Source organism: Mesoplodon mirus, assembly GCF_964341445.2.
Source record: "Mesoplodon mirus genome assembly, chromosome: 5".
Classification (NCBI taxonomy): domain Eukaryota; kingdom Metazoa; phylum Chordata; class Mammalia; order Artiodactyla; family Ziphiidae; genus Mesoplodon; species Mesoplodon mirus.
This window is the reverse complement of record NC_138980.1, coordinates 43,071,440-43,193,335: the sequence shown is the minus strand read 5'-3', so window position 1 is coordinate 43,193,335 and position 121,896 is coordinate 43,071,440. Positions and strand designations below refer to the sequence as shown.

Sequence of the window (121,896 nt, the reverse complement as noted above, 5' to 3'; positions counted from 1 at the left end):
TGCTTTTCCTTCAAAAGCTTTGTGAATTTACCAAAAAAAAAAAAAAAAGTTTACAGGCTGCTCAGCTCAGACTGAGAATGCAAGAGGTGAGAACCTGAGGACTTCCCTGGTGGTGCAGTGGTTGGGAGTCTGCCTGCCGATGTAGGGGACGTGGGTTCGTGCCCCGGTCTGGGAAGATCCCATGTGCCGCGGAGTGGCTGGGCCCATGAGCCATGGCCGCTGAGCCTGCGCGTCCGGAGCCTGTGCTCCGCAATGGGAGAGGCCACAGCAGTGAGAGGCCCGCGTACTGCAAAAAAAAAAAAAAAAAAAAAAAAGAGGTGAGAACCTGGACCACAGTGGCCACTGGGTGTTCGCCTGCAGATAGGCACTGACATCTGAAACAAGCTCCCCCAGATTTGTTTTGTTGCCTTCAGAGATGCTGCATTCCTCACACACCATCTCACATGGCACACTTGGGTCATTAGTCAAGTCACTGGAATGGTACAGAGGTTTTTTTGGTTTGGGGGTTGTAGTTTGTTTTTTTTTTTTTCTTTTTTTGCCTTTCTGCTAGAAAATGAAATTTTCAGTTCATTTCTGAAAAGAAAATTGGTCAATAAATTCATTTTGTTCTGCTTCTACTTTACACAAAGCTTCATACTCAACCTGATACCATCCAAGCTGCATTTTCTTTTCTGCTATTAGTGCCTGGAGTTGCTGCTGTTGGGCTTCTCTCTGTTTTTTTTTTTTTCTCTCTGTTTTGCTATAGATTTGAGCAAGTTCTGAGCACCAATGGCCTTCATCTTCTCATTTTCTGCTGTTTTTGCAAGTTGGTCAACAAGCTCAATTAAACCACCAACTATTTTATGAAACTGGCCAATTTTGTCCACAAAGTCCTTGCACTCTTCCTTGAGCTCTATGGTCTGCTGGGTAACCTCTGGGTCCAACACCCACAGCTTGTTCAGCTCATCAAAGTGTGGCCCTGCTTCACCCAGGATGTCCTTGGCCATGGCTGTCCACCCCGTAGCAGCGGTGCCTGCAACCCAGGTTAACGGCGGTAGGCAGCTCCTCTCTCTGGTGGGCGGCAGCTGGAGCCCTGCTCACCAGCCTCAGCCGCTGCCAAGGCTACAAGACCTGTTTACCCCTAACATCACTTTCCGACATCTTTAGCTCTTACACCGCAGAGCCTGCTGGGAAACAAGAATTTTTTTTTAAATAGATCTTTATTGGAGTATAATTGCTTCACAATACTGTGTTAGTTTCTGTTGTACACCAAAGTGAATCAGGGATATGGGGACATATGCATACATATATCCCTATATCCCCACCCTCTTGAGCCTCCCTCCCATCCTTCCTATCCCACCCCTCTAGGTCATCACAGAGCACTGAGCTGATCTCCCTGTGCTATGCAACTGCTTCCCACTAGCTATCTATTTTACATTTGGTAGTGTATATATGTCAATGGTACTCTCTCACTTTGTCCCAGCTTACCCTTCCCCCTCCCTGTGTCCTCAAGTCCATTCTCTACGTCTGTGTCATTATTCCTCTCCTGCTCCTAGGTTCTTCAGAACCATTTTTTTTTTAGATCCCATATATATGTGTTAGCATACAGTATTTGTTTTTCTCTTTATGACTTACTTCACTGTGTATGACAGACTCTAGGTCCACCCACTGCACTACAAATAACTCAATTTCATTTCTTTTTATGGCTGAGTAATATTCCATTGTATATAATATTCCATTGTATATATATATATATATATATTGCCACATCTTCTTTATCCATTCGTCTCTTGATGGACACTTAGGTTACTTCCATGTCCTGGCTATTGTAAATAGTGCTGCAATGAATATTATGGTACATGACTCTTTTTGAATTATGGTTTTCTCAGGGTATATGCCCAGTAGTGGGATTGCTGGGTCATATGGTAGTTCTATTTATAGTTTTTTAAGGAACCTCCATACTGTTCTCCATAGTGGCTGTATCAATTTACATTCTCACCAACAGTGCAAGAGGGTTCCCTTTCTCCACACCCTCTCCAGCTATTATTGTTTGTAGATTTTTTTTTTTTTTTTTTTTTTTTTTTGCTGTACGCGGGCCTCTCACTGCTGTGGCCTCTCCCGTTGCGGAGCACAGGCTCCGGACACACAGGCTCCGCGGCCATGGCTCGCGGGCCCAGCCGCTGCGCGGCATGTGGGATCTTCCGGGATAGGGGCACGAACCCGTGTCCCCTGCATCGGCAGGCGGACTCTCAACCACTGCGCCACCAGGGAAGCCCGTTTGTAGATTTTTGATTAATGCCATTCTAATGGGTATGAGGTGATACCTCATTGTAGTTTTGATTTGCATTTCTCTAACAATTAGTGATGCTGAGCATCCTTTCATGTGTTTGTTGGCAATCTGTATATCTTCTTTGGAGAAATGTCTATTTAGGTCTTCTGCCCATTTTTGGATTGGGTTGTTTGGGTTTTTTTGGTATTGAGCTGCATGAGCTGCTTGTATATTTTGGAGATTAATTCTTTGTCAGTTGCTTTGTTTGCAAATATTTTCTCCTATTCTGAGGGTTGTCTTTTCATCTTGTTTATAGTTTCTTTTGCTGTGCAAAAGCTTCTAAGTTTCATTAGGTCCCATTTGTTTATTTTTGTTTTTCCATTTCTTTAGGAGGTGGGTCAAAAAGGATCTTGCTGTGATTTATGTCATAGAGTGTTCTGCCTATGTTTTCCTCTAAGAGTTTTATAGTGACTGACCTCACATTTAGGTCTTTAATCCATTTTGAGTTTATTTTTGTGTATGGTGTTAGGAAGTGTTCTAATTTCATTCTTTTGTGTGTAGCTATCCAGTTTTCTCAGCACCACTTATTGAAGAGGCTGCCTTTTCTCCATTGTATATTCTTGCCTCCTTTATCAAAGATAAGGTGAGCATATGTGCGTGGGTTTATCTTTGGGCCTTCTGTCCTGTTCCATTGATCTATATAGTCCTTTAGCATTTATGTCCTCATTTTTATTTTCCTCTACACCTTCCCTCAAACCTCATTATTTAACATGCAGGCAAAAATAGAAAGTCAATAATTATATTTTTTATGCCATGTGTGTGGAGCTAATAAGTTCATACATTGGTATTATCTATTCCAAACATTGTTTATATACCCAATGTTTAATTTTCAATGCAAATATCTATAATATTCACAATTTTCATTGCTTATATAATCATATATTACATCACTTTACATTTTTATTTGGTGACACTCTGTTCTGTGACATTGGAAATCCTGTCACACATTATGGCTTTTTTCTTATCTTTCAGTAGGATTTCTGAAAGTACAGTTTAAAACATTAATATAAGTACTGCATATTAGGCTAATGGTATATTAGGAAACTTTTTAAAGGTTAGGATTCAGAGTTTTTGTACATGAGCATATATGTACACGCATACTTTAAAAAAAGGCTTACAAGCTAGTTAGGGACTGATGTCAGAGAAAATGGTGGAGTAGGAAACTCCAATGCCTCAACACTCCACAAAAACACTGAAACTACTGGAGAAACTGTCAGTATCAACTTTATCATGAATATGAAAAATAACCCATGGTTTATAAAAAGAAGTGAACCCTTAATCAAGAAAAAGGTGACTGAAATCAGGTTAGAAAGCTTTTTGGTAATTTAACTTATTACTTCCCCAACATGCCCTTCCTGGCACAGTGGCAGTGTTGAATAAGGCAACCCACAGTCCCTGTGTGGATTCCTACTGCTGGAGCAGCAAAAATGTGTTTTCTGTTTTGACCTGTCTTATGGCTCCTTGAAGGACTAAAAAAAGTCTTTACCTTTACTTTGCCTAACTTGAAACTTCTCTCAAGGTGGGAAAGCAGCTATGTGGAGTGCAATTGTCAAGCATAATTAAAGACAGATGAACTATCTGCTGGTGTCTGGGGCAAAAGATATGAGTTGAGGCAAACAATAGGTACACTGAAATGCCTGGGAGAAAATGTTGGGGAGTGAGATGGTTTGGATATATAACTATAAAAGTGTTCACATGTTATTTGGAATTTAAAAGGCCTGGCACATATCCAAGGTAGAAAGCCTGCTCAAAAAACATCAGAAAGCCCTGATCTCTCACCTCTGACTGATATTCAAGGCTCTGGGCAAGCAACAAGTGAAGACAAAAGCAAAGAGATATAAAATGCCCAGCTGAGTATTAAAAGAATGTCCAAATACACGCACGCACACACACACACACACACACACACACACACACACACAGCCAAACAGTAAAGACTGGGAAATTTTAGTCTTTGATTCCAGAGTTTAAGGAAATCTCTCTACCACTAGCTGACCAATAAGATAAAAGAACAGAGACTTCAGTGATCACACATGACAAAAAATACAATCGTAAAAAATTAGTTTATAGAAGTCACTAAGCAAACAAATACTTTCCACAATAAGCAGTAACAACATACCCCAATGAGGAGGGGAATATCTGATTTCTAGAATTACAACAATTTAAAATTCAAAATATTTAGTTTTCAAGAATAACAAGAAAAAGATATAATGCATACAGAGAAACAAGAATGTATGGTTCATTCACAGGAATAATAGAATAGTAGAACCTGAATTTGAGGTGGCCCAGACCTTGTACTTACCAGAGAAAGACTTAATATCAACTTTCTTAAATATGCTTAAAGAACTAAAGGAAGCCATGCACAAAGAGTTAAAGGAAACCTGGCTGTCTCACCAAATAGAAAACATATATAAACAGATAAAAATTATGAAAGCAACCTAATAGAAATTCTAAAGTTTAAAAGTGCTGTAACTGAAATGAGAAATTCACTACTAGTCTTCATTAACATATATGGTCAAGTGGAAGAAAGTATTAGTACTTGAAGGTAAGTCAATGGAGATTATGTATTCTGAGGAGCAAGAAGGAAAAAGAATGAGAAAAATGAACAGAACCTAAGAAACCTATGAAATCCATCAAATATAGCAACATATGTATAATTGGAGTCCCCAAAGGATAGGGGAGGGAAGGGGGTAGAACAAATATTTGAAAAAATAATGACTGAAAAATTTAAAGATTCCCAATTTGATAAAAGACATGAATCTACATGTTCAGGAAGCTTAACAAACTCCAAGCAGGATAAACTGAAAGAGATCTATACTGAGACACATTGTAATCAAACTGTCAAAAGCCTTAAAGACAAAGAGGATCTTGAAAGCAGCAAAAGAGAAGTGACTCATAACATAAGAGGGAATCTTAGTAAGATTAACAGTCGATTTCTCATGAGAAATATGGCAGTCAGAAGGTAGTGGGGGTGTCATATTTAAAGTGCTGGGGGGTTTGTGGGGGAAGACATCAACAAGAATTGTATATCCAGAAAAACTGTCCTTCAAAAATGAAGAATAGGGCCTCCCTGGTGGCGCAGTGGTTGAGAGTCCGCCTGCCGATGCAGGGGACGTGGGTTCGTGCCCCGGTCTGGGAGGATCCCACATTCCGCGGAGCGGCTGGGCCCGTGAGCCATGGCCGCTGAGCCTGCGCGTCCGGAGCCTGTGCTCCGCAACGGGAGAGGCCACAACAGTGAGAGGCCCGTGTAATGCAAAATAAATAAATAAATAAATAAATAAATAAATAAATGAAGAATATAATCCATGAAAAGGAATTAAGCCATGAAAAGAAATACACGTTACAACTTGGATGAAAATGCAAAATATTATGCTAAGTGAAGGAAATTCAACACAAAGACCACATATTGTATGATTCCATGTATATAAAATATACAGAATACATAAATCCATAGAGACATACACATGAATACATACACAGGGACTAGGGCAGGAGGTAATGGAGAGAAACTGCTCTTATAATGTATAAATGATTTTACTTTGGAATGATGGAAATGTTTTAGAACTAGATAGAGGTAGTGGCTGCACAATACAACTGTTTGCCTAAAAACGGTTAACTTTATGTTATGTGAATTTCAACTCAAATTATTTTTTTAAAGAAGAAGAAACTAAGACATTCCTAGATAAACAAGTTGAAGGAGTTTGTTGTTGGTAGACCTATCCTATACATAATGCTAAAGGGAGTCCTTCAGGCTGAAAGGAAAGAACACTGGGCAGTAACTGGAAAGCATATGAAGAAATAAATAACACTGATAATCATATAAGTAAACATGGAAGTCAGTATTATTGTATTGTTGCATAGTAACTCCTCACTTATGAGTACAGGAGATGAAATGATAAGAGAGAGATGAGAAGCTGACTCTTGTAGGAAAAACAGAAACACTCTAGAGAATGGAAGTTCTAGATCATGAAAAAAAGCTCCTAGAATTGAAATTGTGAATGAGAGAGCCATAAAACAGGTGTCAAGAGAGAATGGAGGGCTTCCCTGGTGGCGCAGTGGTTAAGAATCCGCCTGCCAATGCAGGGGACATGGGTTCAAGCCCTGGCCCGGGAAGATCCCACATGCCGCGGAGCAGCTAAGCCCATGCGCCACAACTACTGAGTTGCATTCTAGAGCCCATGAGCCACAACTACTGAAGCCCATGTGCCTAGAGCCTGTGCTCCAAAACAAGAAGCCCGCACACCACAATGAAGAGTAGCCCCTGTTCACCACAACTAGAGAAAGACTGTGGGCAGCAACAAAGACCCAAAGCCACCAAAAATAAATAAATAAACTTATAAAAAAAAAGAGAGAGAGGATGGAGAGAGGATGTCATGAATGCAAAGATCCACACATAGCTAAAGACTTAAATGGTACAGGATTCTTGCAAATGGACTTTCCCTCTCTTTTTGCACTCCTCTGTCTTCTGGGAGTTAGTGCTTATCAGAACTTCCTCTAACTCAATACCTGTAGACCAGTGTTTCTCTATCGTTTTTCATTTTTGCCCCTTCAGGAAACTTTTTAGGCATTTTTTTTCCAAAATCCCTCCCCATCTCCCCATTCTTGAAATGTTAACCACAGATATATCATTTATCTGTTAATGTACAGTAGTGCTCTAGAGAGCCACAAATCATTGTAATACCTATGTTTTTTTTCACTCTGTGGAAAAATATACTTTTGCCTCCTTGGGGTGGTTTCACCTCCATTAAGAATGCATGTTCTTGGCACAGCACTTGTTGGGCCTTTCCAGCCCAATAATTCCATCACATAATTCAAGGAATGCATTTCATTGGTAAATGTGTGTGTGTAGGAGGGTGTTTGTTGGTGGGGATAGAGGTCTGCCCTCAGGAAGGGAAGGAGATGAGGGCAGGCAGCCTTTAGCTGGACCACAGTGGTGTCTCTGAAAGGCACAAGTATGTTAATTCTCATTATTGGATTTGCAGTCTGCAGAACAAGGGCATGGGGTCATATTTGCAGTTTTAGGGCGTCTGTAGTTACATTCTCTCTTCTACCCAGCAAATAACTTGTCCTAGTGTTATGATAGATGTTGAGTAATGTAGCTTATGGGGAGCAAGTGGACCTAAGCAGGTAGGAAGTTTGGTTACTCACTGAATTCTTCTACTTACATGTGTAAATCCACAAGCATGAAGTTCTTTATTTTATAGGTATCACTTCTTTAGTTTTGACCTTCACTCTTAAGAGTGCCCAAAGAAACAATCTCAGAGTCCCTGACCTGGTGTTTCTCCACACTCGAAAGGAAGGAGACACACATTGGTTCAAGGATCATTGAGACCCTGATGCCTTCATTCAAAGATATGGCAATGCCTCCTGAACACACCCAACCTGACCTAAGACAATCCCAAGAGCATCCCCATGTCTTCATGTTGATCGCCTGAGGGAGGACACCCAAAACAGGGAAATCGTTTCAGGTGTGAGACATTGGCTGGATTCACTGGAAGTCTCTTAGGACCTCCCAGATGAGGTGTACCACTCATCTGGCATCTGGTAATAATGGTTTCAGGTTACCAACTTTGCAGGAGGTGGGGCAGAGATTTTTCTTATCAAACACATGTAAGATTGGTATGTAAAAATAACAAAGCTCCAGGAAATATACAGAGACAGGTCATTCCAAAATCTTAATTTGAGTATTAAAGCAGGATCTGATGGAGACGTGTTAATTGGAGTCACCAAATTAATGTTAATACAGGAAATTGTCCTCTAAGGCAGCAGTGCAGTAAGTCTTTACTACTCGGGAGTCTGAAAGCTCTTGTCATTCAGATGGGATCTGAACTTGTAACTCTGGTCAAGGTTTACTGCTGACTTTTTCCAAAATATCTTAATACCTGAGCCATGATGTAATGTCTCTGCCGCAGCTCTACCCCAGTGTGGGTATTATCACATGTGATGTCTCTAGCCTATGTTAAGAAATACTTCAAGAACCTTAAAGTGTTTTTGGATTCCTTGTAAGGAATTGGCTGGAGACAGTGCTCCCTTCACCACACAATGTGACTGTTTTACAAGAGTTAGGAAGATCAATGTCCTTTTGGCTTTAGTGTCAAAAAGGTCATGCTCCTATCAAGCAATTGTTTGTTTTAGTGTTATGGATACTGGCAATCTTATGATTGCTCATTATAGATTGGCTGCACAACTTTTCCATTCCCCTCTTCCCTATTAACAGAACCTGATTATATTTGGAAGTGGTCACGTGCCCAGCAAAGATACCATATTTTCCACATCCTCTTCAATCATGGACAGTCATGGATAGTATGTGAAATTATTGGGTAGGAATATTGAAATGCTCCGTAGAAGTCTTTCTCCTTTCTGTCTCCTTTTTGTCTGGAATTTGCACAAGACAATGAGACTCTTGGAGCTGACATATCTTGGAAAACCATACACTATGGATGTGGGAGCAGAGAGATAGAATGAACCCTGAACCTCTTGTTAGCATGGAGACATGGTGCTGGCCACCCTTTTTATGAGGGAGATAAGTTAATCCCTCATTGGATAGTAACACTTTTACTTTTTCCATTTATGTAGCCAAATTTTATCCTAACAGTACAAACAGAGTCCTTTGTCTTCACCGGATTTCTCAGAGTCATATCAGGAGCCCAATTTTGGCAACTATGTAACATTTCATAGTATATATTTTGTTTGCTTATGTAGGTATTCACCTAGTTTTATTTCCCCTTTTCTTACTTCTGCCACAATATTTCTCTTGTCATATACATTTAAGTGTTTTGCTTTGTTTCATGTACTGTGTAGTCTCCTTAAAATTCTTTTAAATCATGTTATGTGAATGAGTGAATAAATAAATGATGTTTTTAAAATGACACTAGGTCCTAGACACTTGTCCCATTATATTCATTGTTCCAAGAGAATTCTCTCAAATCTCCTATACTCACTCTTGTGCTGATGAGAAATCATCTGCAAAACATAAGAAATATTTCCAGACGCCACCATGTGCTAGATAGAAAGGGCTGAATTAGAATCACACCTCCCTGACTCCAAGTAAGGTCCTTTCTCACTCTGCAGGGCTGCCTCACTCATTCATGCTTCTCAAATAAGAGTAAATGTTAACGTTGAAACAGAGCAGAAGGCTTAGAGTTGAGCAGACATAAGGGAGGGCCAGTTCCTTCTAGGGGAGGAGAGAGAGGGCTTAAAATTGTGCTCTAAGATGGGAAGTGAGAGGAAAGGAGCTCAGAAGGAATGCACTGCAAGAATTCCATTCAGAGGCAGGGATATGACCTGTGAAGGATATTGTTTATCCATTTCACAATCTCATCAACTTGACTGTTTCCCCAAAAGACACAGTTAATAAAATATTTCTTTCTATCCACATCGCTTTCCCACAGTACTTACTGGACTACTCCAGCATCCCTTAATGGCATCACTTGAAGAATTTGGTCCTATTGGCCCTTCTCTCCCTGGACAATGGGTGCAGAAAGGGCAGGCAGTGGGTTTCCCGCGCTGGTTCTCTGGAGTGATTGCACATCTCGGAGAGGCACAGAGAGAATGCTCTTAGCCTGGGGATGATGAGCTGCAGGTGAGCTCTGCAGAAGCTGAATACTCAGAGCTCTTCGTTAAATTAATTGTTTTATTGTTGCTCAATTCCCTAAGCAATTCAGCTCTCTTGAAGCCAAGAGACCATAAAAAGGAAACTTTTCTGCCAGTTCAGTCTCCATGGGTTCACCTTGGGGGACCAGATACATATTCCCTTCCTACCAATGCGTCCATCTCCCCTGGAATGAATATCTCCCCCATGTATATAACCTCTCATGCAGAGTATATTGAAAAGATCATCCCATGAGCTTCTGTGCTGCCTGTCAGTGACACTGAGTCTCTAGACATAGCTGTTGCCTGACCACACACATCCCAAAAAAGATCCTCCCTGAAACTTCAACCTGATATGTTTTGAAAACTGGAGATAGATTTTGAAGAAAATGCATGGGCTATTTCACTTGATGGAGAGTAAATTTTTTGGCTGCAGAAGTAGAGTTTTCTTTGTGCAGACCCAGTTATTCAGTTTTTTCATCATGGGTAAATGCATTCACATCTTTAAACCCACATGGGTTATTTTTCTGGCTATATACCCAGGTGGGCTATTCAGAGCATTCCTTTCCAATAAGAAAGAGTACTTTGAATATAAAATCAGTACCAATAGTGACTTAGAACAGGCATTGGCAAACATATTCATAAAGGACTATATAATACATATTATAGGCATTGTGGGGAATCGGTTGCAATGGAGTTAAGTCCGTTGCAGGGACGTTAACTCTCCCCTATTTTAGTGTGAAAGCAGTTGTAGACAATACCTACACAAATGGACTTGGCTGTAGGTGTTCATTTTCTGTGGATGCTGTAACAACTAACCACTAACTGGATGGCTTAAAACAACAGGAATTTATTTTATCACAGTTCTGGAGGCTGGAAGTCTAAAATCAAGGTGTCAGAAGGGTTGCCCTCCCTCCAAAGGCTCTATGGGAGGCGTCATTCCTTGTCTCTTCCTGCTTTTAGTGACTCCAAGCATTCCTGGATTTTGTGTCTGCATGCCTTCAATCTCTGCTTCCATAATCACATGGTCTTATCTCTGTCTGTCTCTCTGCTCTGTGCCTCTTTTAAGGACACTTGTCATTGGATCTAGGGTCCACTTGGAAAATCTAGGTTGATCGCACCACGAGATCCTTGATTATATCTGTAAAAAGACTTTTTTCCCCAAACAAGGTCACATTCACAGGTACTAGGGGTTAGGATGTGGATATATATTTTGGGGGGCCACTATTCAACCCACTATGCTGTGTTCCAATAAAGCCTTTTTACAAAAATAGGTTGTGAGTGGAATTTATTCTGTGGGTAACAGTTTTCTTAACCATGATTTAGAGTGTAGATTCAGACAAAGGGAGTAAGTAAATGAGAGACAACACTGTAAAATAGAAAGAACATTAAATATGGCTTCCCTTCTGCTAGTGGGTTTCACCTACTAGATGTGAAACTGAGCAGGACCCTGAGGGCTCTCCCAGGGACAAGCCCTTTCATGTCACTTGCTTCTTGTTTGTAGAAAAAAGCCTTCATCTCGTAGGCCTTCCCCATATTCCAGAGAGTAGACTCAATTAATGATTAGAGAAGTGGAGGAGGATGTTGACTACATGTTGAGCATAAGCAGGTAGACCCCACAAGGTTGGAACCAGAAGCCTGATGGTTAAGATTCCCAAAACATCACCCTGTTACCTCACCACCAACCATTCAGAAGAATGTCCATGATCACATACCCTGAGACCCTCACTTCTAACACTGATTTTAAAAACTCTTGCCTGAAATCCATTGGGGAGTTCTGGTCTTTGAGCATTAGCTGCTCATTCTCCTTGCTTGGCACCCTGAAAATAAATGTTGTACTTTTGTTCACCACTACCTGGTGTCAACAGACTGGCTTTGTTGTGCAGCAGGTGAGCAAACCTGGGTTCAGTTTGGTAACAGAAGATCCAGGAGATTTATATCACTCAGGCTCTGCACAGTCTCCCCAGACCATGGCTGACCTGTCAGACCCATCCACCATCCTGACCCTCTTCCCAACATAGATGCTCCCTATGCCAATGTACCCCATTAAAGTCAATCTAAAGTATGTCAAATCTTAAGTCTAGGAGAGGTATGATGGAGGCCCAGCCATAAGCTGTTGTTAGGTTCTTGTGCTGATGGTTCCAATGGCCTAACAAGCAATTCTCTCACTAAAGCACCTGGGTGTAGCCCTTCAGACCACCACAGCATAGTGTATGGAGCCCAGAACACCTGATTTAATTTATGGCAACACTGACACCTGTGTATCTTTGGAGATGGTTGTAACTTCTGAGCCTGTTTCCTTATCTATTAATTAAGGTAAATGTGAATTTCAGCAAAGATTCACTAGTAAAACTGTTTGAGAAGTGCCTAGCGCATTATCAGCATTCACTAAATTATTTACTATTTTAAATTTGTGGGAAGTAGGTGCCATTCTTCCAGCTAATTGATGGGTATTGTTCAGCAATTACTGCAGTAAGTGGGGCAGCTCTGCTTCCTGCTGTGGCTGCCCTGGAGGAGCTCTGCTCTGTGTGTCATCAACGGGCTTACCAGGGCAAGTTCTTCTCACTAAAATGGCAGAGTCTTTAGAGCACAGTGGAAATATGCAAGGTCTCTTAAGGGCTATTCTCAGACTCAGGATGCTTGGTGGAGAAGGCTTCAAAATCCCTCACCTGACTCCAGCACTGGACCATAGCCTTGGTAATCAAAGAATGGTCCACAGACCAATTTGCAGAATCAATATCATTTGGGAGCTAGTTACCAGTGCAGACTCTCTGGGCCCATGTTAGACCTGCCAAATCCGAATCTGCAGCTGAACAAGACCTCCAGGTAATTCCAGTATAAGATGATGTTGGAGAAGTCACGATCTGTTTGTCACCTCCTCACTGTTGACGCTTGTGCTGGATAATTCTTTGCGGTGGGGGCCATCCTGAGCATCATAGGTTGTGTAGCAGCATCCCTGGCCTCAATCCACTAGGTGGCAGTAGCAACTCCCAGGTTCTGACAACCAAAAACTCCAGACAGTGTCAGGTGTTCCCTGAAGGAAAATCACCCTGTTTGAGACCCACTGGCCTAGAGCGTGAGAACTAGAAACACCTTGAGGAGGTTCCAATCAAAGCCAATCCCTTTCTAAGCTCATAACTCTGGGCAGATCACTTAACCCTTGTGAGTCCAAATTCTGCAAATTTCAAATGAGATACATATTTGTACTGACCATGCAGAACGGACTTTTGTAAAAATAAAATAGGACAATCCAAATAAAATTATATCTTATGTGTGTGGTTTTTAAAAATATCTAAACATGTCTTATAATTAAACTTTTTTTTAAAGAGGAGTGACAGCTCTAAATTAGAGATACAAGCATGAAGTCCCTGATTTGTAAAAAAGTCACATGAAGCCAAGGATTATATGTGGTTTTGCAGCAAACAACACACCTCACTCTCTTGTTGCAGAGGGTTTACCAATATTCTGGAGAGATCAGGAGCTGTTGATCCCTGGAACAAGACAGTAATTTGGAGGGCCATGGAAACTCGTCAAAATAGGTTCCTCATTTGCAGATTAGGAAAGGCTGGAGAGTTCATGAGAAGAAGTAACACAGACTGGATTCACCTGACTTCTGTGTCTCCTGGGAACAGAGTATCAGCAGGAATAGTTTGCTTTTTTCCCAGCATCCCACAGGGAAGTGTTGTGCTGGGAGACGGGAGTAACAAGGGAAACAGTGCCTAACTAACAGACATAGGGAGCTGAAGATATCTCCTCTGTTACAGTCCCTCTGGCTGTACATCCTTGAAATGCACAGGACTTGGTTGATGCTTTTGGAGTCATAACTCTGGTTGGGGGGCTAATGCTTCACTCCTTTCTTCTTTGTTTTTAGTTTTTGTTTTTTTCTTGCGGTACGCGGGCCTCTCACTGCCGTGGCCTCTCCCGTTGCGGAGCACAGCCTCCGGACGCGCAGGCTCAGCGGCCATGGGTCACGGGCCCAGCCGCTCTGCGGCATGTGGGATCTTCCCGGACCGGGGCACGAACCTGTGTCCCCTGCATCGGCAGGCGGACTCTCAACCACTGCGCCACCAGGGAAGCCCACTCCTTTCTTCTGGTGTGCCTGGGAACAGAGCTTCAGTCTTCATCATCAACCATCCAGGGAGGAACTCAGATATCCACACAGGGACTTTCCTCTCATAGACCCCATCCAGGTGAGTCTGAGAGTTCAATAGGTACTTCAGGAAAGGTTCAGAGAGAATGCAAGTGGAAAACTTTTATCTGAAGTCACCTGAGAGCCTAATTAGTCTAATCCAGAGTTGAGATATTTGCCATGTTTGTTTTCTAGGTTTCCTAATTAACTTATAATTCATTTATTTAATATGTTAAAAAGAGAAGTGTCTGATGAGCTCAGCAGCACAAGAGTCATTGTTGATGATTAAGTGATGGGAATTGAAGTCCAGTTGGATGAGGCTAATGAAGTAATTGGGAGCATAAAGTGGTTCCAGTAAAGTTAGAGAGTATTAGAGGATTTTCCTAGTTAAGGGGAATAAGAAAAGTAGGTTTAGAGGCATGTTCAGTGAACTAAAGGTATTTGTTAAAGATGCGATGCTTTTAAGCATGTTGTGTATTTATTAGAAAGACACAGACCTGTGGAGGTAGATACTAGCTTGCAACAGTTCTTGAGACATACTTTTCACAGTATCTTCTCTCATGCTGGGTATTCACATGAAAAATTTGATTTAATATGCAAAATGAGTATGCTATTGAACTTGAATTTGTAATTCTTCATTAGGAAGAGGTGGGAAAGCAATGGAGACATTTGTGAGATAGAAGAAAAAAATCAGCCAAATCTCATCACCAGTGATAAGCATTCACTTAGTAACATGAAAGAACTATGCTAAGTTTTTTATATCGCTAGATTTGTATACCAACTTAGGAGGATGGATACCACTATCCCCATGATTTGAGTAAGGATATTAACGTTTAAATGGATCCGTAATCCCACTTAAGTTCAAACAGCTAATACGTGATAGATCCGAGATTCACACATTTGTTTTTGGATTCAATTTTTTTTGTATTTACAATGATTTAGAAAAGTCTTTTACCATTTATGTTTTAAATCCTCATCTATTGTCGAACATTGTATATTTTCTGTTGTTAATTTTTCTAAAATAACAATGGCTCCTAATCATTTTCTTTTTTCATTTGTGCTTTATTTTTAGGTTCTCATTAGCTATCTATTTTATACATAGTATCAATAGTATATATATGTCCATCCCAATCTCCCAATTCATCCCCCCCACCCCCCCTTTTCCCTCTTGGTATTCATTCTTTTGTTCTCTACATCTGTCTCCATTTCTGCTCTGTAAATAAGATCTTTTATACCAACTTTTTCAGATTCCACATATATGCATTAATGTATGATATTTGTTTTTCTCTTTCTTACTTCACTGTGTATGACAGTCTAATAATTTTCTAAGAATAATTAATTGTTGTTAACTTTCTAGGTCGATGTTCAACCAGTAAGATATCTTGTCAGCATAAAGATAATGACTCATTATTCCTTTGATAAACTGCTTTAGGCTACTTTATTAGGTATTCTGGACATCAAGGGGGTATAAATGGGGATGGAATGCTAATGAAGCTTTATCCTCATAGCAGTCTCTCAGGGACCACCAGAACTTATTAGATCTTATTTTGTAGATGAAGAGGTTCAGTATGGGGGTGACCATGGTGTACATCACTGAGGTCATCAGACTCTCCTAGAGGATGAAATGCCTGCAGAACTGAGGTGTACATACCCCAACGCCTGTGCCCTAGAACAAGGTAGCCACCAAGGGGTGAGACCTACAGGTGGATCTTGTTTTCCTCCACAATGCCCCTTTCCTTCTCAGTTTTTCAAGTAATTTTTAAATTTTTCTTTTAGTACAAGACACAAAATTTTCATATCAAAATGAAGCTCCACAAGCGGCTTACCAACTTGAATTTGGGTACTATTTTCTATATTCTCTATGGTAAAGATAATTTGATGTTGACCACTTGCCTTGTATCATTCCTTTCCTAACTATTGTGGCTGGAATTGAGAAGAGCCAGGGAGTAATAAGCGCAGTAAGTCATAATGTACTGTGTGTGTGTGTGTGTGTGTGTGTGTGTGTGTGTGTGTGTGTGTGTGTGTGTGTGTGTTGTGGGGAATGAGCACTTCTCTGGGCAGTGGTACTTAAGTTTACTCCAAAATGTGACCCTTAAAAGACAGATACAACAATATTAACAAGCAGTTAGAAATAAGGAAGGGATCCTTTTCTATTCACAGGAATTCTTTTAAATTTTAAAAGAGAAATTTTAAATGTGAAAGGACCAATATGTGAATGAGTGACTCCCTCCTTGGGTCTTGAAGTTTCAGCATTGACAGGAAGTCCATCTTGCTCCTCAGCATCCTCTGACACCATCTCTCATCACTCTCCCTCTTGTTCATTACCCTTGACACTTTGGCTCCCCTCTGAGTCTTGAATATTTGAAACAAGTGTCATCCTCAGGGCCTTTGTACTGACTCTTTCCTCATAGGGCACACTCGTTCCCCCAGATAATCTGGAGTCTCTGCTTTGTCTTCCTTCAGGTCTCAGTTCAACTTTCTCCTTATTTGCAGGTCTTCTTGAATTCCCAGTAAAATATAACACCTCCATTCACTCTATTTTATACCTGCTTATTTTTTCCATAGCATCTGTCACTGTAAGACATGGTAATATGTTTTTTTTTGTATTTGTTAATTTATACTTTTATCCATTATTGGATTTAGGGAGTTTTGTTCTTAGAATCCTGTACTTTTACCCCAGAAGATAGTCAGTACTCAACATAAACTGCTCAAATGCATGAGATAAACTTGCATTTAAACTGTGTAATAGATGACCTATTGGTGGAAAGCCTGAGTGTGGGACAGGAATTTCTAATTAAAGATTATCCCAGAAAATCCCTTAAAAATGACCAAAATATATAATTTAAAGTTTTTCACTATATTAATTCCCACACGTGTAAAAATTAATCATGTTCTTTTTTCTTTCCTATTAGTGATCACCACCACACGGCACAAGGCAACAATACACAAATTTCAGAATTTATTCTTCTGGGATTATCAAATGAACCAGAACCGCAGCCCCTCATATTTGGACTTTTCCTATCCATGTACCTGATCACTGTGTTTGGGAACCTACTCATCATCCTGGCCATCAGCTCAGACTCCCACCTCCACACCCCCATGTACTTCTTCCTCTCCAACCTGGCCTTTCTAGACATTTGTTTCACCTCCATCACCATTCCTAAGATGCTGGTGAATATACAGACTCAAAACAAAGTCATTTCCTATGAAGACTGCCTCACACAGACATATTTTTTCCTACTATTTGCACAGTTGGGTGATTTCCTTCTGACAGTGATGGCCTATGACAGCTTCATAGCCATCTGCCACCCCCTGCACTACACAGTCATCATGAATCCTCTTCTCTCTGGACTGCCGGTGCTGATATCCTGGGTGATAGGTGCCCTGAGTTCCTTGTTACAAACCTTACTGGCATTGCAGCTGTCTTTCTGTACAGTCTCAGAAATTCCGCACTTCTGTGAATTCAAAGAGGTAATCCAACTTTCCTGTTCTAACACCTTTCTTAATAACACCATGATGTATTTTGCAGTTGGGCTGTTTGGTGGTGGTCCATTCGCTGGGATATGTTACTCATACTCTAAGGTAGTTTCCTCCATAGGAGGAATCTCATCATCTCAGGGGAAGTATAAAGCATTTTCCACCTGTGCATCACATCTCTCCACTGTCTCCTCATTTTATTGTGCAGTGTTAAGAATGTATTTTACCCCTGCTATTACCCACTGCTCACACTCAAGTGAAGCAGCCTCAATGATGTACACTGTGGTCACACCCATGCTGAAACCCTTCATCTACAGTCTGAGGAATAAAGTCATAAAGAGTGCTCTAAGAAAATTCTTTGGGGTGGCAGTTATAAAAGGGCCAATTGTCCTGGGGTGAAGAAGTGTCATTTATTGCAGGGCTTAAAGCATTAGAGGCTGACATTGTGATTCCCTGATCAGATTGTGGAAAGAACACTTGCTCCTTCAATTTACTCTCTGGTATTTCCATTTATTCGATTTCAACTTCTCTATACAAGTTACCTAACTCACTTCACTAAGCTTTATGCTCTCTGCTATCTAATTTTTTTCTTTGTCATTCTTCTACTTCCCTAAATTGATTTTCAACCTTAAGTGAAATATATTGAAATTCCCATTTATCTCATGACACTTCGTGCATTTCTTAAGAATAATTTCTTCTGAAGTAAAATATTTTATACTGAGCAATTTTTCTTTCATTTTACTAACAGAATAATCATGACTTGTACTATTCCTTTGGAAAAAGAGAAAACAACTTGGCAACCAAAGCCATTTCCACAATTTCATAAGACAGTAAAATATTTATCACTTTTTTCTTCTTCATTTCTTTGTTCATCACTACTACACCCATGCTGAACCCCTTTATCTGCTCTCTGAGCAAGAAAGACATAAAGGAGACTCTGAAGAGATTCAATGGGATGGCAGTCACAAAAGGGTCAATTGCCCTAAGGGTGATGAAATGCCGTTGATTGCATGGCACAAAGTCCCACAACCAGAAATTGTGATTCTTTGTTAATTGTGGAATACAATTTGCTCATTGTCTTTGTTTCCTGTGATTTCCATGTTATTTTTAGGTTAAGTTATCTATACAAATCCTGTAACTCACTTTATTATACTTTCTCCTAAGTCTATTATATAGGCATTTTTTAATGTGCTTTTTTTCTACTTCAAAATTTTCCAAACTTTGGATATGAAATATTTGGGCTTTCCCAATTTTTCATGGACTGACAATAGCTTCTTAGGAATAATTTCTTCTTAAATGACATATATCATCCCAAGTAATTTTTACCTTGTTTTCCTGAAAGAATAGTCATGAGATGAATTACTCATATAAAAAATTGTACAGCTGAAAACAAAGGCAATTTATATAACTTTATAAAAGGGTTGGCTGAATCAGTGGGTGTGAAACTGTGGATAAAGAGGGTTGACTACGAGGTTATATACAGATTTTCAACTGCAGAGGGTGTCATTGCCCCAACCCCTGCACTGTTCAAGGGTCAACTCTTTATACATGTATATGTATGTGTATGTATCTCATGATCAAAAGATGACTCACTAGAGAGCTGGAACACCTAACTAGTCATGTGATTCAGGGTCACAATTTGTGCAAACTAACGTGTCTGCCAATCTCCTGCTTACCTGGGAGGAAACTGCAATGGAGTAACTTTTTAATACAATTATCTATCTATAATAAAATTCAAAAACAGAGTAATGTTGAATTTTATCTTTAAATATCAGAATAAATGCATAGAATGAGAAGATTATTACAATTGCTGTCAGTTCTGTACTATTTAATATTTTATTCGGTTAGTTATTGCTGCATAACCACTCATCCTAATGGTAAAGGTTTTAATATAATGCCTTTATTATCAAATGAGATTTAATATTGAGGAGTTGTTTTGATCTCTGCTGGGCTCCTCATGAGTCTGTATTCACCTGTAATTCTATATGTTGTAACTCTAAAGCTCATCCATGAGGTTGTATGCAGCCATATTGCAATTCTTTCTTCACTAATATATGATAGTCTACTCCATTTATATATGTATTTTAATCTTATAATTTGTGGAAAAAATAGTTTATCATTGGTGACATCAGCATCATGGTGGCAGAAGACTCTCCCTTTGTCCCACCCCTTCAATCTACTATTAGTAAAACATCTATAACTAAACAAAGGTTCCTCTGCCCAAAACGCCAGACCTCCAGAGATTCACATAGTTGCATATCTGAAGGTGGGTAGATTAGAATACATAGAGGACATGGAATCAGGGGAACAGCAGAGGCAGTGCCACTGGTCCCGGCCCCAAGGCTGAGGCAGCTGAGCCCATAGCCCAGAGAATCTGGTAGCACCAGTGGGGGTGGCACACATGGCCCTGGCCCCCTGGATGCAGCAGCACATACAGCCACAGGAAATCAGGCAGCACAGATGGTGTAGCCTTTGACCTAGGTCACCTTGGATATGGCAGTAGTGCCTACCATCCTGGTTCCCCCAGCAGACATACCAACCACAGCAGGGACAGTGGCAGAACCAAGGCACCAGTGACCCTGGAGGCACAAACAGTGGTGACAAGGGCACTGATGACACCTCTGGCAGAGGCCATGAAATGCAAAAAATATAGTTTCTCCAATATAGCCACATGCAGCTCAGGTAAAAGAAACCAAATACTTGTGCTACAGAGTCATCTAACTGCAAAACATAGAAGATCCTCTTGTTCCCACTCTGTTGAATTGTTAGAATCAAAGTAAACAAGGTTTTACTTAAATAAGAAAGCTGCTTTCCATTTCAAACACACTGGCAGAGGAGCAACCCATTGAGCCCAGTGAAAAACCACAGTAACATGGAAGCATAAAAAGGAAATAACAGTTTTCCAGAAATCAATCTTAAAGTCATGGAAGATTGTGATCAAACAAGTAGAGAATTCAAAACAGTGTCAGGAAGAAACTCAACAAGATACCAGAAAATTCACAAAGGCACTTAAATAAGTTTAGGAATAAAAATAATGAACGTGAGGAACAATTTCCAAAGAGATGAAAACTGTTAAACATAACTGCACAGAAATTCTGGAGCTAAAGAATTCAATAAATTAGATGAAGGATGCATTAGATAGCACTAGAGGTAGAGTACACCATATGGAGTATAGAAATAGTGAGCTCAAAGATAGAATGATTTAGGAAGAAGAGAAGAGAGAACCTTTCTTGTTTGTTTGTTTGTTTTTAAATGAAGCAACTCTACAAGAGCTATATGACTCCATTAGAAAAGGTAACAAGCATAATGGGTATCCCAGAAGGAGAAGAGAGTGAGAAAGAAAGAGAGTTTATTTGAAGAAATAATAGCTGAGATCTTTCCAAGTCTGGGGAAGAAATAATAGAAGACCTAAATATATCAATGCAAAAGACCTTCTCCAAGACACATTATATTAAAACTGTCAAAAGTCAATGACAAAGAAAGACTGTTATAGGCAGCCAGAAAAAATGGAGAGTAACCTACAAAGGTATCATCATTAAGCTATGAGCAGATTTCTCAGCAGAAACTCAAAAGGCCAAGAGAGAATGGAAAGACATACTTAAAATATTGAAACATAAAAACTGTCATCCAAGAATACTCTATCCAGCAAAGTAATCCCTCAGGTATGAAGGCTAAATAAAGCCTTTCCCAGACAAACAAAGGCTAGGGGAGTTCAGCAACCAGAACTGTCTTATAAGGATGTTGAAATGAACTCTTCTACCTGAAATGTAAAGGCAAATGTACACAAAACGTTGAGTAAGGTGATAGACAGAAACCAAAAATTGAAACTGTATATCAGAGTAGGTTATTAAACAATTATAGTATAATGTTAAAAAAACATTAAAATAACTTTAGCTACTTCATTTGGTAACTGAATCACAACATGAAAAGGAATATTTTCTGAAATGGACAACTTCAGGCAAAAGAATGAAGCTGAATCGCTCTATTACACTACATACAAAAAATAAACTCAAAATAGATTAAAGACATAAATGTAAGACATGAAAAGTTACAAATCATAAATAAAACATAGGCAGCACCTCTTTGACATCGATCTTAGAAGTATCTTTGGGGATATATGTCCTCAGACAAGGAAAATAAAAGTAAACTAAGGAGACTACATCAAACAAAAAAGCTTTGCACAGTGAAGGAAACCACCACCAACACTAAAAGGCAACCTACTCATGGGGAAAGGTATTTGCAAATTATATATCTGATAAGGGGTTGTTATCCAAAAATATAAAGAATTCAATCAACTCAATATAAACAAAAAATTAGTAAATGGGCAGAAGACCCTCAGTTGACATTTTTTTCCCCAAGAAAGACACACAGATGGTCAAGAAGCACAGACAAGGGGCTCAACATCATTAATAATCAGAGGAATGGAAACCAAAACCACAGTGAGATACAATTTCCACCAGCTAGAATGGGTATTATCAAAGAGAAAAAAATCAACAAGTGTTGGTGAGGACCAGATGGGACCAGTAAATGATAGCCAAATTTCACAATTTCTTCTTCTGGGATTATCAGAGGAATCAGAATTGCAGTCCTTCATAACAGGGCTTCTCTTCTCCATGTACCTGATCACTGTGTTGGAAAACCTGCTCATCATCCTGGCCACCATCTTAGACTCCCACCTCCACACATCTGTGTAATTCTTCTCCAATCTGTTCTTTTTAGGTATGTTTCACCTTCACCACCATCCCAAAGAAGGCAAAGTCATGACCTATGAAGTCTCCATCAAACAGGTATACATTTACCTATTCTTAGTATATTTGGACAACAACATTTTCCACCTGTGCGTCTCACCTCTCATTTGTATCCTTATTTTATTTTGTGGGCTTTGAGTGTACCTCAGCTCTGCTACTACTCAAGCCCTTCTCCTCACAGTCAAGTACAACAGCCTCTATGATGTTCACTATGGTCACACCCATGCTGAACCCCTTCATCTACAGTCTAAGGTACAGAGGCATAAAGAGTTCTCTGAAAAGATTCTTTGGGATGGCAACTATAAAAGGACCAACTGTCATAGGGTTAAAAAATCCCCATTTTTGCAGGGTGCAAAGCATTTGAGCCGGAATTTGATATTCTTTGATCAGAGTGTGGAAGTAAAACTTGCTCCCTCTATTTCCTGAAATTTTCATTTCTTTGATTCTACTTCTTTGTAACATTGAAGTAACTCACATTTATGTTTCCTTCTCTGATTTATAAACAATTTCCCCCTTTGTCCATTTTCTACCTTCTCAAATTTTTTCCCAAACCTGATTCAAGATATTTACAATTCCCATTTACATCATGGGGCAACATGGATTTCTTAAGAACAATTTCTTCTCAAATTATATATATCATCCCAAATAATTTTTATCTTGTGCCACTGAAAGAATTGTCGTAAGTAATAATACTACCATGCAAAAACAAAACTACACTTACTAGCCAAGGCATTTTATATAATTTTATAATAGAGGAAAACTAAGACTACAGTTTTTGATTTTGTATACACAATTCCTTTGTAAATCACTGCCTTAACTGCTCTTCTTGCAAATGGAGACTTTAACCTATAGTTTGTTTTACAGGTGGTTATTCAGTTTTATTCTTCACTTTAGGATCATGCTCTCTCTTTTTTTTTAACATCTTTATTGGAGTATAATTGCTTTACAGTGGTGTGTTAGTTTCTGCTTTATAACAAAGTGAATCAGTTATACATATACATATGTTCCCATATCTCTTCCCTCTTGCATCTCCCTCCCTCCCACCCTCCCTATCCCACCCCTTTAGGTGGTCACAAACCACCGAGCTGATCTCCCTGTGCTATGTGGCTGCTTCCCACTAGCTATCTATTTTACGTTTGGTGGTGTATATAGGGATCATGTTCTCTTACTCAGCTGTGTCTGCAGTGACTACCCTAGTCACTGACAAATGATAATCAACTACAGGTTTCCAATTGGAGTCTACACAGAAACACAGATTTGAATACATACAATTAACATGGCTTTTGAGTTAGGGAAAAACATAAATAAGATGAAAATTTAAACTACACTTTGTATTACTAGGCAAAATATTTCATTTTCATGCTCTATATGTATTCATTGAAGTATGGGTTTTGGTGTCCATGTGAAAGGTTCCTATTTTCATTAGGGTTAAGGAATGGTTGTTGTGATTATAGTGATACATTATGGGTAATCACCTATAACATGAGTGAAAAACATTTCTTTCAAGATCACACGCATAAAAGATTCTTGGTGGAGGGGCTTCCCTGGTGGCACAGTGGTTGAGAGTCCGTCTGCCGATGCAGGGGACATGGGTTCATGTCCCAGTCTGGGAGGATCCCACATGCCACAGAGCGGCTGGACTGGTGAGCTATGGCCGCTGAGCCTGTGCGTCCGGAGCCTGTGCTCTGCAACGGGAGAGGCCACAACAGTGAGAGGCTCGCGTACCTCAAAAAAAAAAAAAAAAAAGATTCTTGGTGGAGAAGACTAAACATGTGTATACCTGATTCAAAGACAGGACCACAGCCGTGCTACTCAAATGTGATACACAGACCAAGATCTGCAGCATCAACTACACCTGGGAACTTGTTAGAAATGCAGTCCCAGCACCACTTATTGAAGAGGCTGTCCTTTCTCCACTGTACATTCCTGCCTCCTTTATCAAAGATAAGGTGACCATATGTGCGTGGGTTTATCTCTGGGCTTTCTATCCTGTTCCATTGATCTATCTTTCTGTTTTTGTGCCAGTACCATACTGTCTTGATTACTGTAGCTTTGTAGTATAGTCTGAAGTCAGGGAGCCCGATTCCTCCAGCTCCATTTTTCGTTCTCGAGATTGCTTTGGTTATTCGGGGTCTTTTGTGTTTCCATACAAATTGTGAAATTTTTTGTTCTAGTTCTGTGAAAAATGCCAGTGGTAGTTTGATAAGGATTGCATTGAATCTGTAGATTGCTTTGGGTAGTAGAGTCATTTTCAAAATGTTGATTCTTCCTATCCAAGAACATGGTATATCTCTCCATCTATTTTTATCATCTTTAATTTCTTTCATCAGTGTCTTATAATTTTTTGCCTACAGGTCTTTTGTTGTCTCTTTAGGTAGGTTTATTCCCAGGTATTTTATTCTTTTTGTTGCAGTGGTAAATGGGAGTGTTTTCTTGATTTCACTTTCAGATTTTTCATCATTAGTGTATAGGAATGCCAGAGATTTCTGTGTATTAATTTTGTATCCTGCTACTTTACCAAATTCATTGATTAGCTCTAGTAGTTTTCTGGTAGCATGTTTAGGATTCTCTATATATAGTATCATGTCATCTGCAAACAGTGACAGCTTTACTTCTTCTTTTCCGATTTGGATTCCTTTTATTTCCTTTTCTTCTCTGATTGCTGTGGCTAAAACTTCCAAAACTATGTTGAATAAGAGTGGTGAGAGTGGGCAACCTTGTCTTGTTCCTGATCTTAGTGGAAATGCTTTCAGTTTTTCACCATTGAGGACGAGATTAGATCACTCTCTAACACCATACACAAAAATAAGCTCAAAATAGATTAAAGATCTAAATGTAAGGCCAGAAACTATCAAACTCTTAGAGGAAAACATAGGCAGAACACTCTATGACATAAATCACAGCAAGATCCTGTTTGACCCACCTCCTAGAGAAATGGAAATAAAAACAAAGATAAACAAATGGGACCTAATGAAACTTCAAAGCTTTTGCACAGCAAAGGAAACCATTAACAAGACCAAAAGACAACCCTCAGAATGGGAGAAAATATTTGCAAATGAAGCAACTGACAAAGGATTAATCTCCAAAATTTATAAGCAGCTCATGCAGCTCAATAACAAAAAAACAAACAACCCAGTCCAAAAATGGACAGAAGACCTAAATAGACATTTCTCCAAAGAAGATATACAGATTGCCAACAAACACATGAAACAATGCTCAACATCATTAATCATTAGAGAAATGCAAATCGAAACTACAGTGAGATATCATCTCACACCGGTCAGAATGGCCATCCTCAAAAAATCTACAAACAATGAATGCTGGAGAGGGTGTGGAGAAAAGGGAACACTCTTGCACTGCTGGTGGGAATGTGAATTGGTACAACCAGTATGGGGGACAGTATGGAGGTTCCTTAAAAACTACAAATAGAACTACCATATGACCCAGCAATCCCACTACTGGGCATATACCCTGAGAAAACCATAATTCAAGAAGAGTCATGTACCAAAATGTTCATTGCAGCTCTATTTACAATAGCCTGGAGATGGAAACAACCTAAGTGTCCATCATCCGATGAATGGATAAAGAAGATGTGGCACATATATACAATGGAATATTACTCAGCCATAAAAAGAAACGAAATTGAGCTATTTGTAATGAGGTGGATAGACCTAGAGTCTGTCATACACAGTGAAGTAAGTCAGAAAGAGAAAGACAAATACCATATGCTAACACATATATATGGAATTTAAGGGGAAAAATGTCATGAAGAACCTAGGGGTAAGACAGGAATAAAGACACAGACCTACTAGAGAATGGACTTGAGGATATGGGGAGGGGGAAGGGTAAGCTGTGACAAAGCGAGAGAGAGGCATGGACATATATACACTACCAAACGTAAGGTAGATAGCTAGTGGGAAGCACCTGCATAGCACAGGGAGATCAGCTCAGTGCTTTGTGACCGCCTGGATGGGTGGGATAGGGAGGGAAGGAGGGAGGGAGATGCAAGAGGGAAGAGATATGGGAACATATGTATATGTATAACTGATTCACTTTGTTATAAAGCAGAAACTAATATACCATTGTAAAGCAATTATACTCCAATAAAAAAATTAAAAAAAAAAAAGAAATGCAGTCCCTGGGCCCAACAGAGACCTGATGAATCAGAATTTGCATTTGAACTACAAACCGTGGTGATTTGTATGCACAGTGAATTTATAGATGTCTGGTCTAGAATAGTTTCTCACCATCATAATGATGACTTTTGGAGGAGAGTGTTTGTGTTGTGTGCTGTTCTGTGGTTTATAGGAGGTTAGTAACATCCCTACAGATATTGCCAAATAACCCTAGGGGCTAAATCATCTCTGTTTGAGAATCACTGCCCCAGAGTTCCAGAACTGAGATATTCTAATCAGACTCCATCCCTCACTTGGTTTATACCTTTAAGCAGAACACTAAATCCTTCTGAGTCCCATTTCTACAATGGAGAAAGGAGTTTATAAAAGTACTACCTCATAGAATGCACTGCTTTTAAAACTAAATTTGACAACTTTTGTAATATGCTAAGCTAGTTTATGGGGCATAACAATATCTAAATATGTCTCTTATAGTTACAAACATTATATGATGAGAGACAAAATGACAGCTCTTAACCTCTGATATAAGTAGAACATTCCTAATTGTCCTGGGAAAAATATCATGAATCCAGGGAATATAACACCCAAGATTTTATATTACAGGAGCAAAGTTATCCCTGTTTTTGAAGAGGGGAATAGTCAGGTTTAGAGACTTCAGAGGTTGTGTCCCCACCACAAATGAAAGCTTTGAAAACTCATGTGACCTACTCAAGACAAATCCCTCAATATTACACTTTAGAGAAAATTTGAACTCAGGTGATGAGGCAGTCTGGGAGGCTTAGCGCTTTGGAATCAAGAGAGCTAATGGAGAAGGAGTAATAAAAACGGAACTCACCTAACTTATAATATAGTCTCCTAGGAACAAAGAATCAGCAGAAAAAAGTTCCATTCTGCCCAGACCTGTGTCTACAAGGGAAATTATGCACTTAGTCGTTGGAGTAACAAGAAGAAAACATGCCTAATGAGCTGACATATGAAGCTCTAAATATCACCTCTGCTGCCATCCCTCAGCCTGTGCAACTTTGGACAAGACATGGTCCTTGCTTTTGCAGTCCTAAATCTGGCTGGGAGATCAATGCTTGATTTTATTTCTTCCTGTTGTCTTATTTGAGGACAAAACTTCTGTCTGCATCATCAGTCATTTAGGGGGGAATTTTGACATCTACAGGGAAAGCTTCCTCTCTGAATCTGCATGCAGGTGAGTCTGAGAGCTCCACAGACACCGCAGGAGAGAATTAGGATGGAAGCCAAGAACTTGTACCTGAGGTCACCTGCGAGCCAATCTAGCATAGCCCAGATGCCAGAGATCACTGTGGTTGTTTTGCTGGCTTTCCTAAATTAATGTATTTATTTATGGTCTAAAAATAAAGTGAACATTGCACTTGGAAATGCAAGTGTCAGTGTTGACAATTAAAGGGTATTAATGGAAGCTCCATTAGAAGAAGGAATGGCAGGCATAAAATGCTTCCAGTAAAAGAGGACAGTAAGTCTAAGGATCTTATTTATTAACAGGAGTGGACAAATAGGGAAAAGCCTCAGGAAAATGAAGTCTTTTACTGCTTCATATAAAACATGTGCAACTTTTGTTGTATTTTGTAAATTGATGGTTTTGAATTGTTAGTTTATTCCCTTTGCTTATTTTCCTCTTGGGCTACTCAAACTGTAAGGTGTTTCACATCATAAAGATATCACTGTTTATGTCCTTGGCAAAAAGATATTTTAAAATTATTTTTCCTGTGCATCAAGGAGATGTCACTGGAGCTGGAATGTTGACTAACCAAGGAAGCTTTTCTTCATTGCATTGTCTCAGGGGCCATTTGTGTTTGTTGGATATTTTTCCCCTTAATGTCCATTTCATTCCTCTCCATCCCTCTCTCTCTCTCTCTTTCCCTCTCTCATGCTTTCTATAGTTCTTTAAACATGGAACAGAAAGTGGCCATACCAAAAAGAAACCCCAAGTTTATTGTTCCATGGGAAGCTTATGAACTGGAATTTCTGGGGACCATTTATACATTCTTGAGGAGAAGGATAATCTGATCTGACCAGCTTGAGTTGCAATCACTTATGGCCTAAGGAGAGTGGATCTGGGTGAGAAAAGCATAGTAATAACACAGCTCAGGAGGCCATGGTGTATGTCTGTGCCTGTGCCTTGTGGAGTGAGAGCAGTTCTTAAAGTAGAGGCACCTGGACTCAAATATTAAGATGACTTATAATAGAGAGGCCAGAATTCAATCAACAGATGGAACTAAGAAGGTGATCTGATATAATTCACAGGAAGCCTTTGCAGCTCAATTCATGTGCATGGAGCAACATGGAAGGAGAGATTCTCTGTGTATTGAAGTTTTAACTGTAGCAGGGAGGCCACTTTTTCCTCAGCATCCTCTGACACCGTCTCTAATTACTCCCCCTTTTGCTTATTTCTCTGCCCCACTGGCTTCCTTGTTTGGATCTGAATACATGGAACAAGCATTTTCCTCACGTCCGTCCGTTCCTTCTGTGAGGCACACACTTCTCCTATTATCTTACTAGCTCCTTCTTTTTCTTTCTTGAGCTATCTGTTCAATTATCACCTTGTTTGTTGCCTTTACCAGAACACTCAGTACAAAATAACACCTCCTACTATTCTCTCCTTTATACCTGGTTTTCTTTTCTTCATAGCATCTGTCACCATATGACATATTATATAATGTTTTATTTGCATATCATCTTTCACCATCCTTGTATTGTGGGAGATTGGTTTTTTCACACTCTCCACTTATTGCCTTCATGTTCTGGGAACATGGTTGGCACTCAATATATATTTCTCAAATGTATGAAAGAATACATTAAAACTCTAGAATATATGACCTCTTTGGAAATATGCTGAGAATGGGACAAAAATTCCTAGTCAGAGATGAAATGGAGTATACCTTCAAAGAACTTACCTATAAAAAATATTAACATTAATTTCTTGAGGGATAAATAGAAATTGCAGTATTTCAGCTATGTGAGTTATGCCAGTTTGTGTGAAAATTAGTCATGTTATTTTCCTTTTTCCTGATAGTCACCTCTACCCCATGGGACCAGGTAACAATACACAAATTTCAGAATTTCTTCTTCTGGGACTTTCAGAGGAACCACAACTGCAGCCCCTCATATTTGGGATTTTTCTCTCCATGTATCTGATCACTGTGTTTGGAAACCTGCTCATTATCTTGGCTGTCAGCTCAGACTCCCACCTCCACACCCCCATGTACTTCTTCCTCTCCAATCTGTCCTTTGTAGACATCTGTTTCACCTCTACCACCATCCCAAAGATGTTGTGGAACATTCAGACCCAGAGCAAAGTCATAACCTATGAAGGCTGCATCACCCAGATGTATTTTTACATTCTCTTTGGAGAATTAGATGACCTTCTCCTGACAGTGATGGCCTATGACTGCTTTGTGGCCATCTGCCACCCTTTGCACTACATGGTCATCATGAACCCCCGGTTCTGTGGACTGCTGGTTCTGATATTCTGGGTAATGATTGCTATGTATTCCTTGTTACGCAGCTTAACGGTGTTGCAATTGTCTTTCTGTCCAGATGTGCAAATCCCCCACTTTTTCTGTGAACTGAATCAGGTGGTGCAACTTTCCAATTCTGACAACTTTTTAAATAACATGGTGATCTATTTTGCAGCTGTCCTGATGGGTGTTGGTCCTTTTGCTTGTATCCTTTACTCTTACTCTAAAATAGTTTTCTGCATACGAGGAATCTCATCAGCTCAGGGGAAGTATAAAGCATTTTCCACCTGTGTGTCTCACCTCTCGGTTGTCTCCTTATTTTATTGTATGGCCTTAGGAGTGTACCTTAGCTCTGCTGCTACCCACAGCTCACTCTCAAGTGCAACAGCCTCAGTGATGTACACTGTGGTCACACCCATGCTCAACCCCTTCATCTACAGTCTGAAAAATAAAGACATAAAGCGGGCTCTGAAGAGATTCTATTTGATGCCAAGTATAAAATGGCCAGTTGTACTGGGGTGATGAAGTGCCCTTGATCGCATAACTCAAAGCCTCGGAATGAGAAAATGTGATTCTTTGATCATTGTAAAATAAAATTTGCTCCTTCTACTTATTTCCTGGGATTTATTATTTTTTTGATTCAGCTTCTTTATACAATTTTAGTAACTCTCTTTATTAAGCTTTATCCTCAGTCTGATATATAGGCAGTTTTTGTTTTTTCTACTTCAAAATTTTCCTACCTTTGGATCAAAAATGTTTGGAAATTCCATTTCTTGGATGGAGCACCATAGATTTATTAATAATAGTTACTTCTCAAATGACATGTGTCATCCCAAGTAATTTTCTCCTGTTTCCCTGAAGGAATGGTTGTGAGTTGCATTACTCATATAAAAAATACACTTAACAACCAAGACAATTTATAATATTTTTTATTAAGGTTAGTTTATCCAGGGATACAGAAAAATTACTTTAAAGTTATAGGAGGATTTTTGGCTATACAGAGGGTTGGAGGCCCTAACCCTCTTGTTGTTCAAGGGTCAACTTGTGTGTATAATATATATATATATATTTTTTTTCTCAAATGCATTGGCAGAGGAGCAACCCATGAAAACCACAGTAACCTGAAATTAGAAAAAGAAAATAATAGCACAGGCAACTCTTCTTAATACTCTGTAATGATCTATATGGGAAAAGAATCTAAAAAAGAATGGAGATATATATATATATATATCCATATATATATGATACATTTTTCTGTACATCAGAAACTAACACAATATTGTAAATCAACTATAATAATTTGTTTTAAGAAAAGAAAATGACAGTTTTCCAGAAACCAATCTTAATGTCATGGAAGATTGTGATCAGACAAGTAGAGAATTCAAGATAATGTCAGGAAGTTACTCAAAAAGCTGCAAAAAAGATAGGCAATACGTCTTTGACACTGGTCTTAGCAATATTTTTGTATATATCTCATCAGGCAAGGGAAATAAAAATAAATAAATGGACTACATCAAACTAAAATCTTTGCACAGTGAAGGAAACCACCAACAAAATGAAAAGACAACCTACTCATGGGAAAAGATATTTACAAATTGTATATCCAATAACGGGTTGTTATCCAAAAATATAAATGATTCAATCAATTCAATATTAAAAAACAAACAACCCTAATAAAAATGGGCAGAAGACACTCAATAGACATTTTTGTAAGGAAGACATACAGATGTTCACTTGAAAAGACTGTGTATTCTGCTGTTTTGGGATGTGGTGTCCCATAGATAACTATTAAGTCAAATGGTCTGTTGTCCCATTTAAGACCTCTGTTGCGCTACTGATTTTAAGCCTAGATGATCTGTCCATAAATGTAAGTGTGGTGTTAAAGTCCCCTACTATAATTCAATTATTGTCAATTTCTCCCTTTATGTCTGTTAATATTTGTGTTGTATATTTAGATGCTCCTGTATTTAGTACGTATATGTTAAAAAGTGTAATATTCTCCTCTTATATTGATCTCTTTATCATTTGAGAATGCCCTTCTTGGTCTTTTCTTATAGACTTTGTTTAAAGTCTATTTTTTTCCGATGTGAGTATTGTTATCCCCACCTTCTTGTTGTTTCCGTTTACATTAAATATCTTTTTTCATCCCCTCACTTTCAGTCTGTGTGTGTCTTTAGCTCTGAAGTCTCTTGTAAGCAGCATATTGAAGGGTCTTTTTTAAAAAAATCCAATCAGTTACCCTATGTCTTTTTATTGGACCATTTAGTCTATTGAAAGTTAAGGTGATTATTGATAGGCATGTACTTATTGCCATTTTGTTACTTGCTTTCTGTTTGTTTTTATAGTTCTTTATTCATTTTGTTTCTTCCTTTGTGATTTGATTTTTAGCAATACGGTTGTGTTCCTTTTGCCCTAGTTTTTGTGTATCTATTGTAGGTTTTTGATGTATGGTTACCACGAGGTTTGTATATGTTGACCTATGACTATATCTACTTTTCAAAACAGGTTGTCCTTTAAGTTGAAACACATTCTAATAGGACTACATTTTTACTCCCTCCACATTTTGTGTTTTTAATGTCATATTTGCCATCTCCCTGTTCATTCCCTTACTTCTTATTGTAGTTATAGTTAATTTTGCAATTATTTTTTGTCTTTTCAATCTTCATACTAGTTGAAGTGGTTGATCCTCATCCTTTTCTATATGTTTGCCTTTACCAGTGAGATTTTCTCTTTCTTACAGATTCTTACCCTTTGTTATGACTTTTTCTTTCCTTCTTAAAAAAAACCCTATATCATTTTTTAGGGTAGGTTTAGTATTGATAAATTATTTGCTTGTCTGAAAATTTCTTTCTCTCTCCTGCAATTCTAAATGATAATCTTGCTCCGTAGAGTGCCCTAGTTTGCAGGTTTTTCCCTCTCAGTGCTTTAAATATATCATGCCACTCCATTCTGGCATGCAAAGTTTCTGCAAAAAAAAAAAAAAAATCAGTGGATAGACTTTTGGGACTCCCTTGTACCCAACAGTTTTTCTGGTGCTGCCTTTAGAAACATATATCTTTAATTTTCCCATTTTAATTGATATATCTTGGTGTGGGTCCAGTTGCTGTCATCTTTTTTGGAAGCCCTATTTGCTTCCAGTACCTGAATATCTGCTTCCTTATTCAGGTTTGGGAGGTTTTCAGCCATAATTTCATCAAATACATTTTGACCACCTTCTCTCTCTCTTTTCTCCTTTTGAGACCCCCAAATTATGTCAGTGTTGGTATTCTTAGTGTAGCCCGATAGATCCCTCAAACTATTCTCATTTTTAATTTATTTTCACTTTGCTCAATGTATGGGTGATTTCCATTATTCTATATTCCAGATAACTTATGCATTCTTCTGTATCACCTGGTGTGCTATTAAATACTTCGAGTTGTTGTTCATTTCAGTTATTGTATTCTTTAGTATTGACTATTTTTTTTAGTATTTTCTAGTTCTGTGTTAAAATTATCACTATGTTCATTAATTCTTTCTCTTATTAGTTAGCAATCTTACTACTAATGCACTGATTTTTTTATCAGTAAATTTTGTTTCGCTAGTTTTTTCACTGCTGTTCTCTTGCTCTTTCAATCTATTTATTTATTTATTTATTTATTTATTAACATCTTTATTGGAGTATAATTGCTTTACAATGTTGTGTTATTTTCTGCTGTATAACAAAGTGGATCAGCTATACGTATAAATATATCCCCATATCCCCTCCTTGTGTCTCCCTCCCATCCTCCTTATCCCACTCCTCTAGGTGGTCACAAAGCACAGAGCTGATCTACCTGTCCTATGAGACTGCTTCCCACTAGCTATCTATTTTATATTTGGTAGTGTATATATGTCAGTGTCCCTCTCTCCTTTGTCCCAGCTTAACCTTCCCCCTCCCCGTGCCCTCAAATCCATTCTCTATGTCTGCATCTTTATTCCTGTCCTGCCCTTAGGTTCTTCACAACTATTTTTTTTTAGATTCCACATATATATATTAGCATATGGTATTTCTTTTCCTCTTCCTGACTTACTTCACTCTGTATGACAGACTCTAGGTTCATCAATCTCACTGCAAATAACTCAATTTTGTTTCTTTTCATGGCTGAGTAATATTCCATTGTATATATGTGCCACATCTTTTTTTTTTTAAACACCTTTATTGGAGTATAATTGCTTAACAATGGTGTGTTAGTTTCTGCTTTATAACAAAGTGAGTCAGTTATACATATACATATATCCCCATATCTCTACCCTCTTTGAGCCTCCCTCCCTCCCACCCTCCCTATCCCACCCTTCTAGGTGGTCACAAAGCACCAAGCTGATCTCCCTGTGTTATGTGACTGCTTCCCATTAGCTATCTATTTTACATTTGGTAGTGTATATATGTCAGTGTCACTCTCTCACTTTGTCCCAGCTTACCCTTCCCCCTCCCCATGTCCTCAAGTCCATTCTCTAGTAGGTCTGCATCTTTCTTCCCATCTTGCCCCTAGGTTCCTCATGACCTTTTTTTTTTAATTCCATATATATGTGTTAGCATACAGTATTTGTTTTTCTCTTTCTGACTTACTTCACTCTGTATGACAGAGTCTAGGTCCATCCATCTCACTACAAATAACTCAATTGCCTTTCTTTTTATGGCTGAGTAATATTCCATTGTATATATGTGCCACATCTTCTTTATCCATTCATCTGTCGATGGACACTTAGGTTGCTTCCATGTCCTGGCTATTGTAAATAGTGCTGAAATGAATATTGTGGTACAAGACTCTTTTTGAATTATGGTTTTCTCAGGATATATGTCTAGTAGTGGGATTGCTGGGTCATATGGTATTTCTATTTTTAGTTTTTTCAGGAACCTCCATGCTGTTCTCCATAGTGGCTGTATCAATTTACACTCCCACCAACAGTGCAAGAGGGTTCCCTTTTCTGCACACCCTCTCCAGCATTTATTGTTTGTAGATTTTTTGATGATGGTCATTCTGATTGGTGTGTGGTGATACCTCATTGTAGTTTTGATTTGCATTTCTCTAATGATTAGTGATGTTGAGCATCCTTTCATGTGTTTGTTGGCAATCTGTATATCTTCTTTGGAGAAATGTCTATTTAGGTCTTCTTCCTATTTTTGGATTGGATTGTTTGTTTTTTTCATATTGAGCTGCATGACCTGCTTGTATATTTTGGAGATTAATCCTTTGTCATTTGTTTTGTTTGTAAATATTTTTTCCCATTCTGAGTGTTTTCTTTTCATCTTGTTAATGGTTTCCTTTGCTGTGCAAAAGCTTTTAAGTTTCATTAGGTCCCATTTGTTTAATTTTGTTTTTATTTCCATTTTTCTAGGAGGTGGGTAACCATATTAACAAATTGAAGGAGAAAAACAATATGATCATCTCAATAGATGCAGAAAAAGCTTTTGTCAAAATTCAACACCTACTTATGATAAAAACTGTCCAGAAAGTAGGCATAGAGGGAACTTTCCTCAACGTAACAAAGGCTGTATATGACAAACCCACAGCCAACATCATCCTTGATGGTGAAAAACTGAAACCACTTCCACTAAGATCAGGAACAAGACAAGGTTGCCCACTCTCCCCACTATTATTCAACATAGATTTGGAAGTTTTAGCCACAGCAATCAGAGAAGAAAAGGAAATAAAAGGAATCCAAATTGGAAAACAGAAGTAAAACTCACTGGTTGCAGATGACATGATACTATACATAGAGAATCCTAAAGATGCTACCAGAAAACTACTAGAGCTAACCAATGAATTTGGTAAAGATGCAGGATACAAAATTCATGCACAGAAACCTCTTGCATTCGTATACATCAGTGATGAAAAATCTGAAATAGAAATTAAGGAAACACTCCCATTTACCATTGCAACAAAAAGAATAAAATACTTAGGAATAAACCTACCTAAGGAGACAAAAGACCTGTATGCAGAAAACTATAAGACACTGATGAAAGAAATTAAAGATGATCCAAACAGATGGAGAGATATACCATGTTCTTGGATTGGAAGAATCAACATTGTGAAAATGACTCTACTACCCAAAGCAATCTACAGATTCAACGCCATCCCTTTCAAACTACCAATGGCATTTTTCACAGAACTAGAACAAAAAATTTCACAATTTGTATGGAGACACAAAAGACCCCAAATAACAAAAGCAATCTTGATAATGAAAACGGAGCTGGAGGATTCAGGCTCCCTGACTTCAGACTATACTACAAAGCTGCAGTAATCAAGACAGTATGGTACTGGCACAAAAACAGAAATATAGATCAGTGGAACAGGATAGAAAGCCCAGAGATAAACCCATGCACATATGGACACCTTATCTTTGATAAAGGAGGCGAGAATATACAGTGGAGAAAAGACAGCCTCTTCAACAAGTGGTGCTGTGAAAACTGGACAGCTACAGGTAAAAGAATGAAATTAGAACACTCCCTAACACCGTATACAAAAATAAACTCAAAATGGATTAAAGACCTAAATGTAAAGCCAGACACTATAAAACTCTTAGAGGAAAACCTAGGCAGAAACACTCTATGACATAAATCACAGCAGAATCCTTTTTGACCCACCTCCTAGAGAAATGGAAATAAAAACAAAAATAAACAAATGGGATCTAATGAAACGTAAAAGCTTTTGCACAGCAAAGAAAATCATAAACAAGATGAAAAGACAACCCTCAGAATGGGAGAAAATATTTGCAAACGAAGAAACTGACAAAGGATTAATCTCCAAAATTTATAAGCAGCTCATGCAGCTCAATAACAAAAAAACAAACAACCCAATCCAAAAATGGACAGAAGACCTAAATAGACATTTCTCCAAAGAAGATATACAGATTGCCAACAAACACATGAAACAATGCTCAACATCATTAATCATTAGAGAAATGCAAATCAAAACTACAATGAGGTGTTGCTTCACACCGGTCAGAATGGCCATCCTCAAAAAATCTACAAACAATAAATGCTGGAGAGGGTGTGGAGAAAAGGGAACCCTCTTGCACTGTTGGTGAGAATGTAAATTGATACAGCCACTATGGAGAACAATATGGAGGTTCCTTTAAAAATGAAAAATAGAACTGTCATATGACCAGCAATCCCACTGCTGGGCATATACCCAGAGAAAATCATCATTCAAAAAGAGTCATGTACTACAATGTTCATTTCAGCACTATTTACAATAGCTAGGACATGGAAGCAAGTGTCCATCAACAGATGAATGGATAAAGAAGATGTGGCACATATATACAATGAAATATTACTCAGCCATAAAAAGGAACAAAATTGAGTTATTTGTATTGAGGTAGATGGACCTAGGGTCTGTCAAACAGAGTGAAGTAAGTCAGAAAGAGAAAAACAAATACTGTAAGCTAACACATATATATAGAAATTTAAAAAAAGGGTTCTGAAGTACACAGACAAAGGACAGCAATAAAGACACAGACCTAGAGAATGGACTTGAGGACATGGGGAGGGGGAAGTGAAGCTGGGACGAAGTGAGAGAGTGGCATGGACATATATACACTACCAAATGTAAAGTAAATAGCTAGTGGGAAGCAGCCACATAGCACAGGGAGATCAATTGGGTGCTTTGTGACCACCTAGAGGGGTGGGATAGGAAGAGTGGGAGGGAGATGCAAGAGGGAGGGGTTATGGGGATATATGTATACATATAGCTATTTCACTTTGTTGTACAGCAGAAACTAACTCAACAATGTAAAGCAATTATACTCCAATAAAGATGTTAAAAAAAGAAAAAAGAAAAGATATGTGCAGGAAAAATAAAGAGGACAAAATGTTACCCAACACGTGAAGATGAGGGGATCTATGTGTATTCACAAGATTCTTTTTTTTTTTTTTTTTTTTGCGGTACGCGGGCCTCTCACTGTTGTGGCCTCTCCCGTTGCGGAGCACAGGCTCTGGACGCGCAGGCTCAGCGGCCATGGCTCACGGGCCCAGCCGCTCTGCGGCATGTGGGATCCTCCCAGACCGGGGCACGAACCCGTGTCCCCTGCATCGGCAAGCGGACTCTCAACCACTGTGCCACCAGGGAAGCCCCACAAGATTCTTTGAAATGAAAATTAATAAGATACAAGGAACAGATTGTGAACAAGGGACTTCCTGTGTCTTTAAGTCTCAGCAGCAGCAGGGAGGCAACCTCTTTCCTCAATCCCCTCTGACACCATCTCTCACCACTCTCCCTGTGCTCATTGCTCACCACACTGGCTACATTTTAAGCCTTGAACATCTGAAACAACACCTTCCTCAGGGCTTTTGCAGTGGATCTTTCCTCTGCAGAGCACATACCCAGATAGCCTCCTGTCTTCCACCCAGTTTGGCATGAGGCCTCTGCTCAAATGTCACCTTGTTTTTAGGTCGTCCTGAACTCCCAGTAAAAATAACACACTCATCCACTCTTTTTATCTGTATGTAATGCCCCTCTTTCTCCCTGATAATTTTCCTTGTTCTGAAGTCAGCTTTGTTTGATATTAATAGTTATTTTAAATTAATAGCCTGGTCATTCAAGAATCTCTCCTGTACCTGAGAATTGTTTTGATGATTGCTTTCTCTCTTCACAATGTGTTTTCTCTTACCTTTTAGTATGCCTTCTAATTTTGGGTTGAAAACCAGATGTATCAGGTAATTTGAGGCAGATAGGTCTTTAGCGTGAGGTTTTATGTGTTCTTAAACAGGAGTTAGAGTATGTTTAATGCTTGTCATAGCTGTAAGTATCAGGAGCTTCAATATCCCCTAGTGCCCTTGAATTTTTCTTCCTGGTGTTTGAGTAGTCCCAGAAGCTCATTCTTGAGTAGAGTCTATGTCTTGCAGCTCTCTGTTTTAATCCACTGTTACTATATTGGGACCCTTATGATATATGGTGGTAAGGTATTTGGGATGGAATATGTTCTATTATGTTATGATTAAGCCTGCAATGTTTTGGTGGAAGAGACTGTGCATAGGACTGTTACTATGGACTGGACTATGAAAATCAGAGAAATTTCTCAGCCTTTCTTTTTTTCCTTTTTTTTTTAATCAGAGAGGAAAGCTGAAAAGGGCTGGAGTTGCATAATTCCTCTTTCTCTAATCAGATAAAGCTTTGGCAAGCTAGTTTCCTTTGAGAAATAGCCTAAGATACAAAGAACAGAATGCACTGTGTATATATCAAAATATTTCCCTGTTTGCTGCATGAAGCATAAGGCAATTTGTTTTTTAAGTCTGTATGGTAAGAACATGGTTTGGCTCCTGCAGGAAGAATTCATGAATTGTGGGTGGCCCTCTAAGACTGGGTCCTGCAAACCTTTTAATTCTCGAGCTAGTTTACATTGTGTCTTCAGCAATTCATGTGTTCCTACAGTTTACTGGCTCTAGTGGCTTCTGCTCCCGGTTTATTCCGCAAAGGAAATTTTTAGGAGAATAGGGCAAGTGTAAGTGGGTGCAGGTGGCTGCAGCAAAGATGTATCAAGGAGTTGAGTTTGGGTATTCAAGGTTTGACCCTCCTATCCACTGGCACAAAGAGAAAAGAGGCATGTGTCTACCTTTGTAACTTGATTGCCTATTGCAGACCAGGCAGGGTGAGTGGGTATCTAAAACCAATTAACAGTTACACATCAAAAATGGATGTGTCAGTGTCTTTATTAAAATTCACTCCTGATGACTGTGGACTGAATTATGCCACATCTCACAAGAATTTGAATAGCCATGTGAAAAGCACAAGCAACATGTTATCATTAAGATGAGGAAGTCTTGAAAAAAGCATTCCAATTCCAGTCATCCTAAGGAGTTGGAGAAATCCAGGAAAATATGTCAGTGGGGTTCCAGAACTCAATTCAATTACCTTAGTAATGTTATTCATTATTTTCATTTGTTTTCTCATGTGTTGAGTTATTGGTGGCCCCTTGCCATGTTGTTTACCCACAGGCAGCAAGCAATCCTTTAAGGGAACAGAACTTTCCCCGGGTGGCAATAAATAGTCTAAAGTCAACTAGTCATCAGCCACCATGGCTGCCAGGGAGTTCCCCTTCATGGAAAGCCTTTAAAACGTTAGTTGTCTGCTGCATGTGTTTAGAATGTTTCAGACAGTTTTTTGGTTTTTTTGTTTGTTTGTTTGTTTGTTTTTGCAGTACTCGGGCCTCTCACCGTTGTGGGCTCTCCCGTTGCGGAGCACAGCCTCCGGACACACAGGCTCAGCGGCCATGGCTCATGGGCCTAGCTGCTCCGCGGCATGTGGGATCCTCCTGGACCGGGGCACGAACCCGCGTCCCCCGCATCGGCAGGCAGACTCTCAACCACTGCGCCACCAGGGAAGCCCTGTTTCAGATATTTCTTGACTGGGATCAGTGATGTGAGTTTGTTGAATGGCATCGTGTGTACCCTGGGCAATGCCAGTGACTCTCATGACAGTGAGTGCAATCGGTAAGAAAACAGCACATTTGTGTTGGGAAGGGCCACAGCGTATTATGAAGGAGGATGCCCCAAATAAAATATTGACATCCAGGGTACAGAGTATGGGTTGTGTTAGGAGGAATGTCCGGTGGCGGGATATGAGTGTTTGCTACTGGAAACTCTTACAGTAAACAAAAGGATTGCTGAGAATGACCATTTGACAGAAATGTCTTGTGCAGAAAGGCCTCTATTTATAAGGTGTCACTAAGCCTGAGGATCAGAACAAAGTAATGGGCCCATATACTGAGGTGGGGGGTGTGGGAGGGTCTAACTAATGCCTCTGACAGCAGGAAGACTCATTTAGAAGTTAACACGGTCTAAGGAAGCCATTCTAGCTTCTATGAGGGCTGTATCCTGGGGTCATAAGAAGTAAAAGTGCCACGGAATGCCTTTTTCTAGAGCCCAGTGTCTTGAGGTTTTTGTTTGTTTTTGAGAAATGAGTAGGTCACATCAGTGTCTTGGTGAGTCCTTCCGTTTTGGCTTCATCAGTGGCGTGTCTAGTAGGATAAGTGAGGAATATGCCTATATAAGTATATACCATGGTCAGAGCATAGCAAGTAGTCCTGCTGAGGGGATAAAGGGTCCTATTAAGTCTATTTTCCATCAGCTGTAGGGACCCCTTCCTCAGCCTGGAAATTATGTCCATTGATTATACTACTAGGGGCATTTTTCCCCTTATCAGGTAAACTTGGCAGTTAGTAAGTTAGCCATGGCAGAGGAGGGGAGTCCCTTGCATTCTGCCTAGAGCTTTAGGGTAGAGGTCTCTCAGTGGTTTCACATTTCATGGGCCCACAGGGCCAAGATTAATACCATCAGGTCTGAGAGCTTCCATACGTGCAGTTAGGAGTGACCTTGATTGGGTAACTGTGAGGCAAGATATTCCCAGAGTTCTTTATTCCAGAGCAGTGATACGGAGTTACATAAGGAGTTCTTGTCACTACTGGTGGGACTGGATAGCAAGATCATTGGCAACAAAGGATCTGTGAAAATATGCAGATGAGTTTGACTATTTGCCAGGGCGTCCTGTAGTGCTAGCGTGCTTGCTGGAGTTTGAGCAGATGCTTGGGTGCAGTTTTGTTTGTTTTTAAACCTCTTATTTATTTATTTATTTATTTTTAATTTATTTATTATTTTTTTACATCTTTATTGGAGTATAATTTCTTTACAATGGTGTGTTAGTTTCTGCTTTATAACAAAGTGAATCAGTTATACATATACATATGTTCCCATATCTCTTCCAGTTTTTATCAGGGATATCTTGTTTGATCGGGGGCAGAACCTGCCATTCTCTCCAACGGACTCCATCAGGTGTGGTGGTAGCACATGGTCTATTAAGTATATGAACTCTCATGGTCCTTCATGTGATCCTAAGCGACTCTCCAAACGGCCAATGAGTCTAGAAAAGGGATGACCTCCTCCAGAACAACTGCATTACTCAGAAAGGAGCACACTTCCTCCTGTAGTTGAGATGTGCCAGAGGTCCCATTTTTGGCTTTATCCTGTAGGTACCATTGTCTTTACAATGAGGAAGCCTCTGTGGTGAAAAAAGCCTGAGGGATCCCGGCTTCATGACCCAAGACAAAATGGAAAGCTGGCTAGAGTCTAGATCCTTCTGTTTTCCTGTTCAAAATCTGCAGATTTTTAAGTATTTTGTAAGTAAGCAAGTAGAGATGATAATTATGGGACAGCTGGGATTGTTGCAGCTGAGAGGTATGTGCCCATGACATGGGTTTGACCGCTGTTTTTTCCACCATCTCAGCTCACAGCCCCCTGGTGTTGCCACAGAGAAATTTTCCAGAGTGGGGCAGGTGTGGATTTCTAAAGATGTTTGCAAGTAGGAGGTACAGAGTAGGCTTGAGCTGGAAAATGTAGAGCTGGAAATGGCCTTAAGATGAGCCTGGAAAAGATACGATGCTGATGATCATGAATTAGGATGTTCCCAGGCAGATTCCACTTGGGGAGACTGTGGGATACACCTTTATGTTTCAGAACCATAGTACTTCCAAAGATCTGACCGTGGAACCTAACTTAAACTCAAAAGATCTGGGGGCTTCCCTGGTGGTGCAGTGGTAGAGAGTCCGCCTGCTGATGCAGGGGACACGGGTTCATGCCCCGGTCTGGGAAGATCCCACATGCCGTGGAGCGGCTGGGCCCGTGAGCCATGGCTGCTGAGCCTGTGCGTCCAGAGCCTGTGCGTCCAGAGCCTGTGCTCAGCAACGGGAGAGGCCACAACAGTGAGACCCACGTACCACCAAAAAAAAAAAAAAAAAAAAAAAAAAAAAATCTGGGAGCCCTCTCACTCCACTCCTGTTATGAGATGAGGGTCAGTGTAGCCCTATAGGGTGTTTTCTAAATTGAGATTTCAAGAGAGGCCTGTTGAGGACTGAGTCCTTCTTTCTGGTCCTTCAATTCTTTGTAAATAGTACCAAAAGGTGGTGGAAATAACTGTCGCACATGTAAAAATCAAGATTCAGCTAAGTTTAACATTTTCCTAGCATGTGAAAGCATTGGTTTTGGTTTTTGTTAATTATTTTAAATATGTATATATACCACATTTTAAGTGTAGTTGTGAGTTCTCACAAGTGTACAGTAATGCTACCACCAAAAGATGGGTTATACTCCATCACCCCAAAAGAACATTTTTATGATGCCCCTTTCTACCAAACCCCTTCACCACTGACTGATGTTTTAGGTCCCTATGTATGCCTTTCCAGAATGTAACATAAATAGAACATATTGCCACTTGAGTCATCTGTAAAATTTGATGCCATATTTTCTTTCAAAGTGAGTAATTTCTTACAGTGTTATTCTTCTTTTTAAAAATATTTATTTGGCTGTGTCAGGTCTTAGTTGCAGCATATGGGCTCTTTAGTTGCAGCATGCAGGATCTTTAGTTGTGGCACGTGGGACCTAGTTCCCTGACCAGGGATTGAACCTGGGCCCCTTGCATTAGGAGTGCAGAGTCTTAGCCACTGGACCACCAGGGAAGTCCCTTGCAGTGTTCTGAGTTTAAAATTTTGACAAGTTTTCAGTTAAGTTGGTGGCATACATTAGGCTTTCAAAACTGAGATTCCATTACTGTGAGCTCTGTAAGTTTGGGTAATAACCTCTTCTACCATGGTTAACCTTCTCGTTAAGATGTTAGGAATGATGGAAGGAATGATTGGCAGGGGCGTCAAAAGGGAGACTAATAATTATGAAATGACAATCTTTACAGTGGTAAGAAAATGTAAGTTAGCACTAAAAATGAACAGAATTTGGCTTTCCTTTGCTCTTTAATAAAACTCAAGAGCTGTTACTTTTGTATCCTCCTACTCTAGAATATGTGCTGGAAGTCTAAGCATATGGAAATGATACGTGTGAACAGCAAGATGGGATATGAGGCTTTGTGGGTCACTGAAAAAAAAAAGCTTTCAACTAATTCTCTTGTAGAAAGGCATTAAAAATTTCCACTATCTCCTTTCACATTAAATTAGGATATTACTCAAAATGATACCCTCTCTCTGTAGCTCACCTCAGTAATTCCTTGGATAATTGCCTTCTAAACATCCATAGCTCTTTTTGTTGTTTCCACCAGGAAATCATAGTAGACTTACATAAATATCACTCTACTCACAGGATAAACTCAGGATGGGCTAGAACAGTGCAGATGAACATAACCTTTTCTCAGACTGGGGGGAAATCCAGGGTTAAACAGAGTATATACTGTGTCAGTCAGTATACAAGCAAAATGAAAATGCCAAATATAAAACTTGAAATAGTTAAAGTGAATAGTTTCTTAAAGGATGTTAAACAAAAAGATGCCACAAATATCTGTGGCCAGATCAAAGGAAAGTCTCAAGTCCCAGAAACCTACGTCCAAACTCATGATCATATGTTGTATACAGGAAACTGCAAAAATGAAGATGAACCATATCTATATCTTTACCTTTATGGGGAATCTTTACCATTAATCAAAGAAAGCAGGACTTTCTACATTGCTGCCCTCTATTTACTTCCACACCCAAGCAGTTCCTGTAAGTTAATAGAAATGCAAGTGATCAATAGTGACATCCTCACTCGAGGCTCCTACCTTCATAAGAAAGATATACACACACTCCCAGCCTATTATCTCACACGTCAGTATTTACTTTCCTTCAAAGCTCTCATTTCCATCTTATAAACCAAAGCTTTATCATTTGTTAACTATCTCCCTTTTCCCACAAAAATATGAGCAACAGGACTGTAAGAACTTGTTTCATGCCTCTATATCCAAATCCTAGAGTGGTTTATTTGTGCTAAATTGGGTAGGTGTTGAACCTAGTGCCAGGCATGTTGAAATAGCATCAAGAGTATAGTCTCTGAGGAACAGTGATCCTGTCTTTCTCTCTTGCTAGGTTTGTGTTCTCTCACAATTTACCTGAACATATAGGTCTCAGCTGAGTTATAAAGGAGATATTAGAAGATATCATATACTTTACTAAGAAGTGAATTTATATATTTTCACTGAGGTACTTTATGGTAAACACTACCCATCCAGTATAACACTGCAAGTGTAAGATAATGGGTAGGAAAAGCAAAAAGCAACACCGGGGCACTGGATGCTGGCCTTGTGTTCTTTTATCATGTTGAAGAGAAAAATGTCAAACACTTCCATCATCAGACAAAGCTGTTCAGTGATCACAAATGGATCAAGACAAAAATAAGGGTATTTTGTAACCATATCACTAAAAATGATGAGACAATTCCAAATCACAAAAATGACCAAGATTCTCCTCTTCTTAATAATATGACTGACTGTGGAGCTTCCTGTGAATTAGATTTAGCTTCACTACACTGTTTTTGTCTTCTAGAAAACATTGATTATGATTACCTATGATAGAATTAAGTTCACCTTCTTGCAGCATCCAGTACATCCAGAAACATCTTGCTTCCCTGAAGAGTAATCAAATCACCTAGCAAAAGCCCAAATCGTAAATCCTTTTGAGCACCCTCTTACTGATAAATCCAGTCATTTAGGGTTTGTGGTCATTCTGAGTACTACAATTTACGACACCACTCTTGTTGGCTGCTGCTGTGATCCCAGTGGGTTCTGGCCACGTGACGCTGACAAAACAAATGAAAAATTCGTTTCAAGACAAAAATCATAACTACGTAGAAATAAAAATAAAATTTACCAGAGGAAAAAAATACCCGAACATGTATATACAAGGGATTATTGAATGAGAATGTGTAGCAATTAACTTGATCAAATTACAAAGTTCACCTGGAAATCCATAGTTACAACAGAATATTTTAATATATGTGCTCAGGAAATGAAAAACACATTTATTAGTATGCAAATTGTATGAAAACAGTTAATGAAAATATTTCTAAGAAACAACAGAAGATTTTGTTCAACAAAAATGTATTGTTTGTAATCACAATCAAACATAACTGAAAATGTACTGAGGAACTGCGTACAGCTGTGAGCAACGTGAAGCACCCACAATCTGCCTGATATGAGGAAGGTGCCAATTCTCACTTGGAGGGACTGGGCCAGGGCAGTCACTGCACAGTGCAGCAGAGGAACAAACTCCAATGTGGTTCTTCTGGACTGTGCAACCACAGCTGTCATAGTGGAATCAGGAACACATGGTCACTAGCAGTATCACCAGAATTAGGTGTTTACTACACAAATTAGACCTTATGTGAATATGATCTAGAGAAGATGGAAGTCCAAGCATCAGAGAATACTCTGAACCATGAAAGTTAGAATTAGTTGCCTGGTGGACTCATGGAAACTTGCAGGAAAATCCAAAATATGATGGATCTTTGATTTGGAACTTGTGAAGATGTGTGGAAACCTGCATGTCTGAGAAAATGGAAGTCAACCGGCTGATTGTCGTTTCCAGGATACTCTGGATCGGAAGGTTAAGGAATCAGGAAAACAGGCTACAACAAGTGTCCTCAAAGTTCCTACACATGTCTGTCTCCCTGCATGGTGCTGAAATATGACTAATGCCTCCTGTATTTCTGAATTCCAAATCTCATGCGAGTGAGGCTACATGTGAATTCTCACATGGAACTATAAGAGAAATGGATTATAGAAAATGTCACATTACCCAGGTGACAAAACAATGTAGGAGAGCCAACTCCAATTCTACATTTTATTGTTCAATGACAGGTCTGTCTTAACAATTATTTTTTTTAGTAGTTATTTATTTGGCTGCATTGGGTCTTAGTTGCAGCATGTGGAATTTTTCTTTTTTTAGTTGTAGCATGCGAACTCTTAGTTGCAGCATGTGGGACCTAGTTCCCTGACCAGGGATTGAACCCAGCCCCCTGGCATTGGAAGTGCGCAGTCTTAGCCACTGGATCACCAGGGAAGTCCACATTATTGACAGGAGATGTATTAATGCATCTTTTGTTACCTGAATGTTACTGACCAGAGGTATACCAATACATTTTTAGAGGGTGATACAATTAACATCACTGTGCAAAGTTGTTAGAGCTTAAAATTCATCAAGGTTCATTATAAAACTTGTGATTGTCATTACCATTCACATTTTGCTCTGTTAGGTTTTTGTTCCAACCTTGTATATATTATAAATGCAAGCTTATGACCATAAAATTTTCAAAAATGACGCATCGTGAAATTTTGAGTGAAGAAGACTTTTTTGGTGAATTTTACGCAGATACTTTCTCTGATTGTCCACGTGACGTATATACTAGTGTCTCAGAATATAGTTCTGATTCAGACGATGTGAATATTAGACCAAAAAAAGACAAAAAACCTTAGTGACTGATCCTGATACAGGAAATGAAAATGAAACTCACAGTGCTGGAGAATGCTCCTTTGCTTCTACAGAAGAGTGGATTGAAGACAACATTTCACAAAAATCAGAAGACTTTACAGGTGTGCCAGGTGCAAATAACCCACAAAGTGTTAGTGAAGTAACAGAATTAATTTTTGGTAACAACTTTTTTGAGCTGGTTCCTTCTCAAACAAACTTGTATCACCAACAGAATGAAAAATCATATAAAAAGTATGATAAGGCTTTAAAATGGACTGATGTAACCAATAGTGACATGAAGAAGTTTCTTGGGTTAATACTTTCGATGGGACAAATAAGAAAGTCACATTGGAAAGAATATTGGTCGACTGATCCCTTACTTGAAACACCTATCTTTCCAAAGATTATGACGAGAAGAAGGTTAGAACAAATAATGACGTTTCTTTACTTTAATGACAATTCAGAAAACTCCACTTCCTGAAGAATTTCAAAAGTTAAACCTCTTTTGGATTATTTTTTACCAAAATTTCAATCAATCTGTACACCCAAACAAGAACTATAACTTGATGAGAGAACTGATAAAGTGGAGAAGACAACTCAGATTCAAATCCTGGAAAACTTACAAAATACGGAATTTTGGTCAGGACTGTTAGCGAAAGTGAAACTGGGTATATATGCAACCTTGAGATTTACATGGGTGAAGTAAAGAAACTGCAAGAAACAGTATTATCAGTCTTACCTTATCTTGGTTCATGGCACCATATTTACCAAGACAATTGTTACAACAGTGTGTCCACTTCTGAAATATTGTTGAAAACTAAAACCAGAGTTTGTGGGACTATAAGAGAGAATCATGGTCTACCGAACCAATTAAAGGACAAATCTAAAAATCTACAGAGGGGAGAAATGACATTCTTACGGAAGGGAGAAGTGATTCTTCTTACATGGAAAGACAAGAAGCTAGTCTGCAGGGTGACAACTATTCATGACGCCTCCATAGCATCTACAGGAAAGGAAGACAGGAGGACTGGCCATCAGATGACTAAGTCCACTTGTATATTAGTGTATAATAAATATATTAAAGGAGTTGATCAATCTGATCAGTATCTAGCAAACTTCAATATCCTCTGGAATATGGGAACATATGTATAACTGAGTCATTTTTTTATAAAGCAGAAACTAACACACCATTGTAAAGCAATTATACTCCAATAAAGATGTAAAAAAAATTTTTTTTTAATCCTCTGGAAAACTTGAAAATGGTATAAGAAAGTGGGTTTCCATTTGAGTAACTGCGGTTTATTCAATGCATTTAAAATTTATTGTAGCCTTAATGCGCAGAGTAAAATGACTGACAAGCAATTTTTGTTAGCAGTAGCTAGAGAATGGGTAACTGACCATTCTGGTGAATGCAGTGGTAGTCCTGCACCTGGTCCTTCTTGTGGTGTTTTTAAAAGAGTACACTGCAAAGATCCACCTTGTTGACTATCAAGTAAAATAAAAGAACATATTCTAGAGGAAATAATACCCATAGGACCAAAAAAAATGCCGCCAGAAAGTCTGCTCTTCCAAGGGAAAGTGCAGTGAAACACAGTATGTTTGTAACAGATGTTCTGTTCCCCTGCACAGAGGTGCTTGCTATACTGCCTATCACACTCTAAAGAAATATTAGAATGCTTTAGTAAGACATGTATGAAGTTTCAAATAAATACATTAAGTGCAAAAAAAGTTGTTGATATTTACTCAAACGTGGGTGTTTCAATATTCATTTATGTAACAAATTGCTGGCCACAGGTGTTAGTTTCTGAAAAAATCCCCTGGTCAATAATGTGTTAATGCAAACTCTTTATTATTCAAATCCTAGCCAGAAGGAATGACAAAGAGCAAAGGGCAAAACATAGAAATTCACATGAGACTATATACACTAGGATATTTACAAATTTATGCCATCTTTTACTAGTAAGGAAAATGAAATAAGGCTCTTCTGGCCAAAATAAGAGTAGATTTTCTCATAAGAAGGATGGACTATATATGGGTAAGGAATATCCAATACCTGGCACTACAGGAGGCCAGTACGAAAATCCCAACAAACACCAAAATGTCATTTATCAGTAGCCCCACAGAAAACAATCAAAACATAAAAATTAAACCAACCTACATATTAGAAATACATGTCAATTCAACCATGGAACAAACAGGCTTCAAAATGAAAAGAGAAAAATGTTAATTGATTTGAGGACAAAACAATACCTGTTAATCATTATGTAGTATTGCTTACAGAGTACTTACAGAATTCTCTCACTTCAGTGTTCATTTTTGAACGTAAGTAGTAAATATCCAGTCGACAGATCCCCTTTAAGAATGAAGCACTGATAAAGACAATATAACTCTAAGAATTATTCTTTCATGTTATTTTTTTCTGGCACATTATACATGGATTAATTTGTATCAGGCTTTCTCAGATTTCTTACACATATAGGGTTTCTTTCCAGTGGGAGTTTTCACATGTAAGAATGAAGGCCAACTGATGTTTTCCCCACACTGCTTACATTCAAGAGGTTTCTATTAAGTATGACATCTTTCATGCCTTCGAAAGGAATTGGGTCGACTGAAGGCTTTCCCACATTCTCTACATTTGTAGGGTTTCTCACCAGTGTGTATTCTCATGTGCCCTCGAAAGGTAGTGCGATAAATGAAGGCTTTCCCACATTCTGTACATTCATAAGGTTTCTCTCCAGTATGAGTTTTTTCATGTGTTCGAAAGGATGTGTAACAACTGAAGGCTCTGCCACATTGCTTACATTCATAGGGTTTCTCTCCTGTGTGAGTTCTTTGATGTATTCGAAATGAACTGGGAAAATTGAATGCTTTCCCACATTCCTTACACTTATAAGGTCCATCTCCAGTGTGCATTATCATATGTGTTCGAACACTTGAGGGAGAAATGAAGGCTTTCCCACATTCTTTACATTTATAGGGTTTCTCTCCAGTGTGCTTTCTCACATGTCCTTGAAAGGTAGTGCGATAAATGAAGGTTTTCCCACATTCTGTACATTCATAGGGTTTCTCTCCAGTGTGAGTTCTTTCGTGTATTCGAAAGGAACTGGGCCAACTGAAAGTTTTACCACACTGTTTACATTCATATGGTTTTTCTCCAGTGTGAGTCCTTTCATGTGATCGAAACGAACTGGGACAAATGAAGGCTTTCCCACATTCCTTACATTTATAAGGTCCATCTCCAGTGTGTGTTATCATATGTGTACGAATGCTTGAAAGAGAAATGAAGGCTTTACCACATTCCTTACATTCATAGGGTTTCTCTCCAGTGTGAATTCTTTCATGTATTCGCAAACCTAAAGGAGAACTGAAGGTTTTCTCACATTGTTTACATTCATATTGTTTCTCTGCAGTGTGAATCTTTTCATGTCTTCGAAAGGAACTGGGACAACTGAGGGCTTTACCACACTGCTTACATTCATAGGGTTTTTCTCCAGTGTGACTTCTTTCATGTATTCTCAAACCTAGAGGAGACCTGAGGGATTTACCACACTGTTTACATACGAAGGGTTTCTCTCCAGTGTGAGTTCTTTCATGTGCTCGAAATGAAGTGGAACAACTAAAGGCTTTCCCACATTCCTTACATTTATAGGGTCCTTCTCCAGTGTGTGTTATCATGTGTCTTCGAAAGGTTGTGAGCCATGTGAAGGCTTTCCCACATTCCTTACATTCATAGGGTTTCTCTCCAGTGTGAGTCCTTTCATGTCTATGAACAGATTTGCGGTAACTGAAGGCTTTCCCACATTCCTTGCATTTATATGGCTTCTCCTCATATTCATGATACTCATATGGTTTGTGTCCACTGTGAGATCTGATGTGCCTATTAAGGAATGAATGATGCATGAAGACTTTCCCACACACATTACATTCACATGGTTTTACTCCAGAAAGAGTTTCCTGGTTCAGATTAAGATTTGGAATCTGGCTGACAGTTTCTCCATCTTGATTACCTTCTTTGCTTTCACAGAGTTTTTCTACCATATGACTTCTGTAAAAAATGAGAAATTATTAATGATTTCTTTAACAATTTCACATTTATTAGTAGGATATTAGAATTACATTTTTATATTTCATAGCAAAAGTGAAGGTTTTTTGCCCTTTCTGAATTTTTTGAGGGTGATTTATACTGAAAGCTCTGTAAGAGGACTTGACATAGCTATTATGAAAACAGTAATACTAATATATTGGGTTTCTTAATATTGTTTCCAAAAACACTGGACATCTATGTCATGTTTAAGTAAATGTTTTCAGTGAAAAAAATTTAAGGATAACTTTGAAGCTGGGGTTGTTTTTTCGCTTATTTTAAAAAGTTTATGACATACCAGGATTCTCATGTGGCACACTGCTATCTACTGTGTGTGACTCACCTTAGTTTTCTCCCTTGGATTTTGTACCAATCTTCAATGTTATGATTGTCCCATTTTTTTCCTAAAATGCAGACCCAGAAAAATAATGCAAATTATTGGAAATTATAGAAAAATATTAGATTCTAGGTCCACGATGAGCTGTGACCATGCTTAGTTTATTTACCAATGTACAGCAGTGCCCCCTTATCCACAGTTTTGCATTCTGTGGTGTCAGTTACCTATGGTCAATTGCAGTCTGAAAATATTAATTTAATCTGTGCACGCTTCCAAGTAGTATGATGAAATCTTGCAACGTCCCGCTCTGTCCTGTCTAGGATGTGAATCATCCCTTTGTTCAGTGTATCCATGCTGTATATGCTACCTGCCCATCAATCACTTAGTAGCCATCTCAGTTTTCAGATCACTGTGGTGGTATTGCAGTGCTTGTGTTCAAGTAATCCTTATTTTAATTAATGATGGCCCCAAAGTGCAAGAACAGTGATATTGGTAATTAGGATATGCCAAAGAAAAGTTATAAAGTGCTTCTTTTTTTTTTTTTTTTTTCTTTTTGCGGTATGCGGGCCTCTCACTGTTGTGGCCTCTCCCGTTGCGGAGCACAGGCTCCGGATGCGCAGGCCCAGCGGCCATGGCTCACGGGCCCAGCCGCTCCGCGGCATATGGGATCCTCCCAGACCGGGGCACGAACCCGTATCCCCTGCATCGGCAGGCGGACTCTCAACCACTGCGCCACCAGGGAGGCCCTAAAGTGCTTCTTTTAAGTGAAAAGATGAAAGTTCTTGATTTAAGGGAAGAAAAAAATCATACACTGATGTTGCTAAGATGTATAGGAAAAGTGAATCTTCTATCGTGAAATTTTGAAGAAGGAAAAAGAAATCGATCTTAGTTTTGCTGTCTCATCTCAAACTGCAAAAGTTATGGACACTTAACACTTATGCATGTTAAGTTCATGTCTATTATACGTGTTCTGTTCTTAGTTATTGTTATCAATCTCTTACTGTGCACCAAATTTCTAAATTAAACTTATTATCCTAGGTATGTATGTATAGGATTCAGTACTATCTGCAGCTTCAGGCATCCACTGGTGGTCTTGGAATGTATCCCCTGCAGATAAGGGGGGACTACTGTATTCCTTTTCCATATTCCACATCTTGGAACAGTGTTGATGGGCAAGAAATACTTGTTCTCTAACTGAAGAAGTGAAGGAATGTTGTCATGCTTACCTATTGAGGCCAGGTTCCTCAAGGTTTCCTGCATCACATCTCTGTAAAGTTTCTTCTGCGAAGGATTCAGTAAAGCCCACTCCTCCTGGGTTAAGTTCACAGCCACATCCTCGAAGGTCACTGGGTCCTAAAACATCCCAAATATGTTTCCAGTAAGATGTGTGAATCTGACAGAACTGGGGATTTATACTCAGTTTATAGGAAGATTACATGTGATTCTGTCACCTTCAAACATTTATTTTATGTCTTGGTCATCAGAAACGGACTCTATGTCCTTACTTACTTCTTCATGAATTTAACAGCATAATGAACACAACCAAATTATTCATTTTCACTGTGATCACTTTAAATGTTATTGCTCTCTGATGTCAGGGTCTAGAGCACCTTGGAGAAATGAGAGAAATGCTACACAAATGAATCAAGTATCATTTTAAATACATCAATTTCTTGTGAAAATAACTCATCTCCTTTGTTATTACACACCATTTAACTCAGTACACTCCACTGATGTATGAGGTCAAATCTGCAGGAGTTTTTAAGGAATAAAACACAGTGAAGAACTGGAAGCTTTTCTTCTATTCCCATCACCAAACACGACAGTCCAGGAGGCCTGTGGAAATCCAACTTGTGACAAGGATCAGTTTGCTATACTGGCCTGAGAATTACTCCAGGTGATTAGAAATAGCCAGGTGCAACTGGCTAGATTCAAATATTCTTGTAAAGAAGTAGTACTTTTAGCTTGTGTAAAATTTATTGAAGACGCAGTTTCTCCATTCTCTCTCTGTCCCATTCATGGAGCTAGGAAGTTATTCAGAAGTTAAGGCTCAGACAACTTCACATGGTATGACATGCTAAAAAGACAAAACTACTTAGACCTCAACAAAACCCTATACACAATGAGCCTCAGAGCTGCTTCTCACCAGTTTTTAGCACACAAAGGCACACATAATGAAATGATAAAGTGCTAAAAGATTTCTTTTTGGTCAAAGCCCTTGCTAAATAACCTTGAGGAACAGGTTAAGAGCTGCATATTGCACAGGAATTCACTACCCTCCACAAAGGTCTGATGGTGAATCTGCCCATGATTATATAATACATAAAGGATTTACAGTGCTTTCCTCCAAAGAATGTAAAACCTCCATTCTCTAATTTCAGGTGGAAGTTTCCTGGCCAGCCACTCCAGAGGCAATCCTCCCAACATCTCTCATTTCTGAGCTCCCATATGGTGCACAGAAGCATAACAACCCAGCCCCGAATATAGGAATACGTAAGTTGATGACACCACACACTGCCAATAGTGTACAAAAGGGTTTATTACTTCCACAATTGAGGTCTCTGAGGAGTAAGGCAGGCCTCTCAAGAAGGCATGAAATGGCTTGAGAGTGCAAGGAAAAGTACATGGACTTATTTTTTAGTTGAGGTTGTGGGTGGACTGAAGAGAGAGTTCACATACAAGGGCAGGAGCAGGCACGAATTGAATCTCTTGTCACTGCCAAAGGAAGGATAACTAAGGCTTTCCTATCATCATGGATACATGTGGGTCACAAGAGGAGGAAGGAGGGATGAGGCTTCAAAGCTGTCAGCAGTCAAACATAAAAAACTGGAGACAGAGACTTCTCTTTTCTTGTTCATTGTATAATGAACTTAGAAACTATCATTCCTAACCTCACAAGAAAAAAAACAAAGAACTGAAGACACAGAGCAAACCACTGTTTCCAAAATTGGAAAGACAGAAAGAAGCTATTTTGAAACAGCTATTCTTAACAAGGCCTATCCTCAAAAGAGACTATTTCACCAGGGCCTAATGCAAAGACAAAAAAGAATACAACATCTAAGAACTTTGGGACAATGACAGCAGGTGTAAAATACACACAATGAGAATACCTGATAGAAAAGGAGAAAGGAACAAAAAAACAAGTGAAGCAATCATCACTGAGATTTTCCTAACATTAGTGATAGACAGCAAACTGCAGATCCAGGAAGCTAAGAAAAACACAAAACATGAAAAACAGAAAAAGAACACCAAAAACTTCACTGCCAAGCACATCATTTTCAACTGGAGAAAACTCAAAGACAAAGGGAACATTCTGAGAGAAGCCAGAGGGAAAAAACAAACCTTAGTTTTACTTAAGGATAAGAATTAAATCAGACCTCTTTTCAAAAACTATGCAAGCAAGAAATATCATATAACTGGAATCAAACTGTATTTATCCTTTGGAATCTGGGTTCTTTCACTTAGCAATAAATATATATATAAGATTTATCCTTGTTGTTGCATATATTAATAGTTCATTACTTTTTATTGCTGAGTAGGATTGCATTGTACAGATGTACTATAATTTATTCATTCACCAGATGACATTTGAGTTATTTCCAGGTTTTGGTGATTATGAATAAAGCTGCTGTAAACATTCACATACCAAAAACAAAACAACAAAGAAAACCCCCCAACTATGCAAGCAAGAGAATGGAATGAAATATTTAAAGTGCACAATGTAAAAAAACACCATCCTACAACTCTGTGTCGAGCAAAATTATTCTTCAAAAGTGAGGGAGAATATTTTGTAATAACCTATATGGGAAAAGAATCTGGAAAATAATTATATATATATAAATTAAATAACTGAATATATAATAACTGAATAACTTTGCCATATACCTGAAATGAACACACACTGTAAATAAACTATACTTCAATTAAAAAATATAAAAAAGCCGATAAGCCTTTGTAATTAAAAAAAAATCTCTAGGACTGCTGCATCTCAGGAAAAAAAAGTGACGGAGAAATACTTTCTGAGAAAAATTGAGGGACTGATATCAATACACCTGGTTTTACAAGAAACAGTAGAAGAAATTCATTAGAAGGTACAGGCATACCTTGGAGACAATGAGGGTTCAGTTCCAGACTACCACAATAAAGCAAATCACATGAATTTTTTTGTTTGCCAGTGCATGTAAAGTTATGTTTATACTATTCTGTACTCTGTTAAGTGTGCACTAGCGTTATGTATAAAAATACAATGTACATACCTTGATTTAAAAATACTTTATTGCTAAAAATGCTAACCATCATCAGAGCCTTCAGCAAGTGGTGTCAGTAACATCAAAGATTACTGATCACACACCACCACAACAAATGTAACAACAATTTGAAATATTGTGAGAATTACCAAATTGCGACAGGCACACAAAGTGAGCCAATGCTATTGAAAAAAAGGTGCTGATAGATTTGCTTCACACAGGGTTACAACCAACCTTCAACTTGCAAAAAATGCATTATCTGTAAAGTGCAATAAAGTGAACTGAAATAAAATAAGCCGTGTCTGAAAATGATATAAACAGGTGAAACATTAGAAAAGAGGCCCCTTTAAGAACTGTTCTCAGTTCACTATAGCCTTGTTGGTCTCATGGACACAAGCCCCACTGGTTTTCAAAGCTAGATGTTTTGGGACTTCCCTGGTGGTCCAGTGGTTATAAGATTCTGCCCTTCCACTGCAGGGGGTGTGGGTTCCATCCCTGATCAGGGAACTAAGATCCCACATGCTGTGCGGTTATGGACCCACCCCTGAAAGGCTAGATGTTTGGGGGGCTTGTCTTCATGTGTGACTCTTAAAAGCTGGGGTGCCAAGTGTGGGGTCTAAACCCTTTTCTCCTCAAGGAGAAGCTTGGAGTTTTGAGTGCCTTCCTGAAGGTGGGGTGCCATGCGGGGGCAGGGGGGGTTGGTTATGGTAAGACTGTGCCTCAGCTTCTACCCACTTTGATGTGGGTGTTCTCACTTGCCCTATGCATAGGGAATCGCCTGTTATGGGCAACGAGAGATGAGCTGCTGCACGTCCCTGTACGCATGACAATGTCTGCTGCTGCCCTGCTGGATCACACCCCGGGCTCTCCGGGCTGTCTCTGCATAGCTAGACTGAGTCCTCTCCCAGGGCCTGTCTGCCCGGGATTCCTGGGGTGCTGCCCTGTGTGCACAAGGACAATGGTTGCTTCCAGCCGCCCCACCAAGATCACACCCAAGACCCTTGGTCTTTGTGTCCAGACCGAGTCTTTTCCCAGGGCCCAGTTGGCCCAGATCTCCCACCAGGCTGTGGCGTGGAGTGTGCAGGGCCAGGGTGTTTGCCCAATTCAGACTGGGGAGTGGTGAGGCAGCAGCTGCCAGTGCCAGGCTCTCTCTGCCCTGATGGCTGACAAGCCAGCATGTGCACAATCCTTGCGAGTAGTGTCTTGGCCTCTCCAGCCCTTCTGACTGTCCTAGTGGTTCTCCAAGCAGCCAAGGGGGCTAGTAGTCTCCTCTCCACAGGATGCCAGGACTGGGACACACAGATTGTGGCTCCACCTGCTTGCTCCCCAAGGTGAGGGGCTGCCCGTGTGGACCTTCTCTTCCTTTCAGATCCCTCCCAAGGGCACAGATCCCAACCTGATGTCTTTTTTTCTGTCCTACCCAGTTATGTGGAGATCTTTCTTGCGGCTTTGGTTGTACAGAAGTTCTTGTGGGGACCTCCCTGGTGGTCCAGTGGTTAAGACTGTGCTTCCACTGTAGGGGGCGTGGGTTCGATTCCTGGTTGGGGAACTAAGATCCTGCAAGCTGTGTGGCGTGGGCCAAAAAAAAAAACAAACCCAAAATGTTCTTCTGCCAGGTTCCAGTTAATTTTCTGTGAGAACTGTAGAAGTATTTTTGATGTGTTTGTAGGGGTAGGTGAGTTCCACATCCTCCTACCCTGTCATCTTGATTCCCCTTTCTCCTTTCAAATTATTAAATGATTATACTATTTGTTATGGTGATCTGAGATCAATGATCTTTGATGTTACTACAATGACTCACTGAAGGCTCAGATGATGATTGGTATTTTTTAGCTCTAAAATATTTTAAAAGTAAGGTATGTACACTTTTTATACATAATACTATTATACACTTAATAGGCCTTGATATAGGGTAAACACAGATTTATATACACTAGGAAACCAAAATTCATGTGCTAATTGCTTCATTGTGATAACTGCTTTATTGCAGTGGACTGAACCTGCAATATCTCTGAGGTATGCCTGTGGTAGATACACAAACGATAAAGATAAGGAATCTAAGCATACCAAAAAAGACAGGAATCTAAGCAAGCAAAGAAGACAGGAAAATAGGAATTACAAAACAGCCAGAAGACAGTGAACAAAATAGCAATAAGGACATACCTATCAATAATTACTTTAAATGTAAAAGAAATAATAAATTCTCCCATCAAAACACAGAGTGGCTAAATGGATTTAAAAAAAAAGACTCACCTATATACTGCCTACAAAAACCTCACCTGAGATAAAAGTACACACAAAGACTGAAAGAATGGAAAAAAAATATTCCATGTAAATGGAAACCAGAAGAAAGCTGGGGTAGCTATCCTTATAACAGTCAAAATAGACTTAAGACAAAGACTGTTATAAGGGACAAAAAGGTCATTATATAATGAAAAAGGAGTAAATCCCAAAAGAGGATATAACATTTGTAAACATTTATGCACTCAAAATAGAAACATCTGAATATATAAAACAAAATTTAATAGATCTAAAGGGAGAAGTAGAAAGCCATACAATAACAGAAAGGGACTTTAATACCCCAATTTCATCAGTGGATACATCATTCAGACAGAAAATCAACAAAGAAACACTGGCCTTCAGTGACATATTAAGCCAGTCATTCTGTCCAAAAGCAACAAAATACACAATCTTCTCAAGGGCACATCAAACATTCTCCAGGAGAGAGCATATGTTAGGCCATAAAACAAGTCTTAATAAATTTAAGATTAAAGTCATATTAAGCATCTTTCCCGACCACAATGCCATACAACTAGAAATCGATTATGAGAAGAGAGCTGGAAAATTCACATGTGGAGATTAAACATGATACTGAACAACCAATAGGTTAAAGAAATCAAAAGAGAAGTTTTAAAAAGTACCTTGAGACAAATGAAATGGAAATATAGTAGAACCCCATTATCTGTGAGGGATACATTCCAAGACACTGAATGGATGCCTGAAACCATGAATAGTACTTAACCCCACAAATATAATGGTTTTTTCCTATATATACACATGCACACACAGTGTGGATACAATGAACAAAGGGATGATTCATATCACAGGCAAGATGGAGCAGGATGGCACAAAGTTTTATCACACTTCTCAGGACAATGCACAATTCAGAACTTTATTTAAAAAATTTTTAAAGTATTTTAAAAGTGTTTATTTCTGTAATTTTCCATTTGATATTTTCAGAGCACAGTTGACTGCAGGTAACTGAAACTGTAAAAAGCAAAACTGCAGATAAAGGGGGACTACTGTGTAACATACTGAAACTTACAAGATGCAGCAAAAGCATTTTGAAGAGGGAGGTTCATAGTGACAGTGATAAATCAAGAAACAAAAAAGATCTCAAAAAACCTAACTTTACACCTCAAGGAACTAGAAAAAAAGAAAAAAACAAACGCCAAAGTTAATAAAGTGAAGGAAATAACAAAGATCACAGTGGAAATAAATGAAAAAGCCTAAGAGGAGAGTAAAAAAAAAAAATCAATGAAACTAAGAGCTTTTAAAATATAAGACAGATATCCAGTAGAGATGGTGGAGGAATAAGACGTGGAGATCACCTTCCTCCACACAAATACACCAAAAATACATCTACATGTGGAACAACTCCTACAGAACACCTACTAAATGCTGGCAGAAGGCCTCAGACTTCCCAGAGGGCAAGAAACTCCCCACATACCTGGCCAGGTGGCTGACAGGGTCTTGGTGCTCCGGCCTGGTGCCAGGCCCGAGCCTCTGAGGTGGGAGAGCCGAGTTCAGTACACTGGACCACCAGAGACCTCCCGACCCCATGTAATATCAATCAGCGAGAGCTCTTCCAGAGATCTCTGTCTCAACCCTAAGACCCAGCTCCACTCAACGGCCAGCAAGCTCCAGTGTTGGACACCCCATGCCAAACAACTCACAAGATTTGCACACACATCAATAAAGAAGATATACAAGATATACAGATGTTAAATAAGCATATGAAAAGCAGCTCAACATCAAATGTCATTAGGAAATTGCAAATAAAACAAACAGATACCACTAAACGCTTATTACAACAGGTAAAATACAAAGCACTCAGAATACCAAATACTGATGAAGATGTAAAGCTACAGGAATTCTTACTCATTGCTGATGCAAATGGAAAATGGTATGCTTACTTTGGAAGACAGGCGGTTTTTTCACAAAACTGAACATACCCTTATCATAGGATCTAGCTCCTAGATTATACTCCTTGTATATTTATATTTACCCAAATAAGTTGAAAACTTGTCTTCACACAGAAATATGCAAATCAGTGTTTATAGGTGTTTTATGCATAATTGCCAAGACATAAGAGTTAAGCAAGATATCCTTCAATAGTAGAATGAATATACAACCAGTGGTATATCCACATGATGAAATATTGTTCAGTGATAAAAAGAAATGAGCTATCAAGCTATCAACAGACAAGGAGGAAGCTGCTGTGTACTGGTCTGTTATAATTTCAAATTTACGCATTTATGGCTTAAGTGAAGTTGTTTTGATCTACTTGTTTATGGCTCAAGTAAAGATGTTTTGGTCCAAGAGTGAATTTGTTTACTTTGCGAGGCCATGTCAGGAGGACGCCATCAAAATTGTTCTTATCATTATGAACATGTGGAGGAGTGACAATCATGTGACGGACATTTAAACGTTAAATACCAGGAATTTGTGAGGACTTAATTTGAGTGTTCAGTCTGGGCAAGGCTACTCTTTGGTAATCTAAAAAGCTCTCAGGGCTTCCCTGGTGGCGCAGTGGTTGAGAGTCCGCCTGCCGATGCAGGGGACACGGGTTCGTGCCCCGGTCTGGGAGGATCCCACATGCCGCTGAGCGGCTGGGCCTGTGAGCCATGGCCGCTGAGCCTGCACGTCCGGAGCCTGTGCTCCATCGCAACGGGAGAGGCCACAACAGTGAGAGGCCCGCGTACTGCAAAAAAAAAAGCTCTCAGAGGATCACGAGACACTTGCTCCTGCTGTGGCCAGGTTACTCTTGGATAGCAGTGGAGATAAACCAAGCAGCAGTCTCAGGAAGGGAAGGGACATATTTGTTTTTGCCTTGGTGAGCCTACTCCTCATAGGCAGTGGTGCAAGCCATGAAATGGTCCCTGGACCAAGCAGCCTACCTTGCCTGACAACACTAGTGCCTTTGCCCAGCAGGGAGGGATCTAAACGGGCATCTGATACCCAGCTTTTAGTTGGAAGGACTGACGCTATCAAGAACCAATTCACATAAAGGTGCAACTCAACTAAATTTGGTCTTTATTTCTTTCATCTTCCCTTTGGCTGGAACAACAGTGTAATTAAACTATCATTGGTTTGGGGTATGTTATTTCTTTACTGGCTTATTAAGAGACATTATCCTATTTGCTATTGGCTTGTGAAATATTATAAATTATAATTCCCTCAGTTGAACCTGTGTTAAATAAATTACTGGCAAAGACAATCTCAGTCTCTGAGCATAATTTGCCTGAACGAAACAGGAAACTTAGAAGCATATCGCTAAGTGAAAGAAGACACTCTGACAAGGCTACATACTGTATGATTCCTACTGTATAGGACATTCTGGAAGAGATAAAACTATGAGCCAGTAAAAAGATCTTTGCTTGGGAAGGATTTGGGGGTTTGAGGGAGGGACGAATGGACAGGTGAAGCACAGGGTATCCTTAGCAAAGTTAAACTATTCTATATGATATAGAAATGATGGACACATGTCATTATACAGTTGCCAAAATCCCTACATTGTATAACACAAAGAGTCAAGGCTAATATAAACAGTGGACTTTATAGTATCAATATTGATCCATCAATTGTAACAAATATACCATAATAATATGAGATGTAAAAAAATAGTACAAACTGTGTGGATGCAGAGGGGTCAAGTGGAAACACTCTGTACTTTCTGATCAATTTTTCTGTAAGCCTAAAATATTCTAAAAAACCGGAAATCTCACTGTTTTATACCTTACAATTTTTTAAATCCTTTATAAGCATTATTTAAAATTAAGAGAAATTTATATACACCATACTTTCCTACCTAGTAGTCTGTTTTTAAATTAACTTTTGCTACTTTAAACTTATTTTTAAATTAATTTTTCTACATAGAAAATCATTCTAAATTTAAATCTTTAAACACTATTGGGTATAAAACTGCAAACTGTAGAAAGTGAAAAACTTCAAATGTCTTTCTAACCAAAAGGACAAATGACATCATAGTTTGTCCCTCCACTATATTTCACACTCAGGATATGGTCAGGAATGAGTAGCATATTATAATGCATTAGGGGGTTTGCATTTAATCCATGAAGAAACCTACTAGGATTTTCAAAGACTTTCCTAAGTTTGAGTAGTTTTTCTCATACCAATTAAAACAGAAATTCAATAGTTTTTTTCACTCATCAATACAAGTAGAAATTCACTTACCTTAAGAATTGTACAGACTTTTAAATACCAAAGTTCTCTAGGGACAAGCACATACAAAAACTGATCTAAAAATGAAAAATGTACCTGAGAACCTAAACATACCCATCTCACAGCTTAAGATTCTGTTGTCTAAAAGGAGCAGAAATTCTGTTTGGTTCCAGGATTTTCTTGCCTTAAACACATATTTTTCAATCAACTTATATTTTTCAAAGCCTAAGAAATCAAAAATCATATACACTCACCAAGGAAATACAATTGCAAACTGCTAAGGGAAACTAGAGCTAAAGGACTGAAATATCCAATAGATAAGGGCATCTAAAGAAAAGAAACACAAATATTCAAATCAGCTCAGGTAAGAAGCCTGCTTGCCCACAGTTGAGAACGAAAACCCACATTCAGAAAGTTAAACACATTCTCAAGCTTGGGGTCTAGATACCCAGGTTGAGATACAACCCCTAAGGTGGGTCAATCCCTGGTGAAGGAGGGTAGGGACACCTGAGCAGTCACTGGAGAGAACCCTCCTCACATTCTCACAAGTGAGGAAACTCTCAGGCAGATTCAGTTTAAGATCCAACTCAAACTCCCAAATTCATAAACTTTTTGTCCAGGAGACAGAACCTCTGACCACAGACTTTTTTAATACACAAAATACACTCCGAGTGCACCTATATCATGGATGCAGAACTCAAACATAAAACATCTAGGCCAAAGCAAACCCCCCCACTGCCGGCTCCTGATGGGAACTTTCGTTTGGAGTCACTAGCCTCAGGCCTTTGCTCCAGTCACAATACTTTGGATCACCAATGATAATTTAAATGACATAAACCCAGTGTTTCAATAATCCAGAAAAATCACTCAACCCAGTGTTTATGTGTAAAGGAAGAGAGAAGACTGTAAGGCAATTTTATTTGTTCAACAGGAAAATCCCAAAACATCTACTCCTGTCAGAAAATGAAGATGTCAATGAATTAATTCCAAAAAAAGAAACTGATTTGTAGAAAATCGTATTGGAACACTTCTATATTTTGCAAGTCTAAGTCCTGATATGCCATTGGAAATCACCCAAAAGACCTCAGAATATTACTACATCCACTCGGGGGCGGGGGGGGAAGGAAAACAAAAATTTTAATACACAGAATGTAATAATGAAATATTTTTCTGAAATTCACCTTTCTTGCCTCTTTGGAAAAACTTTATACTGTCTCCCCAGGTCTACTGAATAAATAAAGTTTACACTTATTGAAAAACTGAGTTTCAAATAAGTGAATAAATCTTTTCAAAGAGAGAAACTCAGGAACGGAGGCAGTGCTGAAAAAAGATCACCCAGGAAAGTTTCTCAAGAGGACCCTCCACCCAAAGGTCTTCCCATAGGATGTCCGTGACCAAGAAAGATTTTGAGAGGAGAGGCACAAGCATTCCATATAACGTATTCCAGGTGGTGGTTCTCTGCTTTCCTCTCAAGTAAAACAGCTATAACAATAAATCTTTAAAAAGGGCTCTGTTGATAAATGATTAAACAATTAAAATACTGCATCCGTTTGAAACGCACCACGGAGAAAAACAGTTAATAGTGATACTATGAACTGCAGAGGGGAAGATGGCATTTGGGAATGCGGGGAAACATCTGTAAGTTTAGGGATTTATTGCCAGCCCTAGGAAGAGCTAGCCTGGGGGGACAGGGTCGTGGATTTGAGATCCTGTTCCTCAAACATTTTAAAAAGTGAGAGTAAAATGATTCCCCTGGAGAGAAGGGGGGAACCGGACACCCCCAGAGCACAGCTGCTCCCACAGTGTACCCCAGAGACCGAGTCACGATTGCCCCGAGTCCCTCCCTATGGCCACCGTGCCGTGTGGGGGAGACTCGGGTTCGCAGGGACAGGACAGGACACCCGGGGGGTCCCGGCTGTCGACCCAGCCCCTAGGCTGTGTGGTGCGCCACCGGCTGACTCGGGTCCACAGACTCTGGAGTTGGCCGCACGGGAGGCCCGGTTCCATCAGTCCAACCGCCCCCCTCTCCCAACACCTGACCCCGCACACTTACCATTTTTCGGTTTCTGGAGTTTCCGGTTGTCCACCCCATGACCGCCGCGGCAAGTGCCGGTCATAGCGACACAGAATGCGGCATAACCACCTGGAGCCTTTAAGGGCAGCAGGAGCTGATGCGGTCACTGCCAGAACAAGCGGCACTGAGCACGCAGTCCATGCCTCCGGCGTCATCGAAGCAGCGCCACCACGTAAAATAATCGGCGACTCCCCTGATTGAACAGTTCACAGGGCCCCGCCCCCCATGCCTGAGTGACAGGAGGTTGGAGGTCGCATCTTTGAGCCGACCTTGTCCTGGCAGTGGGTGGGAAATGTTCTCTCCAAGGACACATCGTCAAACCATAAGGCCACTAAGGCCTGGCACAGAACTGTGACCCTTCACAAACATGGACAATTTTGTATCCTCACTATTCGGTAATAATGAGGCTGTTCCGGGAATTCCCTGGCCGTCCAGTGGTTAGGGCTCTGTGCTTCCACTGCAGGGAGCACGGGTTGGATCCCTGGTCTGGCAACCAAGGTCCTGCAAGCCCCGCAGAGCAGCTCCTACCCCCCACCCCCCAAAAAAGACTCTGTTCCACTTTCATCTTTCACCATTTCCTTTAGGAGAATTCTGTCCCCCCTCCCCACCCCCACTCATTTGGTACTTTAAAAAGTCCCCTGGCCTCAGGGGCACTTGGCTCGGGTGGGAGGATGAACCCCACAGTCCTAGACCAGCCTTGAAGCCTCAGACACTAGCATGTGTGAAACACAGGCAGAGAAACCACCGGAAAACCTTTTCAATGGAATTCCATTAATACTCGTTTGTCGATAGGTCAAAGGAGGTAAAACTGAAAGAACACTGCTGAGTGAAAAATATTTAGATGGTAAGGGTCTGTAGATAAACAAATCAGGACAGTGGTCATGAATGGGGCAGGATGGAGATAAGTCAGGGATGGGAACATCAGGACACCTCACCACTGCCCACAGGCCATTTAAAAATCTTCATGATGATTCCAAGGATGTGTACATTATTACTAAATCTTACCACAAAACATTTTGTACATTTTTTCCCTGAATATATTTTATGATAAAAATTTTAAGGAGAAATTCAGTTTGGAAAATAACATAATTTGTATATGTTTTTTTGCCCTGTAAGGTGGCAATCTGAGTTTTCATTCATGGTTTTGGCAGCAAAAATTAGTAATATCGACTGAAAAAATGCACAATATAAAAGTTGAGAATTATGTTTTATTTGGCGGACTTCCTGAGGACTCAAGCCTGGGAGGCCGTCTCTCAGGTAGCTCTGAGGGGCTCCAAAGAGGTAAGGGAGAAGCCAGGATATATAGGAGTTTTGCGATAAAAACCAGGTAGTGGAACATCAAAAGATTATTGTTAATTAAAGAAAACCAGATATCGCAAGTTAATGAATTAGCACTTTTCCACATGTGGGAAGATTCGAGACTCTGGACTCACTGAAAACATTCCTTTGATATGCACCTTAACTATCTAGGGCCAGTATCCTTTTTTCCACCCTGAATCCCCTCAGGGTGCACAGTTGGGGATGGCTTGATGGCTGATGACTTGATGGCTGCAACATCCTTTGTTTATTGATAATGGCAGGCAGCATTTTTCATCCACAGTAACAAGCCATGTATCTATTAGGTTGGTCAAAAAGTTCATTTGGGTTTTTCCACCTTATGGAAAAACCCAAACGAACATTTTGGCCAACCCTATATTTAGAAAAAATGGATTACATAAATTCATCATCATTTCTACCTTTTAAAAATAAAGGGTGGCATGCATTGATATGTAAAAATCTGGAGTATTTATCAATAGAACAATTAAGCAAAGTGTATTGATAAAGATACTGAGAAATAAAATATTGCCCGCCATATCAGTAAGCAAAGGATGTCACAGTCATCAGCGATTGCAGCGCCGAAATGGTGAGGTGAGCCCGGAGGAAACTCAGGATGTGAAAACGCAGGATACTGGCCCCAGATGGCTGAGATGCATATACAGGAATGATTTCAGTGAGCCCAGACTCTTGCATCTTCCCATACATAGAAAAGCGCTAAATTCCTTAACTTGAGATACAGTAAGTCCCTGCAAACGACCCTTCAAGTTGCGAACTTTCAAAGATGCAAATGAGCGTTCCATCAACGTTAGGCGTGAGTGAAACTGCAGCTTGCCCTCCGTCTCCTCTTGCTGAGGATCCTTCAGCTCTACCATCTCCCACCTCCTCCCTCTCCTCCAGTCAGTCACTCTTCTTGCGTGTTCACTGGATGCCAGCCCTGTATGTCAGCTGTTGTACTGTACTACTGTACTTTTCAAGGGACTGTACTGTAAGATTAAAAATGTTTTATTTATTCTTTTTTATGTATTATTTGTGTGAAAAGTATTATAAACCTATTACAGTACAGTACTATATAGCCGATTGTGTTATTTGGATACCTAGACTAACTTTGTTGGAATTACAAACAAATCGGACTGATGAACGTGCTCTCAGAACCAGAACTCATTCTTATGTAGGGGACTTACTGTATCTAGTTTTATTAACAGTAATCTTTTGTTCCTACTACCTGCCCTTTGTTGCAAAACTCCTATATATCCTAGCTCCCCCCTCGCCTCCTCAGAGCAGTTTTCTCAGGGTTGCTTAACATGCTGCCTCCCGGACTCGAAGTCCTCAGTATGTCCACTGAAGAAAACACAACTCTCAACTTTCAGGTTGTGAACATTTTTTTCAGTTGACAATACCTTACCCCTTCTATAACTGTTATGGTAACCTACTGTGTTAGGGGGGTCCCTACCCTAGGTTTGATTGACAACACATTACTGCCAGGAACGTATGAAAGAGTTTATTACTTCCATAATGGAAGTGTCTGGGGAGGGCAGGGAAGGCCTCTTAAGCAGGTGGGAAGTGCCTTGACAGAACAAGGAAAGGAGCCTGGCCTGAGTTTTTCTATTTGCCTTTTTTTTTTTTTTTTTGCGGTACGCGGGCCTCTCACTGTTGTGGCCTCTCCCGCTGCGGAGCACAGGCTCCGGACACGCAGGCTCAGCGGCCATGGCTCACGGGCCCAGCCACTCCGCGGCATGTGGGATCCTCCCAGACCAGGGCACGAACCCGTGTCCCCTGCATCGGCAGGCGGACTCTCAACCACTGCGCCACCAGGGAAGCCCTCGTTTGCTTTTTTTAAAAATTTTTATTGGAGTATAGTTGATTTACAATGTTGTGTTAGTTTCTGCAGTACAGCAGAGTGAATCAATTATATGTAAACATATATCCACTCTTTTTTAGATTCTTTTCCCATATAGGTCATTACAGAGGACTGAGTAGGGTTCCCTGTGCTATACAGTAGGTCTCTATTAGTTATCTATTTTATTTATTTTAATTAAAAAATTTTTTTTGGCCACACCATGCAGCACATGGGATCTTAGTCCCCAGACCAGGGATTGAACCTGTGCCTCCTGCATTGGAAGTGGAGAGTCTTAACCACTGGACACCAGGGAAGTCGCTCTATTTTATATATGTTAGTATGTATATGTCAATCCCAATCTCCCAATTTAACCTTCCCCACCCCCCTTTCCCCCCAGTAACCATGTTTGGTTTTCACATCTGTGACTCTATTTCTGTTTTGTAAATAAGTTCATTTGTGCCATTTTTTTAGATTCCACATATAAGCAATATAATATGATATTTGTCTTTCTCTATCTGACTTACTTCACTCAGTATGAGAATCTCTAGGTCCATCCATGTTGCTGCAAATTTTGGCCTGAGGTTTTTTGTTTGTTTGTTTGTTTTAATTGAGATTAGGAGGTGGGCTAGTGTGAGATTTTGCACACAAAGGCAGGGGCTACCAAGGATTTAATCTCTTACCAGCACCAAAGAAGCAAGCACCCAGGGCTTCTTGTCATCTTGTACAGATGTGGGGCACCAGGAGAAGGAAGGCTGAGGCTTTACAAGTTGTCAGCAGTCAAACATTAAAAAATGGAGTCAGACTTCTAGATTCTTATCTGGCATGTAAAGAGCTTAGAAGGTGACATTCCTATAATCCTCACCAGAAAAAAGCAAACAAACTTAAAATTAACGACTCGGATCTATCAAACCATTAATCACAGGGCCGACTGTTGTCTCCAAAATTGGAGAGACAGTAAAATAGCGATTTTGAAATATGCCCACAATATTCTGCTCTTAACAATGCCTGTCCTCAAAAGATTCTGTTTTACCAGTGCCTAACTGACATGGCGGGAGGGTGAAGTAGGAGATAGATGGGCCCCTGGGCCAGACAGCTGGTGTTTGTCAAGTAGAGCAAAATTGAAGTTTTGTCCTCAGCCAGACAAGAATGATGCCCGTTTCCCTTCCTCCACTGAGATGGAGGGAATGAACTAGCAGTGGGGAGTTTGTTGCAGCAAAAATAGAAATGAAGTTTTTCCCCTCCTGAGAACAAGGAAAGTAAAGGGAACAGTGATCAGGCTAGAGAAGAAACAAACAGGCCTGAAAGAGTTAATCACTCCTAGCTATTTTAACTGTTACTAATCTGTAGTGTCTGTAACTAGATTAGTCCTTCACAAAGCTAACCTATCACTACCTGACACTATGTGAATTACGTCCTGCACTTATCACCCCCTAACTCTTGTGTGATGTAAATTACATCCTGCACCTGGTGTTTAAGCTCCCTGCGCTCCCTTGTTACAAGTCACCCCTTGTCGCTTTTTGCATTTCAGAAAGAAGGTCATAGGCCAATAAACCAGAGACAAACAGGCCCAGTTACCCAGCCGGGCTGCCTGACTCCAGCTGTGACTGTTTTGAAATAATGCAAGAAGAAGAAAAACGCAAGACCTTCATGACTTCATCCTTATCATACACCCTCGGACTTCGAGCCCCACCTATAAGATCTCCTCTGATTCCTCAGGAAGTGAGGGCACAGTTCTTGAGGCGCTAGCCTGCTGTGTTTTCCCCTTTGCCTGGCAAAGAATTAAAAGCTATCTTTCTTTTCCTCCAAAAACTCTGTCTCCATATTCCTGTTCAGCATCAGTGCACAGACAGCCAAGGTCTTTTGGGCAACAGGGGAAATTGCTAACTTGAGTCTCCTCTAGCCTTTCTGCCTGACCTAAGTTGAGGGAGAGAGAGACCTTAGAAAGACTTGTGAGGTTGAGAGTTTTGTTTTGTTTAAACCCCAACAGCAAACACGTGGTGTGTTTTCTGAAACCACTTCACCAGCTCTCCAATTCCAACTGGGTGTCTTACAACTCAATTCTACCACTAACCAAAGTTAACATCAGATTCCACAGTTGAAGGGCCCAGTCCTGTTGTTGGGGGAACCTCTGACCGAAACTGCCCACCCTGGCCAGACACAATCGTAACCACTTGCAATGAGTTATCTTACAACAGGAGGTGCTGGTAAGGAATGCAGAACTAACAAGCTACCACCAACCGTAAGAATTCGAGAAAGGTCAAAAGGAGAGAAGAGATGCCAGTCCGTATATCTTACCAACCTCCCAGAATCCTTTTCACTGGAATCCATCTTGGCTGAGCGATGGGCGTGCCACCAGGAAGGACCCTGAGTCAGAATGATCAGCCAGAGACAACCCAGAAATTAACCGCATTACTATAAAATGTGAGACTTTGAGCCATGTGGAAGAGCAGTTCTTCCGGGTTCCCTTACCCTGCTGCTCTCCAGCTGGGCGCCCCTTCCCAGTGAAATCTCTCGTTTTGTCAGCATGTGTGTCTCCTTGGACAATTCATTTCTGAGTGTTAGACAAGAGCCTATTCTCAGGCCTAGGAAGGGGTCCCCCTTCCTGCAACACCACAAGACTGCCCCCATGTCAGATGCCAGCTGCAAATGCAAGGCCCAGGCCACACACATTTCTGGATGGCTGACTACAAGTTCAGAAGTTCCCTATAAACACTCATGTTTGTTAATTTGATAGAACGACTATTAGAACTAAGAAAAATGCTTTACTCATTATTATCAGTTTATTTTAAAAGATACAAGTCAGGAACAGCCAAATGGAAAGGGTGCACAGGGCAAAGTAGGGGAACAGGGGTAGGAAGGTTCCATGCCCTCTCCTGGCATGACAGCCTCCCAGGACAGTGATGTGTTCACCAACTCAGATATCTCTGAATCCTGAGGTTTAGGGGTTTTGATGGAGTTTTCAACATTGGGGGCTTGAGCATGGGCTGGGCTGAAAGCTCTAAGCCTCTAATCATAGCTTGTTCTTCCTGGTAACCATCTCCCATCATGAAATCATCTATGGGTCTGGAAACAGTTGCCTCATTAGAACATAAGATGCTACTATCACCCTTATCACATGGGAAATTTCAAGGGCTTTAGGAGGTCTTTGCTAAGAACCATGGACAAAGACCAAATATCTTTCTTATACCACAGAATGGTCACAGTCCATGGTCCCATACTGAGACCCAATCATGGGACTAAAAAACATTTCCTTTCCACCCTCAATGTACCACCACATCAAGAAGACACCTAATAACTGTATAAAACACTGACAGAACTGTATGTTTCAGGACTTATTTACAAGTCTCTATAGTACACCTAAAGTGACATGGGAGACAAAAGCAAGGACACCTGAAGATATTTTAGCCTCTGACAGCCACAGCAAATAATAAACAAGTCCAAACCTTAGTCAGATAAACCTAAAATCTCATACTACAGGCCTAAGAACCTCAGTTCCTTTTCACAGTACATCAGGTCTGGTATTCAACAAAAAATTAAAAGGCACAATAAAAGACTTAAAAAACACATCTCCTAAAAAAATAACAAAAAAAAAGGGGGAAAAAAAGAGAAAAAAAAAAACCCAACACATCTCTGGGATTAGGACAAGCAAAAGAACCTGATTCAGATGTAGCAGATATGCTGGAATTATCAGACCAGTAATTTAAAGCAACCATGATTCATATGCTCAGTGCTCTAATGGAAATAATGGATGACCTGCAAGGACAGATAGGTAACATGTGCAGAGCTGGAAACTCTAAAAAAGAACCAAAGGGAAATCAAAGAAATTTGAAAAAACCCAAAAGAACAGAACAAAAATAAAGAATTCCTTTTTGGGGGGACCTTATCATTACAGTGAAAATGTGTGAGAAAAAAGAATCAGCAACCTTGAGGAGCTGTCACTAGAACCTTCCGAACTGAAATGCAAAGATAAGAAAAGGGTAAAAAGACAGAACAGAAATCCAAGAGCTTTGGGACAATTAAAAAAGGTGTAACATATACAACATGGGAATACATGAAGGAGAAGAAATAAACAGGATATGTAAAATAATAATGATTGAGATTTTCCCCCAAATTAATAATGGATACCAAAATACAGATCTAGGCAGCTCAGAGGTCACCAAACAGGATAAAAACCCTAAAAATGCACACTTAGAAATATATACTCAAACTCAAGAAAAATCAAAAACAAAAGAAATCTTGAAAGAAGTCAGGGAAAAAAAACCTTAGCTACAGAGAAACAAGGATAAGAAGTAAATTGGACTTTTCTTTTCAGAAACCATGCAAGCAGGAAGAGAGTTTTGTGAAACAGTGTTGAAAGAGAAACCACCCAACTAGAATTTTGTGTCAAGCAAAATTATCTTTCAAGTGAGGGAGAAATAAAGACTTCCAAAAAAAATTGAGGGAATTTGTCACCAATACCCCTGCTTTGCAAGAAATGTTAAAAGAAATTCATCAGGAAGAAGGTAAATGATAAATGTTAAGTGTTAGAGAAGGAACAAATGAAGGTAATAATTAAATCATTAGTTTTTGTTATTCTTAATTAATCTGACATAACATTTTGTTGAAAATAATAGCAGCAGCAACATATTCAGTAATTATAGCTTTTGGATGAGTGAAATGAGTGACAGACATGTTACAAGGGGCAAGGGAGAGAATGTGCACATCCAGTGAAATGCTATGGTATTACTTCAGAGAGGAGTTGGGTTAGTTGTAAATGTATACTACAAACTCAGGGCAATGACTAAAAATGTAAAAAAAAAAAAGTTATAATGATATGCTAAGAGAAGAGAAAAAATGGAATCAAGTAAAATGTCCCCTAAAAGGTAGAGAAGACAGAAGAAAAGTGAAAGACAAAAAAAGAAACAAAAGAACAAGGGCAACAAATTAAAAATGGTAAAAATATGGCAGATATTAATCCAGCTACATCAATAATCACTTTAAACATCAGTGGTCTAAATACAATAAGTGAAACAAAAAAAAACCCCTGTCACAGTAGATTAAAAAACAAAACAAAACTGGGCTTCCCTGGTGGCGCAGTGGTTAAGAATCCACCTGCCAATGCAGGGGACATGGGTTCGAGCCCTGGTCGAGGAAGATCCCACATGCCGTGGAGCAACTAAGCCCGTGTGCCACAACTACTCAGCCTGCGCTCTAGAGCCCAAGAGCCACAACTACTGAAGTCCGCGTGCCCTAGAGCCTGTGCTCCGCAACAAGAGAAGCCACCGCAATGAGAAGCTCATGCACCGCAACCAAGGGTAGCCCCCACTCGCCGCAACTAGAGAAAGCCCACGCGCAGCAACGAAGACCTAACGCAGCCAAAAATTAATTAATAATTAAAATAAAGAATACCAAGGGGGTCAGCATGGATGAGTGGCTGGAAGGCTGGTACCAGGAAGTCATGAGGACTCACATCAACCAGAGCTTGGAAATCCAAAAAAGGGCTGCAGACCCTACTAATTGCTTGCTGAATCCATCAGGAGCCTTGCACACCAGCTGCTTGGGATACTCTGCCTACAGACACTTCCAACTGGCCATGGGCACACCCAATGCTCCATATACGTCAACCCCCACCCTATGTCTGGCTCCCCACATGACCCCCAGAGGAGGAGCACAAGAATCCACAGTAAGCACACACATGTAGCTCATAAGCGCACACATGTAGTTCATAAACACACACATGCAGCCGGCTTGACTTGGTGGGATTGGGAAGACATACAAACTTGAGCATTTCAGGGGAAGCAAACACAGCACCCAGCCTGGATGTGAGGGATCAAGGAAAGGCATAGAATCTTAAGAATTCTGTCCAAAAGAGGGAATAAGAGGCATGAAGTGGGCATCCACAGAAAAAGCCTGAGAGAAGCTCAGAATATCCATCTGGGTTGAATGGTGAAGGTGTTTCTCTCCCAAAGCCAGTCAGTAAAAACTGGAGGAGGTGACTGTTTCTTCAAATGCAAAGACAGCAACACAACAGTTCATGAAAAACGAAGGAAAAAAAAATGAAGATTGTAAGGCATTCTGCTAGCTCAACAAGAAAAGCCACGAGTATCTATTGATTCCAGAAAATAATGATGCTGGTTATTATTTCCATGACAAGAAACTGTTTTGTAAACAATCATACCTGAGCACTTCTGCTCTGCAAGCCTAAGCCCTGGAATTATTGATACGTTCGAAAGCACCCAAAAGTAAGCAATAGACTTCAGAAACACCAGCTAAGGGCAGGAAAAAAGGGAAACAAATTTTAACACAGGCCATGTACTAATGTTACATTTTACTTTTCTGAAATTCACCTCTTTCTTTAGTTTACAGTTACTGTAAAACGGTGACTAAAAAGTGAATAAAACTTTTTAGGGTGACAAACCCATGGAGGAGCAGGAACATTTCTCAAGGGGTAGCTACACCCAAGGGCTTCCCATAGGATACAGGATGTCTGTGCCCAGGAAAGACTCTGGGGGGAGACACCCAAGGGTTTCACACAGCCTAGATACAGGTGGTTATTCTCTGCTTTCCTCTCATGGTAAAGTATCCACAAACCAAAAACTACACCTTTAAACATGAGCCATTCACTGGCTGTGGGAAAATGACAAAATTCTGCATCCCCCTCTGCCAAAGAGTGGCTGTGGGACCCTGTGTAAGGATTTAACTTCTTGGATCCTTCAATGTTTGCTTCTAAACAGTGAGCTTAATATTTATTACGTGTTAGGATTAAATGAGATCTGTGTAAGGTATTTGCACAGTCCCTGATATATGGTGAGCATTAAATAGTTTTTATTTCCATTAATAATACTATTGAGTTTATTATTAAATAAATGAACGCATAAATTTTCCTCCCTGGAAAAAAAAATACCACGTCTGTTTGACATGCACCACGGAGGACAAATAGTTGATAATGATGCTGTGAATTAGAGACGCAGTTGGCTTTGGGAAGGCGGGGAGGGACCTGGAATTTATGGATTTAATGCCAGCCCTAGGAAGAGCTAGGCTGGGGCGACAGGTTCGTGGATTTGAGATTCTGTTTCCCCAAACATTTGGAAAACTCAGGAGAAAACGGGTCCTCTTGGGGAGAAAGGTGGCATTGGGGTCCCCACAGACTAAAGCTCCACCCACACTTAAAGACCAGACACAGAGTCTGAAGACTCTACCCGAGGTCAGTGCGCAATCTGAGGAGAGACGGGTTGCGGGCGCAGAGCTGCCCAGAGAGGCTCCGGGGCCAAAGTCACCACGCACAGTGATGGGACAGGACGCCCGAAGTCTCGGCTGCTGGCCCAGCCCCCGCGCTGAGAGCTGGAGGGGGCTTAGGTCTGAGCTGAGCCCCGGGCGGACTTCGGTCTGCAGACTCCGGAGTTGACCGCAGCAGGGTCCGGGTCCCACAGTGGCAGGTTCCGACTCAACCCCTCCTCCCCGTCCTGGGATACCTGGCCCCTCAACTCACCATTTCCTGGCTTCTGGGGTCTCCCTGGGGTCCTCCCTTCTACTCCTGCCACCTCTGCAGTTCACAGCACCATATACGCTGCAGAGAGACACCTGGGACACGGGAGAGCCGATGAAACGCAACGCTGAGCACCTACAGGGACCTCTAAGTGGTCGGCTAAGTGTTGCCCCACCCACCTTCCCGTGCTGCACCCCGATTGGACAATTCATGAGACCCCACCCCCTTTCCCTGAGTGACAACAGGGCAGAAGGTCACGTGGTTGAACATAATGAGTTTCAGCCAGTGGGCTGGAACTTGCCCCCTCCAGGGAAGTTTGCTTTTAAACAAGACTTTTTCATAGGTGTTCCTAACCAATGTTATACATAATCACACAGTGAAAGCCACAGGGCTTATGAGAAAAATGGGATTGGGTGGGGTTCAACACTCAAAACTTGTCACTGACATTTTAAAAAAAAAGGAATCTAATAAAACAGCATCTTACATATATTGAACGGTTAAGAAATACAAAAGCACTACAAGAAACAGAGCACTTTACCTTGAAAGAGGCCTGTCCTTTGCTTGTAGAAGTGATCATCAGAAGGATTGACACTTGTGAGTTATAATGAAGAGGTGGAAGGAGTTACCTAAAATCACACAGAAAGTCAGAACCCGGATGGATATGGGGATCCCTCATAACACCTGAGAGGCACTGAATGAGCTGGCAGTGTCTTGAGCTGTGCTCATGTGTTTTGTGTATTTCTGAGCAGCTAGGTTCACCTGGGTGCAGTTTTCTGCAGTTAACCCCCGTTTCTCTTGTGTGCCTTGCAGATGAAATTGCACATAAGCAAACATGAAATTAACATTATGTTCAAATTGTTTCCAAATTTATCAATACCCAGAAAAATATCATGTTTTCAAAACAAGCATTATAGAAGAACTGACTGCATGTAGATGTAGATATAATTTTTTTCTGAACCATTTGAAAGTTGAAAATATCATGACACTTCACTATTAAATATTTCAGCATGAATCACCCAGAATCAGGACACTGTCCTGTGTAACCATAATACCAATACCATGTTTCAAAAGTTAAGACTATTTTGGTATCATCTAATATTCAGTCCATATCAAACCAAGCAGAACCTGTGGGGACTTTACAGGGGACAGACCCCTGTATCCCCCACCTGATGTTTATATTGTAGCAAATCTTTAGCCTCCTAGGCCTTCCCGGAGTTCCAAAGAGCAAATTTAATAAGAGAAAGGGGAGAATGCTGAAACAAAGGAAAAGTGTCAAGCAAGACAAAATAGTAATAGTTTAGCCAGAAAAAGTCAAGGACCTGAGTTCCTCCTCAAGGGTATATATAATAATCTGAGCTGTATCTTTGAGTTGTTTTTCTGATAATAAAACTCCCACCAGGTGGAAGAAGTTAACTGTATGCTGACCACAAACACATGGACCCCAGAGTGGCTGGAACCAGAAAGTTGATGCTGTTAACTCCTGAAATATCACCCTGTTACATCACCATCCACCAATCAGAGAATTGTGCAGCATGACCCTCTTCCTCACTTTGTCTATAAAACACTTCCCTTAAAGTGTTTTATAGACAAAGTGGGGAAGTCCAATTTGTTGATAAGTCCAACAAAGTTAGCCTAGGTACCCAACTAATACAACCGGCTATATAGTACTGTACTGTAATAGATTTATAATACTTTTCACACAAATAATACATAAAAAACATCTTTTTGCCTCCACTCTCTCAATTATTTTCATTTTTTCCCCATTTTTATCCCTTGGTGCTTCTTCACTGTACCAGCTACATCACCGCTGCTTTTACGCTTGCTTCCAGACATCTGGGCTTGAAATAAAGATGCTGTGCTACTGTACTCTATACGGTACTGTACAGTAAAGTACACAAAAGCACAACCACTTGTAGAGGATGCACGCACGTGACAATGTATGCCAGACATGTGAACTAACTTACATGATTGGACATGCGAACCCATGTTCGCGTCTTTGAAAGTTCGCAACCTCAAGGTTTGTGTGTAGGGGACTTACTGTATTCCAACTGTCTTCAAATATTTCCTTTTTGTAGGTGGCTTTTTTCAAACTAGGATTCAATCCACCTTCCTATATCAATTAGGTTATTGACTTTTTAATGTCTTTTGATTTAGTCCTACTCAGAACCTCATAATCAAACCATTGTTTTTTATTATGACATTGACTCTTTTTTTTTTTTTTTTTTTTTTTTTTTTTTTTTTTTCTTTTTGCGGTATGCGGGCCTCTCACTGTTGTGGCCTCTCCCGTTGCGGAGCACAGGCTCCGGACGCGCAGGCCCAGCGGCCATGGCTCACGGGCCCAGCCGCTCCGCGGCATATGGGATCCTCCCAGACCGGGGCACGAACCCGTATCCCCTGCATCGGCAGGCGGACTCTCAACCACTGCGCCACCAGGGAGGCCCGACATTGACTCTTAATGATGCCAGAACAGAATCTGGCTTTGTCTGCTTGCTTTAAATATACTCTTGAATAAAACTATACTTGAAAGGAATTATTCATAAAGTCAGTCTTATTAAATGAGAAAATTGGGTAAATTGGAAAAAAATGTTAGTGGGCAAATTGCTCCTCAGGCAAGTTCTCAAATGAGGCATTGAAGGATAAACGTGCCCAGGAGTGTCCTCAAAGGTGCCCTGGTAGGAGGAAGAAACGGGCTCAAGCCAAGACTAGTTGTTCTTCCTGACTACCTATTTCTCACATGTTCCCATGCCAATCCAACCCAGCATGAGGGTTTTGAAAGATTTCAGGGTTGAGCAAGAAAAAAGATACGACCAAACACACGGTGGCAGTAGCCCACACAAGCTTTTCGAGGCAACACTTGGACGAGTATGCATGCGGGGGAGGTACCTGGGAGCACGACATCTTGAAGAGGTTATGGCACAGAAATCACTACTCAGAAGGGTAGAAGGGCAAGGGAACTCTCACTAGAGAGAGGGGAGGTCGCCAGTGAGGAAACGTACATGTCTAGTTGATGTCACTCAGCAGCCTCCTGGGGATCTCTGGTTTAGACTGCTCTAAAGGACATCAGGGATTAAGGCATTTTACAGCCACAGGGTTTATCTTTTTTATGGTATCACATGTTGTGTGCAGTTTCACAGGATATGCAAAGCAGGCAGGTTCTAAACGAAATGGCAACTTTATCAAACAGTAAGCCTCTATATTAACAAGGGATTGATTCTAGAGCCTCTGTATTCTTATTCAATATTTTGTTTTTTCCTCTGATAATGAACTCTGGAGATTATTTTGGTGTATTACTATTTTCCGTATTCTCTCTCATGTTCCCCCACCTAAAATGTCTTAGTTCTCCTTGAAAAATTCCCTTCCTTGTGAATTTGAGAATCTACATCTTTACCTTCTAAAAATTACATTATGGTTTTAACTATATTATATTAAATCAAATACTTTGGGTGAAAATCAGCTATTTCCAATACTGTAACCATTGATAAAGATGGTACGTCTCTACTTAATCAGGGATTTTATTTCCTGTCATATTACTTCATCATAATGTGTTTCCTTTTCTCTACTGTATTTGTTAATTAATTAATTTATTTATTTTTTTGCAGTACGCGGGCCTCTCACTGTTGTGGCCTCTCCCGTTGTGGAGCACAGGCTCTGGACGCGCAGGCTCAGCGGCCATGGCTCACGGGCCTAGCCGTTCCGCGGCATGTGGGATCCTCCCGGTCTGGGGCACGAATCCGTGTCCCCTGCATCGGCAGGTGGACTCTCAAACACTGCGCCACCAGGGAAGCCCAAGGGAGGTTATTTTTAAACTACAACACACGACCCCAAGGACCACAGGGCCAGGTGGCCGAGAGGGTGTGCAGGCCAGGGTTGGGCTGGTGAGGAGGGGGATTGGTGAGGAGGAGGTGTTGAGTAGGTGGGTGCAGGCTGGGGAAGGTTCAGAGGTGCAGAGGCTCCCTTCCGACTGCCAGGTCTCTCCCATAGGTTCCAGCATGGGGAGGAGGCCAACGTTCCCAGGTGGCAGTTTTCCCATCTGCTCTCCTGAGACTGCTCCGCCTTGGGTCACAGCTACAGCGCGAGATGGCAGGTCCCAAGGAGACGCCTGCTGCTTCTCGATCCCTTAAAAACAAGTCTAAGAGAAGCAAAGATGCATCAGAGGTCACTGTGTTCACCCTGTGACCACCCATCACTTCAGAGTTTCTGGTACATGGAAAGTCCAAAGTGCCAGTGAAACCCCCAAGGACCCTGGAGCTCTGCAGTGAGTGTGTCACCCTCCCAGTCACCATGTGGCACCTACCATGGTCCTGGTGAGAGTCCAGGAACCTGTTGCCTCAGGTGTGCTGAGACACAGCTAGGACCGGCCCAGGCCCCCAGCACTCGAGTCCCATGCCCAGAGGCTCAGCTGTGGCCGGTCAGTACAAGTCCCACCCCAGGTCACACTCCAAAGAGACGAGTCACAAAAGAAGAGTCCCTCTGCCGCCACATCTCCTGTCTCCGGCCATCTATCTCTCTCCATCTGTCTCTGACTCTGTCTCTCTCCATCTGTCTGTCTTTCCATCCATCTCTCCATCTGTCTTGAGCTCCACCGGCTTCTGGACTGAGCCCAGGTCTCTCACTCCGGCCGTCAAGGCTGAGTAACCTGGTACCGTGGTGCCACATCAAATTTCACCATCTGTTCCCATCCGTGGAGCCAGCCGCACCATTATCACTGCAGGTAAGGACCAACCCCGTGCCGTAAATCACACTTGATGCCGTGTCTGAGGTCTCTTTGGACTGCGTGCGTGGTGGGTCCCAGCGCGCCCCCACCGGCTGATGCCCCTCCTGACCAGACACACAAGCCTTTCCCCTGGGGCTGGAGAAGGACCAGGAGTCGGCTCTGTCCATAGCCTTCAGGTCAGCCTTGTACTTCCATAAGGCAAGAAAAAGCAGACTGATCAGGAAGAAAGAAATAAAACTCCCTGTTTGCATAGGGCATGGCTGACTACTGGAAATTTCAGGGTATCGAAAAAAACACGTGTAGAAGGACAGAGCGGGCTCAGCAAACCCATACATGGGTCAACAGGAGCCTTCCTGCTCACCAGGTTCGATCCCGTGGAAACCAAAGACACCACACCGGCTACAGTCATGCCATGGAAGATAAGATACTGATATATACATATAACTGAATCACTTTGATGTACACATGAAGCATTGTAAATCAACTATACTTCAATTTTAAAGAAAGAGCAAACAAAATAAAATCTAAAATGCAGCAAAACCCAATTCTCTGTGATGATTTACAGGCGAGTCAGGGCATACTATACACCAGATTCATGACAGACAGCCACTGTCTCTGGCCTCTGGTGGGATCCAGGGCAGGAAACTGGGGAGGGGTGGGCTGGAGACTTGAGCTGTCTTTGGAAAAGCTGGGGGGTGGGTATGTGGATATCTGTTGTGTGGGTCTTCATAGTTTTGCATCTCTTAAATTTTGCATAGTGAAATGTAGAACACCAGACGAAACTGGGAGTCGATCAGTGGAACAGCAGCTGAGTAGCTGGCTGGTCATTCTTTTTCCACCAGATGAGGTCAGCTGCTGCCTGCTCATTACTGCCCAGGCATAGGGTCTCTGGGGAATCACAGTTTGAAACTAAACATGAGCGTGAAACCACCTCTATCCACTTTGCAGAAATGTTCAGCAGAAATTTAGGTCCAGCCACCAAAGCTCTATTATTTGGGGGAAGAGTTTGCAGAGACCTACCGACTGTGCAGGAGCTCTTACGTAAGCACGGTCTGAAAGCAAACAGCCCACAGACTCCAGTCTTTCAGGGGTGCTTAGCAAATTAAGGAGTGAAAGAAGCCAGGTTTTTGGAAGGTTTTATGAACTGTGTTTCTTGGAGTAGTCCCATGAAGCATATATTTGTTGCAATGTGGCAATGTCTAAAAATTGAAATCAGTGAAACTGTCCATGAGGAAACAATAGTTAACCCCAGGTCCATCCTTCTTAGGAAATAGCACAGGCATCAACAAGAGGGCGAGAATTACATGCATGACATGGAAGGATGGCCAGGATGTGTTATGAACTAACAAAAGCAAGTTCTGGAAGAGGTTAAAGATAAATTCCCCAAAGTGGAATTGCTGCGTTTAAAGGTGTGTGCATTCACACTTGTTAGGGTGGCTACAATTAAAAAAACAAAAACAAAAACTCGAAAATAACAAGTGTTGGCAAGGGTGTGGAGAAAATGCAACCCTAGTGCACTGTTGGTGGGAATGTAAAATGATGCAGCTGCTGTTCGGTGGTTCCTCAAAAAGCTAAGTGTAGAATTACTGTATAAGCCAGCAATTCCACTCCTATGTGTGTAACCAAAAGAACTGATAGCAGGGACTTGAACAGATGCTCATCCAACTATGTTCATCGCAGCACCATTCACAATAGTCAAAAGGTGGAAACGGGCTTCCCTGGTGGCGCAGTGGTTGAGAGTCCGCCTGCTGATGCAGGGGACACGGGTTCGTGCCCTGGACCAGGAGGATCCCACATGCCGCGGAGCGGCTGGGCCCGTGAGCCATGGCCGCTGAGCCTGCGCGTCCGGAGCTTGTGCTCCACAACGGGAGAGGCCACAGCAGTGAGAGGCCCGCGTACCACAAAAAAAAAAAAAAAGGTGGAAACAACCCTCATATCCATCCTCAGAAGTACATGGTCCATCCATCCATACAATGGAATACTATTCAGCCTTAAAAAAGAAGGACACTCTGACATCTGCTACACCATGAATGAAGCGTGAAGATATGTTAAGTGAAAGAAACTTGTCGCAAAAGGAAAACTATGGTATGATTGCATTTATATGAGGTCCCTAGCATAATCAGAGTCATAGAGACAGAAAATAGATTAGAGGTTTCCAGGGGATGGGGGAGGAGGATAAGCAAACAACTGACAGGTGAGAGCCACAGCTGGAGAAGGCTTTATACCTCCCACTGGATGAGGGGACTCTCAGAATGGAAGAAACAATTTTACAATTTTATAATGGAGTAAAAGGTCCCTGAGGTTGGGAATAATCCAGAGATAGCGCCAACAAAATACATGACTACGTTATTTGGTGAAGGTGTCAGAACAGGCAAGGTTGAGGAGTTGGGAATGATCACAATAACAGAAAGGATAAATTTCCACATTCTTGAGGCAGGTCAGTTGTAACACCATCAAATTGTGCAGCTGGGATTGCAAAAGGCTAACAAGAAAAGACACCAAAACTAAGAAGCAACAGAGGCATGAATTCACGATGACTGGGTAGTGCAGTGGATGACACATGGCCACAAACTGATCACATGCCATCATATTCAGGAGTATAGCCTCCAGGTCTCCAAAAAGGCTAGAAAACAGACATCTGAGTAAAGCAGCTCACATAGGAGATGACTCTGCTGTGAGTTTGTATGTCCACAATCATCTTGGAGATGGTAGAGCCAAGGGCAATGTCAGCCAAGGACAGGTGGGAGAGGAAGAAGTACATGGGGATGTGGAGGTGGGGGTCTGAGCTGATGTCCATGATAATGAGCAGATTCCTGAGCACAGTGACCAGGTACATGGACAGGAACTGCCCAGAGGGAAGGGCTGCAGTTCTGGATCTTCTGAGAGGCCCATGAGGAAGAATTCTGAGACTTGTCAGATTGTGTGGTTCTACGTAGCCTGGACATCTTAAATGTTGTCTGACTTTATGTCTCCTTTTGAGATTGCGTGGACTGATGACACGAATGGAGAAGGAAGTGGACAGCTGGTGGGCTATCCAGGAGCAGGGCCTTTGCCCTAAACTATCGTGTGCCAACGCTTTCCGTGCTCTCTGCCTGTGATCACAGCCATGTGTCCTCCTTAGTTGTTGCAGCAGGTACCATCCACTGCTCTCCACTGTAGTCTACCAGCCACCCCCAAAAGGAGCCCAGAGTGAGCAGGTGATCTCTTCCTGGCTTGTCCAGGGGAATGAAATGGCTAGTTGGGTTGACAGGGGGAGAATAGTGGCCAGCTGCCCTGTGTGGAGAGTCAGACTGCCCGATTTAAACTTGGCTTCACACCTTTCTACTTCATGACCTGTACAAATTACATTAAAATTCTGTGCTCCTTCTCTCTTCTATAAAATAATAGTAAAGCAGAAAAACAAATATCATATAATATTGCTTATATGTGGAATCTAGAAAACTGGTACAGATGAACTTATTTGCAAAGCAGAAATAGAGTCACAGATGTAGAGAACAAACTTATGGTTACCAAGGGGGAAGGGAGGGTGGGACGAATTTGGAGATTGGGATTGACATATATACACTATTATGTATAAAATAGATAATTAATGAGAATCTACTGTATAGCACAGGGAATCCTACTCAGTGCTCTGTGGTGACCTAAATGGGAAGGAAATCTAAAAAAGAGTGGATATAGGTATATGTATAACTGATTTACTTTGCTGCACAGCAGAAACTAACACAACATTGTAAAGCAACTATACTCCAACAAAAATTAATAATAATAAGGGGTGCACCTAGATGTTGAGGGTGATTGTGCAGATGAAATGAAAGAAGCTGCATAGCTCACAGCCTGGCACTTAGGACACTCTCTATAAAGATTCAGTCTTCCTTGTCCTCATTCTAATCATCACTTTCACAATCTTTTGGAGCACTTAGGGGACACTTCAGAGGCACCCATTTCCTGCTCTAGTAGGCAAGATGCCTATGGGTGCTCAAACACGTGGCGGAGAAAAGCAGAACTCTGAGGGAGACTCCTTGGACCCCTATCAAAACCAAGAACATAAACTCTAAAGTCCTCGGAGCAGATACCTTGCATATTGGTGCCCTAGCATCTCTGTCCCAACTGTCCTGTTTGTCCTGATAATGAGGAAACACTGCTCTGGCAGTCCATCTCATCTACCCCACATACCTCAGAACCCCAATTTAGGAAGATGCAGTGAACCTCCAGGCCCACACAAACCCAAATGGACCTCTCTAAAGGTGCATTGTTTCCCATTCTGAAAACCTGATATCAGACCTGGGAGGAAGAGAAAGGCTACTATGGGGTGACAGGCACAGGCTGGCTTGCTGGCACTCCCATCTTTTTGTCTAGGTAGTTGGCATTTTCCTGGGGTCTAGGCCTTTCATAGTCTTGGAAATTTTATTGTGTTCCCTTTGGGATGATCAGGTCAGAATTAAACTAACTGAAAATACATAAGACAGATGGACAGGTCAGAATAAAAATCTCCTAAGTAGTAATAATGATTGTTTCCATTGCTCCCCAAGATGGTATCTGTGTCTCTTCATGGGTCTCTCTAACTACAGTCTGGCCCGCTTACAGCCCAATCTCAACACAGCAGCTGGAGCAAACTTAGAAATCAGAAAAGGACATCACATCACATCACATCATTTTTGCTACAAAGCCTTCCAGTGGCTTCCCATCTCTCTTACATTAAAACCCTAATTCCTCACATGGGTCTATAAAGCCCTGAATGACCAGGGCCCTGACTTTTGACCACACCCATCTCACACTATTTTCCACGTTGCCTTCTGAAACACAGGCCTGTGATTCAAATATATCAAACCAGTTCCTGCTTCAAGGCCTTAGCACGCATGCTTTCCTCTCCCAGGAGTGCCAGTTATACTTTTCCACTCTCCTTCTGCTTGGTTGGCCTTTTCTCAACATTTCCGTCTTATCTCCAAATGTCACCTCCTCTGAGAAGCCCCCAGGCTTGCTCCAGCACATAGCCCTATTTTATTTTAATCATATGCATCATTATCTTTACCTGTTCATTTATCCTTTGTCCCCTTGCATAACCTCACCCACAACTAGAAGGAAATCCCATGAGGGGAGGGTCCTTATCTGACCTGTTTATCACTCGATCAAAAATGGAAGGTGCGGGGGGCTTCCCTGGTGGCACAGTGGTTGGGAGTCCGCCTGCCAATGCAGGGGACACGGGTTCGTGCCCCGGTCCGGGAAGATCCCACATGCCACGGAGCGGCTGGGCCCGTGAGCCACGGCCGCTGAGCCTGCGCGTCCGGAGCCTGTGCTCTGCAACGGGAGAGTCCACAACAGTGAGAGGCCCGCGTACTGCAAAAAAAAAAAAAAAATGGAAAGTGCTCAAAAAGGGTTTACATGTTGAATGAACAAGGGGACATCTGCTAGGCTGACTGCAAAGTAGATTAGCAAAGGGCTCTGTGAAGGTCCTGACATCCCCATCATTCAGGTACTCCTGACCTCAGGCTCATTCCAACACTCACAGTAAAGGTACCTCATGCCCATTAGGGCCTGGGCATGGTCAAGATCATTGCCTTGTCACTCAGGTGACTCTTTGGAAAGCTTGCCCTCCTCTCCACTGCTTTGATATTTGTTCCAAAGCAAGGTCCACAGGTGTCCCAGGGATCTTGAGCAAGACTTGACCAAAGATATTTCTTTTTTTTTTTGATTTTTTTATTAGTTTCTGTTTTATAACAAAGTGAATCAGTCATACATATACATCTGTTCCCACATCCCTTCCCTCATGCATCTCCCTCCCTCCCACCCTCCCCATCCCACCCCTCCAGGCGGTCACAAAGCACCGAGCTGATCTCCCTGTGCTCTGCGGCTGCTTCCCACTATCTATCTACCTTACGTTTGGTAGTGTATGTATGTCCATGCCTCTCTTTCACTTTGTCACAGCTTACCCTTCCCGCTCCCCATATCCTCAAGTCCATTCTCTAGTAGGTCTGTGTCTTTATTCCCATTTTACCCCTAGGTTCTTCATGACATTTTTTTAATTCCATATATATGTGTTAGCATACGGTATTTGTCTTTCTCTTTCTGACTTACTTCACTCTGTATGACAGACTCTAGGTCTATCTACCTCATTACAAATAGCTCAGTTTCGTTTCTTTTTATGGCTGAGTAATATTCCATTGTATATATGTGCCACATCTTCTTTATCCATTCATCCGATGATGGACACTTAGGTTGTTTCCATCTCCGGGCTATTGTGAATAGAGCTGCAATGAACATTTTGGTACATGTCTCTTTTTGAATTATGGTTTTCTCAGGGTATATGCCTAGTAGTGGGATTGCTGGGTCATATGGTAGTTCTATTTTTAGTTTTTTAAGGAACCTCCATACTGTTCTCCATAGCGGCTGTACCAATTCACATTCCCACCAGCAGGGCAAGAGTGTTCCCTTTTCTCCACACCCTCTCCAGCATTTATTGTTTCTAGATTTCTTAATGATGGCCATTCTGACTGGTGTGAGATGATATCTCATTGTAGTTTTGATTTGCATTTCTCTAATGATTAATGATGTTGAGCATTCTTTCATGTGTTTGTTGGCAGTCTGTATATCTTCTTTGGAGAAATGCCTATTTAAGTCTTCTGCCCATTTTTGGATTGGGTTGTTTGTTTTTTTGCTATTGAGCTGCATGAGCTGTTTATAAATTTTGGAGATTAATCCTTTGTCAGTTGCTTCATTTGCAAATATTTTCTCCCATTCTGAGGGTTTCTTTCGGTCTTGTTTATGGTTTCCTTTGCTGTGCAAAAGCTTTTAAGTTTCATTAGGTCCCATGTGTTTATTTTTGTCTTTATTTCCATTTCTCTAGGAGGTGGGTCAAAAAGGATCTTGCTGTGATTTATGTCATAGAGTGTTCTGCCTATGTTTTCCTCTAAGAGTTTGATAGTTTCTGGCCTTACATTTAGGTCTTTAATCCATTTTGAGCTTATTTTTGTGTATGGTGTTAGGGAATGATCTAATCTCATACTTTTACATGTCCCTGTCCAGTTTTCCCAGCACCACTTATTGAAGAGGCTGTCCTTTCTCCACTGTACATTCCTGCCTCCTTTATCAAAGATAAGTTGACCATATGTGCGTGGGTTTATCTCCGGGCTTTCTATCCTGTTCCATTGATCTATCTTTCTGTTTCTGTGCCAGTACCACACTGTCTTGATTACTGTAGCTTTGTAGTATAGTCTGAAATCAGGGAGCCTGATTCCTCCAGCTCCATTTTTCGTTCTCAAGATTGCTTTGGCTATTTGGGGTCTTTTGTTTTTCCAAACAAATTTTGAAATTTTTTGTTCTATTTCTGTGAAAAATGCCAGTGGTAGTTTGATAGGGATTGCATTGAATCTGTAGATTGCTTTGGGTAGTATAGTCATTTTCACAATGTTGATTCTTCCAATCCAGGAGCATGGTATATCTCTCCATCTATTTGTATCATCTTTAATTTCTTTCATCAGTGTCTTATAATTTTCTGCATACACGTCTTTTGTCTCCTTAGGTAGGTTTATTCCTAGATATTTTATTCTTTTTGTTGCAATGGTAAATGGGAGTGTTTTCTTGATTTCATTTTCAGATTTTTCATCATTAGTGTACAGGAATGCCAGAGATTTCTGTGCATTAATTTTGTATCCTGCTACTTTGCCAAATTCATTGATTAGCTCTAGTAGTTTTCTGGTAACATCTTTAGGATTCTCTATGTATAGTATCATGTCATCTGCAAACAGTGACAGCTTTACTTCTTTTCCAATTTGGATTCCTTTTATTTCCTTTTCTTCTCTGATTGCTGTGGCTAAAACTTCCAAAACTAAGTTGAATAAGAGTGGTGAGAGTTGGCAGCCTTGTCTTGTTCCTGATCTTAGTGGAAATGGTTTCAGTTTTTCACCATTGAGGACAATGTTGGCTGTGGGTTTGTCATATATGGCCTTTATTATGTTGAGGAAAGTTCCCTCTATGCCTACTTTCTGCAGGGTTTTTATCATAAATGGGTGTTGAATTTTGTCGAAAGCTTTCTCTGCATCTATTGCGATGATCATATGGTTTTTCTCCTTCAATTTGTTAATGTGGTGTATCACGTTGATTGATTTGCGTATATTGAAGAATCCTTGCATTCCTGGAATAAACCCCACTTGATCATGGTGTAGGATCCTTTTAATGTGCTGTTGGATTCTGTTTGCTAGTATTTGGTTGAGGATTTTTGCATCTATGTTCATCAGTGATATTGGCCTGTAGTTTTCTTTCTTTGTGACATCCTTGTCTGGTTTTGGTATCAAGGTGATGGTGACCTCGTAGAATGAGTTTGGGAGTGTTCCTTCCTCTGAAATTGTTTGGAAGAGTTTGAGAAGGATGGGTGTTAGCTCTTCTCTAAATGTTTGATAGAATTCACCTGTGAAGCCATCTGGTCCTGGGCTTTTGTTTGTTGGAAGATTTTTAATCACAGTTTCAATTTCAGTGCTTGTGATTGGTCTATTCATATTTTCTATTTCTTCCTGATTCAGTCTTTGCAGGTTGTGCATTTCTAAGAATTTGTCCATTTCTTCCAGGTTGTCCATTTTATTGGCATAGAGTTGCTTGTAGTAATCTCTCATGATCTTTTGTATTTCTGCAGTGTCAGTTGCTACTTCTCCTTTTTCATTTCTAATTCTATCGATTTGAGTCTTCTCCCTTTTTTTCTTGATGAGTCTGGCTAATGGTTTGTCAATTTTGTTTATCTTCTCAAAGAACCAGCTTTTAATTTTATTCATTTTTGCTATCGTTTCCTTCATTTCTTTTTCATTTATTTCTGATTTGATCTTTATGATTTCTTTCCTTCTGCTAATTTTGGGGATTTTTTGTTCTTCTTTCTCTAATTGCTTTAGGTGCAGGGTCAGGTTGTTTACTCGAGATGTTTCCTGTTTCTTAAGGTGGGGTTGTATTGCTATAAACTTCCCCCTTAGAACTGCTTTTGCTGTGTCCCATAGGTTTTGGGTCGTCGTGTCTCCATTGTCATTTGTTTCTAGGTATTTTTTTATTTCCTCTTTGATTTCTTCAGTGATCACTTCGGTATTGAGTAGTGTATTGTTTAGCCTCCATGTGTTTCTATTTTTTACAGATCTTTTCCTGTAATTGATGTCTAGTCTCATAGCATTGTGGTCAGAAAAGATACTTGATACAATTTCAATTTTCTTAAATTTACCAAGGCTTGATTTGTGACCCAAGATATGATCTATCCTGGAGAATGTTCCATGAGCACTTGAGAAAAATGTGTATTCTGTTGTTTTTGGATGGAATGTCCTATAAATATCAATTAAGTCCATCTTGTTTAATGTATCATTTAAAACTTGTGTTTCCTTATTTATTTTCATTTTGGATGATCTGTCCATTGGTGAAAGTGGGGTGTTAAAGTCCCCTACTATGAGTGTGTTACTGTCGATTTCCCCTTTTATGGCTGTTAGTATTTGCCTTATGTATTGAGGTGCTCCTATGTTGGGTGCATAAATATTTACAATTGTTATATCTTCTTCTTCGATCGAACCCTTGATCATTAGGTAGTGTCCTTCTTTGTCTCTTCTAATAGTCTTTATTTTAAAGTCTATTTTGTCTGATATAAGAATTGCTACTCCAGCTTTCTTTTGACTTCCATTTGCATGGAGTATCTTTTTCCATCCCCTTACTTTCAATCTGTATGTGTCCCTAGGTCTGAAGTGGGTCTCTTGTAGACAGCATATATATGGGTCTTGTTTTTGTATCCAATCAGCCACTCTGTGTCTTTTGGTGGGAGCATTTAGTCCATTTACATTTAAGGTAATTATTGATATGTATGTTCCTATTCCCATTTCCTTAATTGTTTTGGGTTCGTTATTGTAGGTATATTCCTTCTGTTGTGTTTCTTGCCTAGAGAAGTTCCTTTAGCATTTGTTGTAAAGCTGGTTTGGTGGTGCTGAACTCTCTCAGCTTTTGCTTGTCTGTAAACGTTTTAATTTCTCCATCAAATCTGAATGAGATCCTTGCTGGGTAGAGTAATCTTGGTTGCAGGTTTCTCTCCTTCATCACTTTAATTATGTCCTGCCACTCCCTTCTGGCTTGTAGAGTTTCTGCTGAGAGATCAGCTGTTAACCTGATGGGGATTCCCTTGTGTGTTATTTGTTGTTTTTCCCTTGCTGCTTTTAATATGATTTCTTTGTGTTTAATTTTTGACAGTTTGATTAATATGTGTCTTGGCGTATTTCTCCTTGGATTTATTCTATATGGGACTCTCTGTGCCTCCTGGACTTGATTAACTATTTCCTTTCCCATATTAGGGAAGCTTTCAACTATAATCTCTTCAAATATTTTCTCAGTCCCTTTCTTTTTCTCTTCTTCTTCTGGAACCCCTATAATTCAAATGTTGGTGCGTTTAATGTTGTCCCAGAGGTCTCTGAGACTGTCCTCTGTTCTTTTCATTCTTTTTTCTTTATTTTGCTCTGCAGCAGTTATTTCCACTATTTTATCTTCCACCTCACTTATCCATTCTTCTGCCTAAGTTATTCTGCTATTGATCCCATCTAGAGTATTTTTCATTTCATTTATTGTGCTTTTAATCGATGCTTGATTCATCTTTAGTTCTTCTAGGTCCTTGTTAACTGTTTCTTGCATTTTGTCTATTCTATTTCCAAGATTTTGGATCTTGGAAATAGAATCTTGGATCATCTTTACTATCATTATTCTGAATTCTTTTTCAGGTAGACTGCCTATTACCTCTTCATTTGTTAGGTCTGGTAGGTTTTTATCTTGCTCCTTCACCTGCTGTGTGTTTTTCTGTCTTCTCATTTTGCTTATCTTACTGTGTTTGGGGTCTCCTTTTTGCAGGCTGCAGATTCGTAGTTCCTGTTGTTTTTGGTGTCTGTCCCCAGTGGCTAGAGTTGTTTCAGTAGGTTGTGTAGGCTTCCTGGTCGGGGGGACTAGTGCCTGTGTTCTGGTGGTTGAGGCTCGATCTTGTCTTTCTGGTGGACAGGTCCACGTCTGGTGGTGTGTTTTGGGGTGCCTGTGGCCTTATTATGTTTTTAGGCAGCCTCTCTGCTAATGGGTGGGGTTGTGTTCCTGCCTTGCTAGTTGCTTGGCATAGGGTGACCAGCACTGTAGCTTGCTGGTCGTTGACTGAAGCTGGGTGCTGGTGTTGAGATGGAGATCTCTGGGAGATTTTCGCTGCTTGATATTATGTGGAGCTGGGAGGTCTCTTGTGGACCCGTGTCCTGAAGTTGGCTCTCCCACTTCAGAGGCACAGCACTGACTCCTGGCTGCAGCACCAAGAGCCTTTCATCTACCCGGCTCAGAATAAAAGGGAGAAAAAGTAGAAAGAAAGAATTAGTAGAAGAAGGAAAGAGAGAGAGAAAGAAAGGAAGAAGGAAAGAAAGGAAGGAAGGAAGGAAGGAAGAAAGGAGGGAGGGAGGAAGGACGGAAAGAAAGAAAGGAGGGAGGGAGGGCGGAAGGAAAGAAAAAGAAAGACTGAATGGAAGAATGGAGGGAGGGAGGAAGGAAAGAAAGAAAGAAAGAAAGAAAGAAAGAAAGAAAGACAGGAGGGAGGGAGGGAGGAAGGAAAGAAAAAGAAAGGGTGAAAGGAAGAAGGGTGGGAGGGAGGGAGGAAGGAAAGAAAGACAGGAGGGAGGGAGGAAGGAAAGAAAAAGAAAGAGTGAAAGGAAGCAGGGAGGGAGGGAGGAAGGAAAGAAAGAGAGAAAGAAGGAAAGGAGGGGCGGAGGGAGGGAGGAAGGGAAGGTAGGAAAAAAAGAAAGAGCAGGCAAAGTAAAATAGAATAAAGTATAAAATATAGTAGCGTTATTAAAATTAAAAGGTAATTATTGAAAAAAAAACGGACAGATAGAACCCTGAGACATATGGTGGAAGCAAAGCTATACAGAGGAAATCTCACCCAGAAGCATACACATACACATTCACAAAAAGGGAGCAGGGGGAAAAATCGAAAATCTTGCTCTCAAAGTCCACCTCCTCAATTTGGGATAATTCATTGTAAAAAGAGGAAAAGGGGGAAAAGTCTGAAATCTTGCTCTCAAAGTCCACCTCCTTAATTTGGGATGATTCGCTGTCCATTCATGCACTCCACAGACGCAGGGCATATCAAGTGGCCCGTGGAGCTTTAATTCGCTGTCTCCAAGGCTGCACAGAGAGATTTCCCTGTCTCTTCTCTGCTCTCACAGCTCCCGGGTCTCAGCCTTGGACCTGGCCCCGCCTCTGCGCGTAGGTCGCCGGAGGGCGTCCGTTCTTCGCTCAGACAGGACGGGTTTAAAGGAGCCGCTGATACAGGGGCTCTGATTCACTCAGGCAGAGGGGAGGGAGGGGCGTGCAGTGTGGGGCGGGCCTGCGGCGGCAGAGGCCGACATGATGTTGCACCAGCATGAGGTGCTCCGTGCGCTTTCCCGGGAAAGCCGTCCCTGGGTCCCGGGACCCCGGCAGTGGCGGGGTGCACAGGCTCCCCGGAAGGCGGGGTGGACAGTGACCTGCGCTCGCACACAGGCCTTGTGGCGGCAGCAGCAGCAGCAGCCCCAGCGTCCCACGCCCGTCTCCGGGGTCCGCGCCTTTAGCCGTGGCTCGCGCCCGTCTTTGGTGCATCTCTAAGCAGCTCTCTTAATGCCCTCTCCTCGCCCACCAGGAAACAAAAGGGAAGAAAAAGTCTCTTGCCTCTTCGGCGGCTCCAGACTTTTTCCCCGGACTCCCTCCGGGCTAGCCGTGGTGCACTAACCCCTTCAGGCTCTCTTCCTGCCGCCAGCCCCAGTCCTCTCCCTGCGCTCCGACTGAAACCCGTTACCCGAGCCTCAGCTCCCAGCCCCGCCCGCCCCGGCGGCCGAGCAGACAAGTCTCTCGGGCTGGTGTGTGCCTGAGGGCACCGATCCTCTGTGCCGGAATCTCTCCGCTTTGCCCTCCACACCCCTGTTGCTGTGCTCTTGTCCGCTACTCCGAAGCTTTCCCCCTCCGCCACCCGCAGTCTCCGCCCGCGAAGGGGCTTCTAGTTTGTGGAAACCTTTCCTCCTTCACGGCTCCCTCCCACTGGTGCAGGTCCCGTCCCTATCCTTTTGTCTCTGTTTATTCTTTTTTCTTTTGTCCTACCCAGGTATGTGGGGAGTTTCTTGCCTTTTGGGGGGTCTGAGGTCTTCTGTCAGCGTTCAGTAGGTGTTCTGTAGGAGTTGTTCCACGTGTAGATGAATTTCTGATGTATCTGTGGGGAGGAAGGTGATCTCTGCATCTTACTCTTCCGCCATCTTCCTCCGGGTCCAAAGATATTTCTTAATCTTTAGACTTGTAAAGAAACTGGAGATGTGTAAGATGTTCCCTAAGGGAAGCTGGGTACCCTGGAGGCCACAACCAAGAGGAGAAGAAGTGGTTTAGGAAGAAAAGGGCGTAATGAAGGCTGAGGTGTGGGGCTGGAGGATGTGGAGATGAGGTGGGGGCAGATCCCACAGGTGGCTCCAACGCTGCTCCCAGTGGGTAGACGTGGCAGAGCAGATCACTCCCCTGACCCTCGAGGGGGGAAACTCTCTAGAAACAGGCAAAGCAGCAAATAATTTAATAGGAAGTGAGGGGATTCAGCCCCAGATAATCCTCTTGTTTTCTTATCCTCTGGCTCACCTATCCCATACCAGGAGGAAAGCCCTTGTGCCACACCAGGTATCAGTCTGGCCCTGAGTCCCAGACTCAGCTCTTTGTCTCTGATCTCTGTCCTTATTTGTCCTCCATTGGGAGAAGCAAAGATCATAGATCCCAGACCTTCAGAAATTCCATTGTGAGGACCTTGTGTTGCTTAGAAACTGCTGTGGCCAAGAGGTAAGAAGGAGCCAGATCTTTTCCTTGCATGCTTTCCTGGCATATAGGCAGGGGTGTAGGGGGAAGAAAAGCCCACCAAAACCAAGAAAAAGTCCCCAGCCCTGGAAAGGGCTCTCCAAGCCCCAGTCTACAGTCTATGTTCTCTTACCTCTATCTCTAGGTCAGCTCTCCTTTCGTTGTCCGTCAATTCTGGGCTTCCCCCTCATAACCCACTCTACACCCACTTGAATATCCTTCCCCCCATTTTTTTCTTCAGGGGGACATTTCTCCATCTACAGAGCTTCTCCCCTATGCCTAACGCTGAGCTAGGTACTGCACATACATACTATACATAAACTATAATGTATTGCTCTCCTGGGAGGATGCAAAACCAAGAAATGAACAAGTGCATGCAGTGTGATAGCTTGTCCCAGGTGTGGTCCAGTTTCCACAAGGTACGGGGAGGTCCAAAGAGAGTGTGCTCATCACTGCCTGGGGATGCCAATGAAGATTTCAGGACCGAGTATGGAAGGGAGCATAGGACTTTTCCAGGCGAGAGAGGACGCATCCAGTGAGAGCGGCTGGTAAGTGCAAAGGTCCAGAGCTATGAAATTGCATAGGATGTTCCTAGAATTATAAGATGTTGAGTAGTTGAGTATCTAATGTCAAAGTATTATATTCCAATAGGTAAAAGTGTGACTCTCCTACAAATATATAGTGAGCGTATGTCAAGGACATTTATTAATGAGGGAGCCAGGTGAGTAAAGCTAGTTTGCAGAGCATTTGAGGAACAGGGATTTATTTTGTCAGGAATGATGGATTTAGTTTTTCAGGTTAGATACAAAAATGCAGAAAAATAAAACCTTAGCCCTTGGAGTTATCTTTTCTATCAGATAGAGAAGTCTCATAGGGCAATAAAACATAACCTTGGGGGTAATATTTTTAGATGAACAGAAATAATTTGCATTCCACTGGACAAAAACTGCTTGCAATTTATTAATCTCCTATGAGTTAACACTAACTTCACAGAGTCTAGGTACAGAACAAAGGAACAATTGCCTCCCAAATGAGAGAATTAGGCAGGCCTATCAGACGATACTTCAGCATGATATTGAAAAGAAATGTAGGCATCCTTTTGCCTTATTGAAAAGTTTTGGGTAATTTTCCCTTTAATTCAAAGGATGGATTGGAATACATGATGAGGGTGGGAGTGTGGGAGACAAAGCTGGAGTAATAAGACAAGAACCAGATCGTGGAGGACATTGGGGTTTGGGCTTTCTCCTGGAGGATATGGAGCCACTGAATGATTTTTAAAATGCATACAATGATGAGACTGAACTATTCTGACATCCCCTGCAGGATGAACTTAGAAGGATGCCAGTCTGTAGCCCAGTGGAGAGGTTATGCAGACCTGAATTAAAGCAGCATTGGTGAGTGAACAAAGTGTCCAGTGGCCGTTTCTGTTGACATCTGGATACCAAAGGCAGTCAGACTCTCCCTAAATAGCAATCTTCGTATGTCCATGTGCTTTATTAATCAGTACTGTAGCAACAGCCTTCCTCACTCAGTCCTGGCTTCATATCCTACTGCATGTCTGAGTCTCAGATGTTCCCACAGACAAAGTTCCTCTCGCTTATTTGCCTATGATCCATGGAGTCCTGAAGCAATAAACCTGCATCTGTCACGTAGTCTGATTATATTCCTCCCATACAGATCTTTTATTCTGTATGCTGTATACATACCACTACCACCACCACCAAGTATTCAAAATCAAAGCTAATATCTCCAATTCTCTGCTAGAGTCATCAGCAATGTCTGCCTCCCATTACTGGATGTTACCCAGTTTGCAATCCCTCATTATCATTGCAGCCAGGTGGAGATCTTTTAGTTCTGCAGGCTGTTACCTTTGAAATGAACACACCAATTATAAGCTATACAATTCTGTGATGGTAAATATTTGGTCAAACGTTATTCAGGGTGTGTCCATGATGTTTCTGGATGAGATTAACATTTGAATCTGTAAACTGAAGAAAGAAGATTGCCCTCCCTAATGTGGGTGGGCCTCATCTGATCAGTTGAAGGCAAGAATAGAACAAAATGGCTGAGTAAAAGAGAATTCCTTCTCCCTGACGGCCTTCAACCTGCAACTTTTTTTTTTTTCCAGCTTTCAGGCTGGAACTAAAATATCTTCCTGGGTCTCAAACCTGCCAGCTTTCAGACTGAAACTATACCATCAGCTCTCCTGGTTCCTAGGCCTTTGGGCTCAGACAACTATACCTTAGTTCTCCTGGGTCTCTAGCCTGCCAACTGCAGACCTTGGGACTTGTCAGCCTCCGTAATTGTGTGAGTTAATTCCTTATAATAATCTCTTTACACACACACACAGACACACACACATCCCCTGCTGGTCCTGTTTCTCTGGAGAATCCCGACTTATTACAGTTTCTTCATCTTTTCTTTAAAAAAAAAATTTATTTATTTTTGGCTGCATTGGGTCTTCGTTGCTGTGCATGGGCTTTCTCTAGTTGCGGCGAGCAGGGGCTACTCTTCGTTGTGGTGTACGGGCTTCTCATTGCAGTGGCTTATCTTGTTGTGGAGCACGGGCTCTGGGCGTGCAGCCTTCAGTAGCTGTGGCACGTGGGCTCAGTAGTTGTGGCTTGCAAGCTCTAGAGCACAGGCTCAGTAGTTGTGGTGCACGAGCTTAGCTGCTTCATGGCATGTGGGATCTTCCCGGACCAGGGCACAAACCCGTGTCCCCTGCGTTGGCAGGCGGATTCTTAACCACTGTGCCACCAGGGAAGTCCCTTCACCTTATTTTCATCTTTATATTTTTATTTTACTCCTGCTTTCCCTTTTCTTTCCTCTTCCAACCACTATTCCCTCTCAGCCTAGAATAATGGCTCATGATAAATTATCTTTTGTTGAGGGGGCTATACCTGACCTACTCCATGGGAACAGGGAGAATGGAAAGGCCATCCTGAAATTTGTTCCAAGATATGAATATAGTTCCCTATAAATAATTTTTTTTCTGATCACAAAGTATCAATAATATATTCTCATTGTGGAAAATTAAGAAAATGTAGGGACTTCCCTGGTAGTCCAGTGGTTAAGACTCTGTGCCTCCACTGCAGGGAGCGTGGGTTCAATCCCTGGTTGCAGAACTAAGATCCGGCATGCCATGTGGGGCAGCCAAAAAATAAAATAATTAAAAAAAAAAGAATAGGAAGAAACAAAATCCAAAGAAAGTAGGCACCCATAATCCCGTAGATAGAATCAACGTGGACATTCTGGCGAATTTCTTTCTAGTCAGAGTTCATCTCCAAATTGCTATTGTTCTAAATGAATGGCTTTCTGTCCTATTCTCCCCACTTACGATTATAATATGGACTCTTTGTCATGTTAGTGTTCTCAACCATCCCATTTCGTTTGTTCAAAAATTTCCACTCTATAAACATCATACGCTAACAGCAATACTCCTGTTCAGATAGTCCCTGACTTACAGTGGTTTAACTTTACTATTTTTGACTTTATAATGAAGTGAAAGCGATTAGCATTCAGTAGAAACCATACTATAAATTATGATTCTTGCTCTTTTCCCAGGCTCGTGACACGTGGTAGATACTCTCTCATGATGCTGGACAGTGGCAGCCACCGCAGCTCCCAGTCAGCCAGGCAATCAGGAGAGTAAACAACCGATGCACTTACAACCATTCTGTACCCATACAACCATTCTGTTGTTCACTTCCAGTACAGTATTCCATAAATTGCATGAGTGAGTCAACATTTTATTATAAAACAGGCTTTGTGGGAACTATACTCAGTATCTTGTAATACCCTCTAATGGAAAATAATATATTCTTTACATATATATATAACTGAATCACTTTGCTGTACACTTGAAACTAACACAACATTGTAAATTAACTATACTTCAGTTTAAAAATGGGTTTTGTGTTAGATGATTTTGCCCAACTGTAGGCTAATGTAAGTGTTCCGAGCACGTTTAAGGTAGGCTAGGCTAAGCTATGATGTTGGGTAGGTTAGGTGTATTAAATGCGTTTTCAACGTAATGATATTTTCAATTTACAATGGGTTTATCAGGACATAACCCCTTTATAAGTCAAGGAAGATCTGTACTCTAACAGTAATGTTCTATAAACATTATACAAGGCCGACCCCTGAGATATTGCGAGTTTGGTTCCAGACCACCACAACAAAGCGAATAGCACAATAGTGAGTCACACGAATTTTTTTTGGTTTCCCAGTGCATATAAAAGTTATGTTTACATTAGACTGTAGTCTATTAAGTGTGCAATAGCATTATGTCTAAAATAACAATGTGTATAACCTTAACTAAAAAATACTTTATTGCTAAAAAATGCTAACCGTCATCTGAGCCTTCAGTGAGTAATACTAGTAACATCAAAGATCACTGATAATAAACAAGTATAATATAAGTATAATGTAACAGGTATAATAAAGAAAAAGTTTGAGACATTGTGAGAATTATCAAAATGTGACAGAGACATGAAGTGAGCAAATGTTGTTGGTAATACGGCGTCAATAGACTTAGTTAACAATTTGTAAAAATTGCAGTATCTGTGAAGCACAATAAAGTGAAGCACAATAAAATGAGGTATGCCTGTACTGTAACAGCAATACTCCACAGTACATTCTAAAATACCATAATGGATTTCCCTGGTGGTCTAGTGGTTAAGACTCCACACTCCCAATGCAGGGGGCATGGGTTCGATTCCTGGTTGGGGAACTAAGATCCCACATGCCACATGGCATGGCAAAAAGAAAATCATTCATTCATCCATTCTGTTCAATAAAATAAAAGTACCATAACATAAGAAGTAATGTTGCAACAGTCTCATACCTAAATCTTTTGGGATCAATCTAATACACTATTTTCTTAGAATTAAAATAGAGGGCTCCCAGTGTATATATACATTTGCAGGGTTCCAAATACTTACTAACTTGATCTCTAGAATAGCTTAGCCGAAAGGCGTCTTTTCAAACACAGTCATGCCAATTTCACTTATTATGACCAACATTTGATAGTCTCATTACATTTGGTGCTGGTTTTGTTTTGTTTTGTTTGCTATTTCTTTCAATGGAAACATAGTCTTGCCATATTACCCAGAAGTTGTATTCCTAGTATTGACCCAAGTGAGTTGTAAACTTATGTCCACACAAAAACTTATACAAATTTTATGTAGCTTTATTCATAAGTGACCAAAATTGGAAGGAACCAAGATGTTCTTCAGTAAACAAACTGTGGTTACATCCAGACAATTAAATATTATTTAGGAATAGTAGAGAGTGAGCTATCAAACCATCAAAGGACATGGAAGAACTGTAAATGTATATGTAAGTAAAAGAAATCAGTCTTAAAGGGTTACACGATTCAAACCATATGCCATCCTAGAAAAGGCAAAACTGCAGACAGTAAGAAGATCAGTGGTTGCCGGTGGTTGGAGAGGGGAAAGATTACATGGAGCACAGGGGATTTTTAGGGTACTCTGTATGATACTATAATGGTGGATAAATAATATTATGCATTTGACAAAACCCATAAAACAGTACAGCACCAAGAGTTAACTCTAAACTATGGACTTTAGTTAATAATAATGTATGAATAATGGTTCATTAATGATAACAAATGTATCACAACAATGCAAAATGTTAATAATAGGTAAAACCAAGGACCAGCAGGGAGAGGGGTAATAAATGGGAACTCCACTTTCTGCTCAATTTTTCTGTAAACTAAAACTACTCTCAAAAATAAAGTCTACAAAAATAGCATCTAATTGTTCCTTTACTTTGGTTTTCATTGATATATTTATGGAACTTGAGCATTTTTTCATGTTTTTATACACTTGTATTTAGCCTTTTATTTTTTCTATTTTTTCTTACTGTTTTTACGAGCTTTCTAATATATTGTTATTGCACTTTTATATTTTCTTATAAATCCTCCCTACCTCATGTCATTTGGTATTATTGATAAACACATGATTTATTGAATGTATTTTATTTATTTATTTATTTATTTATTTGGCTGCGTCGGGTCTTAGTTGCAGCACGTGCGATCTTCGTTGCAGTATTCAGGATCTTTCATTGCGGTGCGCAGCCTACCCTCTAGTTGTGGCACGCAGGCTTAGTTGCCCCATGGCATGCGGGATCTTAGTTCCCAGACCAGGGATCAAACCCGTGTCCCATGCATTGGAGGTGGATTCTTAACCTCTGGACCACCAGGGAAGTCCCTACTGAGTGTTTTTTAAACTACTCATCTAATCCTTTGTGATTCCTTTCACTGCTCTTCTACTTAGGAAGCTTGAACACTTCATGAAGTCATATAAATACATTATTTGCATTCATTTCTAATAGTGTTCTGATTTCAGTTTTTCCAGTCACTCTCTTTTCTATTAGGTATTTATTTTGAGGTGTTTTTCAAATGTTTTCTAGTTTTCTAAACACCATTTATTACATCATTTATCTTTTATGGGTTAACTTGTGATATATCTATATTACAAACTAAATTCTCATATTGGCTAATATCTGTTTCATGACTGTCCAGTCTGTCCCACTGATATTTCTGTATTTATGTCCATTGCACTGTTTTAAAAGTTGCCTGTCCTCATTCATCTCCTTTTACAAACTTTCTTGAATTTTCAACTAAGTTAATATTCCTTAAGTATGACCAGTTAATACTACTAATCACCTTCCTTGAGTGGATGGATCATAAGAGTCTTAATCAGAATAATTACCTCAGAGGAGTCAAAGGCAGCAACATTTCCGTAACACTCAACGCTACAGGAAAGCAGAGCCCATGCCTCTTACCTTTCTATACTTAGTTCTAACCCACTGCCTGGCATACAGTAGGCACTCAAATAATTGTGGAGGGCCTCCCTGGTGGCGCAGTGGTTGAGAGTCCGCCTGCCGATGCAGGGGATACGGGTTCGTGCCCCGGTCTGGGAGGATCCCATATGCCGCGGAGCGGCTGGGCCCGTGAGCCATGGCCGCTGGGCCTGCGCATCTGGAGCCTGTGCTCCGCAACGGGAGAGGCCACAACAGTGAGAGGCCCGCATACCGAAAAAAAAAAAAAATTGTGGAATAAATAGAAGATGAGGAGATGCAGAGAATCATTTAGATGTCTACAAATATCTAAATATTATCATGACAAAGAGAAATGATCTTCAGAGAGAGGAACTAAAACCATGTAAGTTACAAAAGGACACATTTCAACTCAAAGGAAGGAAATTTTTCTTAAATGTATATGAAATTGAGGATAACTGTCTCTTAGTTTAGAAATTCCCTCCTGTGGTAGAGACATAATATTCAAACAGAAATTAAGACTTTTTTTTAATTTTAAGGAGGGACATAAAAGGTAGAAGTCTCTCATTCTCTTTATTTTCAATTGAAAAGTCTTCATGATAAATGGTCTCTTTGTTCTTGGTTAAAAGATTTTATGATAGGGACTTCCCTGGTGGTGCAGTGGTTAAGAATCCGCTTGCCAATGCAGGGGACATGGTTCAATCCCTGGTCTGGGAAGATCCCACATGCCGTGGAGCAACTAAGCCCATGAGCCATAACTACTGAGCCCACGTGCCACAACTACTGAAGCCTGCGCACCTAGAGCCTGTGCTCCGCAACAAGAGAAGCCACCGCAATGAGAAGAACATGCACCACAACGAAGAGCAGCCCCCGCTCGCCGCAACTAGAGAAAGCCCGTGTGCAGAAACGAAGACGCAATGCAGCCAAAAGTTAATTAATTAAAAAAAAGATTTTATGATAGGGAATTGCCTCTACACACCCTGACAATTTCTGTCATTCGTTCAACAAATATTTACAGAGCACCTATTATATACCAGGTACTGTACTAAGTGCTTAGGCTACAAAATTAACATGAAACAGAAAAGGCATAGTCCTCTCAACCTAAAGAAATTTAAAGAACTGCAACACGAGCATGCAGGACACAATTAGAATGTATGGTGGGAGTTCTGATTTGGTCTTTGGAATTGGGGTGTATTATGCTACATTGATCATTACAACAACGACAGAGGGACAAATTGGGAGAGTAGTGGAGAAGTTACTATATGATAATGGAGGAATTATCTATAAAATCTTTGCACAATATCCTTCTCCGAGTCAAACTTGAGACAGAGAATGGTCTGCTTCAAGATATTATTTCAAGGCAAATGGCAGGAGGGTAATAAAACATCATTAAATTCTGCAACTCCCAATGATCTCTTTCTCTCTACGTTTCCCTGGAACTTGAAGAGACCACAATGGCAAGGCAGAAAGGATATGTTACCGAGGCTGGTACTTTCGCAGGAATTATACAGCAAAGGAATAGTCATGAGTCAGGGAAGATGCAAGACACCCCTGCATGGTGTGGGACATTCATTTTTAAAGAGGCGTTCCTGGTAGTAGTGGTCGAAGCAGGGAAGGGAGGGTATTATTGAGGAGATCTTGGTCTAGAAAACGCTAGATAAAACATAAGACTTCATAAGTGAATGAGTTTCAAATGTATGGCACATTCCTGTTTTGTCATTGTTTGAACATTATTCTTGCCTCTTTCCAGGCAATTTCCATAAGTTATATGGAAACAGGGAACCAAACAGCTATTTTAAAATTCATCCTTCTGAGCCTTTCGGAAGATATGGACCTGCAGCCCCTCCTCTTTGGGCTGTTCCTGTCCATGTACCTGGTCTGTGTTATAGGGAACCTGCTCACCACCCTGGCCATCATCTCAGACTCCCACCTCTACTCCCCCATGTACTTCTTCCTCTCCAACCTGTCCTTCACTGACATCTGTTTCAGCACCACCACAGTCCCCAAGATGTTACTGAACATCCAGATGCAGAACAAAGGCATCAGGTATGAAGGCTGCCTTACCCAGATGTATTTTTTCATGATCTTTGCTGGGCTAGATAATTTGCTACTGACAGTGATGGCCTATGACCGGTTCGTGGCCATCTGTCACCCCCTATACTACACGGTCATCATGAACCCTCGCCTTTGTGGTCTCCTGCTTTTGCTTTCTTGGTTGATCTGCCTGACATATTCTTTGTTGCAAAGCTTGGTTTTGAGGGTGTCCTTCTGCAAAGAGACAGAAATCCCCCACTTTTTCTGTGAACTTGCTCAGATTCTCAAGCTCACCTGCTCTGACGCCCTTGTTAATGACATCCTGCTGTATTTTGTAACTGGCCTGCTGGGTGTTATTCCCCTGACTGGGATCCTTTTCTCTTATTCTTATCTCCTCCATAATGGGCATTTCATCTACTGGTGGGAAGTATAAGGGCTTTTCCACCTGTGGGTCTCACCTCTCAGTCATCTTGTTCTATGGTGCAGGCCTTGGGGTCTCCCTCACTTCTGGAATAGCCCATCCCTCCAGAAAGGGTTCAGTAGCCTCAGTGATGTACACGGTAGTCACCCCCATGCTGAATCCCTTCATCTACAGTCTGAGGAACTGAAGGGGGCTCTGAGGAGACTTTTCACTAGAGGAACGTACTCTCAGTGAGATAACGGAAGTTAAGGGCAGGCAACAGAGATCCCAGGTGCTGATAACTGGTGTTCCTGAATATGTTACCTGAAGACATAGAAAAGAAATACCATTTATGATATACTAGAAGAAGACATTCCTGAGCCAAAGACAAACTTGAAGCAGCACACCAGAATGTTCACTGTCCACCAAGAAAGAACAGCCAACTCTATACAGGAAAAAAATCTAAAAAAGAGTGGATATATGTATAACTAATTCACTTTGCTGTACACCTGAAACCAACACAACATTGTAAATCAACTATACTCCAATAAAAAGTTTTTTAAAAAATGGCCAACCAATAACAAAACTTCTCATGAAAACAAACTAATTCAAGGATATAGATTCCTACAAGCATCATGGGAGGAGAAATCAAGTCAAGGAATGCAGATGGGGAGAAGAGAGGACAGGAGTGACAACAAAAGTTTACACACTGGCTCATCTTTTAACCCTCTCGGTTATTCTAGCACCATGCCTACTGGACCATGTTTTTCCCTGGTCTTGGTCTGAAAACCATTACTTGGACCGTCTCATACCCACCTCCCTCACTCCATAAGATTTTACTTACTGATTCTTGCTTTGGTGTTGGCTACTGACCTATACTGAGGATATTAAGAAACTTAATGAGAAACTTCTTTAGGAAAATCATTGTAGTGTCTACTTTAAGAGAAGTGAAATTCTGGTCTTTGTCAATCCATTTGATCTAGAATAAAGGTCCAAAGCAATCTACTCGCTGTCTTCCTTGGCTGGCCCATGCTTCCCCAAATCTTCACACACCTGTTTCCTTTTCACAAGTTGGGCTTCAAATCAAAACTGTCAGCTCTTCCGAGAGCCCCACCCTGACCACCATCCTCCTATTCATTCGTTTCCATAGCACTTATCATATTTTGAGGGGTGGCAGAACATAGAGGCTAAGAGGTCTCTGGGTTAATATCGCCATCATTCACTACGAGTGCAACCTCCTGCAAATTATTTAACTTCTCTGTGCCTCTATGCCCCATAATATATTTCCTGAAGAGTTCTGGTGGGGATTAAATGGTACACATAAGAGAGCCCAGAACAGTGTCTGGTATAAGCACTCAATAACTGTTATCCATCACAAGATCCATGAGAGCTGTCTGGGTCCATGTTCACCACGTGAAGGTACAAAGGGATCCATTATCAGCAGAACAGGTAGAAAAGCTGACTAGAGAGGGTTGATCAGGCTATGGATTTAGATGAGGCTGAATGAATCCCCAGAGCTCTGACTTAGGGCACCGAGGACGTCATGTAGGAGGGGGCCCTGTGCAAGGCTCAGCCCTCTGAATCGCCCCAGGAGCACCATGTGCTGGAAATCAGATCTGTAGAGTCCAGGAGAGAACTTTCCTGGATCTAGGGACTAAGGATTGGACCAGGAAATGGCCCCAAACAAGGACTCCCTACAACAGGGAACTGGGAGGGCAGAGCATCCTTTATACTGGTTCAGCTCCATGGGGAGATTCTCTTGAAACGGGAGCAAAGAATTAAAACCTGTCTTGGGTTGACTTGAGGAATGATGAACCCTCTTGGTGAATACCAGATTTGGACGCAGGGAGATTCCAATGTTTGAATCCTAACTTTATCATTTACTCTCTAAGCAGCCTCAGATTCTTCGTTTGTAAATAATTGCTGGGGTGATTACAGAAAATCAGTGTTAAGTATCAAATGTACACATTTTGAAAAAGCAGTGGATACCATATTCATGACCACAATATTTATTTATTTGTGCCCCCATCTTGTGCCAAAAAGAGGTATATCTATTGGCAGAATCCTGCACCCCACAAAGCTCTGCCCAGCTGCATTCTTCTCCAGGAGAGGTCTGAGTGTGAGATAAAAACTGATTGCTACTGGAAAAAAAAAAAATAAATAACTTTATTCAGTGCAATGTCTTAGCTTCCAACCATTCTATGGGACCTCTGGCCCTGGTGACCTGGGGCACTGGAGTAAGATGAAGCCAAGATAGGACCATCCTAATAAGCCTGAACAGTATCTGACTGTCCTCCATCTTTCAATTAGTGACAGGTATAGAAATTATTATTCTACCACAGGGTTTTTCAACCTCGGTACTGTTAAAATTTGGGGCCACATAATTCTTGGAGGGGGGGACAGGTACTGCCTTATGCATTGTAGGATGTTTAGCAGCATCTGTGGCCTTATCCACTAGATGACAGCAGCTTCCGCCACTCTTACATCCCATTCAAAGAAGTAAAAAGGGCTTCCCTGGTGGTGCAGTGGTTAAGAATCGGCCTGCCAATGCAGGGGACAAAGGTACGAACCCTGGTCCGGGAAGATCCCACATGCCGCGGAGCTACTAAGTCGGTGTGCCACAACTACTGAGCCTGAGCTCTAGAGCCCGCATGCCACAACTACTGAAGCCCGCACGCCTAGAGCCCATGCTCTGTAACAAGAGAAGCCCGGGCACCGCAACGAAGAGTAGCCCCTGCTCACCACAGCTAGATTTCTCTAGTTGCATGCAGCAACAAAGACCCAACGCAGCCAAAAATAAATAAATTAAATAAATGAAGAAAAAAAAAGCAAAAAAATAGGGAATTCCCTGGCAGTCCAGTGGTTAGGACTCGACCCCTGGTCAAGGAACTAAGATCCTGAAAACTGTGCAGTGCAGCCAAGAGAAAAAAAAAAAAAAAACTCCAGATATTGCCAATATCCCTTAGGGACAAAATCACTCTTGAATGAGAACCACTGATTTACCACGACTCAGAACAATCAATGAAAGGAAAATGAAGAGAAAAAAAAAAGGGTTAGACCCTAGTTTTCCTAAGGCCCCAAAGAGAACAACCTAAAATACTGGTCTCTAGACAGAAGAGTACTTGCATGGAGAAGGAGGCCATAGGTCTGGAACAGAGCATCAACAGACATTTGTTGAATAAACAGATGAACAAATCTTAGTGACCGAAGCGTCAGAGAACAAGAACCTTATCTGTTCATTGGTTGCCTGGGTAGTGATGGGGAAGGATTACAAAGGGACACGAGGAAACTTTTGGGGGTTCACCACCTTGACTGTGATAATGGTTGCACAAGTGTACATATAGGTCAAAACTTACCAAACTGTGTATTTTAAGAATGTGCAGCTTCTTGTATGTCAATTATATCTATATAAAGCTATTCTCCCTCATTTGAAATTCTTGCAATATAAACACTGGCCTTGTGGCAACTGTAAAAATAGGTACAATTTCTTCCCTTTCCTGTACCCATGTCCCTTCTGTGTAATTCTGAGGACCCTTCCACACTGGGCCGACTCATGTGACTGCACTGGGCAATGGGGTGCAGGCAAACATGACACATGCAGGGGCTTAAAAAGCACCCTGCAGGGTGGAGCTTGCACTCTTCTGGAACCCTCTGGCATGTGTACAGGCCCCATCTAGACTACTGGGGGATGAGACGGGAGTGAAGAGCAAGTAACCAAACCAGCAGCCAACTGCAAGCACACGGTAAGCCCAGCTAAGAACAGCCCAAATTGTCAAGCAACAGAATTGTAAACGAAGTAAATGGTGGTTGTGTTAAACCACGGTGTTTGAGGTAGTTTATTATGCAGCAAATATGAACAGGCCCCCTTCATTCCATTCTACTAAGGAGCATGCACAGGCTACCTTTCTTCCTACACAGCAAATCTCATCAAATGCCAATGGATTTCCATCAACTTCAACTAACATTTAAATTGAGATTGATAAAGTCCTGATGTACATGTTATATGATGTCCCATGATATCTCTTCAGCTTTATCTCCTACTTCAAAGATTGTCCTTTTACATGTCAGAGAAGGTTGTATGTGTTTTTCTGTGCCTTTGCACTCAGGATTGACATGCTTATTCAAATCGGATCCTGAACACTATAAATAAGCCTTCTAAACTTCGCTTGCATCATCTCTTCGATATGGCTTTCCTTGAACTCCCAAAGTTCAGCATCCCTCCTCGGGGCCTCGTTAATGGATTACCAGGCCAGACTAACTATCGACTAACTATCTTGTTTGTTGTTTATATGTCTCTCCTCCTAGACCTTTACTCCCTTAAGGACAGTACCATGTCTTTCTTCCCAAAGCCTAGTCCAGTGTAAGGCACTTAACTGATACTCACTGGTTCCCTAGAGAAGAAAAACTCCTGGGTGGAGTGGAGTTGCCCAAACATTACACAAGAGAGAGCTGCTTCCTGCTGGAGAGGCCCCAACAACTGAAAGCCACAGTGAGACAAGATGACCGGGTAGGAGTATAATTACAAGTCCTCTCCAGAGAGACTGTGTAAGGTATCATCACGTCTGTCCCAAGAACGGGCAGAACAGTGCAATGAGATGCAAGAGCTCTGAGCCACTTAGGTGGCAATGGGAATTCAGTTTCCTTCTGCCCTGTTAATTGACGTGATGGAGGAGCTGGGGTGAGGGAGTACCTGTGCGGGATTCCTAGGGCTCCTAATTGAAGAAATGGTCATAGTTTACTCAATGCTGAGAGAAGTGCTCTTCTCCCCTTGGGCTTGGCCTCGAGGGTACATTTTTTTTTCAAATGTAGGCAAGAGCCAGTCAGTAATTGCTATTTCTTCACTAATGAGCTGAGGAAAACTTTTGATCTGCAGAACACTCACCACCTTCACTCACAGATGTGCAATGGCCCCCCACCAAGCACCCAAAGACCTGCATGGAGCACTGCAAGTGGAAAGGGTGCAGGGACTTCAGGAAGACAAACGGAAGATGGAAGCCCTGTGACCCTGCCCCCCTGACATAATGCACTATAAGCCCAACTGATCTATCAGGTGGTGCCAGCATGAAAGGTACTGCAGTTGAGAGATGAAGTGAGGTTGAACAGACAGCACTCGACAAAGGGTCCCAGTTTCCAGCTGATAAGTTGACTTATTTCACCTGTGTCTTCTCAGGTGCATGACTAACTTACAGTGGTGTGTAGAAGACGGCAGTTAATCTATGTTACAGTATTCAAATCTGCCTTCTTCTTGGGTAAGGTAGAGAAACTTTTTTTTAAGTTATCACAAATATTAAGTCGGAAGGATTGTCAAAGGCCTGAGGCTGGAACTTGTCTTTAGGAAGCAGATTTATTTATCTACTTAGATTCTCAAGCCATAACTGAGTACTTTTTTAAAAAATCAGCTTTTATTCTGAATTCATAAAAGTAGCAGTGGGCTAAAGACAAATATAAAGGAATGCATGTAGCTTAAACTGAAGGGAAAGGATTTTCCTGTGCTCATGTAGAACAAAGGACTACAGTTTAAAGAACTGCTAGTCTTAAGCTCCTATTTAAAGAGTCTCTAGGGAGTTCCCTGGTGGCCTAGTGGTTAGGATTCCAGGCTTTCACTGCTGCAGCCTGGGGTTCAATCCCTGGTCAGGGAACTGAGATCCCACAAGCTGCACAGCATGGCCAAAAGATAAAAATAAAAATTAAGCAAACCCAAATAAATTTGAGAGGCTGCAAAAATAAGTAAATAAATAAAAATTAAAAAAAGAGTCTCTAGAAGAACCCAAGGACAGGGAAGATAAAAATAAGGACACTGGAGGATACTTTAGCCTCTGACACAATAGCTACAGCAACCAGCAAACATAGGCTAACTTCTAGCTAGAAAAATATAAAGCACATTAAAGGACTATCTACTGCGGTTCACTTTACCCAACACATCATGTCAAGATTTCAACAAAAAAACTGCAAGCCGTATTAAAAGGCAAGGAAAAAAGAAAAGAAACAGTCTAAAACAAGAAAGCAAGCATCAGAACCAGACTCAGTTATGGCAGAGATTTTGGAATTACCAGACTGGGAATTTTAATTAAGTGTGGTTAATATGGTATGGGTTCTAACGGATAAAGGGAATATGTAAGAACAAATGGGTAATGTAAGCGGAGAAATGGAAACTTTAAGAAAGAATCAAGGACTTCCCTGGTGGCTCAGTGGTTAAGAATCCACCTGCCAATGCAGGGGACACGGGTGCAAGCCCTGGTCCGGGAAGATCCCACATGCCGTGGAACTAAGCCCATGCGCCACAACTACTGAGCCTGCACTCTAGAGCCTGCGTGCCACAACTACTGAAGCCCGCACGCCTAGAGCCCGTGCTCTGCAGCAAGAGAAGCCACCGCAATGAGAAGCCCGTGCACGGCAACGAAGAGTAGCCCCTGCTTGCCGCAACTAGAGAAAGCCTGCACACAGCAACAAAGACCCAGTGCAGCCAAAAATAAATAAATTAAAATTAAAATTAATTTAAAAAAAGAAAGAATCAAAGGAAATGCTAAAAATAAAAAACACTATATCAGAAATGAAGAATGCTATCAAAGGATGGGCTCAATAGACTGGATGTGGCTGAAGAAAGAATCAATGATCAGTGAGCTTGAAGATAGAGCAGTGAAACTTCCAAAACTGAAGTGCAAAGAAAAATATGAAAAGAAAAACAATATCCAAGAACTGTAGGACAATTTACAAAAGGTGTAAATGCATATAATGGGAATACCAGAAGAATAATGAGAGAAAAGAACAGAATATTTGAAGTAATAATGGATGAGAATTTTCCAAAATTAATGACAGATAGCAAACCACCACAGATACAGGAAACTAAGAGATCATCAATACAAAATGGGATCAATACAAAAAAGAAAAAAGAAAAAAAAAAGCCTAGATCTAGGCATATTATATTCGAATTGCAGAATAATCAACATAAAATAAACCTAGACTTTACTAACAAAAACAAAAAGGGCTCTTGTACCTGGATATTTAAAAACCTTATTAATTCCTAAGTGAAAATAAAAATACAAACTGAAATTACAGAACTGTAAAGAAATGATGATAATCAAAACTACATATTAGAATCTACGGGATGCATTCAAAGCAGTGAGCAGAGAAAAATTCACTGCACAAAACACTTGTGAATGAAATGAAAGATTAAGAATAAATTAATTACTAGTTAAGAAAAAAAAAACCTAGAAAAAAAAATAAACCAAAAGAAAGCATAAGGAAGTAGTGGAGATAAAAGCAGAAATTAATGAGGAAGGGACTTCCCTGGTGGTCCAGTGGGTAAGAGTCCACACTCCCAATGCAGGGGGCCCAGGTTCGGTCCCTGGTCGGGGAACTAAGATCCCACCTGCATGCCGCAACTAAGAAGTCTGCATGTCACAACTAAAGATCCTGCATGCTGCAACTAAGACCCGGTACAGCCTAAATAAATAAATAATAAAAAGAAATTAATTCCATTTTTTTCAAAAAACACATAAACCACTAGCTTATTTGATGCACGAAATCAGAAAGCAAATATACAAAAAATAAGAGGTGATAACCATTGAATCAAAAAATATTTTTAAAATCATATAACCACTTTGCTGACCTCTATGTTAGATGAAATGAACAATTTCCTAGGAAAATACAGATTACCAGTGCTGACTCCATTCAGGTTAGAAAGCTTAAAACAGACTAATTTCCATTAAAGAAATAAAGTTCCTAAGAAAACAAACCACTAAAAAGCACTCCATCCTGATGGTTTCACAAAGAATTCTACCAAATCTTCTAAAAACCATAGTCTTAATGCTGTACAAATTATTCCAGAGCATTGAAAAGGAGGCAAAAATTCCTAATTCCTCTCATGAAGCAGCCGTAATACTAATACCCAAACCAGACAGATGGTACTAAGAAACCACACATCAATTATTCATGAATACCAATGCAAAATTCTAAACAAAATACTAGCAAACAGAATCCAACAACACATTAAGAAAATAATATACCATGGCCAATAAAATTCATTCTAGGGACACAAAATCTGTTGAATATCGAGAAATTTATTAATATCATATACTATATTGATAAATCAGAGGAAGAGAATCACAATCCTCCTCATAGATGTTCAGAAAAACTTGCACAAAATACAATACCCATTCATGGTAAAACATTCAAGAACACAGGATACCTTCTCAATATGATAAAATATACAGTTGACCCCTGAAGAACACAGGTTTGAACTGCATGGGTCCACTTGTACATGGATTAAAAAAAAAAAAGTACTACAATACTATACAATCTGCAACTGAATCCTTGGATGTGGAACCATGGATATGGAGGGCAAACAGTAAAGTTATACATGGATTTTCTGTGTGGAGGGTCAGTGTCCCTGACCCCCACGTTGTTCAAGGGTCAACTGTATACCTTAGTTCTAAAGAACATGTATCTTAATGAATGGAAAAACAATAAGGGCATTACCTCTAGAACAAGGCAAGAAAGCCCTCTATTATCATACTAGAGGTACTAGCCAATGCAATCAGACAATCAAAAACAATAAGAGGCATAAGAGTTGATAAACAAGCAAAGCTCACTCAGTTTGCAGATGATACGGTAGTATGCCTGGAAAATCCCAGAAAATAAATAATAAAATGAACTCAAAAAATGAAAGAATTCAGTGAAGTATCAAATTATAAAATCAAGATACAAAATTAGTAGCTCTCATATACAGAAACTGTGAAGAGAAGACATATGGTAGAGAAAATTTAATTTACAATGTAATATTAAATACTTAGGGAAAACCTAACAAGAATGTAGAAAACTTTTACAAAGCAAATTCTTAAACATTCCTGACATACACTAAAGTAGACTTGAACTAATCGGAAGACATCCCCTGTTCTTGGATAAGAGGACATTATAGAGATATTAATTCCTCCAAGTTAACTTATAAGTTATAAATTCAAGGCAATGCCAATAAAAACACCAACAAGCTAATTTTATGGAGTTGGACAAGATAATAGACAAGTACATATACCTCTCTCCCTGCACACACACATACATACAAGAATACCTAGAAAAACACTTAAAAAGAAAAACCATGAGGGGGAACTAGTCCATCCAAACATTGAAACTAATTATAAAGCCTCTGATTTATAATTTAAACACTGTAGCATGGTGTATAAACAAATAGACCAATAGAATAGAATAAAGTCCAAATTTAGACCCAACACATATGGAATTCAGTATATGACAAAGGTGAAAAATCCCTGGGGTAAAGATGTACTTTTAAAATAAATGATGCTGGGTTAATATGGAAAATAATAAAACTTAATCCTACCTCACACAATAACACAAAAAATCAATTCCAAGGTGTAGATCTAAATGTGTATACTAAAACAATAAAACCTATAGAAAAAAATGTGAAACATCTTCTTGCCTTCAGGGTAGGTAAATGTTTCTTACACAGAACAGAAGAATGATGCCCATAAAGATTAGATGACATTCGATATGTCTGGTGTTGTGTTGTGCATTTGCTTTGTGTCTGTGTGGGAAATGGTGAGGTATCATTAATATTATGGTCCCCTACCTCCAAGATCAATTCCAAAAATAATTAATCCTAAGAATGTAACTGTGGAAATAAAATGGCTTTTCAGTCCTGTGTTGCCAAAAAAAAAAAAAAAAAAAGATTAGGTGACATTAAAATTAAGAACTCATTTCAACAGAAGACACCAATTAAAACACTGAAGAGACAAGCCAGAGTGGGAAAAATTACTTGCAAAAGGTATCCAGCCATAGGGCCCACATCTGGAATATATAAATCAGTAAGAAAAAGGCAGGCAACTTTAGTATCATCTGATCCAACTCCATAAAACAGCCTGTTGAAAAACAAATTTGTACAACCACTTTGGAAAATTGGCATCATCTATGAAATATGCATCCCATGTGATCCAGTGATCTCAGTCCAGCGTATACACCCAAAAGAAATATATGCACTTATGCACTATCAGAAATACTAAAATATGCTCACAGCAGCATTATTTACAATAGCCCCAAGCTGAAAAGACAAATGTCCATCAACACAAACTGCTTAAATAAACGGAATATTCAAACAATGGAACCCAATAAAATGTATTACTATCTAGAGGTCCTCACAAAAATACTGGGCAAATTAAGACAGACACTAAAGAAAGTATACTGTGTGGCTCCATTTGCATAGGGTTCAAAAACAAAAATCCAAGCCATGTTGTCAGAGTCAGAATATTAGTCACTTGTGAAGGGTAAGGAAAGGTTTGTTATGTGGACGAAGAGAGAAGGGGTTATCAGGAATGCGAGTAAAACATTTTTCTTGCCTGTTTACATGGATGTGTTCATGTGATAATTTAGCTGTACATACGTATGAGTTAAGCACTTTTCTGCATTTCAGTAAAACCTGTTTTAAATGTTACTACACAGGTATCATTACACAAACACTGCAGAAACAACTGTGGCATTAAGATAAAATGAACATGCACAGACTTTACAACCCAGCAATTTCACACTCCTGGAATAACTCAGCAACGCTCCACAAGGCATGTACATAATTTCTTAAAGCAGCATTGTTCCTAACTGGGAAAAGTGGAAATAGTCCAGCAACTAACTGTACATCAGCACTAGTTAAACGAATTGTGGGATGAAAATACAAAAGAAACTGCAGCCACATTCAACGTGACCCTCAAAACACCCCTACTACTAATAATCTGGACCCTGTTACATTTAACTTGAACTTTGCAATGACCTTCTAACAGGTTTCTGTTTGCATCTTGTCCCTCTATTTAGCCTATCAACCCATAAGCCACTATGTTCCTCTAAAAACAGAAATTGAATGGTTGTCACTTCTCTGTCCAAAATCCTCCATTGACTTTCCACACTGAGAAAGAAAGGCGAAGTCCTTCCAGTTAACCCACAAGATGCTGTAGTGAACAGGACATCAATCCAGCTCTGACCTCAACACCTGCAACTCCCAAGCTTGCCTGACTCCAGTCACACTGGCCCCTCTGTCCCAAGCAAAATTCTTCTTCATGACCTTTGAACTGCCGAGGGTGCTCTTCCCCACATTACAACACGGTGCACACCGGCAGTGAATTTACATCTCTGCTCAAATGTCCCCTTAAACAAAAGGCTTTCCCTATCCATCCAATAGTTCCACTGAACCCGCGCATCCCTCTCATCATCACTGTGCTTAAATTTCCCAGCACTGAACTGACCACCATCTGATATACAATATATTTACTCATTTGTTTATCAAGTGCCTTAATCCCAAGTAGAATGTGATCACCATGAAGGCAAAAATCCTGACTCACTGCTATAGATTCAGGGCACCAAACAGGGCCTGACATAAGAGAGTATGGACTCAAAACACAGACACTACTACTTGTTAATGAGCTGACCTCACACAAGCACCCTTAAACTTCCTTGCCTCAGACTGCCCATATGCAAAAGGGAGTTACTGGTGGTACCTACTTCTTACAGCTTTTTTGAAAACTAATACACTTATTTCAACACAAGTCAAGAAGTAATGTTTAAGTACATCAGGGATCTGAAATACAATTTAAAAACATGGTTTAAGGATTTTTAAAACCCATATCCAACAATTAAAAGTATAAGCAAATTATACCCACACATGTAGCAGCTCTCCAACCTCACTAATGGCCATATGTATGGGTTAAAGATAGGATCCAGCTGGGTACAGCGGAACCCTCCTGCCACCAATAAAACAATTATTAAATAGATTAAACAATCAAATATCTGAAGTAGCTTAAACCAATAATCAGTTTTATTTTTGCTCATGTAATAGGAAGTCTGGAAACAACAAATCCAGGACTACTGCAGACACTCAAAGAAGCCACAGGGGAAGCCAGGATCATTGTGATTTTTCTGCTGTTATCTCCCCCTTCAGCCTGTGGCCTGCATCCTCACGGTCATAAGATGCACCTTGAACACAAGATTCTGAATCTCTTTTCAAGGTGAGAAGTAATGAGAAGAGCAGGAAAAAAAAAATGTAGAGAAGAATCTAGGTAAGAATGACTCTTTTTCAAGAGCTTTTTTTTACAGCCCATACAGTGTTATCTGCTTATTTGTCAATGGCCAGGCTGTGGACATGGACTGTACTAGCTGCAGGAAAACCTGTAAGGGACTTTTAAAAATAGCACACCTTACTAATCAGATGAAACTTGGACTTTCTTGATATAAAGAATGTGAGATACTGAAGGAGCAACTATATGTTACTCTTGGCTGGATTGGAGGCCAAAAACATTCCAAAGGATCAATCTGATGAAGACATCCTGCTCTGATCACAACTGCATTTGAATTAGATACTTGTAACAAACAGGTACTAAAAATACCCACATGTTACACAGCATGTAACACTATTCTAAAAAATTCCATCGGTCAAGTAAGTTGTCCAAAAGGAAATGAACACATATTGAGAATGAAATTATAGTAAAAATACTATATACAAACCTTCTGTGATGAGGCATAAGGGTTATTTGGAAGAGCATGATCTTAAAATTAAAGACTTAAAAATTCATGAGCTGGGGTCCACTTTCATGATGAAAGACTGATAAGTGCAATTCCACATTTACTAAGAAATCCCACTGGGGAGTGAATTCTCATATGCACAAGTGACAGGGCTGTGGATGAAATTATCTCCACACAGGGACTGTCTGTAGTGTGGGTTCTCATGTGTTTCCTGAAAGAATTACACTGATTATAATTTTGAAGTTTTAATGAGAAATTTCTCCTAGTGTGAGTACCCACGTGTTTCATAAAAAATGGAGGGATTGTTGGCTAAGTTTCTCAACCTCAGCAATATTGACATTTTGGGGCACATAATTTCTCTATCTTGGGGGAAGCCCCTGTCTACTGCAGGATATTTAACAGCATCCCCGATGTTTCCCAAAACATGCCAGTGGCACCTCCCCAGCTTTGACAACCAAAAATGTCTCCAGACATTGCCAAGTGTCTCCTGGGGAGCAAAGTTATCCCCAATTGAGAACCACTGCTGTAGACCAAGGACTGGCAATTTTTTTCTGTAAAGGGCCAGACAGTATTTTAGACTTTGTCGGCCACACATGGTCTCTGGCACATATTTTTCTTCTTAAAAATGCAACAACTATTCTCAGCTTGCCAGCTGTACAAAAACAGACAGCTGGCCATAGTTTGCCCACCCGTTACTGACTTGCCCATGTTCCTTATTTCATAGGTTTTTCTCTTCAGTGTGATTTCTCTCATGAGGAATACAGTGAGACCAGGAAAGGTCTGTCCAGTCTTGGAATTTACAGAGATCCTCCCTGGTGGGCTTACTCTTGTGCCAAGAAGGTACAAGGTGATGGTAAAGTCATTTTGACATTAAATATCAGACTAGGGTTTCTCCCCCTAAGTTCTCGTTTGTTGAGAGCTGAACATACACTGACGGCTTCTTCACACCACAAACACATGTTTTCTCAACTATCTTGAGTTCTCATGCTATCTCCAAAGTGATGTGGAAAAACCCAAGTCTTTCCACAGTTATTACACAAATTGGATTTCTCCCAAGTTAACACATATTCTTTTGTGCCCAGTGAGATGAGTTCATCAAGGCTTCCTGCCTTCCTTACACCTGCCAGGTCTGCGCTCTCGTGTTTCTCTTTAAAGAGATGTGTCACTGGAGCCTTTTCCACACTGATGACGTGAAGAGCTTCTCTCCCCGGTGCGACTTCACGTGACTCCTGAGGGACGAGTGATCACTGAAGGCTTTCCCACAGACCAGGCACTCGTAGGGCTTCTCCCCGGTGTGTATCCTCCGGTGCACATTAAGGTTCGAGCAGATGCTAAAGGCTTTCCCACAGTGATCACACTCGTAAGGCTTCTCTCCTGTGTGACTCCTCATGTGTGTCTTAAGGGTCGACTGGTTTCTGAAGGCTCTCCCACACTGCCTGCATTCGACATGCTTCTTTACGAGATGAATGCTCATGTGCCTCCTCCGCGATAAATAATCACCAAAGACCTTACCGCAGGCGGCACACTCGTAGCGCCTCTCTTGAGTGTGTATTTTTCTGTGCGCAGTTAGGTTGGAGCTTGCACTGAAGGCTTTCCCGCAGAGATCGCACCCATACGGTTTCTCTCCAGTGTGGGAATTCATGTGTGTCTTAAGGATGGACTGGTTTCTGAAGGCTTTCCCGCACTGTCTACATTCAACAGGTTTCTTTACAATGTGAACTCTCATGTGTTTTCTCCGTGACAGGAGGTCCCCAAAGGATTTCCCGCACTCTTTACACTCGTATGTTTTCTCTACCATGTGGTTCTTCTTGTGCAAGTTAAAGTTGGACTTCCATCGGAAGGCTTTTCCACACTGTGTGCATTTGTAGGGTTTCTCTCCAGTGTGGTTCCTGATGTGCTCTTTGAGATGTGAGGGATGCTGGAAAGCTTTCCCACAGTCGTGACATTCGTAGGGTCTCTCTCCAGTGTGTGTTCTTCTGTGTGCAATGAGATGGCAGCTCCTGCCATATGCCTTCCCACATTCATCACACTTGTAAGGTCTCTCCCCAGTGTGAACTCTCATGTGTATCTTCAGTGCGGAGAGGGTTCGGAATGCATTTCCACACTGGCTGCAGTCAAAGGGTTTCTCTGTGAGATGAGTTCTTGCATGACTCCTAAGAGCTGAGGGGTCATTGAAAGCTTTCCCACAGGCACTGCACTCATAGGGTTTCTCCCCAGTGTGTATTCTCCTGTGCCGTGTAAGGGAAGCACTTGTGGTGAAGGCTTTTTGGCACTGATGACATTCATGCATTTTCCTCCCATTGTAAATGTTCACATGTTGGGTTACATGGGATCTGTTCTTGAAAGTCACCCCACAGTCCCGGCGGTGATAAGGCCTCTTGCTAGTGTGCCTTCCCATTTGCTGAGTCAGATGAGCACCCATGCTGAAGACGTCAAACAGGTTAGCATATTCACTGGATTTCTCTCCAAGCCGACTGCTTTCCTGTTGATGAAAAGGGAGGGTTGACTAAGACATTTCCCATATTCATTACATTCCTAAGACTATCCCTACATAAACTGGCATGAATAGAAGCGCATCATCATGACTAATGGTGTCATAATTTGCAGTGCAAAAGTACTGCTCCTGCCTCATTTGGACTCCATCAAAGAAAACAAGTGAATGCTATGCTCTGAGGCTCCATGTGTATAACTTTCACAAAGCTTTTTGCATATACTTTGTTAACTGTTTAAAACTCAATTAAGCCCCAACATTCAACATGTGAGACACAGTTATAGAAATATTTACTCACTGGAACTTCAAGTGAAGAGGTTTGGGGTCAGGTTTTAGGGTTTTCCCCAAATCGGTAATATTCAGTGTCTCTGACATTGTTTCCTCTTGGGGACCTGCCTGGTTTTGAGCTGCTTTTCTAACTCAGGCTGCCCCTGTCTTCTCCCAATATGGAAGATCCAGAATTATCCCAAGGAAATCTTACCATTGTCACACCATTAGATGTTTCCTTCCCCAAAATATCTTCCATAAGAACTGACCATTTGGTTTTAGATGGAATCTCCCAATCTGAAACAAATTGGGAAAATATTAACTTGCTGGAGAAAGAAAATGGAGGGATGATGGTGACAAAAACAGAGGTGGGGGCTTCCCTGGTGGCGCAGTGGTTGAGAGTCCGCCTGCCGATGCAGGGGACACGGGTTCGTGCCCCGGTCCGGGAAGATCCCACGTGCCGCAGAGCAGCTGGGCCCGTGAGCCATGGCCGCTGGGCCTGTGCGTCCGGAGCCTGTGCTCCACAACGGGAGAGGCCACGGCAGTGAGAGGCCCACGTACCGCAAAAAAAAAAAAAAAAAAAGAGGTGGTTTTCTTTGCAAATATTAACCCTAAAGAAGGAAAGGGAATATGAAAGGGGAGAACACACATGAGTAAAAATGACTGAAAAATCTGGTTATGTGAGATATTTGGCAGTGACAAGGGTAGAAATTTAAGCTGACTCACTAAGAAGCACCTCTTCAAAGAATGACATTGATAATGACATTAAGAGTGAGATCAGGAATGTTGAGTAGGAGAGAATGGGACAAAGGACCCATCTGGACACATGTCGAATTTAAAGAAGAAGGAACATGGAGACCAAAAGAATTGTGAGAGGATGGAGGGACAGTGAAAGAGAAAGAGCATTTTCAGATTTCCCCGGGTGCTGTTTCCTCATGGATCTCTGTCATCCCAACCACTGGAGAGAGCAGATTCTCAGAAGCACCTGTGTCTGCCTGGTGCTCACCGGGACAAGGGCCTTGGCGAAGTTCCTGCTCCTCTGTCCTCAGCTCCTCTTCTTGCTCCAAGTGGGAGATGAGGCTGGGTTTGCCCACCTGACACCCTACTCACGGGGAAAGACACATGTTGAGGGAGGATCGTGCAGAGGACAACCCCTTCCATTAGTCTGGGGTCAGTGTTTTGGTCTTCAGTGCTCTGAAGATGGACAAGTCTGACTTAGGAGCAGCAAAATGATGGTGCCACATTTCTAAGGAACACAGTGAAAGGCTTTCATAAAACACAAAACCACAAATACCCACACATTTTGCCCTTCAAAAGAATGAGGATTTTTTTTTTCTTTTTGGCCGTGGCGCACGGCTTGTAGGATCTTACTTCTCTGACCAGGGGTTGAACCCGTGCCCTTGGCAGGGAAAGCTCAGCGTTCTAACCACTGGACTGCCAGGGTTGAGGACGTCTTAACTCAGAAAACTATGCCCAAGCTCAGACACCCTCGACAACCTCTGAGGGCAATGCAATGGACAGGTCTCAATATCCAAGGTACCATCAAGGCAGGCACCAGGTCGGCTTGTTCATAACTGTGTTCCGAATCCCCACACAGTTCCTGGGTCACAGCAACTACTTACAACAAAAACATTTCATTCATGAACGAATAAATGAACAAATGCCGCCAGCCTTACCCACTGAGGCAAGGTTGCTATAGTTCTCCAGCATCACATCTTTGTACAGTTTTCTCTGAGAAGAATCCAGCAAGGGCCACTCCTTCTCAGTGAAGTCCACGGCAACATCCTGGAAAGTCACTGAGTCCTGAAACACCACACACATTTGGGGTCGGTGAGAAACCAGCCTGTATGTGTTCAAAGATGGCTGAGGCTAAAGATTACACAGGAGAGACTCTAAACACAGGATTTTCAATACGGGGATCTGGGGTCTAAACATTTACTCTAGAAGTCACTCCTCAGATGTCTTCTCTTCCAATGAGAAATCTCATGAGATAATCTCATTGCTTCAAATGCAACTCTGACATGGGATCAAACCTGCTTCCACTCCAAACCTGGCCTGAGAGCTTTGAGCTATACTATGAGAGAAACACCTGTTATATAAGTCATTTCGCCTAACATCCCTGATACCAGGACAGCCTCACCAACTTCTCCCGCTTTTCCTCTTGCACCCTGATCATGCATCGATCAGCCTGGATAAAGATCTAAAAGAGGGCTTCCCTGGTGGCGCAGTGGTTGAGAGTCCGCCTGCAGATTCAGGGGACACGGGTTTGCGCCCCGGTCTGGGAAGACCCCACATGCCGTGGAGCGGCTGGGCCCATGAGCCATGGCCACTGAGCCTGCGAGTCTAGAGCCTGTACTCTGCAACGGGAGAGGCCACAACAGTGAGAGGCCCGTGTACCACAAAAAAAAAAAAAAAAAAAAAGATCTAAAAGAATCCTAACATGTGATGTTGCGGGCATTCTAGGGAAGTGCCTCCTCCACCCCCAGGGGCCTTGAGATCTTGGTGTACCTGGGAACCAACAATGGTTGATGTATGAGGCTCCAGGCCATTGTATGCAAACAGCTCCACATCCTGGGGACAGGAATGGTCTTTTGAAGAAAGAGGAATTTCTGACTCATGGACATAGGCAGGCTCCTGGCTGGACATAGCTAGAGAAGAGAGGACCCATGAGGATTAAAGCCCACCTGACATTCGCAGATCAGGAAACGGTCTCACACTAACGATATGTGTGCAGTGCACATGCCCCAATCTCACGTTCCCTCACACACTCACTCACACACACTGTTGTGCAACAAGCCAGAGAAGCCCTGCTCTACTCAAGGACAGGAAAAAGGGTGGTGGGCCTACATAGCCATAAAGATAGTGATATATATTCTCAATTTATGGGTAAAGAAATAGAAGTTCTGAGATAGAGCTGTTACTTCATCCAGACTTATCAAAATAATAAATGGGATGCCGCAGGGTTACCAATTACCAGTATCCCTCCTTACACAGCAACTACAAACACTCCCTGCCTCACCCAAACTCACAAAGACCCTGAATCAGACACAGTCACCTGGGGAGCTCTCAGGGCTTCGCTCCCACCCCCGTTCAGTTCATGCGTCCTCCTCCACTTCTAACCTGGCAGCCCTCCCACTAGCTGTGCACATCCTTGCCCTCAGTGAAGGGGCAGGGGCCACTGAAGCTTGATTTCTGAGGGCATTCATCCCCCGAAGAACTTACCACATGTGGGAGACAGACCAAGAGCTGCCATCCTGCGAGAATGATAGTAAATTTGCCTGAACGAAAGCAGGGCACTGGCACCAGAAAGCTACTCTCTCGCTCTCATGGGACTCTTGGAGCAGGCATCTGTAGTAAATGAGAAAAAGACTACTAGGTGTAGCCAAAGGCTTTCTGTCGATCCCACTAACAGGACAATTCTGACTTTTGTTTTTCAGCGTTTCCTCTTTGGGGCAGCCTGTCTCAGCTTGGGCCTTAACCTTGCTTAGGTAAAACCTCCAGGCAATGTGGTGGAGGTCCCTGACCTACCTCAAGTAAGATTCAGATTCACTCTCTCAAGTAATTTGTCCCCAGTTACAATTCTGTTAAACTCTGTCACTCATTGAACACTTGGGTCCCAGACTTCTTCAACTTCAAGGCATAGTCCTCCTGGCTTAGGATGGCTCCAGCATCCATGAGGACTGGTCCATCTGGACCATGTGTTCTGATCGCCAATGCCTTTGGCCCCCCCACTCCACACCAACATACACACCTGTAGGCCACAGCCCAGGCCTTGTCATCACCAGAATCGGATTCACTTCACAAAAAATGATTCAGAAATTTGCCCTCTGGACAAAACCTCCTACACAACATGCTTCTCACATAAACTCTACCACTTAGAGGGGATTCCAGGCCACCCAGGCTTCTACCACCTTGCTCCCT

General features: G+C 41.0%; 5 protein-coding genes and 2 pseudogenes across 9 annotated transcripts in view; 3 read left to right on the top strand and 4 right to left on the bottom strand.

Moving 5' to 3' along the window:
- Positions 1-549: 549 nt before the first annotated feature.
- Positions 550-986, bottom strand: LOC309804126 (intraflagellar transport protein 20 homolog; the record flags this gene model as incomplete). The annotated part of the gene is made up of 1 exon (XM_082621250.1): positions 550-986. The coding sequence occupies one exon, from the start codon at positions 984-986 to the stop codon at positions 678-680; it is 309 nt and encodes a 102-aa protein (XP_082477376.1). The 3' UTR covers positions 550-677.
- A 15,975-nt stretch (positions 987-16,961) lies between these two features.
- Positions 16,962-17,903, top strand: LOC309804857 (olfactory receptor 7A10-like; the record flags this gene model as incomplete). Its single annotated transcript, XM_082622510.1, has 1 exon — positions 16,962-17,903. The coding sequence occupies exon 1, from the start codon at positions 17,052-17,054 to the stop codon at positions 17,901-17,903; it is 852 nt and encodes a 283-aa protein (XP_082478636.1). The 5' UTR covers positions 16,962-17,051.
- An 11,541-nt stretch (positions 17,904-29,444) lies between these two features.
- Positions 29,445-30,398, top strand: LOC309804851 (olfactory receptor 7A17-like; the record flags this gene model as incomplete). Its single annotated transcript, XM_082622505.1, has 1 exon — positions 29,445-30,398. One exon carries the CDS (start codon positions 29,445-29,447, stop codon positions 30,396-30,398), a length of 954 nt encoding a protein of 317 aa, XP_082478631.1.
- An 18,544-nt stretch (positions 30,399-48,942) lies between these two features.
- ZNF14 (zinc finger protein 14) lies at positions 48,943-64,480 on the bottom strand. Of its 2 annotated transcripts, XM_082622498.1 has the most exons (4): positions 64,292-64,448; positions 52,753-52,879; positions 51,533-51,593; positions 48,943-51,153 (listed from the first exon to the last, which is right to left on the bottom strand). In XM_082622498.1, the coding sequence occupies exons 1-4, from the start codon at positions 64,328-64,330 to the stop codon at positions 49,674-49,676; spliced, it is 1,707 nt and encodes a 568-aa protein (XP_082478624.1). In that variant the 5' UTR covers positions 64,331-64,448; the 3' UTR covers positions 48,943-49,673. The 2 variants fall into 2 exon arrangements, with proteins under 2 accessions (XP_082478624.1, XP_082478625.1); XM_082622499.1 differs by lacking the exon at positions 51,533-51,593 and having other exon boundaries at positions 64,292-64,480.
- A 17,290-nt stretch (positions 64,481-81,770) lies between these two features.
- On the bottom strand, positions 81,771-84,503 carry LOC309805315 (olfactory receptor 7E178-like; annotated as a pseudogene). Its single transcript has 2 exons — positions 84,474-84,503; positions 81,771-82,805 (listed from the first exon to the last, which is right to left on the bottom strand). The product of its transcript is annotated as an olfactory receptor 7E178-like (transcript).
- Positions 84,504-101,938: 17,435 nt separating this feature from the next.
- LOC309804852 (olfactory receptor 7D2-like) lies at positions 101,939-102,996 on the top strand (annotated as a pseudogene). Its single transcript has one exon. The product of its transcript is annotated as an olfactory receptor 7D2-like (transcript).
- Positions 102,997-114,491: 11,495 nt separating this feature from the next.
- ZNF317 (zinc finger protein 317) overlaps positions 114,492-121,896 on the bottom strand; it is a 22,458-nt gene continuing 15,053 nt past the window's right edge. Inside the window, exons 2-7 of one of the 2 annotated variants that reach the window (XM_082622496.1) lie at positions 121,198-121,323; positions 120,484-120,623; positions 119,652-119,778; positions 118,982-119,077; positions 118,190-118,272; positions 114,492-117,699 (exon numbers count right to left, since the gene is read on the bottom strand). In XM_082622496.1, coding sequence (XP_082478622.1) covers positions 116,380-117,699; positions 118,190-118,272; positions 118,982-119,077; positions 119,652-119,778; positions 120,484-120,623; positions 121,198-121,228 — 1,797 coding nt within the window. In that variant the 5' untranslated portion in view covers positions 121,229-121,323 and the 3' untranslated portion in view covers positions 114,492-116,379. The remainder of the gene's footprint in view (positions 117,700-118,189; positions 118,273-118,981; positions 119,078-119,651; positions 119,779-120,483; positions 120,624-121,197; positions 121,324-121,896) is intronic. The other variant, XM_082622497.1, reaches the window with a different exon arrangement.

Excerpts from the sequence above, each read along its gene's own strand:
- ZNF14 (XM_082622498.1), bottom strand. The coding sequence starts at position 64,330 with ATGGGGTGGACAACCGGAAACTCCAGAAACCGAAAAATG. Across the intron at positions 52,880-64,291 it reads ACTCCAGAAACCGAAAAATG|GACCCAGTGACCTTCGAGGA; the intron begins GTAAGTGTGCGG and ends GGGATGTTTTAG. Across the intron at positions 51,154-51,532 it reads ATCCAAGGGAGAAAACTAAG|AAGTCATATGGTAGAAAAAC; the intron begins GTGAGTCACACA and ends CATTTTTTACAG.